The following is a 144,179-nucleotide window of genomic DNA, read 5'->3' as shown; positions in this document are numbered from 1 at the left end:
TTGTTGTGGGATCAAAGATTAATTGATTGAGTTTCTGATTATAATATTTCTTGTACATGGTGTTTATAAAGAATATTATAGTAGAAAGACTGGATTTAGCGGGGAGCTAAGTCTAAAACTGGATGTAGGCCTTGATATTGTTGAACCAATATAGATCACTTTGCAATTTCTCTCTTTACCTTCATATCTTGTTATATTTCTTATTGAATTGATAAAAAGAATTTTAAGAAAGTAAAAGAAAACTTTTCTTGAATATTAAAGATTGTTGTGTTGTGAAATATAATATGTTATATACAATCTGGTAATAAAGTGAAGGAAAGGTAATTACTAAAAATCATTTTGGATTACAACATCTATTCCGCTAGTAATAAATCTAATATACTTTGTATCTTGTTTGGTTTATAATCTGAATGTGATTAGTAAAGTTGATTCAAGAAAGATAGTTACATATGTAAGAAAGCAAGATAGATAAATAGGAGCCTTTTAAGCGAGAATTTATTCAACTCCTCTTCTAGATTCATGTTTTACCTGGGACCAAAAATGATCAATTGCATAATAAACAAGGAAAATAATACAAAGTAAAAAGAGTGAGAAATATCTCACTCTAGCTTATAGTGCAAAAATGAAAACCGATTAGTCAAACACAAATAAGACATACAACTAAATATAACATACACAAATAAATATTATTATCACACTTGTTTCATTCATAGCATAATAAATAATAACAGATAAATTATAATGCATTATGCAATGTACATGAATAATATATTATCATACATGTGGCTTTAGTAAAAACATCACACGTGTGCATTGCTACTAGCAATATACATAAAGTAGCCTAAGAGTACATGTTGAGTCACACTCTCTATGCACTCTCACTAGGAGGACATACTACCAGGATCTAGTCAAGATAGCTAAGTTGCATAAGATACATCCTATGCGCACGAGGGCATAATTTAGACTTTCCAAATCGAGTTATCCCCAAGGTTGATTCCCAAGCTTTTATACAAGGGACCTTCCTTGGTGGTGTATTCCATATTATGCCCCCCAAAACATATTTTATGCAAATGATGCATGTCAAACATGACTTAATGCATTACATCTCCATGATCTCACTTCATATATCACATCATATATCACAGGTACATTCTCATATACATCACTTAGTCATTAGTAAAAGGTAATGATGGAAGAGGTAGGGAGAAGTGATGAATGTTCTTCTCCTTAGCTCCTCCTTGCCACGGATCTTCTTTAAGGAGATAACACCGAATGAAATGGGACTTGAAAGATGAAAGAACACGGATGGATGAAGGCTCAAGCCTTGGATGGAAGCATCCAAGCTCTAGGATCAATGGAGAACTCACTTCAAAGAGAAGGAAGAAGGTGAAATTTCCTAAGGTTTTGAAACAAATTCTTTGTGACTTTGAAGAGAAACTCGACACTAATGGCTCTCAAATTTCATTCAATATTCAAAGTGAGTACAATAAGGTGAAGGAGGGAACATATAGCTTCTGAAAATTAGGTGGACACTTGGCGCCACATGAGTGGCCACCATGTTGGCGCCAAGTTTTGAATTCAAATTTGAATTTGAATTCAAAACTTGTCACACATGTGTATGACCGGTCCCATGGGTGCTTGGTGCATTTGGCTTTGATTTAGTGTGCATTTAGGGTTGAATTTAAGTCACACATGTTCAGCCAAGGTGGCATGATCCATGTGACTCAAAATGCAACTTAAATGCATGCTAAATTAAACCTAATTTTGCCTAATCCTCTTAAACTAATAATCCTCCTTAAATCCTACTCTAATGACCCAATTACAATGGTCCAACAAATACAATGGAAAGGAAAAATTATAAGAATGAAAATGAGCCCAATATTGGGTACCAAAAGCCCAAAGGCCAATGAAGCCCAAAACTAGGCCCAACAAGCCTAAAACCTAAAATACTACTCTATGTGGTCCAAAATACAAGACCAAAATATATTCAAACTATATTAGCAAAACAAGACAAGAATGTTCATAACAAGATAGGCCCATGTTGAAAACTTGGTTTGGGCCTTCCAAGCCCATAGGGCCCATTGGGCCTTGATAGGCCCAATCTTCCATATCTAGCCCACTCCTCTTGGATCTTTGAGTATGTCACCTCTTGCTCTCCAAAGCATGATTCCATCATCCCCTCCCTCTTGAAAAGGATTTGTCCTCAAATCTCGAGGATGAATGGAAGAAAATTCATTACCTATATGTAAATCATACAAGGGATAAGAAATGACATTTTCATTAAACCTAAGAGGAGCCCTTCTATCTAGCCTAAGAAAGAAAAATAAACTATCAAAATTAGACTCCCTCAAAATAGAAATAGGCTCCTCTTCTAAGCACAACCTAGAAGTAAAACCTAAAAATGTAAAAACACTATGACTAAGACAAAAAAAATGCTTCTTAAAAATTATAACATCTTGCCTAAAGTACCCTAAATGGTAGACTAGGATTTTCCTAAAATATAAAGAAACAAATACTAGAAAACGTCCTAAACAATATTGAATCATATTGTTTGGTAGATAAAATATCTTGGCAAATCTTGAAAACTTATATAAACTATTTTTATCTTGTAGGGAAGGGTGCAAATTAAGTTCAAATAAAGATGAACTTCCCATAAGATCAAAAATAGAATATGAAATATGACAAGATGTATCTATCAAACAATATATTCCAAAATTTGGGTGCTTTATTAGAACAACTATGGTAAAAGGAGTACTAAAGAAGGGAAAGCTTTCTTCCTTGGGCACATCCAAGGAAGTAGCACAAGAAGTGGAACTAAATGTAGTCCACTCCTTCTTCACTACATCTTGAAGTTGAGATTCATTTTTCTTTAGAATAATTTGTTCTTGAATCTCTACTTCATGATTAGTGGTAAGATTAGGGTAAGAGTTAAGGTCTTTATTTATGAAGAGAGTATTTTGAAAATGATTTGTAGTGGTAGAACAACTCTCTTCACTCACAAGTCCTTTAGAGGAATTATTTTCCTCCTTACTCTTCCCTAAGAGCAATGCCTTTTTTCTATCTTTTTCTCTTGTTTTTCTCAATTTTTCTTTTGCTACAAGTTTTTCTTGCTTTTGTTTAATAATGTGAATTTCTTCCTCTAAAATTGCAAGTCGTGCTTTTCTTTCAAATTTTTCTTTTTCTCTTTTTAACACTTCTTGCTTTGTCCAAGGTGTTAGTGATTTAAGCCTTTGAGTAGGATGTGAAAAACTTTTTGGAGAGCTTGAATCACTACCACTTGAGGAATATTTTCTCATGATTAAACAAAAGAATTTTGTTTTTATATGCTATGCAAAAAGAAAATATTTTTGAACTTTTCTAGGAACAAAAATAGCACTTGGAAGTCTAAGTGTACAAATTGCACTATCAAGGGAGGTGAGCTACTAAGAGCCACTTAATAACCAAGCCTTTTCAAGTGGAAATCACTAAACTCTTTTGTGGTATCTTTGATTCCCCAAAACTTTTCACAAAAATTTTGTATGCTTTTCACAATTTGTTTGTTTTTGAATTTAACTAAACGTGAGCAATTAAAAACTACACAATTCTAGACGTTTCAAGGCAGCAAAGTAAAACAATTAAAAGACAAGGAACTTGAAAGAAGCAAGATAAGCAACTAGTCGGATACCCTAAGTGGAAGCTTGAAACATATGAAATTTCCAAGCCACTTCCACTAGTACTACACGTGAGTAGGCTACCAAGGATTAGATATACCTTACCAGCTTCTTAATACTCCCTCCAAGCTTTACAAATTGGTTTAAAATACAAAAGATTTTGCAAAAATGTAAACTATCCTAGAAAGCAAATAAAAGGTGGCTTTAGTGACCAATTAGTGACGGATTTTGATGTTCAAATTTCCAACACTTATTCAAGTGTTTAATCCGCCACTAATCCTTCAAATTAGATGCTACTGGACCTGCAAAAGAAACACAACAAAGAGGTTAATGGTGGCTGCTCACAAGGTGAAAGGAATGGTCACTCAAGTGAAGGAAGTTTAGGAGAAATTTTGGTCACTAAATTAGGTCAAATTTTTAGGTCTTAGTATCCATACTTTTCCTACTCTTTGTTGAGCAATGATTGATCCTTGAGCAAGGATTTGAGGCCACTTCCAGCACAGGAAAATTATTGAAAGAAAACTAGACAAGCAACAAAGCACAATTTGGAAAGCTTATACCAAAATTAAGAGTAATAGGTGTATATGACAAGACACAAAGAGGTTCAACAAGTAAAACTGAAAATTAAGACTCCAAATAAAGCTAGCACTCAGTTAGGAATGTTCCTAGATAGGTACTAGAGTAGATGAACACAACAAAAAAAATTTGAAAGCAATTGGATAAGTATAGCAAAAGTAGTAGTCAAAACAATAACAAGGAATCAAATGAATTTTCTCCAAGAACACCTCACGGCTTTTTCAATTTAAATTGTCTTATATATATTTTTTTTAATTCTTTCTTTTTCTAGTCTCAAATTAAGACTCCAGAGAAGGTGTTTGCCTTTTGTTTCAAATTTTTCTATGATTCCAAGCTATAGAAACCGAGACTACAAGTTAACCAAAAATTAGGTCAAAATTCAAGTGAACATGAGAAACTAGTGCACTAGTCTTAAGGTTTTGATTTGGATTCCTTATGAACTCTTTTCTTTTGAACTTTTGAACACTTTAGGCTCTGTTTTCCTATGTTTTTCCAGCCTTAATGTATATATATTTTTTTTTTAAATTTGAATCCACAAAAGAAAGTGCACTAGAAGTAGGATTACACTTGAAATTTTAGGTCACAATTTTTTTTATAAGATTTTCAATGGAATGTGATTTGAAAACTTAAGAACACTATGGAAACCTAACTCTAAGGAAACTTGCTAGGACTAATAGCAAATCATGAACACAATAAGGTAAAAGAAAAAGCACATATAGGTAAGCACAAATGAGCAATGACCGAGACCAATATGTAGACACAAAATTCAAAATAAAACAAGGTTAAACATGCTATTCAAGGAATTTGCAATATGTAAGGATTAAACACAAACTTCTAAGACAAAACATAGATTCAAAACCAAAATCTAAATGCAATGCATGAAGTCCAATCACGGACACATATAAGAATGGAGAGACTCAAAATAAAATCAAAAATCAAGCACAAGCTAATAGGTCCTAAACATGTTGATTGTGGAAGAAAATTCAAAAACAATCAACCAATGGATCTATGGAATAAAATGTGAATTAAAGCATATAGATCCGAAGAGCAACTCAAACAAGACAAGGAGATACACAAGAACACAAGCACGTACACACAAAAAGATGAAGAACTTATCTCCTTGAAGACCTTGCTCTTGATACCAAAAATGATGGAAGAGGTAGGGAGAAGTGATGAATGTTCTTCTCCTTAGCTCCTCCTTGCCACGGATCTTCTTTAAGGAGATAACACCGAATGAAATGGGACTTGAAAGATGAAAGAACACAGATGGATGAAGGCTCAAGCCTTGGATGGAAGCATCCAAGCTCTAGGATCAATGGAGAACTCACTTCAAAGAGAAGGAAGAAGGTGAAATTTCCTAAGGTTTTGAAACGAATTCTTTGTGACTTTAAAGAGAAACTCAGCACTAATGGCTCTCAAATTTCATTCAATATTCAAAGTGAGTACAATAAGGTGAAGGAGGGAACATATAGCTTCCGAAAATTAGGTGGACACTTGGCGCCACATGAGTGGCCACCATGTTGGCGCCAAGTTTTGAATTCAAATTTGAATTTGAATTCAAAACTTGTCACACATGTGTATGACCGGTCCCATGGGTGCTTGGTGCATTTGGCTTTGATTTAGTGTGCATTTAGGGTTGAATTTAAGTCACACATGTTCAGCCAATGTGGCATGATCCATGTGACTCAAAATGCAACTTAAATGCATGCTAAATTAAACCTAATTTTGCCTAATCCTCTTAAACTAATAATCCTCCTTAAATCCTACTCTAATGACCCAATTACAATGGTCCAACAAATACAATGGAAAGGAAAAATTATAAGAATGAAAATGAGCCCAATATTGGGTACCAAAAGCCCAAAGGCCAATGAAGCCCAAAACTAGGCCCAACAAGCCTAAAACCTAAAATACTACTCTATGTGGTCCAAAATACAAGACCAAAATATATTCAAACTATATTAGCAAAACAAGACAAAAATGTTCATAACAAGATAGGCCCATGTTGAAAACTTGGTTTGGGCCTTCCAAGCCCATAGGGCCCATTGGGCCTTGATAGGCTGAATCTTCCATATCTAGCCCACTCCTCTTGGATCTTTGAGTATGTCACATCTTGCTCTCCAAAGCATGATTCCATCAGGTAATATCAAGATCACAAGGTATTACATCATCCCATTCATACATGATTTATACACAAATATATACATTACATCTCAAACTGATAAATATGACTTATCTCAAGTAATATAGGTGATAAAAGGAAGAAAAGAATGAGAAATAGGGGCATCAACATGAATCACGACCATGACTCACAAATCATAACCGTGACTCACGGATCATAGTCGTGATGTCAATCACGCCCTTGACTGACTCGGTGAAATCCAAAGGGTTGAAATCCAAATGAGTCACGATCATGAAGAAATTTGATCATGTGATTTTCAACTCTTTGGACCCCAAAACTCATCTCATCACCAAAATTCATCAAAAGAGACCATGTAATCAGTAGAAACATTCCAAACCACATGCTAAACATTTCAAACAACACAATTTACATGTACAATTACATACCAGTTAACCTTTTCATATAATCACCTTAGGGTTTCCAACAGGAACACCAAAACATACAATTTCAAGTCAATTTTAAAAATTACAAACATATACGTACAATTTACATCAAATAGAACATACAAGGAGAAATAAAGAAAATAAAGACACATTTGGAAAAAATGCTTCATGCATAGGCATACAATAGAGGATTAGAGGCCAATCCCACTATCTAACATATAATCTCACACTCAAAGTGAGATTTCTCACACCCCCTTATTCAGATAAGCACTAGATGACAGTCTTGCAACTTTGGGATGGTTTCCTTCTTCTTCCGATTCTCCGAGCTCTCAAGTGTGTAACCGTAGAAAAGTGTAGGAGCATAAAATGAAAAACTAATCAAAACTTATCTTTTAAAAACATAACTCCCCCTTAACCCCTCAGTTAAAAGAATTAACTATAGTTACTAATTCTCTTCCTCTAAATTAATTTACAAAAAATATTTAATTAAAACCTTTAATTAAAACAACTTATATTATATTCTAAAACATATCAAATAATTAAAATAAATATTAATCAACTCTTATTAATTAAAAAAATACCAAAGTTATTAATTAAATACTTATATCATATTTTATGAAAAATAGAGTGTTATATGTTAGATCAAAAAGTACATTGAATCTTGATCGGTGAAGTTTGCTCCCAATCCAAACGTCTAGCTTAATTGAATTAAGTATGATTTTTTTACTTGTTACATTTTATCTTTAGTTTAAATTCCATACTACAAAAAAAAATTTGTTTTATATTAATAGAATTGTTGATAATAATTTTTTGTTTAATTGACTTAAGTGTGAAATTTTATCAACATATGTCAAGCCCCTGTAACTACTTGTACTTACTATCAATTACAAATTGATATTAATACAGTTACCAAAAGATCAACAATAACCCAAATATATCACATCAACTTTTATTCCTTTTTATATATATGAAGTTACAAATTTTCTCATTTCAACCACTTTTATTTTTGCTTAGTCATATAACCTGTTTTTATGTTTTGATTTCAACCATTACAAATTAATATAATCATAATTATATACTATGTGAGATTCAATATTTTTACTGTAACTTACTTTAAATCATCATACTTTCTATTAGCTAGAATTATTTTAATATTCTAAAAATTATATTAATAGAATATGTTTTATTGCACTTATTAAATTCTTCGATCTAAATTGCGAGAAATAATGAATTTTATATAAGAAGTAAATGGGAGCAATAGGTGCCTTCATGCATCAGCGTCCCTTGTCGAAAACGGACTCGACACGGACATGGTGCAGATACGATGTCAGACATGGCCCACCAAAATCCGAGATGGCCCAATCATGGGACATTCTGACACAGACAAAGCCTAACCTCCAACTAGAATATGACCCAACAGTAGTTGAGTAGTAAATGGGAACTGTGTAAGGCTAAAGTAAACAGATAAATTAAGGAACATACATAATAACTTGTGTTTTTATTAAGTATAAATTGACAGTCTTAGTGTCAATTTTTAGCTTCATGTTATCAAAGTTGTTGAAAAGGTGTATGATTAAGTACTAATATAACATACTAAAATTAAAAAATTTGCAACTTTACAAATACAAAAGAGGAGAAAAGTTGATATGATATATGAACTCAATTTTGTATGTATTGAAAGTGTTATAACATGCATATTAACACTATAACTAATTAACTCTTTAATTGGGTAAAACAAACAACATTAAACAAACAAATATTATTTATCTTCACAACTTACTTTTTCTAATATAAATAATATTTAACTAAATTTACAAACAAAACATAAAATTAAGAAGACTTTAAAATATTTAATTATGATAATAAAAAAATCTTAACTACCAACAAAAGTTGATTTTGATATGTTTTACCTTCCAAGTTTGTGAACAGGGTTAAACACTTTTAGTGCCAAGCCATGGAAGAGTAGTTTGGCGATGATTGTGCATTGAAGAATGAAAAATTAGTAAAACAAACACATTTCAAAATTTTAATATTGATTAATGATTCTTGTAATGACGTATGGATCAATCTCTGCTTGATTCATTGTCATACAATGAATATATAATGAGCAGATGTTTTTGTATGATGCGTGATTTTCCTTACTGGTTTCATTGGCTTACCAATGATTTTTGCTGTACACTTGAGGCATAATATGTTTCGTGCGCTGGGATAAAATTGTGTGACTATTTCAACTTCTAAGGTTGTCATGGTAATGTATGCTTAACAATTGCAGATTCTACACTTGAGGCCTGCAGAATATAAGATATTAGAGGTCAAGGCTACCTAGAAACCGTAGCACTGTGAACTGTGCATATGGTGGAGTTTATGAATTTAGTTGTTTGGTGTGAGTTGCATAATAACTTGCAATTATCAGAGCTTTCTTAGTTGAAAAGCAAAAGATGGTGAAGAAGATCTTTAGATCCGGAAGTCTAAGGAAAAGCAGGCCTTGAAGGGTTGAATTTGGACAACAAAATGACACACATCTTTTTGGAGGACTGTTAGGTTTGAGTGGTTGTAGTAAATCACACATTTTATTAGAGTTCTCATGTTAATCTTGCGTTGTTTGAACTCATTCTAGAACAATTGTTAACCTGGTCGACAATGCCATTTTGGTATAGTTTTGTTTGTCTCCATTTTTATTTTTCTTATATATTATAATATTATAATAGAACCTACTGATAAAAAAAATTATTATAATAGCACCTTATAATTTCCCTCGAATTTGGACATCGGCTTTACTGGTGGTATTCTGCAATTAAAAGGTTATTTTTAGCTATCTCCAATATCTACTGTGTTTCCTAGAGAATATTGCAAAATTTGAAATCGGTGAAGAAGAAAAACTATATTTTGCATCTGATGTTGCAGTTGCATATTCAGTACATAACTTTTGGACATGTTCGGTGGCACATTTTTTTTCAAAAAATAAATTGTTGGTTAAAGTTGTTTTGGAAAGCTAGAAAAAAGACTTTCATTTAAATTAGTTTAATTAAGCTCATACGACAGATAATTGGATTGCCTAATTTAAACATGTACCAAGAATGATGTCTATAGCTGTATGGGAATTGGGATGCCAGAGTTTCCAAAATAAGAGAAAGGCAAAAGATGCATTTTGAGAGAAAAAAGTTTGCTTCTGTGAAATAGGCATTCCCAGTTTCTAACTAATCGTTCAAAATGAAAGTGAAAAACAGAATTCAAAAAAAGTGGAGGAAGGATTTTTTCATTTAACAAGAATAGCTAGCACCCAGCATCCCACAAAAGTTGTGACCACGACCAAAATATAAAAACAGAGATACCTAAGACTAGGAAATCCATGAGGTTCAGTTTAATACAGAAATATTTTGGCAGAAAGAACCATTATTGGCTTCAGGAATTCATCGTTGACCATGGAAAACTCGGGCTCTGTAAATTGAATATCTGCAATGCTTGTTTTCTCTTTCTGTACATGTACTCCTATCCATTTCATACCTTCTATTGGTCGTCCATAATTCTCAAACAAAATCTCAGCACTGTTCCATCCATTCTTCAGATGTAATCTTTCAAATTTATTATTCCCTATTTCGAGTGGATTGGACAGAATTGTATAATTTGTCAAATTTGAATAAGCTCCAGCAACACTATCACATTCACTTAGAGAAATTACAGGGAACTGTTGCATACCATTAACCTTCAGCTGCCACTCACAGAAAGCGTAACCTCGGGAAAGTCCAGCAGCCTATAAAGTAATTGCCGGGAACTTGTTACGAAACCAGAAACGCATGGATAGACCCTTACTACTGCAATTCAACCAACTTGGGATAGTTGATCCTGGAAGTAGAAAACGTTTGCCCCCAGTCTCGTGTAGTGTCTGTCAGTTAAGCATCATGACAATAGATGTTATTTTATCTTTATTTTTGCTGAAAGAATATGAGAAAATATTCAAAACATAGATAAGATACCTGATTCAGTAGCATCTCCTTAGACTTGGAAGTTAACGATGTGCAATTAAAGGCATAAAGAAATTTTATGTTAGGTGGCAGGCCTTTGATTTCTAGAAGCTCCTTGCATTCATTCAAACGAAGTGTTGTTAAGGAAAGAGATGCACTGATGGATGATGGAAGGATTGTGATATTGCTGTTACAGAGGGATAGATCTGTAACATTGCGCAAGCAAGGAAGAAGTGCACCAAGAAATTTATCTGTCAGATAGCAAAAGTCAAAACTAACATAGAAAAAGTCAAAACTAGCATCCTTGAAACATGAAGACATTGTTTCTTGATCTTGACCTTCGCTATTCTTTACTTGTGCAAGCCGCAAACAAAAGTGAGCTTCCAAGTGCCCGAGTTTTGGCAGCATAAAAACACTACTCGCAGTACAAGTAGTGTAGTGCATCCAGTTAGAATCAGAACTACAAGCCCAACAAGATTTCCAATTGAAGAAGGTAAGTCATATATACCACTATCACATTCCGAATGTTTTTCATCTTCCCTAAAATTTCTGGAAAACTCGTGAGACTTGTGCAATTCCTAAGGTACATGATTTTAAGAGAAGTTAAGTTCATGCCACAAGGAAGAACCCTAAGACTGGTTCAATAATCAAGATTCAAATATTCAAGTTTATCAAGGAATCCAACCGAATCATGAACTTCAACTAAATTTGAGCAATTATCAAGAAGCAGTTTCTTCAGATTTGGTACTCCAGACATGTCAGGTATTTTTTTAGTAATTTGCATCTACTCAAGTTCATTTCCATCAAAGACTTGAATTTCTGCAAAATGCAAAAAACAACATAGTAACTAATTTATGAATTTTCAAATGGAATTACAACTCATTAATATCCAAGACCAAATAAACATCAAGAATCCAAGATGGTTAGTTACTAATAATACCATGTTCAGTTGATTCTTGAATGTAAAGGAACTCATAGGCAAGTCCAAGTTTCTTTGGATCAAAATCAGCAGGCAATGATGATTCAGGATATGCACACCATTTTAGCACTCTTAAACTTTTGGGGAGAGCATTAGATCCTCTAGAAAAGTGAGCATTTTCTACCATCAATATTTTAAGGTTTTCCATCTTCCCCAATGCAGTTCCATCCCATTGCACTTCTTAACTTTAGGCAAGTGTGTCATTATGCTCTGGATTTTATCGAATCCCTTTAAGCCATAATAATCAAATTAGGATAAAGTTTTTAAATTATAAATCTTATGATCTAAAACTAACAATTTACCAATATACTTTAATTTCAAATAACTATTCAGTTATATAATTTGATATTATAAAAATTAATCATTACAAGTATTAAAAATTATCTCTTTATTTTATTTATTTTATCTTATAACCTCTCATCATTTTAAACTCACATGAATCATGATACATCGGTGCCTATATTACCATTTCATTTTTTTGATAATCATATATACTAAAAAATGTCAAGTATTTGAATTAATGGTCCAATGTGTTTTTCTTTTATTAGATTTAGTATATTATTTTATATATATTTTTTTAAAATTTATCTGATAATAGATAAAAGTATATCTTGAAAAAATGTGATTGGTAATTAGATAATTTACTTTATACAAAATATTTAATATACTACTCTCTTAATGTTCTTACATTAAAGTTCAAATGTAAATACAAATTCTACTCTACCTTATATTTTTTACAACAGAATTTAACAAATTAAAATGACACTAATTTCTTAAATACTTATATATATGTTATGATATCTAATTTTTCAAAATTTAAATAATTTGATTATAAAATATTTTTACAACATAGAATGAGCAAAATGTAATCTTAAAATAATAAATTTATTTTATACTTTTATGTTTAAGTAATATATTTTTAAAAATATTTAAAATACATCTAATTATGTTACATTATATAAAATTACTTATAATCCCACGCATTACGGGGGTCAAAAATTGGTAAATAATAATAAAACTAACCTTAATACTTAAGTAAAAGTAGTGGTGGCAAGCTAGGTGTTCCATCTTAACATATATGAAATCATCTAATGCTTAATTGCAAAGTGAAATTTCAGGCTTGATTGAAATTCTTTTTTTTTTTTTTTTTTTACATATAATACCTTGCTGTATCCTTCTTTTTGTAGATTCATTCCCGAGTTCTTTCTCTATTATTGAAAAGTGGGAATTTATAAATTCAATATATGCCATGTTTGTTTTTTTGTTGTTCCGGTACATGTACTCCCATCCATTTTATTTGGGCAGCGAGAAATTCATTCCCGAATTATTTATCTGCTACTGAAAAGTGGGGATTTGTAAATTGAATATCTGCCATGTTTGTTTTTTGTTCCAGTACACGTACTCCCGTCCATGTTATACAATTCCAAAACAAAATCTCAGCACAGTTCCATCCATTCCCATCTTTTTTAACATGTCTTTTTTCGAGCCCATCATACACAGAAGTATGATCTGTAAACTCATTGAAACCTCTTCCACCAATGTAAGGTGGTACCAAATGTGACACGCCATTAACCAACAGGCGCCACGAACGGTGATAGCTACCAATTCCTCCAACACATAGAGTAATTGGCGGGAACTTGTTACGAAACCAGAAACGCAGGGATGGACCCTTGCTACTGCAATTCAACCAACTTGGCATACTTGATCCTGTAAATATGAAATCTCTGCCCCCATTCTCGTGTAGTCTCTGTCAATCACATTTAATTAAAATATGTCAGTTAAGCATCCACGTTTATGAGAAAATATTCAAAACATAGATAAGATACCTCATTCAGTAACATTTCATTAGACTCAGAAGATAAAGATGTGCAATTGATAGCTGAAAGATTTTTTATGTTTGGTGGAAGGCCTTTGATTTCTCGAAGCTCCTTGCATCCATTCAAATAAAGTGTTTTTAAGGAGACACAGACACTGATGGATGATGGAAGGATTGTGATATTACTATAACTAAGGGATAGATATGTTACATTGTGCAACCAAGGAAGAACTGTGCAAAGAAATTGATCTGTCAAATGATAACAATGATTAAAATTAACATAGTCCACACTTGAAGACATTGTTACTTGACCTTGACCTTCCCCATTCTGAACTCGAGCAAGCCGCTCACAAAAGTCAGCACCCAACATCTTAAGTAGTGGCAGCTTAAAAATACTACTTGGTAGTTCAAGTAGCCATCTGCATCCATTGAGACCCAGGAATTTGAGTCCAACTAGATTTTCAATTGAAAAAGGCAAGCCACTTATGTCACTACCACTCAAATAAAGTGAATCTATGTTTTCCATCTTCCCTAAAATTTTTGGAAAACTCCTCAGACTTGTGCAATTCATAAGGTACATGTTCTTAAGAGAAGTTAAGTTCATGCCATAGGGAAGAATCCTAAGACTGCTGCAATCATCAAGATTCAAATATTCCAGTTTATCAAGGAATCCAACAGAATCATGAACTTCAACTAAATTTTTGCAATTAACAAGATGCAATTTCTTCAAATTTGGTGCTCCAGACATGTCGGGTATTTCTTTTAGTAATTGGCAACCACTGAAATTCATTTCTATCAAAGACTTGAATTTCTGCAAAATACAAAAAACAACGTAGTAAATAATTTATGAATTTTCAAATGGAGTTATAACTTATTAATATCCAAGACCAAATAAACATCAAGAACCCAAGATTGTTAGCTACTAATAATACCATGTTCAGTTGATTCTTGAATGTAAAGGAACTCATAGGCATGTCCAATATGACAAGTTTCTTTGGATCAAAATTAGTAGGCAAGGATGGTTCAGGATATAGGCTCCATTTTAGCACTCTTAAACTTTTTGGGAGAGCACTAGGTCCTCTAGAAAAGTGAATATTTTCTACCACCAATATTTTGAGGTTTTCCATATTCTCCAATGCGATTCCATCCCATTGCACTTCTTTAACTTTAGGCAAGTGTAGCATGATGATCTCAGTTTTATCAGATCCCTTTAAGCCATAATAGTCAAATTAGGATAAAATTTTCAAATTATAAAGCTTATTATCTAATAACTAACAAATTTCGTAAATATAAAATTTAATTGTAGAGGGTTAATAACCAGGTCTTCCAATATGTCTTTGTCAAAAATGAAAAATGGAAGGATCCAAGAGACAAATAAGCGTAATGCACATACCTTGTTCTGTTTGAAAACACGAAGAATATCTTTAGAGAACCATAATCTACTGCGTTCACCTGGTTTTGAGGGTGATTCAAGCCTTACAATTTCTCTACCCATATCTTCAATCAAATCATGCATTCTCACACAATGTCGATTAATTATTATTAGACATTTATCAACCAACACCTGGATAGCATAGTCTGGGGCAGAGCCACGACCACTATGTAGTATGCTTATGACATCATGCAGACAGTATCCTTTAAAGAAACAAGCAATGTCTAAAAATATTTCCTTTTCAAATTCCTTTAAGCCATCATAGCTAACTCTTAGGATTTGTTGAATATCTTCATGAGGAATTCTTTCATAAGTATCTAATGCTGACTTCCATTCCAACTCTGTCTTACCATATAAATCAGAGCCTATTATTTCCAGAGATAATGGTAGGCCATTAGAATGTTGCAATACTCTCTTTGAAATGTCCAGATAACCAGGATCAACCTGCTTTCTATGGAAAGCATTCCAGCTGAACAATTCAAAGGCTTCTTCATGATTTAATCCTTTAACTTTATAAGTTCTTTCAACACCATGAACATGTAGCAAATGGATATCTCTGGTTGTGATAATAATTCTGCTGCCTGGACCAAACCAATCAAGTCCACCTGCAAGTGCTTCTAATTGCTTCAATTTGTCAACATCATCCAAAATTAAAAGAACTTTCTTTTTACATAGCCTACTTTTAATTATTGGAATCCCTTTCTTTACGTTCCCTAACTTGATGTCTTTCTCTGCAGCTATATCAGAAAGAAGTGTCTCCTGAAGCTGTACCAGGTCTTTTTTCACTGAATTTTCTCTAATGTCAGCAATAAAAGAGAGAGCTTCAAATTGATGAGCAATGAAATTGTATACTGCACAAGCAAGTGTTGTTTTTCCAATTCCACCTATTCCATAAATCCCTACCATGTGGACTCCATCATTTGACTCAAGATCAAGAAGTGACTTCACCTTTTGGACGCGAGACTCTAAGCCAACTGGATAATTAGCAACATATAAAGGGTTCCGATTGATCCTTCTATAGACTTCTTGAATGATATCTCGGATAAAATCATATTCGTACCTGCCCAAGTGCAAAAAATTAAAATTCTAATACCCTACGAAAAATAATAAAATATATAGGAAAAGAATGGTTACTTATTTGCATACCCTTGTTTGAAATGCCAACCGGATAGATTAGCTGCTGCTTGCAAAACTGACCTCCATTTTTTCACCTTATTCTTGTCACTAATTCTGCTTTCATGTTTGGCTAGTGCTTCTGCATAACTTCCTTTCTGATAGCGAACGTCACATGGTTCCACTTGATAAAAAACAGGCCAAACCAGCATGCCATTGTGTTTGAAGCACTCCATAATATTCACAAGTTCTTGCAAACAAAAAGTTGATGATGCATAGTTTTGTGAAAAAATGACAATGGCAATCCTAGATTCTTGAATTGCCTTTAACAAAGCTGGTGTCACTTCTTCACCCTTCCTCAGCTCTTGATCATCCATGAAGGTGTTGACTCCCTTTTGACACAGAGCATGAAAAAGGTTTCCAGTAAAACCAATGCGGGTGTCCTCACCCCGAAAACTCAGAAAAACATCATAAGTCCATTGATAGGCAAAGGAAGAGGATGTTGACTTTGCCATGATTGTTGGGATTGTGGAATTAAAAGTTTCAAACAATCTATTCGTAAGAGATACTTTATTATCTCTTTATAATTTTTTCCCTTTCAATTTGTACTCCTCGGTTTTTGGGTTTTTGGAGTTTATCAATGCGACACTATTTTATTCTCTTGTTTTAATCGGCATATCGTTATTCTAAAAAAAATATATATATATATTATGAACATCATTTTTTTAATCTCATTATATAACATTATCGTTTATAAGAGGAACATTGCCTGAGATCACAAGAACTTTATAGAAGTTACAAAGTTAAAATTTAAGGTTATTTCTAATTTTTGTATGTCATTTCTATTACCATGTGATGCATTATACTACAAATATGTTATATATATTATGTCTTAATAACTACACATTCAAATTAATTATAATATAATTCAAATATTATTATAAGACTTATTATTTTTCCTCACTGATATGAGCCACATTTTCTAAAAAAATTATTAAATTGAAAATTTCTTATTACCACACTTATATAAAATTATCTTATTTTCAAACTTATATGTAACACCTTATTTACCAATTTAAATTTCATATGGATGGATGGATTTTTAGATTTTATTGCAAAACTTTTCTTTTTATATTTTATTTTAATAATATATTTATAACATTATTATAATCATGACTCTTAATTAAAAATTATTTTTCACTTATAAATTCTGAATAAATATAATTTAATATTGTACTAATTACAAATGCAATACCTAATAACATTATTTTTATAAAATTTTAAGTTATCATTTATTTAATAAAAACTTAATATAAATTTAATTTCTTTATCACTTTTCAAATGTATTCAGACATATAAAAATGATCGTCAGCTTGAAAACAAGGATTGTTTTTCATTTAACAAGAATAGCTAGCACCAAGCATCCCACATAAGTTGTGACCACGACCAAACATAAAAACAGAGATACCTGAGACTAGGAAATCCATGAGGTTCAGTTTAATACAGAAAATTTTGGCAGGAATCCTTTCATTTCTCCAGGCTCATTGCATTCATCCAAAGCAAGCTGTGTCATGTATTGATGCTTGATGGAGGATTGTAACATTGCATTGATCAAGGAATAGAACTGTCACATTGAGCATGTATGGAAGAATTTTAGGAAGAGGTTCATCTGTCAGATAGTGATTGCCAAAATTAGAATCTCTCACATTTGAAGAATTCTTTCTTGTACTTGATCTTTGTCCTTTTTAATCATGAAAACCCCTCACTATTTAACCCATTGTCTGCGATTGCAATGGTTGCCATGATATTTCAATTTAAAAGGTTTCTATGTTAGCACACTCCACCTTTTAATAAACTGTTTAGGCACATTAGTATCAACTTTCAAACTGCAAAACAATATTATACAGTGAATCAAAACGCATTTAATTTTTTTCTTACTGGATTCCAATTTAAACGCCTTCACTTCCACACTTTCAAGTAGTGATAAAGTTGTTATTCTAGGATTTTATGTTGTGCTAAATGGGTTCATACCACACGACACGTCCAAATATATTTAACTAACAAAAGTGGAAAATTTTAAATAAAACAGAGGATCTGATATAACTATAAAGGTGAGACCTGATTAGTGTAAATAAAGTAAACTCACCAACCAATTAGCCACAGGTAACAAAATAATGCACAGAAATACCGAGTAAGCTCTTGTGCATTTTCTATTACAATGAATGGATGGAAGCATAAAAGAAACTTAAAATGTGATCTAAGACACGGAAGAGCCTCAGATAGAGAGTCAGAAAGAACCATTATTGGCAGTGCTAAATTAATTCAGGAATTCATCGTTGACCATTGAAAACTCGGGCTCTGTAAATTGAATATCTGCAGTGCTTGTTTTCTCTTTCTGTACATGTACTCCTATCCATTTCATACCTTCTATTGGTCGTCCATAATTCTCAAACAAAATCTCAGCACTGTTCCATCCATTCCTCATATGTAATCTTTCAAATTTATTATTCCCTATTTCAAGTGGATCGGACAGAATTGTATGATTTGTCCGATTTGAATAAGCTCCAGCAACACTATCACATTCACTTAGAGAAATTACAGGGAACTGTTGCATACCATTAACTTTCAGCTGCCACTCACAGTACGCGTAACCACGGAAAAGTCCAGCAGCACATAAAGTAATTGCCCGGAACTTGTTACGAAACCAGAAACGCATTGATGGACCCTTGCTACTGCAATTCAACCAACTTGGGATAGTTGATCCTGGAAGTAGAAATTGTTTGCCCCCAGTCTCGTGTAGTGTCTGTCAGTTAAGCATCATGACAATAGATGTTATTTTATCTTTATTTTTGCTGAAAGAATATGAGAAAATATTCAAAACATAGATAAGATACCTGATTCGGTAGCATCTCCTTAGACTTGGAAGTCAACGATGTGCAATTAAAGGCATAAAGAAATTTTATGTTTGGTGGCAAGCCTTTGATTTCTAGAAGCTCCTTGCATTCATTCAAACGAAGTGTTGTTAAGGAAAGACATGCACCAATGGATGATGGAAGGATTGTGATATTTCTGTTACTGAGGGATAGATCTGTAACATTGCGCAAGCAAGGAAGAAGTGCACAAAGAAATTTATCTGTCAGATAGCAAAAGTCAAAACTAGCATCCTTGACACGTGAAGACATTGTTTCTAGATCTTGACCTTCCCTAATCTGTACTTGTGCAAGCCGCAAACAAAAGTTAGCTTCCAAGTGCCCTAATTTTGGCAGCATAAAAACACTACTAGGTAGTTCAAGTAGTGCAGTGCACAGTTAGAATAAGAACTACAAGCCCAACAAGATTTCCAATTGAAGAAGGTAAGTCATATATACCACTATCACTCATATCAAGTTCCCGAATGTTTTTCATGTTCCCTAAAACTTCTGGAAAACTCGTGAGACTTGTGCAATTCCTAAGGTACATGGTTTTAAGAGATGTTAAGTTCATGCTACAAGGAAGAACCCTAAGACTGGTGCAACAATCAAGATTCAGTCAGATATTCAAGTTTATCAAGGAATCCAACCAAATCATGAACTTCAACTAAATTTGAGCAATTAACAAGAAGCAGTTTCTTCAGATTTGGTACTCCAGACATGTCAGGTATTTTTTTTAGTAATTTGCATCTACTCAAGTTCATTTCCATCAAAGACTTGAATTTCTGCAAAATGCAAAAAAAACAACATAGTAACTAATTTATGAATTTTCAAATGGAATTGTGACTCATTAATATCCAAGACCAAATAAACATCAAGAATCCAAGATGGTTAGCTACTAATAATACCATGTTCAGTTGATTCTTGAATGTAAAAGAACTCATAGGCAAGTCCAATATGACAAGTTTCTTTGGATCAAAATCAGCAGCCAATGATGATTCAGGATATGCACACCATTTTACCACTCTTAAACTTTTTGGAAGAGAATTAGGTCCTCTAGAAAAGTGAGCATTTTCTACCACCAATATTTTAAGGTTTTCCATCTTCCCCAAAGCGGTTCCATCCCATTGCACTTCTTTAACTTTAGGCAAGTGTAGCATAATGATCTTGGTTTTATCAGATCCCTTTTAGCCATAATAGTCAAATTAGGATAAAGTTTTCAAATTATAAATCTTATGATCTAAAACTAACAAATTTTGTAAACATAAAATTTAATTGCAGAGGATTAACAACCAGGTCATCTGCTAAGCATTTGTCAAAAAGGAAAAATGAAGGATCAGAGACAAATAAGTGCTGCACAATGCACATACCTTGTTCTTTTTGAAAGCATGAAGAATATCTTTAGAGAACCATAATCTAGTGCGTTCACATGGTTTTGAAGGTGATTCAAGCCGTACAATTTCTCTACCCATATCCACAATCAAATCATGCATTTTCACACGATGTAGATCAATTTTTATTAGACATTTATCAATCAACACCTGGATAGCATAGTCTGGGGCAGAGCCACGACCACTATGAAGAATATTTATGACATCAGTTACTATGTATCCTCTAAAAACACAAGCAATGTCTAAAAATATCTGCTTTTCAAATTCCTTTAACCCATCATAGCTTATCCTTAGGATTTGCTGAATATCTTCGTGAGGAATTCTTTCGTAAGCATCTAATGCTGACTTACATTGTGACTCTGTCTTACCAAATAAATCAGAGCCTATTATTTCTAGAGATAACGGTAGGCCATAAGATTGCTTTATGACTCTCTTTGAAATGTCCAGATAACCAGGTTTGACCTGTTTGCTTCTGAAAGCATTCCAGCTAAATAATTCAAGGGCTTCTTTATGATTTAATCCTTCTACTTCATACGTTCTTTTAACACCATAAACATGTAGCAAATGGATATCTCTAGTTGTTATAATAATTCTACTGCTAGAACCAAACCAATCAAGTCTACCTGCAAGTACTTCTAATTGCTTCAATTTGTCAACATCATCCAAAATTAAAAGAACTTTCTTTTTACAGAGCCTACTTTTAATAGTTGGAATCCCTTTCTTTACATTCTCCAACTTAATGTCTTTCTCTCCAACTAAATCACGCAGAAGTGTCTCTTGAAGTTGTACCAACTCTTTTTTCACCGAACTTTCTCTAATGTCAGCGAGAAAAGAGAGACCTTGAAATTGATGAGCAATGAAATTGTATAGTGCACATGCAAGTGTTGTCTTTCCAATTCCACCTATCCCATAAATCCCTACCATGTGGACTCCATCATTTGACTCAAGATCAAGAAGTGACTTCACCTTTTGGACGCGAGACTCTAAGCCAACTGGATAATTAGCAACATATAAAGGGCTCCGATTGATGCTTCTAGAGACTTCTTGAATGATATTTCGGATGAAATCATATTCGTACCTGCCCAAGTGCATAATTGAAATTCTAGTATCATACAAAAAATAATAAAATATATAGGAAAAGAATGGTTACTTATTTGCATACCCTTGTTTGAAATGAAAACCGGATAGATTAGCAGCTGCTTGCAAAACTGATCTCCATTTTTTCACCTTATTCTTGTCACTAATTTTGCTTTCATGTTTGGCTAGTGCTTCTGCATAGCTTCCTTTCTGATACCGCACGTCACATGGTTCCACTTGATAAAAAACAGGCCAAACCAGCATGCCATTGTGTTTGAAGCACTCCATAATATTCACAAGTTCTTGCAAACAAAAAGTTGATGATGCATAGTTTTGTGAAAAAATGACAATGGCAATCCTAGATTCTTGAATTGCCTTTAACAGAGCCGGTGTGATTTCTTCACCCTTCCTCAGTTCTTGATCATCCATGAAGGTGGTGACTCCCTGTTGACACAGAGCATGAAAAAGGTTTCCAGTAAAACCAGTGCGGGTGTCCACACCTCGAAAACTGAGAAAAATATCATAAGTCCATTGATAGGCAAAGGAAGAGAATGTGGACTTTACCATGGTAGCCACAACAATGATTCTTGAGATGTTTGTGGAAGGAACAGGTGAGTCGGAGAAAAAAATAAAGTCTTGTTATGTCTTTGTTGTTCATATCAATGAGACATGAATACCACATATTATATTATAATTTACAAAAGATGAAGAATTTCGTCCCATCCCCCACGCTAGCATCGGTCCTCCTAAAGCTGTCAAACAATGAAAACAAGGAAATAAGAGAAAGAATGATAGAGAGAAAATGCAAGGAATTAACTTGGCAAACGCCAAAACACGAAAGGGACATAGAAAATATCAAACATTTGTCATAAACTAGTCGAGATAAACGGAATTCTTGAAATTTTAGTTTGGTTTGCAAAAAACATTATTCATTAAATTTGAGTTATTTATTTAATCGAATCTAATTAAAAAATTTGAGTTTGACTTGCTTTAAAATAAAAAGCTGGAGCTATGTTTATTTAAGATTTTTTTTACTTAATTTTATCTATATAACATTTTATAATTATCTTAATATTATATAATCATCTACTAATAGAAAAAACTTATGATCATAATGACCCTTAAAGTTGACTGAAAAACGTTGGTAAGTGAAAGTCTATTATACATTTACTTACAAATTTTGGTTTTTCAGTGACTTTTCATTTGTGGTATAAGTCATTTTTCTTTCGAAGTGGCTATCACGGACGCGTCTTCTTGCAGCAGCGTCCTGAATCTGGAGAGAGACCGCAGAGGCAGAAGATGGTGAGGTCAGCGTCGACATGGAAGGGGGAGGCTGAAATAAGGAGGCAGACGGATTCAGCCAGCTAAAAAAAGGGGGCCAGTTGTTTTTTTTTTAAATTATTTATTAATACATAATTATATACTAATAATTTTTTATAAAATATTTACTAATTTTACATATAAAATTAAAAATAATATTATATTCAATAATTAAAAGAAATATATTTTAATTTGTTAAAAGATATATTGTTGAAATTTTACATATAATAATTTATACTAACTCATTTTTCCTTCAAACTTTAAAATTTTCTTTAATTTCATATAATAACTAAATAATATATATTACAAAATATGAGTTTGATATTTATATTGTAACACGTAAGTTTCTTAAGTGTTACTATTTTATTAAGGATAAAATCTTAATTTGATCTTTTATAATATTTTTAAGTTTCAATTTAATCTAACTTTAATTTTTGGGTTTAATTTAGCCTCACATATCAAAAATATTAACAATGTTTGTCTCTCATCTAAATTTCTCAAACGTCGTTAAAGATTCGTGAGAATCACACCTGTGATTCTTAATTACGCCCGTGATTTCCACGGTGTGAATCATATAAAAAAATCTGCTAAGTAAGAGCCGTGAGAATCACACCCGTGATTCTCAATCACATGAACACTCCTAAATGGCGTTTGAAAAATTTAGATGGAAGACAAACATTGATAGCATTTTTAATAGATGGACTAAATTGAACCCAAAAATTAAAGTAAGACTAAATTGAAACTTTAAAATATTATAAGGGATCAAATTAGGATTTTAGCCTTTTATTAATTATATATTGCTATGTTGAATTGTTGTTTTATCTTGAGGAACTTTGAAATCTTAAGATTCTTTATGAGTTTAGGAAATTTTAGGGTTTCTCTAGGTAGAGATCCATTTTGATCCTAATGAGATAAATATGTAAAGTTTATATTTAAAATAAAACTCTATAAGTTATGTTCTTCAACAACCTAGAGAGAGAAAATCTAGAGAAAAGTGCTCTGATATGTGAGTCTCCTACTTTAAATCTTCTCTTGTTCTTTCCCTAAATCTCATTTATGTTGTATTGTTGATGATTTAGGTTTGTAGGAATCTTGAATTAAGCTTCGTGATCTGTACAAGGCTCATTTCCTCTTCTTTTACCTCAATTTAGCTCTACCAAGAGGTAAAATAAGCTGCATTTTGATTTTCGACTAAGTTGTTGTTTGGACATTGATTTGTGGAGTTGAATATTGTTGAATCTAAAAATTGATTGTTGTGTTGATTTGTTTTGGGATGAATGCATGTTGAAGTTAGAGGTTTTGGTTTTAGTTTTAGAGAAGTATGTTGTAAAAGATGGATGATTTGGTTTAATTATGAGTTGCATGTTGAAAATGAGGTTATATCTGGTATATAATGTATATGCATGTATTTTGGTGTTACATGTTGAATTTTGTGGATTTTAGGTGAATGAGAGGCGAATTTGTGATTTTTCACAAGTGTAGAATGCTCATCGCACCACCTTCAAGGCATTAGGCACACTTCAAACCAAAGGCTCATATCTTACTCACACCGAGCGCATGATTGGTGTCGTCAGACATGAAGAGAGAGAATTATCTCAGGTTGAAATGACGTTGGGGCATGATGTGAATAACAATGGACGTGAGGAGAGAGAAACATCTTAGGTTGGTTTAAGGCCAGGTGTAGAACCTTACCACGCTGGACATGAGGTGCAAAGGGCTTCTACCTAATCCATACAAGACACGAGTTGTGTAGTGTTGGGTGTGGGCAAGGTAGAGGATTCCCTACCTCATTGATGCAAGATGCCAAGTGTGTAGCATCAAGCACAATATACTTGGATTGGAATTGTTGCTTATGATGCAAAGGTGAATGTATTGTGAGATGTTATAGGTTGTATTAGATGTTGTATTTTGATGTATTATATTGAATCTATACCTTGATCTAAGATAAAGTATAATTAACTATGTTGAGTTAAGTTGTGTGTTGCTTAGTTGAATGATTTAGAGTTAAGCTAAGTTGAGTTGTATACTATATGTTGTTGTATAGTTGTGTTGAATATGCCTAAGGTTGTTGTGTTGTTGAGATGATGAATGTTGATGATGTTTTAGGCATTTAGGCATGATGTTAAAAGTTGTACTATGTTGACCAACCTAGGATTAGAGGAGAGGTTATTTTAAAGTTACATATTCTATTGTGTAGATATTATGTTATGGTGCTTTGAGAACCCAATTTGTTGAAAACCCTTCTTGGAAAGTTGACCCTTGAAGCGGAAGTTGTTGCTCCTCTAAAACCTTAGTTGATGTAATATGTGGGCCGAGTCAAGCCATATTGACTAAAAGCGACCAATGTTGATTTATATGTAGGCAAGTTCGAGATACACATGTATAAAACAACCAAAAATTTAATAAAAAACATGGTTGAGGATTAGAATCCTTAACTGAGTATCAAAAGGATATAATATTTGGAGAGTAGTAAGTGGACTAATCCCATGTGAGGTTTGGTTAAGCTAACTAATGTCGTGGTAGGTCCATATCCAATTATTCTACCTTGATAGGAATACTAGACTTCATAGTTTAAGTGATGACATCTAAGAAACCATGTTGTTGAGGATTAATTGATATCCCATTTGGATATTGAGCTAACTAGATTGGAAAGGTCAGATTGTTGGTTTGGTAGGATCAAATCACTTATTACTCATTTGTGTTGTAGGAGATCTCCTAGTGAAAATATGTGACGACACATATAGTTGTTGTGTAGTTGAGTTGAAATTCTTAGTTGTTGATGTGGTGTTGTCCTCATGATATAGTGGTGTTGATGATGTGATGGACTAATTGAAAATATGAAGTCCCGTGTTGAAAGTTGTATAAGTTGTAAGTTGGTGCGGTGCTGTAATAGGTTAAATTGCTTATGTTGGTTGTAAAGTTGTTTATGCCTGTATTAATTATGTTGATTCTTAGAACTCTAGTTTACCCTTGTGTGTTCCATGTGGATGAACTATAGTGATCATACTTTATATGGAGCAAAACATTGATAAGTTTCTCTTGGAGCTATTTTGGGAGGTCGTGTTAATGTTGGTAGTGTTGATATTTTGAACTACCCTAAAGTAGCTAGATAGTAGTAGATGTGCTTGATTGATACCTAGGGCTAAATTTATAGTTATATGGATTACTATACAATTATGTAAATATGTATATGAAAGTTTTAGTTGTAAATATATGTATACATTAACCATGAGTATCCAATAACTATTGAATGTTATCCTTAAGTAGTTATTTATTTTATTTTTCTATTACTTGTTGTTAATTAAGTCGTTAAGTGTAGAGATCATAATGAGTCATTACATTTATACATATTAAATCACTTTATCACATTATGCTTATTATATTTATTAGTGAGGTTGAAACATTTTATACCTCTATATTTCATTTAAAAATTTAAAAATAAAATAAAATAATTGATATTTAATTAAATAAATATGTGATTAACAATTTGAGGATTTGAGTAGTTACAAGTGGTTAACTTTGGTGTGAAACTGTTAATAAAAGTAACTTTTAATGTTATTTCTCTTATTATTTAAAGATTTAGGAGTAAAATTGTCTAAAAAAATGTAGAGGGAAAAACAATTTCAAACTAATATATATATATATATATATATATATATATATATATATATATATATAACACCGGCGTAACTTTTATTAAGTGTTAAACCGTTCAATAACTCTATATTAAATGCGAATTTTGTAAATTTAACCATTAGATTCAAAGTTCATATATCTTAGATCATATATACAAAATTTTATATTAATCCAATGATTTGATACTTCATTTTTATAAAACAAAATTGACGTAATATATTCATTTCAAAATACACTAAATATATATATAGGGAGCATATCAAGTGAGAGGAAATTTATTATGAAAGATGAGAAGGTTAAAATATAACTCTTATATTAATTTTCTCTCACTTGATACACTGAAATTTGAGAATTCGTAAAATCAATCTAAGGGTTATATTTTAACCCTCTCATCTCTCATAATAAATTTTCTCTCACTTGATATGCTCCCTATATATATATATATATATATATATATGAGGGGAGTTATAATAACACCGGTGTAACTTTTACTAAGTGTTATACCGTTCAATAACTCTATATTAAATGCAAATTTTGTTAATTCAACCGTTAGATTGAAAGTTCATATCTCTTAAATCATATATACAAAATTTTATATTTATCCCAGATGACTTTTTGATACTTCATTTTTATAAAATAAAATTGACGTAATATATTTATTTTAAAATACACTAAAATATGAACACTTTGATTACTTTCAAGTTGTTGTTCAATTTTAACAAAATTTGATATACACGTATAAAGTGATATGAACTTTCAATCTAATGGTTGGATTTACAAAATTTACAATTAATATAAAGTTATTGAGCAGTGTAATACTTAGTAAAAGTTACATTGGTGTAATTATAACCCCTATATATATATATATATATATATATATATATATATATATATAGAGAGAGAGAGAGAGAGAGAGAGAGAGAGAGAGAATATGACCACTTAATTCAAGAGTAAGTCTTGTTAGACTACCTACTCCACTTAATGATTCATGTTCTATATCAAATATTAACGATCAAACCCTTAAATTAAAAATTGTGGAGAAAAGAAAAACATTGGAGAAAAGCTTGAATAATGTTAATAAAAAAAAACTCACACCTTTTCAAAAAAATGAAATAGTAGCGAAGTTGTAGGAGTGAAAATGAAAGAGTAAGTAAGAATAACACAAAATATTTTTATACTGATTTGTCTCAACTACCGAGACTATATCCTATATATTCTTGATCAAACTCGATCAAGTTCTACTATCTTTTACAAATATATAAGTATTCTTTCACAAATCACTTTTAACTCAACTTAAGTATTATTTAACTTGTCTTTTCAAACAACTACTCAAGTATTATTTAACATAAAGTATCTTCGGGCTTCAAACCCTAAATATTATTTTTCAATGAAACCTCTTTAGACTCAAAGCAATGAAACAGAGCTAAAGCTAGGTAAGATAACTATATTGTTCATCCTACTTTTAAGATGTGATACAACAATATTAAGTACAAGACTTAAACACAAAAATAATGAATGTAATTTTACAATACGTGCTTCTCTTATGTGTTTTTTATTCTTCAAACTTCCTTATACTGACACTTTAATGAGGATGACCGTTACAACTAATTGTGGAGAGAAGTGTCTATTGATATATTAATTGCTTGGATTAAATACATTTTATCAATTTTCATTTCTTATTTGATTAAGAAAGTTATTTATCGCCTTTTAAGTATCAAACAGGTAATGCTATTCGTAAACTTTTTCATATACCTTCCACTAATCTCTTTTAAGTTCTAATGTCTAACTCAATTATTTTTTAATTATTATTAACAACTTAGATATGTCCTTCACTCAAATAAAACCAATAGATAAATCATTGTTAAAAGTAAAAATAATTTTTTGTTTATTAAAAAATCAATTAAATTAAATATTGAACAAAGAAGAAATAATCAATAAAAAGTGTATCACTAATTATTCTTATTGAATTATAGCGAAAATATGAAAATTAAATAATTAATATTATTTAAAAAATATTATTTATGCTATTTTAATGATTAATATTTTCTAAATTTTTATTTTAATTTTGTATTAACTAATATATTTTATTATTATATTAATATTATTTTTTAGCTACAAAAAAATCAAAGTTGAATACTACCTCGAGAACTAACTATGAAATACAAGAAAAATCAAATTTAATTTTAAGTGATGGAAAAAATTAATGTTTTACTAGAAATTAGTCTTTATTAAAAATTTGATTGCATTAAAATTATTTCTTTCAAAATCATTTTTTTATTAACGATTGTTGCTTGTGGAGAGAATTTGTAAATTTTTTTTTTAATATTTTATTTAATTCAATTTTTATTTATCATAATTATTTATAAATTAAATATTATTATTTTAAAATAAATTATCGATAAATAATTTTTTTATTATAATATAAATTATTTATCATAAATATAAAATATGATTTATATATTTAAATAATTTATAAAATTTAATTATATTATATATAATATACATATATATTAAAATAATAATAATAATAATATTATTATTATTATTTTATTTTTTATTTTTAAATATAGAGGAACATTATCTAACGGTGTTGGATGAGCGTGTCTGTAGAACCGTTAGATGTAGGTCATCGAAACAAAAGCCTGCAATCCCCTTTTATAGCTCCCTGCGGCGCATCTTCTGCTTCCTCCGAAAACCCTAACAACACAGACGCAGAGCTTCGAAGATGGTGCAGCGTCTCACCTATCGCAAGCGGCATAGCTATGCCACGAAGTCCAACCAGCACAGAGTCGTCAAGACCCCTGGTAATCAATTCCTCTCCCTAATCATTACCTTCTCATCCAACCAAGATTTTCGCGCTCTCAATTCATTCTAACGTGTTCTTGTTTTCGTGTTTTCGTTGTTGAAATAATGCAGGTGGTAAGCTCGTTTATCAGACCACCAAGAAGAGGGCTAGCGGACCCAAGTGCCCCGTCACTGGAAAGAGGATTCAGGGGGTGCGCTTTTCATTACTCTCTCATTCTTTATTTTCTTAGCCTTGTGTATTTTTCACTGTTCTGTCATTGATTGCCTTTTTTCTTGTGTTGTTTTGCTTTGGACTAGCTATGAACATTATTAAGGATGGTATTAGATTTAACCCAGCTAGTGTGTATGATGGGTACTGCGTGAGACTAAAGTAAACAGATAGATTAAGGAGTAGTAGTGCGTATAGAAGGTGGGAACTTCTACAAGTTCATAGCTTGGGTTTTGATTATTATTTTATAAATTGACATTTGTTAAGAGCCATTTTTAGCTTCTTTTTAGATGGGATTATGTTCGTCCCTGCCTTAATTTTTTTTTAGTTCTAGAGGTTTGGTTATCAAAGTTAAGTTTGATAAGTTTTACCTTCCAAGCTTGTGAACAGGGCTGTTAAGAAAGTTTTAGGGTGTGTTTGAAACACTGTTTGGTCTCATTCAACGCCAATCCACTGTGATGGAAAGATTGGTGATGAATGTGCATTGGAAAATGGGAATGAGCTAAGATGAACAATCTCTTAGTTTCTGGCCTGTGCTTTTATTTTTATTTTTTTCCTTTCCTAATCTGGATTTCATAATTTTAATATTGATTGATGATATGTGGAATGACGTGATAAGTCTCACCTTAACTCATAAGCTTAGAATGAGTTTATGATGTAGATGCGTTTTTGTGATGTATGATTTTTCTTATGATTGTTCTATTTGGGTATATTGAAGCTTTGTTGGATTACCTGATTTCTGTTTTTTAGCTTCACATTAGGCTATTATGTTTCCTGTGTTTAGTTATAAATGTTTCCATTTCTAAGGTTGTTAGTGTAATTAATGTTTGATAATATCAGATTCCACACTTGAGGCCTGCAGAATATAAGAGGTCAAGGTTACCTAGAAACCGGAGGACTGTGAATCGTGCATACGGTGGAGTTTTGTCTGGAAGTGCTGTCAGAGAAAGGTTTGTCTTACTCAACTTTAACAGCTACATATATTTAATAACTCCTGAATTTAATTTTTTGGTACGAGTTAGTGGATAACTTGCTTATATTTAATAATTCCTGAATTTAATTGTTTTGGTGCGAGTTAGTGGATAACTTGCTTATATTTGTCTTTTGTTCGATAGGATTATTAGAGCTTTCTTAGTTGAAGAGCAAAAGATTGTGAAGAAGGTCTTGAAGATCCAGAAAGCTAAGGAAAAGCAGACATTGAAGGCTTGAATATGGACAACGAAATGAGACACGTCTTTTTGGAAGACTGTTAGGTTTGAGTGGTTACGGTAAATCACAATTTTTATTAGAGTTCTCATGGTAATTGTGCTTTTATTATTTGGCTTGTTTGAACTCATTCTAGAGCAGTTAACTTTGTCGACAATGCCATTGTGTTACAGTTTTGTTTGTCTCATTTTTTCTTTTGACGATTTATTGATATCATCTTGTTTTTATATATCCCAATAGGACTTTGTAATTTTCCTCGAATTGGAATATCTCAATTCTGGCAGCTTTAGTGGTGGTATTCTGCTATTAAAATTATTATTTTTGGTTATCTGCATTATTTTCTTAGTTTCCCAGGAATAGAAATGTGAGTTCACCTATCAGCTGCGTTATCAAGACCTACAGCAAATCAGTATATATATTTTGGAAATGATGGGTGGTGCATTTGTTTAGAAATTAATTGGTTTTTAAAGTTTTTTTGATTAGTTAGAACTAAAGTATTTCGTTAAAGTTAGTTGAATCAAGCACATAATACAGATAATTGGATTGTGCCAAGTTTGAACATGCGCCAAGAATAATGTCTATAGCAGAATGTGTGATGGGGAAGGGTCAATTTATAAGAAGTCTATGTTTCATCAACTTCTATGTGTAACCGAATGAAAGAAAGTATTGTCGCACGGTGTTGCACAAATATTAATATTATTTGGCACTTTATTTACATTTACTTAGTGATAACGGTTACAATTTTAACATTCAATGAGGGAAAAATTCGATGAAGCGGTTAGAATTGTAGATTTAATAAAGTTAGAGGACTAAAATAATTAAATTAAAAATGGAGCAATTAAAATTGTGAATTGCATAAAATACGATGATCAAGACAGTAATATAGTGTAATTAAAGTAACATACATATCAACAGCTGGTCAGTATTTTCATCTATGTGAAGGAGTATACCAATAATTACAACGGTGTAGTTTTTAATCAAAATAGTTGACCTAATAACCTAAAATCTTGGTTTTATACGTTGAGACTGGTTCTATACGTTGTCGATGAACTTGAGAAAGGCTTTTGACTGAGTAGCGGACAAAACATTGGGCGAATTTGTCTTTCTGTTCACTAACAGTCTCCCCCTTTGTAACCATGAAACATGGATTAGATGGCTACTTCATTTTTTATTGTTTTTAATTCAATAAGAAAAATGTTTAGACAGAGGAAGGCCGCCCCATCATTAAGGTTATGATATTTTTTTTATAAAAGACTTAAGGTTATGATACAGTGATCTCAATTGAATTTTCTCCTAAGATAGTGGTTTTTTTTTTTTTTTTTTGAGTTTCAACACGTGCAACGCCCCCACTTTTGCTGCTTGTAGCTATAGACAAGTTGAGCAGATAAAATGTGCAGAGCTATGCTGAGAGAAATGGCAAATCAGCTCAATAAATATATGAGCCAGTTTCAAAGCTGAATTTGCAAGGGCGATAATACACACAAAGCCACAAATTTAAATAAACTTGCCCTCTTTAAAACCCACACATATGCTCGATACAAGAAACCACAAATTTAAATACACTTGGCAAATCATGTTTGATGCTTGATGAAGCATTGTAACATTGCATTGATCAAGGAGTAAAATTGTGACATAGTGCAAGTATGGAAAAAGTGTATCAAGAAATTCATCTGTCAGATAGTGATTACCAAAATTAGCATCTCTCACATTTGAAGACATTCTTTCTTGCACTTAACGTTTGTTCTTTTCAATCATGCAAAACCCTCACCATTTAAACCATGGTGTGCAATTGCGATGGTTGCCATGATATTACAGTTCAAAAGGTTTCCGTGCTTGCAGACTCCATCTTATTATAAATTGTTAAGACACTTGTTAGCAGTATTAATTGTCAAACGGCAAACAGCATTATACAATGGATCACTACGTGTTTAATTTGCTTTATAGGCTTACACTTCCACACTTCCAGATTGTGATGAAGTTGTTATTGCAGGATACCACACGAAACAATTGAAAAATAAAATAACGGAGGATTTGATAGAATTGTAATCAGTCAGCAAAGTCCGGGTAACTAAATAATGCAAATAAATACAGAGTAAACTCTTTTTTTTTTTTTTTTTTTTTTTTTTTTTTTAATTTTAATTTTAATTTTAATTTTTTTAATTACAATTTTACAAATGATGGATTTAACACAAGGAATGAATGGAAGAACAGAAGCAGCTTAAAATGTGATCTGAGAGAGGGAAGAGTCTCAGAGAGAGAATCAGAATGGAGAACACATTGATACTTCCTTCACCTCATCTAGCTCCCTATATTCCAAGCGTAAGCTTTGAATGCTTAGTTAGCCTTTACCTTGCACCAGTGACGGAGTTCTAGGAAATTTGTTAAAGTGAGGATAATAAAATATTTTATAATATTTTTTTTATTAAAATATAATAATTTTTTTAAAAAGGTATATTTTTATGATAAAAAATTTAATATATATATATATATATATATATATATTCTTAATAAATTAATTTTTTTTTATAAAAGAGTGACAATGTCTCTTTTTTTTGTCTAATATTATATTGAAATGTAACTTTGTAATTTTTAGTGACATACTTAATATCAGAGGAACAAAACGGTATAAATTTTTTAAGATAAATTAATATAATTATTATTTGTTTTCTTTTGTATCCCATCTAAATTTTTATGTTTTTTTAAAACAAAAAAAATTTATGAGAATAATGCTTATTTTTTAAAATAGTAAATTTATTTTTATTAAATATGTTTAAATAGAAAAATAAAAATTTTATGTGGCAATTATTCTCATTCCTCTTAGTTTGGATCTTCTCCTACCAACATACAATGTACATATATAAGATCAAAAGGATTAAAAACTAAAATAAAATTGAAAAATAACTTGTATTTGTAAACTAAATTATGACATCTTTAATGAATAAAGAAGTAATAAATCTTTATGTCAAAAAATAAAATATATTATAATAATAAAAAAATAAGATAATTTTGTTATAAAGTGAAAGAAATTACACAATAAAATAAAATGTAAAAGAAATATTAATATATTTTTAACATATTAGATATAAAAAATAATCATTATAAGAAATGTTACATATAGTCACACACAAAAAGTGTCACTGTAATTTATATTTACATTTTTTAATATTATATTAATATATTGTGTCTATATAATATATGTAAAAGTAATTTTTAGTGACAAATATCATATTTCTATAAGATGTATGTCATTACTTAACAATTTTTTTTATAATAAATTAAAATATAATTAATATATATATATATATATATATATATTATATAAAAATAATAAAATATATAAAAATAAAAAAGAGTAAAATTTTATTGGGGCAACTGCCCCCACTCCCAACAATATGATCCGTCCCTGCCTTGCACCTATGCACAAATCCCAGTTTCTTGAATCACAAGTGCCACCTGAGTTAACCAAGTATACCCTAGTAGTTAATTAGTTTGACTTTGACCTAGCAATCCTCTTCATTTCTCTGATCACTTGGCCTCTCTTAATAGTTTAGGTTGTGCTATTGCTCGAGGCAACAGAGAGTTGAGTCTTGATGTCAACAATGCAACCTGTTTTACATATTTCCAATCACAAATCTCAACCATCCAAATTGTTTATCATTTTAACGGTCTCTTTTGTTTGACCGTTGATGTCTCTCAAAATTTTGGGACCATTGAAAATTATTTTAATCAACACTTTACATTTTTTTAATACGTTTAAAAATCAGGTTAAAAAGTTTCCATTAAAACTTGAGAAATATCTTTGTTTGATAGCTTAAAAATATGTTAAAATAAAAAATGTTTAACTACGTGAATTATTTGATGAAAGTTTACATAAAGAGGAAAATTTGTTTATTGTACATTCTAGAAAAATGATTAAAATTAAGTTTAATTCTTAATAACATTTTTTATTATGTTTTTTTTTCTCTAACTTTTCTTTGTTACTTTTATTTTTAAGACTAATTTGAAAAAGATTATCAAACTTCACACAAATATATATAATTGAGTTTGAATTAAATAATTTTAATGAAAGAGTGAATGAATTTTATATTATAGGAATTATGTAATTCTTATCTTTTAAATTGAATTATTCGCAAATTAGTCTAAAAGAAAGATTTACATAATTGCAAATTGAGAATATTGTTGTTAGAATACTAAATTTTAAGACATTTTTTCACATTATATGTTCATCATGTATTTTTTATTTGTAGTTTCGTTTATTATTTTTATAATTTTATTTACCATTCAATGCAACTTATAATTGAGGATTTGAAATAACTCTAAAGATAAGACTTGGCTTGACGTAAGTAAAGGAAACTAACCAATAAATTAAGGGGGGTGTATTGGATTAGGATTTTAAAGGACTTTTTTAGTTAAAAAAAATCCTGCGGATTTTAAAAGACTTTGCAGGATTTTCATGACTTTTAAGATTTTGCAGGATTCTATAAGACTTAAAATCAGGATTTTAATGGATTCTGCAAGACTTTTAAATCAGGATTTTAATGGATTCTGTGGGATTTTGTGGATTTTGTAGAATTTTTGTGGAGTTTTGACATTTGATAAGATTTTAAAAAAAAATTCATACATTCAAATTTAAAAAGAGTCAAAGACAAAAATAATAAAAAAAACAATAATGTCTAGATAAATAATAATAATAATAATATTAATTGTCCATAATATCCTATCCTCTTTTTATAGCATCTACTATCAATTGTAACAATTCATCGGAATCCTCCTTATTCCAAGCTTCATATTTTTTTCTCTTTTCCTTTTCCTTTATTATTTCCTTGTAAATCTCCCATTTGAATTACTAAAACAATATATGTTGAAAACTAGTTATATAAATAATTATGGATAAGAGACAAAATCAATAAAATTATATTATTATTTTTAGAAGCACACCAATCATACAAGATCAAATATATCTTGGCTATCCCAATGGATCAAATACCTCAGCCATTATAAAAAAAAAACATGCAAAAACAGAAATATAGAAACATAAGATAATTTTTTATATAAAAAAAATCAGTATATTTGATACTGGGAAAATATTTAGATATATAATTTTTTTTATATAAACAAAAGTATTTAGATATAGAGAATATATATATATATATATATATATATATATATAATTTTAGTTATATATTATATGATAATTTTTAACGATATTTATAAATGTAAATTATTCTAACAAATATTTTAACAATATTTCCTTTTTTTTAAAAAAATAAGCTAATGAAAGCATAAATCCTAAACCCTAAAAAATTATATACTACAATGTCTTATGTTAATTTTCTTTTTTTAAAATATAAAAAAAAATCCTAATTTTACAATATAAAAATAAAAAGAAAAATTCATAGTAAAAAAATAAAATAATTGTTGAGTCATAAAATGAGGAAGGATAAGAGTAACAAATTAAAGGAAGGAGAGAGATCGCAATTTTTATGCTGAGAGGGTTCTTCTCCCAATTAAGATCCATTTTCATCTCATTCTACTCATAGAAACCCTAACAAATTCATCTTATATATATATATATATATATATTGTATATTGTAGAGATTATGATATCAATTTCATCTTTCACCTTTTCTTTTCTTGACGTGTGTTATAAAAAAAATTATCACTTGAAAGTTAAAATTTCAATCGTTTTTTTGTGTTATATAAAGGAACCAATTCAACTACATAGAATAAAATAAAGCAAGTCAATTAAAGAGAACTAACAGAAAAATATAACAAGTCAATGACACTATCATTTACATATCAGAGTTTCACAAAATAGGGGAATGAGATGAGAACAGTACTACAATATTATATATGAGCAATGAATAATAGTGTAGTATTATTAGTAGAGAAAAAAATGGAGAAGACAGGAGCATAGAAAAAAAATATGAAAAATTCACTTGAAAATTCTTGAAACACTTGAAAAGTCACTTCAAACAATCCTTCAAAATCCGATGGGTTTGGATGAGATTGTTTTCTGAATCTGGTATTTATAGATAACACTAGAAAGTCCTTCAAAATCCCTCTCATACAACAATCCTTTAAAATCTTTATATTTTTGAATACCAATGGATTGTTTTTAAGTTGTAAAAAATCTCAAATGAATACCAGTGGATTTTAATGGACTCTTTAAAAAATCTTAAAAATCCAGATTGAATACCACTGGATTGTTTTTAAGTGACATAAAATCCTGATTGAATACCAATGGACTTTTTTACTCAAAAAAAGTCTTTTAAAATCCTACGAAATCCTAAACCAATACACCCCCTAAGCATGGGTAGAAATACACTGAAATACAGAGTAGAGTCTTGTGTAATTTTTATTACAAATATGGATTTAACAAAAGGAATGTGGGTAACATATATAGAAGTATCTTAAAATGTGATCTAAGACAGGGAAGAGTCCCAAGTAGAGAATCAGAATGAACTACATTGATACTTCCCAAGTTTAAGCCTTGCACTGTTGCACAATCTACAGTTACTTGAATCACAATTGCCACCTCAGTTAACTAACTCAGCAACCGTAGTCGGTTTGACCTAGCAATCCTCTTCTTTTCTCTGCTTCATAAGGCAAATCACTTGCCCTCTTAATGCCTTAATAAGTTGTGGTATTGCTTGAGGCCATGGTTTTAAATTGCGGTTGCCGTCGCGGATGCGGTCGCAGTTGCAGTTACTGCGATTGCGGGTATTGCGATGCGGATTGCTGCTGTTGCGGTGTGAAATTATTAATTATTTTCACTAAATATAAAAAAATTATAATTATCAATATATATTTTATTTTTAAGGATTTATACATTTTAATTCCTTTTTTTAAATATTCTATTATTTTAATGAATAATTTAATTTATTTTAAAATTATAATATTAATTTGTCGTATTACGGATGTATTGCGGTGCATTTCAGATGTGTTGCGAACGCAACACCGTTACGTTGCGAAAAAATGTGTGATTTCCAGTCTCACCGTAATTGCAGTCTGATGCCGTTGCGGACAAGGCCGCAACAGCAATATTGCGGCCGCAATACGTGTTGCGGTCCGCAATTTGAAACCATGCTTGAGGCAATAGGGAGGTGAGTCTTCACCTCATCAATTGGTAAGAAGCCATGCAACCAATTTTAATTACAAAAATGGTTAGAACTTGGGAGTTTGGAAAGAACATACAAATATAAAATAGTACTTGACAAAACTTTTACATATAGTTACCTCCTCGTAATGTCACCCATCGAAGATCATGGGTGTATTTTCGTTTTCTTATTACGACTGAAAAGTGAGGATTTGTAAATTGAATATCTGCCATGATTGTTTTTTGTTCCAGTACATGTACACCCATCCATTCTATACCTTTTGCTCCTTCATAATCCACAAACAAAATCTCAGCACTGTTCCATTCATTTTTAACATGTAATCCTTCATATTCAATATTTCCTATTTCGAGCCGATCATACACGAAAGTATGATTTGTCTCAAACTCAATTGGATAATCTTTAAAAATATAATTTACTGGGATTTGTAGTACGCCATTAATCATCAGGTGCCACACACGGTGATGGTACAAAGGAAAAAATCTGGCAGCACATAGAGTAATTGTCAGGAACTTGTTACGAAACCAGAAACGCAGGGATGGACCCTTGCTAGTGCAATTAAACCAACTCGGTATACTTGATCCTGGAAATATGAAATGTTTGCCCCCGTTCTCGTGTAGTATCTGTCGGTCACATTTAATTATAAAATGTCAGTTAAGCATCCACGTAAAGTATTAGAAAATATTCAAAACATATATATAACATACCCGATTCAGTAACACTTCCTTAGACTCACAAGTTAAAGATGTGCAATTGATAGCTTCAAGATTTTTTATGTTTGGTGGAAGGCCTCTGATTTCTCGTAGCTCCTTGCATTGATTCAAATGAAGTGTTCTCAGGGAGAGACATGCACTAATGGATGATGGAAGGATTGTGATATTGCTGTAACTAAAGGATAAATATCTCACTTTGCACATAAAAATACTACTAGATTTCCAATTGAAAAAGGCAAGCAACTTATGCCACTACCACTCCAATTGAGTTCCCACATGTTTTTCATCTTCCCTAAAATTTCTGGAAGACTCGCAAGACTTGTGCAATTACTAAGGTACATTAATTTAAGAGAAGTTAAGTTCATGTCACGGGGAAGAATCTTAAGACTGGTGCAATTATCCATTGTCAAAAATTCAAGTTTATCAAGAAATCCAACAGAATCATGTACTTGAACTAAATTTCTGCAATGATCAAGATACAATTTCTTCAAATTTGGTGTTCCAGACATGTCAGGTATTTCTTTTAGTAATTTGCAACCGCTTAAATTCAGTTCCATCAAAGACTTAAATTTCTGCGAAAAAAAAAAAAATAACATAGTAATTAATTTATGAATTTTCAAATGGACTTATAACTCATTAATATTCAAGATCAAATAAACATCAAGAACCAAAATGGTTAGCTACTAAAAGTACCATGTTTAGTTGATTGTTGAATGTAAAGGAACTCGTAGGCAAGTCCAATATGACAAGTTTCTTTGGATCAAAATCAGCAGGCAGTGATGATTCAGGATATGCACACCATTTTAGCACTCTTAAACTTTTTGGGAGAGCACTTGGTCCCCTAGAAAAGCGAGCATTTTCTACCACCAATATTTTAAGATTTTCCATCTTCTCTAATGCAGATACATTCCATTGCACTTCTTTATCTTTGACCAAGTGTAACATGATGATTTCAGTTTTATCGGACCCCTTTAAGCCAAAATAGTCAAATCATGATAAAGTTCTCAAATTATAAAGACCTATATCTAAGAACTAACTGTAAACATAAAATCTATTTGTAGAGGTTTAACAACCAGGTCTTCCATTATGAATTTGTCAAAAATGAAAAAAGGAAGGACCAAAGACACAAATAAGCAGTTGACAATGCACATACCTTGTTCTCTTTGAAAACACGAAGAATTTCTTTAGAGAGCCATAATCTACTGCGTTCACCTGGTTTTGAGGGTGATTCAAGCCGTACAATTTCTCTACCCATATCTTCAATCAAATCATGCATTTTCACATAACATTGATCAATCTTTATTAGACATTTATCAATCAACACTTGGATAGCATAATCTGGGACATAGCCACGACCACTATATAGCATGTTTATGACATAACTTACTGTGTATCCTTTAAAGAAGCAAGCAATGTCTAAAAATATTTCTTTTTCAAATTCCTTTAAGCCATCATAGCTTACTTTTAGAATTTTCTGAATATCTTCATGAGGAATTCTTTCATAAGTATCTAATGCTGACTTCCATTCCAACTCTGTTTTACCATATAAATCTGAGCCTATTATTTCCAGAGATAACGGTAGGCCATTAGAATGTTGTATTACTCTCTTTGAAATGTACAAATAACCAGGATTGACCTGTTTGCTTCTGAAAGCATTCCAGCTAAACAATTCAAGGGCTTCTTCATGATTTAATCCTTCTACTTCATAGGTTCTTTTAACACCGTGAGAATGTAGTAGATGTCTATTTCTGGTTGTGATAATAATTCTGCTACCAGAACCAAACCAATCAAGTCCACCTGCAAGTACTTCTAATTGCATCAATTTGTCAACATCATCCAAAATCAAAAGAATTTTCTTTTTACAGAGCCTACTTTTAATTATTGGAATTCCTTTTCGAACGTTCCCCAAATTAATGTGTTTCTCTCCAACTAAATCACACAGAAGTGTCTCCTGAAGATGTACCAGATCATGCTCCACTGATTTTTTACTAATGTTGGCGAGAAAACAAAGGTCTTCAAATTGATCAGCAATGAAATTGTAAACTGCACATGCAAGTGTCGTTTTTCCAATTCCACCTATGCCATAAATCCCTACCATGTGGACTGCATTATTTGATTTAACATCTAGAAGTGACTTTACCTTCTGCACGCGAGACTCTATTCCCACTGGGTAATTAGCAATATATAAAGGGCTACGATTGATCCTTTTAGAGACCTCTTGAATGATCTTTTCAATGAATTCATATTCGTACCTGCTTGAGTGCAAAATTTTGAATGATGTCAGTCTAATATCCTACAAAAAAAAAAAAAAAATAGGAAAAGAATGGTTATTTGCGTACCCCTCTTTGAAATGCCAACCGGATAGATTAGCTGCTGCTTCGAAAACTGACCTCCAAGCTTTCAGTTTGTCCTTGTCACTGATTCTTGTTTCATGCTTGGCTAGAGCTTCTGCATAACTTCCTTTCTGATGACGCACATCAGATGGATCCACTTTATAAAAAACAGGCCAAACCAGCTTGCCCTTGTGATTCAAGCACTCCATGATCTGGACAAGTTCTTGTAAACAAAAAGTTGATGATGCATAGTTTTGTGAAAAAATCACGATGGCTATCCTAGATTCTTGAATTGCATTCGACAGAGATGGTGTTATTTCTTCTCCCTTCCTCAGCTCTTGATCATCCATGAAGGTGTGGATTCCCTTTTGACGCAAGGCATTAAAAAGGTTTCCAATAAAACCGGTGCGGGTGTCCTCACCCCGAAAACTGAGGAAAACATCATAAGTCCATTGATAGGCAAAGGAAGAGGATGTTGGATTAGCCATGGTAGCCACAACAGTGATTCTTGAGATGTTTGAGCAAGCAACAATTGAGTTAGAGGAAAAATAAAGTCAGATAATTGCAATGCCTAAAGGCCATTTCCCTCTCATACTATTGAGTTGATCATATATTTTCTCTTTATTATAATACATATTGTCATTTTTTAAGACGAGAGAACTAGGCTCCAGGGAATTCAGTGGGGAATCAGTCAGGAATAAAACTCAATTAGAAAAGTTACCCTTTGCCAAGTTTTCTAAACTATTATATTGTGTTCAATAGGCCGGCTATTTCATGAAAGAAGTCAACACGCAGGGCAAGAGTTTATTTAATAAAAAACAAATTTGAAGTACTGTAATAGACCTGTTGCTTGAGAACAAATAAATGCTAACAAAAATATCATACAAGAACAAATTTGCAGACTTGTCAAACATTTTTTTTTTTTTTTTTTTATCGAAATGGGGACCCAAGGAAGAGAAGGTGGAGGGAAGTAACTTGGATGACAGACGGAAACACAAAGGGATAGACCAATGCTGAATTAGTTTATTCCACACGCAAGAGTTGTTTTTTCTATTTGGCTATCCCACTAATTCCACAATTCACTGACATGCGAACTCCATCATTTTATTTAATACCTACAAGCCAGTATGCTTTGTGCAACAAGACTCTGACTCAGCTGCTAAATTAGCAACTTATAAAGTGCTATGATTAATCCTTTTACAGACCTCTTCATTGATCTTCTCAATGCATTCATATTTGTACTTGTTCATTAAAAAACTAGATGTTGACGGGGCTCTGCAGAGTATTTATATGATATATTTTGTAATTAGTTATTAGTAAAGATCTCTATATTGATTGTGCATCAAAATTAAATTCATTTTTAATCCTTGCATTATGATATTGAGATAAGTTATTTTATTTAGACAAAATTTAAATTTAGAATGTTTCAAATGCTTACCCAAGTTGATTTCTATGTTTATTTTTCATTTAGCCGCATGTATTTGTCATAGATATAATCTCAAATCATCAAGAAATGAGAAATCCTGTCAATGAGAAATTTTCCTGGTGGATTTCTGTTGACCTTTAATTCAGCAAATAAAGTTCTAAATTAAATTAAACATTACTAAACTTTGACTAACCACTAAATGAACATTGATATTATATTTAAAGATCCCTAATATATCATTATCTATGTGTTCAATAGTCATAGAGTTGTCATCCCCTTTCTACTATTTTTTGAAGCAAAAAAAAAATCAATAGAAATTATATCAAGTTTTACAATATTATATAAATTAACAAAAATTCCACGAATTCATAAACAACTTAACAACTATGCATGGTCAATTTAACCTGATGAAAATATTGTTTTGTGAGTATAGTTTTATTTTAATCAACACCTTACACCGCTATATCATTTTCTTTTTGCAGACACACTCCAACTTATTATAAACTGTTTAGACACCACTTGTTAGCAGCTTCAATAGTCAAACAGCACAGCAAAACTGTTGCGTACAGCTGCACCGAAAGAAAAAAAACTTTCGGTGGTTTTTTAATTAAAAAGCGGGTCTCACATAATAAAATAATATTAAAAGTTTAGGAGAAATTACGAAAATGCCATTGGGACTTTCCTATAAATAGGGAAGCTGAAAATCATAATTTTCATCCCAAATCTTCTTCTCTTCTCTCTTCCTCTCTTATACACCTTGAGATCTGTTCTCGGTAGTAGTAGTCTCCTAATAGAAAGGAGTAAGTTATAGAGAGAGAAGTGTTGTAATTTCCTCCCTTTTAGTAAATAATATTTTTACTGTGGTTATTTTCTCCCTTGTCTTTTTTTTACTCATCTCTTGTTTTAGCTGTGAGTAACTATTAAGCCTACTATGGACCTAATTAGGCCTGCCTTCAATTGCTTTAAGACAGTTGTCTTTTCTCAAAATTGCTCTTATCTTCAATTTCCACAGGGAAAAATTGTTCCCGTTGAACTTCTCTATCTCAAACTTTGCTGCCATAATTTCTTCTATTAAACCGACTTAAGTAACTTCCACTAGAATAGTACCGCCTACTGGAACAATGATAAAATCCAGTAACAAGAATAATTCTTTTCTGATGTGACTGATCAGACAATACTGCAGCCACAGAGCATACTAAGAAATTTTCTCCGACACTATACCAATGTACACCACAGCGGAATAATAAACAACCTAGTGGCTTTGATACCACTGTTAGGTCCAGAGTAGGCTTAATAGTTACTCACAGCTAAAATAAGAGATGAGTAAAAAAGAGACAAGGGAGAAAATAACCACAGTAAAAATATTATTTACTGAAAGGGAGGAAATTACAACACTTCTCTCTCTATAACTTACTCCTTTCTATTAGGAGACTACTACTACCGAGAACAGATCTCAAGGTGTATAAGAGAGGAAGAGAGAAGAGAAGAAGATTTGGGATGAAAATTATGATTTTCAGCTTCCCTATTTATAGGAAAGTCCCAATGGCATTTTCGTAATTTCTCCTAAACTTTTAATATTATTTTATTATGTGGGACCCGCTTTTTAATTAAAAAACCACCGAAAGTTTTTTTTTTTTCTTTCGGTGCAGCTGTACCCAGCATTTCTCCCACTTGAAGATTATGATTAAGTTAATCATATCTTCACACCATTGATACTTCATGTTGCTTATGTCTTCAATAGGCCAAATAAGGATCGACACCATGTAAACTTGTCAGTGTTGACAGGCTTTGTCATTACGTTTGCTATGTTGTCTTTTGTATGGATCTTCTGCATATCCACTTTTCCTTCTTCTACTACTTCACGAACAAAGTGATATTGAATTCCTATGTGCTTTGTCCTGGAATGAAAGGCTGGATTCCTTGCAATGTGCAAGGCACTCTGACTGTCACAATACACAGTAATTTTCTCCTGCTTGTGCCCGAGTTCTTCCAATAACCTTTGAATCCAAATTGCTTCCTTGCATGCTTGCGTAGCTGCCATGTATTCAGCTTCTATAGTAGATAGAGCTACAACAGTCTGTAACTTAGACAACCAGCTCACTGCTCCTCCAGCAAGTGTAAACACATAACCAGTAGTAGATTTTCTTTTATCCAGATCTCCTGCAAAATCTGAATCAACATAGCCTTTGACAAAAAACTCCGATCCTTCAAAACATAATGCAACATCTGAGGTTCCTTTGATATATCTAAGGATCCTCTTTACAATACTCCAATGCTCTCTACCAGGATCTGCCATAAACCTACTGACCGCTCCCACTGCTTGTGCAATGTCTGGTCTCGTACAAATCATGGCATACATAAGGCTTCCCACCGCTGATGCATACGGCACTCGAGACATTTCCATCCTCTCTGCTTCGTTGCTAGGACTCATACTTGAGGATAATTTGTAATTGACAGGAAGTGGGGTCGAAATTGGCTTACAGTCTTGCATGTTGAAGCGCCGCAAGACTTTCAATAAATAATTCTTCTGAGAAAGCCAAATCCTCCTGTTTTTTCTGTCTCGGTGAATTTGCATCCCTAAAATCTTGTTTGCTGGTCCCAAGTCCTTCATATCAAACTCCCTAGCCAATTGTGCCTTTAATTCTTGGATCTGATCTTTGTTGGGGCCTACCACCAACATGTCATCCACATACAACAGCAAGATGATGAAATCATTGTCATCAAACCTATTGTAGTACGTACAATGGTCTGAACTCAGTCTGTTGTAACCAAGGCTAATAATGAAGGAATCAAATCTCTTATACCAACACCTTGGCGCCTGCTTTAAACCGTACAGAGATTTGGTCAACCTACAAACCAAGTTTTCTTTTCCTTGTTCTTTAAAGCCTTCTGGTTGGAGCATATATATTTCTTCTTGGAGTTCCCCATGAAGAAAAGCAGTCTTTACATCAAGTTGCTCAAGATGTAAATTAAATGCAGCACACATAGCCAGAACAACTCTGATTGTGGTTAATCGGACAACTGGCGAGAATATCTCGTTAAAATCAATGCCCGCTTTCTGAGCATATCCCTTAACCACCAATCTTGCACGATATCTCTCCACTTGATCATTGCCATCACGTTTGATCTTATAGACCCATTTGCAACCAATGGCTTTTCGACCTTTTGGAAGATCAACAAGTTCCCATGTTTTATTTCTATGTAAGGCCTCTATTTCTTCATGCATTGCTGCCATCCACTGAGAAACATCAGAACTCCTCAACGCCTCTTGAAAGGTTGATGGTTCTCCTTCTTCAGTTAAGAGACAGTACGCATCATGACTTGCCATAACATAGTCTGAATGCCAAGATGGTCTCCTTCTCTCACGTCTTATTTGTTGAACTTCTTCATCATTGGCTTCATCTGGTTCTTGTTCCTCATGCTCTTGTTCTGTTTCAGAGGTGTCATCCTTTTTAGACTTTCCTCCTATCTCCACTATACTAGTGTCTTTGATAGTGCTGTCATTCTCCTGCTCCTTTTGCAGTTCAGTTTCTGCAAAGACTACATCCCTGCTAACAACAACCTTGCGGGCAGTGGGATCCCACAAGCGATACCCCTTAACATTGTCAGCATAACCCAAGAATATACATTTCCTGGATTTTGGGTCCAGCTTTGTTCTTTCTTGGGAGTTGTACATCACGTACACCGGACATCCAAACACATGTAATGAAGAATAATTTGATGGTTTTCCATTCCACATCTCCATTGGTGTCTTCAAACCAATTGCTGTTGATGGTGAGCGATTGATCAAATAACAAGCAGTTTTGACTGCTTCTGCCCAGAAAGACTTGGCTAATCCTGCAGTTCTCAACATAGCTCTTGTCCTTTCTAGAAGAGTTCGATTCATCCGCTCTGCTACCCCATTCTGCTGAGGTGTATGAGCAACTGTAAATTGCCTCTTGATACCCTCTTGCTTGCAGAATGCCAGAAAATCACCATCTATATATTCTCCTCCATTATCTGTCCTCAAGCACTTAATCCTTTTTCCAGTATCAAGTTCCACCTGTGCTTTAAATTCCTTGAATACTGGGAACACATCTGACTTCTTCTTGATTGGGTACACCCACAATCTTCGGGAATAATCATCAATAAATGATACAAAATATTTTGCTCCTCCCATGGAAATTTCTGGTGATTCCCAGACATCAGAATGGATCAAGTCAAGTATGTGTTTGCTCCTTGTAGTTACTTTGGCAAATTGTAATCTATGTTGCTTGCTTGTCACACAGTGCTCACAAAATGGTAAGGTTACCATTTTAAGCCCTGACAAGAGATTACGTTCCGCAAGAATTTTCAGGCCTCGCTCTGACATATGTCCTAGTCTACGATGCCACATCATCGTTGCCTCTTCTTGACTTATTGCTGCAACTGATGCATCTGCTTCTTGCAACGTTTCTCCCAAAAGCAAGTATATATTTGATGTGATCTTCTCAGCTTTCATCACCACCAAATTGCCTTTAACTACCTTCAAGATTCCACCTTCAACGTGGATCTTGCACTTGAGATCATCTAGTTGCCCAATGGACAATAGATTCTTTTTCAAGCCCTTCACATGTCGTACCCCTTGAATTGTACGAACAGTACCATCATACATTTTTAATTTGATAGTACCAACTCCAGCAATTTCCAAAGCATGATCATTTCCCATAAATACGGATCCTCCTGAGATTGATTCATAAGTGCAAAACCAATCTCTATTTGGAGTCATGTGCCAGGTTGCACCTGAATCCAATATCCAACATTCATGGAGTTGTTTTTCGCCTCTGGAACTTATTGCTTCACTGTACAAGATTTCTCCATCTTCTTGGGTACTAGCAACACAACCTTGAGAGGTTGACGCTTCAGAATTCTTCCCTCCTCCACTCTTCTTGTGCCAACAATCTTTCTTCATGTGCCCTCTCATGCCACAATTATAGCATTTGAGGTTCTTCCTTCCTCGAGATTTTGATCTACCATGATTTTGACTCCCACTGGAGCCACGTTCCATTGATCTTCCTCTCATCATCGTCAAAGCTTCTGCTTGCTTTGAACTTTCCAGTCTGTCTTCCTTATTCTTTCGCCTGGACTCTTCTTCAAGAATAGCTCCGGCAACATCCTTAAAGGATAGACGACCAACAACATTATTGTTTGTTATGTTGATGATGAGTTGATCATATGAATCTGGTAAACTCTGAAGTAGAAGCTCCGCACGTTCATTTTCCACTATGTTGAAATTAGCTGTTGAAAGCTGAGCAAATAGCGTATTCAGATTGTTGATGTGGTCCGTCACTGCTGTGGACTCACTCATTCGAAGAGTGTAGAGTTTCCTCTTTAAGAATATTCTGGTGTGAAGTGACTTGACCTCGTATAATTTTACGAGCGTGTCCCAAATCTCCTTTGTAGTTGTCTTCTCTGCTATGCTCGACAAAACTGAATCAGCCATTGCTAAGTGCAAATTGGCAACAGCATTGTCATCCATTTCTCTCCACTTTTCATCAGTAATATCTGATGGCCTGCCTTCAATTGCTTTAAGACAGTTGTCTTTTCTCAAAATTGCTCTTATCTTCAATTTCCACAGGGAAAAATTGTTCCCGTTGAACTTCTCTATCTCAAACTTTGCTGCCATAATTTCTTCTATTAAACCGACTTAAGTAACTTCCACTAGAATAGTACCGCCTACTGGAACAATGATAAAATCCAGTAACAAGAATAATTCTTTTCTGATGTGACTGATCAGACAATACTGCAGCCACAGAGCATACTAAGAAATTTTCTCCGACACTATACCAATGTACACCACAGCGGAATAATAAACAACCTAGTGGCTTTGATACCACTGTTAGGTCCAGAGTAGGCTTAATAGTTACTCACAGCTAAAATAAGAGATGAGTAAAAAAGAGACAAGGGAGAAAATAACCACAGTAAAAATATTATTTACTGAAAGGGAGGAAATTACAACACTTCTCTCTCTATAACTTACTCCTTTCTATTAGGAGACTACTACTACCGAGAACAGATCTCAAGGTGTATAAGAGAGGAAGAGAGAAGAGAAGAAGATTTGGGATGAAAATTATGATTTTCAGCTTCCCTATTTATAGGAAAGTCCCAATGGCATTTTCGTAATTTCTAAACAACATTCTACATCACTGGTCATTTAATTTGTTTCTTACTGGATTCCAATTTCAACACTTTCAAATGTTGATAAATTTGTTATTGCATGATTTTCAGCTAAATGGATTCATACCCGTTGAAACATCCAAATGCATTTAACTAACAACAATGGAAAAAATTAAACAGAGACGGATCTGACAGAATTCTCAAGGTGAAACTTGGCTTGGCGTAACTAACAAGAAGCAGTCCTCTTCTTTTGTCTGATTGAGCAAACACATCACCAGGCCTCATAACAATATGAGGTTGAAGTTGTGGTCTGACACATAATTAACAAAATTTAATTACCTCTTCACAAGGAATTCTATTGATGATCATTGCCTATTTTTCTTTATTGTAAATAAATCAATGACAATTTTACAATGGTTCACTGATGAATAACTTTTAGACTAGTACTGGTCAACTGTAGTAGTCTCCTGTGTACCTTAACCGAAAAACATGATGGAAGGATTGGGATATTGCTGTATTTAAGGGATAAACTTGTCACGTTGCACAAGCATGGAAGAAGTGTTGCACGAGATTTGTCTGTTAGATAGCAATAGTTAAAACTAGCATCCCTAACACTTGAAGACTCTGTTTCTTGATCTTGACATTTTCCTTTCTGAATTTGTGTAAGGCCCTCACAATATTTTGATTCGAAGCTCTCAAGGTTTGGCAACATAAAAATAGTACTAGGCAGTTCAAGTAGCCTATTGCATCTATCTAGAGTCAGGATTGTGAGCACAATAAGATTTCCAATTGAAAGAGGCAGGTCACTTATGGCACTGTCACTTAGATCAAGGTACCTTATTACTATTAAATTTTTTTTTATTACATGTGATTTTTTTTATATAAATTTTGTATAAAAATTCATAAAAAATGTTATTCTTATAAATTTTTCTACGAAATTTTATCTCAAGGTAATATCTTCCTGGATAATATATTTTTGTAAATTTTAAAATTCTCAAGAAATTTTCTTATAGAATTTCTTGCAAAAAAAAATTTCATAGGAAAGTTTCCTGCGAATTTTCTCACAAGAAATTCTCTTTCTTACAATTTGTTTTGCAAGAAATTCTACAAATAAATTTTTTACGAAAAAATTAAAGAAATTACTACAAAATGTTTCTTGGGAATTTAATAATCGGGGTAATTTTTGTACAAATTCCATTAATAATTCTTTAACTTTTAAATACTCACAATAAATTCATTCAAAGCATTCAGAAATTTGTTTCCACGCCTCCAACATGTGATTCATAACCTTTTAAATTCTTAAATTGTAAATTATAGATATAACACTTAATCTTACAAAATCAACTTGTAAGGTAAGTGTTGCTCCAAGTTATATACTCTTTAATTATTTTATTTCTAATCGATGCGAGACTCGGGGTTTTTCTTAAATGTTAATTAGATCATGTCTTTAGAAAGAGAATTAATTCATTATGTTGAACTACAAAATTATATTATTATAAATTATTTTAACTCTTAAAATATTTAATATTCTAAATTTTTTTTATTAAATAATATTATTTTAAAAACTACCATTAAATTAAAATTCATTATCATTAATTTATACATTTAATTAAAAAAAATATTCAATTTATTAATATTTTAAATAAAATTTAATTTTTATGAAATATTTATAAATAACTTAGTAAAATAATATTTTTTAAGTCAATAATTTTAATTTTAAAATTTTATAAATTATCATTAAATTAAAACTCATTATCATTAATTTATCATATTTATAAAATTTTATACATTTAATTTAATTAACTGTAAAATTAAAATTAATTATAATGATATATTTATAGATGATTTAGTATAATATCATTTTTTAATGAAAAATATTTTAATCATTAAATTTAAAAATTTAAACATTTTTTATTTTTCTTACGGATTAAAATTGGTAGGAAAACCCGTAGAAAAAGTTACTTGTAAAATTTTTCTACCATTTAGTATAATATTAATAAACATTACTTGCAAATTTATTTTCATAAGAAAATCTATAAGAAACAAAGTAAAATTCTTACAACATTTTTTGCGAATTTTTATCATGAATTTTTTTTATGATCATTAAAATCATAACAAAATTTGTAAAAATTTCTTGTAGATTATTTTTTATAAAAAAATTTATAAGAAATTTTTGAAAATTATTTTTCGTAAATAAATTCTGTGAAATTATTATTGTAAGAAAATTTACAAAAAAAATTTGTGAATAATTTTTGTGAGAAAATTCATAAAAAAATAATATTTTTCTAGTAGTGTATTTTTTCCATCTTTCCTAAAATTTCTGGAAATTTCACGAGACTTGTGCATTTCCTAAGGGACATGGTTTTAAGAGAAGCTAAGTTCATGTCATGGTGAAGAACCTTAAGACTGGTGCAATAATTAAGGTTCAAATATTCAAGTTTATCAAGGAATCCAATGGAATCATGAATTTCAACTAAATTTTTGCAAGGCTTAATATCTTCAAATTTAGTGCTCCAGACATGTCAGGTACTTCTTTTAGTATTTCGCAACCACTTAACTTCATTTCCATCAAAGACTTAAATTTCTGCAAAATGAAAAATAACTGAGTGACTAATTTATGAGTTTTCAAATGAATGTATTAATGTTCAAGACCAAATAAACATCAAGAGAGATGGCTACTATAATACCAGTTGATTCTTGAAAGTAAAGAAACTCGTAGACAAGTCCATTAATAGCAAGTTTCTTTGGATCAAAGTTAGCTAGCAACAATAATTCCGGATATCTCTGCCATTTTAGCACTCTTAAACTTTTTGGGAGAGCATCAGGTCCTTTAGGATAGCGGCATTATTTATTATTAATATTTTAAGATTTTCCATCTTTCTTAATGTGTTTCCATCCCATTGCACTTTCTATATCTTTGGGAAAATGTAATGTGATATCAGTTTTATTAGATCCCTTCCAACATAAAAAACAAAATAAATAAAGCTTAGATAAAGTATGTAAATTATAAAACATATTATCCTATTACTAACAATTTTTTTCAAAACAAAAAATAAAAAAAATAAGCACATACCTTGTTCTCTTTGAATACACGAAGGATATCTTTAAAAAATCATAATCTACTACGTTTACCAGGCTTTAAGGGTGATTCCTGTCTCATAATTTCTCTACTCATATTCTCAATCAAATCATGCATTTTCACTCACTAGTGCAAAAAAGGGTATTTACGTCACCCAATTTACGTCGTAAACCACAAACACCGACGTTGTAAAACGCGGTGGCAGTTTCGTAAATAAGTGGAGACTAATTTACGTCGGACCCCTCGTGGACCGACGTAAATTAGGTAATTTACGTCGGGCCCCTATATTCCGACGTAAATTTACGTCGGACTAGTGGGCCCGACGTAAATTTACGTCGGACCGGACCCCCCAAGGCCGACGTAAATTTACGTCGGAGCAGCATAATCCGACGTAATAGTTCCACTATATTCACCCAACTCACCATTTTCCATTCCTGCGCTCATCGTTTATACGAAATCCTCTAAGTGTCTGCACGTTGGTCGTTTGAGGTTAGTTTGTTGTCCACGTAATTTTTTTGTTTTTTGTTTTTGCTATTTGTTCCTCTGGAACGGCCCGTTCTGCTTAAATTACTGGCTATTCGAAGTGATCATGATGAAGGAATATGGGAAAACATTCCAACCTAATAGGTTTCTGTTTGTGTATTATTTGTTTTTTTATTAGTTATTATGTTGTTATATTGTTATTATGTTTTTTACTTTATTTGTCTATTCAGTTAATTCATTGTTTTAATAATGAGAGTTTAATTTTTTCAGGATTATGGAGGATTCTGGGTCTGGCAGTGGAAGGAGGGAAGGTAGATCTGTCACCCGATTGTCTGGGTTGACAGCTGGGCGCATTGCCAAGGAGAGGACACCGGTTGAGGTGGATCCTCGTTCTGGCAAGGCATCAGGCCCAAATGCTGCCAAGTTTAAGAGCTATTTGGGAGTCCTAGCTCGACGACATGTTTCTATTATCATTCCATCATGGGATGACGTTCAGGAGGTTGACAAGAACCTCATGTGGCAGGATATTCAGGTATATACTTTCACATCCCTTGAATATTATATAACTTAAATACATTATTTATTAATTGTTGTTATTTTCATAGCAAAATTTTGACATTCCCAATACTGAGGTCATGAGGAGGAAGATGTTATCTGCCCTGGCCACCAAGTGGAGAGACTTCAAGACTTTCTTGACACGGGAGTATGTATTTGGAGAGCGACAAAATGAGACTCCCTGTCTAAAGTACCAGATCACTGATGAGGAGTGGATGCAATTTCGTGCCACTCGATTGGACCCTTCGTGGCAGGTTAGTTATTGATAACTCTTACATTGACACAAATACTTAAGGTATATTTTAATTAATCTTATTTTCTTTTTTGTATTATTGTAGGCTAAAAGAATAGCTGCCCAAGAACGACAGGCCAAGAATGATGCACCCCATCTATTGTCAAGAGGGGGATATGAAAGAAAAAAAAAGGAAATGAAGAAGGCTAGGGCAGAGGCAGCAGGGGTTGAGTCTGCTGATTGTGTGGAGTCACCTCCCCGCCATGAGATGTGGATAACAGCCCGGACAAAATCAGATGGGCAAATGACTTCTGAGTCTGCAAGGGTCGTTGCGGATAAAATAGTAAGTAAAAATATACAAACTAACACTCTTCATTTCAACTCATTTAATTCATAAGTGTAGTTTAGGGTATACTTATTGTTAATATGTTGTAGGAGGGTTTAGTTGAGCAGAGCACCCAGGGCTCATTTATTTCCGATGGTCGGAATGATATCCTCACAACGGCCATAGGAAGGCCAGAGCACGGAGGCCGTGTGCGTGGTGTTGGTGGTTCTTGGAGCCATTGAGATTTCTTTGGTGCCCGATCATCGAGGAGCACTGTTGACTCTTGCAGTCAAGAGGTTATGCAGAGATTGGAACAGAGATTGGAGAGTCAGTTTGAAGAGAGATTGAAGAATATTTCAAAAACAGTTTGAACAAAAGTTTGAACTTTTTGCTCGTTCTCAGCAACAGACTGCAGTTGCTCATGATGGTGTTCGAGTCAGCACTAAAGGGAGTTGTGCTGTGTTGAGATTTTCGTTGAAGTACTTTTGTTATAATTGTAAATCAGTTTAATTCTATCAACGGTCTCAAACACGGCAAGTATACCGGCCGTTCAAGTAGTAAAAATATCGTATCCACAGGGATTAGAAGGTAAAATAAGCATTTATTGACTATTCGTGACTAAAGAATAATTCCAATTTATAGTTTGTCATGTAAATGTGAGATGAAGAGCATGACTATTGGAATGTTAAAACTATAAAAAGATTAGTTTTAGAATGGGAAAGAGTAGAAATGGGATAATGGTATTGTGAGGCTGTGGGGGTCAGATTTCACCGAACGTAACACTAATGTATCCTTAATCTCTTGTTAAATTCATTGCTTAGTCAACCCAATAGTTTACTCAAACCTAATCCCTTAGAGAAAGAGCCTAGGTGCGGATATTGAATATCAATCCCTTGAGTACCCAATACCTACACCCGCATTACGGGCTAGGGTTTAAGACTACTAATGGGTCAAGCTCTATCCCTAGATACAATCTCCACTAGGCATATGTTCCAGAACTAATTTCAAAGGTATTTCCCAATACTCAATGGAACCTTAAATCATGCAAAGGGTGATCAATCCAAAGCAAGCATTAAGCAAAGAAACAAACACAATAATGAATGAAACAGCAAATATATATATCATTGAAAACGTAAGGATTACAATAGAGTATGTTGGCTACATCTAACCCCACAAAATGGGTGAAACCACTCAACAAAGAGGGCAAATACAAAATAGAGATGAAAAGAGGATGAAGAACCGAAGGAAAGATCCGCACACGGACGATCCCAAGCCCTGGGAATCCCTTCCGCAGCTCCTGGAGGTGCCCAATGCGAGAATGGAGAGAAAGATCCCCGAAAATGGCTTCAAATACGAGCCTGGGAGATCAGATTAGGGTTCCGCGCCCGACGCACAATTCTTCGCACCCGGCGCAAGTTCTTTCAGAGAAGTCAAGCACTCTCTGTCTCAACACAAGCCCGGCGCAATTCCTTTTGCGCCCGGCTTAATTCCTTTTGCGCCCGGCGCAATATAACTGGCAGAGATGAAATACTCTGTTTTTGTCACGCCCAGCGCGGGTTATATTGAGCCCGGCGCAGAACCTCTTCTCTGCTCCTTAGCTTCTTAGGTTTCCAATCCTAAGAGTCTTCAATCCTCAAGTCACTAGCTCAATACCTGCACAAAAAATGAGGTGTATTAAGGTATTGTTAGCTGAATTTGGGTTAGTTATATCTGCACACAAAATGAACCAAAAAGAGAACAATTATATTGCAATGGTTCAGAGGATGAGTGTAATTTGTTCAATAAGTCTCATCTAAAAAGAAGTAAAATTGAGACTTAACATGCTGCTCCAAATCCCTCACCGGATCAGACTCACACTGATGTACCAAACCAGTGTGAGTTATATGTTGAGGATGACCCCCCACGGTTAGTGGCAATTGGCCGAGTATTTGAGGGTGGCTCAACCATCCATGGTGTCCCTCTACAGCCAGACTGGACACGGGTTGTGGTTGACCAAGTTCAAGATGTTGCTGCTCCAGTGCCTTTGCCCAATACAGAGGTTCAACTAGTGGGGCAGGCAACCAGCACATTCTTAGCTTTGCCAAAACGTTTGGTCATGCCGCTTTCAGCACGGGCAAAGGTAATTATATTATTGCTCTTTTATATTCTTATAATTCTATTATTGTTTAACTAATTTTCATTATTTCTTTTGGATTTTACCAATCGTGGTAAGGAGGTCATCAGAGAACCTCATGTTGATGATTTTGATATCGCAGAAGCTGAGGGCGTGATCCCATATCTAAGCTTCTAATCATATTACCACGATTAAAGAAGAAGCCAATTCAATTGCAATGGGACATTAGAGTTTTTGGAGTTGATAGCTCTGATGTTCCACTATACATATCTTTGCCTGATGCATTAGAGATTGTTAGGGGAAACTCCATGTTAAATATATCTATCATACAGCTGTGGGCCATGTAAGTCATATTTTCTTTTATGAGTCTAAATTTACAATAATTACATTTAACTTATAATAATTATTTGTGTTAGGTACATGGACAAATTGAGTGTGGAGCAAGGACAAGCAGAAGTATATGGATTTATTGAGCCTCAATCAATCCAAAAATCAGGAAACACTCAGGTCCAGATCCAGCAATATATGCAAACATGGATGAGTGACTCAAGAAGAGATATATACATGGCTCCATACATTGACGGGTTAGTTTTTTAATTGGTTTTTTAATCATGGTAATTTTATAACTAATTTGTTTGTCATACAATGTAGGTCCCATTGGCAGTTAATGGTAATCATTCCTAAGGAATACACCGTGGTGTGGTTTTGTTCATTACATCGAAAACTAAGCCACGAAATTAAATGCCAATTACAAGGGTAACTAAATTTTTTCATTATGTTTTAAAACTGTAATTATATATATTGGCTAACATTTGTTTTTATTTCAATTAATTAGAATCGTGTCTGGAGCTAATATTTTAAGTGGAAGAGCCAGATCATCAAAGTCATTGCATTTTATATATCCTAAGGTTAGCAAATTAATTCATACAGTCAATAATATTTAAATTTATTGACTTTGGAAATAATAGTTATTTGTTTCTCATTTTAGTGTAATAAGCAACAAGACTCGTTTGAATGTGGCTATTACATCATGTATTGGATGAGAGCCATAGTTTCTGCGGGTATTATTGATTCTTGGGCGCAGGTAATTCATATCAAAATTTATTTAACTATATTTACCTTTAGGATAATTAACATTGCATATTAATGACACTTAAATTAATGTTTCAGGTCTTTCAAGATCCATCTTCATTGCCCGAAGATGAGTTGCTCAAGATAAGAGAACAATGGACAACTTTTTTTCTAAGTTTAGTTAGTTAGATATTATGTTTATAGTTTGATAGTTAGTTAGTTTAGTTAGTTAGATAGCATTGACAAACATATGTTTTATAGCTTTTTTAGGATAATAGGATTTACATTGTCATAATTTATGTTTTTTAAGATTTATATATTATTTTCTTTTTGTCATTCAATTTTGAAATATAATTTGAATTTCTATTCTGGACTGCCTGGTTTAGATTTAGTATTTTGGACTATATTTATATGCAGGTGTTGGGTATATAAAAAATTTATAAACGTTTTAAAAAAAAACTGCCACAATTTACGTCGGACATGGCGTTGTCGGACGTAAATTTACGTCAGGCCTTGCAATGGCCGACGTAAATTTACGTCGGACCACGCCATGTCCGACGTAAAATTGTGGCATGTTTTTTGTCCCTTTTTACGTCGATTTGTGAGAATCCCCGATGTAAATTTACGTCGCCTTTCAGAGGCGACGTAAATTTACGTCTCCCGTATTAACGTCGGAACCTTTTTCGACGTAAAAGGCTCAAAATAGGCAACGTAAAAGACCCTTTGTGTACTAGTGACTCTACATTGAATAATTTTTATCAGACACTTATCAATCAACACTTGGACAACATAGTCTATGGCAAAGGCACGACCACCATGTTTTATGTCTATGACATCTCTTAGTTCGTAATCTTTGAAGAAGCAAGTCATGTCTAGGAAAATTTCCTTCTCAAATTCCTTTAAGCCATCATAGCTTACTCTTAGAATTTCCTGAATATTTTCATGAGGAATTCTTTCATAAGCATCTAATGCCAACTTCCATTACAACACTGTTTTACCAAATAAATCAGAACCTATTAGTTCTAGAGATAATGGTAGGCCATTAGAATTGCTCTCTTTGAAATTTCCAGATAACCAAGATTAACTTGTTTGCTTTTGAAAGCATTCCAGCTGAACAATTCAAGGGCTTCTTCATGATTTAGCTCCTCTACTTCATAAGTTCTTTCAACACCATAAACATGCAACAAATGGATATCTCTAGTTGTTAGAATAATTCTACTTCCAGAAGCAAACCAATCAAGCCCACCTGCAAGTGCTTTTAATTGCTCCAATTTGTCAACATCATCCAAGATCAGAAGAATTTTCTTTTTAAAAACCTACTTCTAATTATTGGAATTCCTTTCTTTACATTCCCTAACTTGATGTATTTCATCCCAACTATATCAGAAAAGAAATGTCTCCTGAAGATGTACCAACTTAAGTTCACTGAATTTATCTATCTATCTACTTATAATATAAAAGTCAAGCTATTCTATATTACCTTAATATATTAGCTTAAAATGTTTTTAAAATATTGTCATGTCAACAAAAATGCTTACGTGTCATTTTATATTGTCTCTTTTATTTACATGTCATTCTATAATATTTCTCATATTTTAATATATATATATCTCCATAACCACAAATCCTTTATCTCCATATCTATAAATCTTAAATATTTGAATTAAGGAGCTCCATAGCCATTGTTCTTCTCCTCTTACGAGGGTTCACCCCTTCTATTGTTTCATAGTTATCATTTCTTGTTTAAGCGAAAACCAATGGTTGCACCTCCATAACATACCCGCAACGGCTGCACTCAATTCAACCATCTTTTTCGTTAAATCAAAAACCGTGATGGCCACTACTTCTTCGTCACGTATGCACAGTAGTTGCGCCTCCACCGCATACGGTTTCAAATGGTTGATAATAACATTGGGTCTTTGAGGATATTAAAGTTAAGGAGCAAGGTATAATAGACATTGTCACAGAAAGAGGTAGGTGTATTCTAATACATACTTTTTTAGTTATGATAGAAAATTTATTAATATAGCAAACTGAAATTTAATCTATTTTTTTACTCAATTTGCTAAACTAAATCTCTTTGTTGGATTACTTATAATTTTAGATATTATGTCTTTCAAATTGTTCCTCACAATCACTTTAGTATATTAAATTCTTATCTCTGTTCTAATGTTAACAACACTTGATGATAGCTAACCATGGTTAGTCTAGCTAACTTGCACCATAAGTTAACCAAGTCCTATATATATATTTTTTTCCTTGTAATGGTTGAATAATTTTGAGCATTTTTATTGAATTGGATGAACTTTTCTCTAATTCTCTCTCAAAACATGTTTCTCTCTTTGAAACTTCTTCCTTTTCTCTTATCCTCTCTTAAGTGGTGAGAATTTGAAGAGACTTATCACTCGTCAAGAGTGTGGTATCACCTAAGGGAGATTTTACCTTTTCCTTGTGTGTTAGACATGACTTCAAACATCATAGGAAGCCATTGAAGGAGCTTGGAGGAATACAAGAAGTTAAAGATCCATCCAAGAAACTTGAAGGAGGAACTACATCAATCTAGTCTCTCCTAAAGTTTCTATCAATTAGTTTTCAAAAACCTTAATTATTTAACAAGAAAAGAAACCAATTCAAGATTAATACAAAATCTTAGCCAATAAAAATTTCTTTTAAAATGTAATTTTTAGTTCTTTTAACTATCTGTTTAATGCCTTAATATTGGCTATATTTAAAGCAATACTTCTAAATTCCCAATTTAAAGATTTTGAAAATAAGCATCAATTTCTGTTTGGATTTCTTCTAGATAATCAATGACTAAACTTTGCTTATTTTTAACAAACTTTCTTATACCACAAAAATATTTAGAAGAATACATTCACTACCATGGGAGATTTTTTTGAGTTTGGCTCCGATACGAAATGCCATCAGCTGCACAATAATTAAAGCAAAAGTAAGATAATTAAATAAATAGGAAAGGAAGTAATCACTCATGCTTAATTAATTTATTTTTTCTCACACTCTACAATCTTTCTTCATACGACCATATCTACCACATTTATAACAAACTATATTAGACTTTCTTTTATTATATTTTTGCATTGGATTATTATTACACTACAAAAAAAGTCAATTTAGCCACCAAAATTAGCGACCGATTTTTTTCTGTCGCTAATAGCGACATAATTAGCGACCGAATCTGATTTGGTTGCAAATTTTATTTAGCGACCGAATTTTTAGTGGCAAATAATTGGTCGCTAAATCGGTCGCTAAAATTATAATTGTTGATTAAAATAGCGACGGAACGATTTCGGTCGCTAAAAAAATAAAAATATTATTATTTATAACAATTTTAGCGACCAAATTAAAATCGGTCGCTAAAATTATTATAAATAATGATATTTGTATTTTTTTAGCGACCAAATTAAAATCGGTCGCTAAAAAAATTAAAAATATTATTATTTATAATAATTTTAGCGACCAAATTAAAATCGGTCGCTAAAAAAATTAAATGTTATTATTTATAATAATTTTAGCGACCAAATTAAAATCGGTTGCTAAAAAAATTAAAAAAATTATTATTTATACTAATTTTAGCGACCAAATTCATATCGGTCGCTAAAAAAAAAGTATTATTATTTATAATAATTTTAGCGATCAAATTAAAATCGGTCGCTAAAAAAATAAAAAATATTATTGTTTATAATAATTTTAGCGACCAAATTAAAATCGGTCGCTTAATGTAAATTTTTTAAAAAATATAGAAATATATTTCTTTTAAATGAAAGCAAATATAAAAATATATAATATTATTTTTATAATGATAAAAATATTAATGATAAGAAATAAAAATTAATACACTCCCAATAAAATTAATTTATTTTTTAAAATAATACAAATTATATAATTTAAAATAGATAATTAATATATCATGATGTATTAAAAAAATGAGAAACATAATGCTATAAATGAAAATTAAATAATAATCTTTTTAATTGAATCTTTTCTATAAAAAAATAGACTAATTTAAATAATAATTTATCTAGAAAATTTATTTATTTTTCTCTTGAGAAATTTATTTCTCTTTTACCATGCTTAATATTTTATTACATTATTAGATAATATGAAAATACATAATTTATTGTACTTTCCAATTTTGTTAAGATAAATAAACTTATTTTCATAAATATTATTTTATTTTCATTATTATTTTCAAAATTGACTTAAACATCTAGTTCAATTGATATAAACACGTTAGTTCCATTAAATTAAAAATAATTGGCTTATATAAGGATTAATAAAAATTTATCAAACAAATATAAAATTGATAAAATATAATTAATGTTCCATTAGTTTAATAAATAAAATTATAAAATAAATTATATATATAAATATATACACCAATAACACATGAGATCAATTATTGAAAATACGTTATACCATCTATCTTCGATTATGCTCATACTACTTTGGGTAGATATCGCTTATTTGAGGAGACATGATTCTATTATTATATATGAATATGATCCCACTATGGAAAACTGATTCAACAACAACCATATTTTGAAATATTTTTATTTTTTTAATGATAAATTAATTTTTAATATAAAAATATTAATTTAAAATATATCTAATTATACATATATATTTTAAAATTATATTAATTAGATATGTATATAATAGTTTATCTTAAAAATCAATTCATTTAGATATTATAAAATATTTTATTTTAAACATCAATTAAATAATACCTTGCTACTTATAATTTATTTAAATATTTATAAATGAATATTACATTAACTCCATTGATTATTTTAATCCTTGTCTTTAATTTTATTATATATAAAAATTATTTACCTAATATATTTTGAAATTATTTTCATGAATCTTGTTTTATTTCAATTGATATTTTAAAAGTTAGGCTTAATCATTCGATTCAATTGATATAATCGTGCTAGTTTCATTGTTTAAAAACAATTGACTTATACAAAAATTAGTAAGAATTTGTGAAACAATTATAAAATGAAATATTTTTTAGTAATTTAAAAAAATTATTATCCTTTGATTTTAATTTACTCATAGATGTTCATAGTATTTAACTTATGATATATACACCTCCTTTTTATTACAATTACACCTACTTTGTTTGAAAAGGCTAAAATTGCTGATAGTAGAGCTCGAATCCATATAAATACTTACGTGGAGAAAATCTTAAGTCTTCCCCCTTAACTAATTGGGAAAACCACCCGCTGGTTCTTTTTGATCAGTTTTTAATACATCACAATGCGTTTCCTTGCTTTTTTCTCTATCAAATAGAATACGTGACTGTTTTAACGGAGTTTTTTTTTATTCGCACACTTATTTTAAAGTTTCATGTTGAAATAAAATTCCAACACAAATTAACATATTTTATAACTAATATCTAGTTTTAAACTAGTATTAATGATTGATAATTAAAAAATAAAATAAGAATAAATACATTTTTTTGAATTTTATATATATCTTAGATTTAAGATGAATAAATATATTAAGTTAATTAATAATTTATTTAAAATGTTAAAATTTAATTTATAAAAATAATATTTTAAAAGAAAAGTGTTATAATAACACAGGTGTAACTTTTACTAAGTATTACATCGCTCAATAACTTTATATTAAATGTGAATTTTATAAATTCAACCGTTAGATTGAAAGTTTTCTACTCTTAGATCATATATACAAAATTTTACATGAATTCAAGATGATTTGATACTTCATTCTTGTAAAATAAAATTGACGTAACATATACATTTCAAAATATATTAAAATATGAGCACTTTGATTACCTTCAAGTTGTTGTTCAATTTTAACAAAACTTGAAATAAACATATAAAGTGATATGAACTTTCAATTTAATGGTTGGATTTACAAAATTCACATTTAATATAAAGTTATTGAACAATGTAATAGTTAGTAAAAGTTATATCAGTGTTATTATAACCCTTCTCATTTTAAAATATAAAAATTATTATTTAAAATTTTAAATTTATAATAGATAATTTAAATTGTATCATTATATTAATTTTAAATAGAAATAAGTAGATTGTTAATTATAAAAGTAAGTATATATAAATAAAGATTAATTAAATATAATATAATAATTATTATTAGTAATATAATTATTAAATATATTATTATATTTTTATAACGGTTCGGATACACCGAAATGAGAGGATCCAAAGATAGTATAAGTATGAGATTGTATATTTGAGGATGACTTAAATGAATTAATTTGTACTACCTATACTGACAATATACATATGCCTTTCTGTAGCTTATCTCATAAGAACTCCACAGTTAAGCGTGCTTGACTTGGAGTAATGTAGGGATGGGTGACATTCTGGGAAGTTTCCCAAAAATTGTGTAATTAAGGACAAAACATGCTGAAAAGTGAAGTATTGTGAAATAGAATCCTTGAGAGGCCAAATATGAGTATTTCGTAGTGACCGAATTTGCAACGTCTATAAAATTTAATAAAATAAAAAATAAATATTTAGCGACCGATTTATTCGGTCACTATTTGGTCCCCATACACTTCAGCGACCAAAATCATTGCAACCATTTTGCGACCGAAATTTTTGGTCGCTAAACAGCGACCAAAATTTTCGGTCGCTAAACCAAAATTTTCGGTCGCTAAATAGCGACCGAAAATTTTTGATCGCTATATATAGCTTTGTGACTAGGATTTTTGCGACTACTTAAATTCGGTCGCTAAGGCAAATAGCGACCTATCATTGCAACCATGCTGAAAAGTGAAGTATTGTGAAATAGAATCCTTGAGAGGCCAAATATGAGTATTTCGTAGTGACCGAATTTGCAACGTCTATAAAATTTAATAAAATAAAAAATAAATATTTAGCGACCGATTTATTCGGTCACTATTTGGTCCCCATACACTTCAGCGACCAAAATCATTGCAACCATTTTGCGACCGAAATTTTTGGTCGCTAAACAGCGACCAAAATTTTCGGTCGCTAAACCAAAATTTTCGGTCGCTAAATAGCGACCGAAAATTTTTGATCGCTATATATAGCTTTGTGACTAGGATTTTTGCGACTACTTAAATTCGGTCGCTAAGGCAAATAGCGACCTATTTTGGCAATTTAGCGACCGATTTTAGTGGTCGCTAAATCCAATTTTTTTTGTAGTATACTTGTTTTAAAAGGCTTCTTTTTTCTAAAGGTCTCACAAGGAGATTTATGGTACTTTCTTGGAAGATATCTTTGTTTTTTTAATAAATTTTATTTTAATGTGAGAAATAGGAGTTAAACTTTCATATCCATATTGATCACAAAATTACCTAGTTCTTTTATTTCACTTTCTTTATTCTTTTTTATTTGGTTTTTTAATTTAATATTATTACAGATTTCAAATGCAATATTTTTAGTAGCAGAAATGATTCTTCCGTAGGTTAATTCATGCAAAGGAGTGTTAAGATAATTTTGAGTTATTCTTTCTCTTATCTTAATAGCAAAAACAGGAGGTAGTCTTGCAATAACCATTGTTTCCAAGAAGTTGCTTTACAATCTACTCTTTTTAGAACCATACTTATAAAATTATCAGTATACCACCTAAAATCTCTTAAGGTAGGACATCTTAGGTTATATGTAAATTAGAAGTTTTTTTTCATCAAAAGTATTAGAATCTCCCATAAAATTATGGATTATTGCTATTACTAAAGTTTCTGCCATTATATGCAAAATTAACACATCAAAAGTGCAACCAGAATGGCCCGTTCCGGTTTCAGAACGGGTCGTTCTGGGCCCAGGTATTTTCAAAAAAATTATCATCCACGTGGCATCCACGTATGCATCTACGTGGTATCCACGTGGCCAAAAGTTAATTCCGTTTAAATAATTTGGACGGAAGTCTCAAATTGAAACCAATTAATATATTTGGGACCAAATTGAAACCAATTAATTTATTTGGGACCAAATTGAAACCAAAAATAAAAGTAGAACTAAATTGAAACAAACAATTATTATAAGAGACCAAAATAGGGTTTTAGCCAAAGTAAACAATATAAGCATTTGTGAATTGAATGCAAAAATTGTTATGGATTAAATTATAAAAAAATTTGAAATCCAAAATAAATATTATATATATATATATATGTATATATATATATATATATATATATATATATATATATATATATATATATATATATATATATATATATATATATAAAGTGTATAGTTGTATGATTGTGTACAGTTTTGAACATTGAGGTTTTAACATAGGGTGGATGGAGTACAACACACTGCATAGATTTTAACATATGATTTTTAAATCATTTTGCTGCTACTACCCTAGTGGCATGATTGGTGAATTATTGGGGACATGAGTGGCAAAAGTCACTTGAGGATGAGAGAGGTAGTCAAACTTTGGCTATTGTTATATACTTATATATTTATATAAGGTTACTCGTAGAAGAATTTTCAGCTACGTCTCTTCTTGAGAATATATATATTCTTGTATCTTTCGTTCCTCTTCTGGATAAATATATTGGAGAAGTAATGCCTCATGCATTACTAACTTTTACTACAAGGACATATTATTTCGGTCACTTTTATGTACAGTTCTTAATTTCTCCGTTTCTATATATTCCCTCAGTTATCTTCCCTAAGGATTCTGCTTCTTTTATTCTTTGAGGATATCCACTTCTTGTAAGTAAAATAAGAATACTTTACGAGACTGTGTGCGTACTTATTCTGGATTTTGTTCTCTTGTATATATTAATAGAGAGAGGTTATACGACTATATAAGAGAGAGAGGCATGCACACTGCTAAACATCTGCATCTGCATCACACATGATGGCAAGCGAACTATTGAGCCTTCCTTTCCGGTTGACGAACACACAAGTTCCACGTAGATTACATGTTCAAGTGCACCATAGACATGTCAATGCCAAATTTCTCAATAGATCTGGCAAACTCATTTGTACTGCGACCAAACAGGATTCCCAGTTATCCCTAAAAGAAAATAGACGTTCAGCAAATTACACGCCCGACATTTGGACCCCTGAAATTCTCCAGTCTCTGGGAAATCCTCTCTCGGTATAATAAAGTTAATGTTTAATTTTCACTTTCTCCCACTTTGTCTTCGCTCCTCTTATCTTTCGTTCATATTCGTTTTCTTTTATTGTTAAACATATGCAAGGCCTAACCTGTGCAGATAAATATGAGTTTGTAAGAATTGATTGTTTTCCTGTTGAGTATATTATTATTAATACGATTCCTGCACGTACGTAGGTTGAAACAGTGCAAGAGAGAGCAATGAAGCTTGAGGAGATGGTACGACTTTCGATTAATAGCACGGACATGGAGCCACGAAGCTTAGTTGAATTCATTGAGGACGTTCACCGGTTGGGGCTGGCCCACAGGTTCGAAGATGATATAAACAAAGCCCTTCAAATGATTGTTTCAACAGAATACTTCAAAGACTCGTCAGAGAAAAGTGTTCATGATATTGCACTCCTTTTCCGAATTCTTAGAGAACATGGCTTTGATGTCTCCAAGGGTCTAATTTCAACCTCTATTTAATTAGTTAAAGTGTTTATTATTTTTACAAAAGCTTTAAAATAATTTATTGAGAAGAATATAAAAAATATTTTCTATTATTATAAAATCTTACTCTTTTTAACAAATACTTTAAGTGAGCATAGTAGGTAACCTCTTCAATTATTACTCATACTTTAAGAACTTTCATTCTATTAAGATGCATGATTATGTGAGGTGCAGATGTGTTCAAGAGTTTCCAAGATGAAGAGGGGAATTTCAAGGCTGACATTAGCCAAGATGTGCAAGGATTATTGAGTCTCTATGAAGCATCTTACTTGGCCTTTGAAGGAGAAAGTCTCTGGGAGGAGGCAAATGAGTTTTCAAGAACACATCTCATGAACTTAATGAAAGAGGGAATAGAGGGGGAACTGGGAGAACAAGTTAGGCATGTGTTGGAGGGGCTTCCATATCACCAATGCTTTGCAAGATTAGAGGCACGACGGTATTTTGACACATACACTAAAATGGAACCGCATCATCGCTCATTGTTAGAGCTAGCAAAGCTGGATTTCAACATGGTTCAATCAACATATCAAAAAGAACTAAAAGAAGCGTCAAGGTAAGAGTAAACAGAAAAGGAAAAGAATAATTTAACATTGTTTAAAGAAATGATGTGCAAAGTTTTATATATATATATATATATATATATATATATATTTATTTATATTAATGTGTTGTTATTTAGGTGGTGGACTAAGGACATTGGCATCATAAGCAAAGCGAATTTTTTTCGAGACAGACTTGTAGAAAGCTACTTTTGGGCGGTGGGAATGATCCCTGATGAGTCTCAATTTTCTAGTAGTCGCAACGAAATCACTAAAGAGGCGATGCTAATCATAATCATAGATGATGCGTACGATGTATACGGCACTCTGGATGAAATGGAGATCTTCACAGATGCTGTAGTAAGGTTTGTTCAACTGATATAAATTGAAGAGAAAGTTTATTTTAGTTTTTACTTTACAAATATTGATGTTTCTATATATATATATTTTTTAGTCCGATCCGAGTTAACATAATTTTGTATGCATGTACATGTGCATCAGATGGGACGTGGATGCCATAAATTCTCTTCCAGACAAATTGAAATTGAGCTTCCTAACCCTCTATAACACTGTTAATGTGATGGCTTATGACATCTTTAAGGAACGGGGCATAAATTGTCTTCCTTACCTCAAAAAAGCTGTAAGTAATTCATTATAACAAATTATTCTTTTTATGTATTTTCTATGGGTAAAAGTAAAATGTTGACTTGATTATTTCGCAGTGGATAGATTTGTGTAAGGTATACATTCATGAAGCAAGGTGTTTTCACAACAAAGTCATTCCACCATTCAAGGAGTTCCTTGATACTGCATGGATATCGGCCTCAGGTGGGGTTCTTCTTATTCATTCTTACTTCCTAGTTTGCAAGGACCTAGACATCACAGAGGAAGGGCTTCAGGCTTTAACTGACTACCATGACATCTTGCGCTGTGCAATGAAGCTTTTAAGGCTTATCAATGATCTGGGAACGGCAATGGTAATCTCAATTAACTAACCCAAGCATATCAAACTTAGTCATCGTGGGTAATATTGTTTGTTTCTTGTTTTCTATAGGATGAGATGGAGAGGGGTGAAACCTCAAACTCAATCCTAAGTTACATGAATGAAACTGGTAATTCGGAAGAAGAAGCTCGTCAGTACTACAAAATTTTGATTGACAAAGAATGGAAGTACTTGAACAAATTCCTAGTTATGGACTCTCCATTTCCCAAATCTTTCATGCAACTTATCATGAACTTCGTCAAGATTTCTTACTGCACTTACCAAAATGGAGATGGATTTGCACAACAAGGCGTATTAAAGAACAGAATCAAGTCGGTGCTAGTAGACCCCGTTTTAGTCGATGTGGCATGATGATGTTGAGAAAGTGGAGCTATGAGTTTGAGTTGACTTATTCAAACTTATTGGGTCTTTTTGTCATGAACTAGTATTTTCATTTCTTGATTTATCTTTCTTGTTACTAGGATTGCTGAAACGTGGGTTGCATTTTAATGCAACATTGCTTATAATAATATTATCAGGAGCGTTTTATTGTAATTGTTTCTTGCATGTAATGGCTATATAGTAGCCAAATTATGTTTTATGATAAAAAAAAAAAAAAACTTGAAATATTTCTTGCTTTTTGAGTTTGATTTGTCTTACGGATAATTCTTCTTTTTTCCTTAGACGGAGAGATCAATTCAAACTTTTTGAATTTATCAGTTGAAATATTATATCTATCACTTAAATTTAAGATGTTATGTGTATTTGATTATAAGATTAAGAAGTAAGGTATATAACATGGATGTTGCGGAGAGAAATTAACCCTAATAAAAGGAGATTGTTTATAAGAGTGGTAAATTGAGTCGGTCCAACAAAAAAAAAAAAAAAAACAGGATAGGATAAACTAATCTGCGAAGTGACAGTACTACAATGATTTGAAAATCATGACACACAATCTGATTGTCTAAAAAGTTATCATAAATTATTCATAATTATTTAAAAAGTTTAGGGTTTAGGGTTTATTCAATTTATTAATTAAAATATTTTTTAAATAATTTTTAAAAATTTAATATAATATATTTTTAATTTGCAAACTAGTAAAAAAATAATTTTAATTGTTAAATTGTTGCTCTATGTTTCACGTTAATTAAAAAATTGAGTATTAATTAAAAAGTTTAACTATTAACATATCTTGGCAAGGTAATCAATTAAAAAACATCTTAATATTAATGTGTGAGAGAGCTCAAGTTACTGTAAGATCTTACCTTAGGCTTTGAGTTGAGATTACAAATATCATTTTATGTTTATAAAGGTCAACCAAATAAGGAGTTAGACATCTTTATTAAACTTAAAAAAATAGTTACAAGAGTAATTCTAAATTAGATATGTACCCACGCGATCAGCAAATAAAAAAAGTAAATTATTTAAATTAAAAAATATCATTTTATTATTTAATTAATGTATAAATTTTATATATAATTTCTTTTAATTATGTTAGTGATAGAAAATTGAAGTAATATATGTAAAATTTTAAATTAGAAACTCAAAATGTATGTGTAAATTATATTCTCATGTATTCTAAACTAATATTAGTTGTCTAATTAGTATTAATATTTTAAAAACTTATCTTTTAACATCTTATATTCTTCATTAATGAATAAATAAATTTAAATATAAATAAAGATATTGAATACTTTTATAATTTGTAATGTCTTTGTAATAGTTAACATTGTTTTGTATAAATTACAAGTTAATAAAATTGAAGTTTTTATTTGCATACTAAATTTCTTTTGAAAAAAAATTACAATTTAACATAACTAAAAGAAATATGAAGCAAAAGAGGAGATAAAAGAAGCATGAAAATGTTTTTGCACATCTATCAATAACTCTTTTTAAGAAATAAAAATCTGCACGTGTGCGCGCGTGCATGCTTTTGTATAAAATATATAATTTTATAAAGTATATAATTTCGATCATAGGAATCAATTTCCAGTCGCATAGCCTCATAATAATTCTGTAAAGCTTTCGCATAATTTCCTTTAGATTGAGTTGACATCCGGTCGTCATTCGGTGCGTGTGCGTGCGTGCGTGTGTGTGTGTGGGTGGGGGTGTGTGTGTGCGTGCATGTGGGTGTGTGTGTGTGGGTGTGTGTGTGTGCGTGCATGCATGCGTGCATACGTGAATGCGTGCGTGCATGCTTGCGTGCGTGCGTATGTGTGTGCGTGCGCGTGCGCGTGTGCATGCGTGTGTGTGCGCATGTGTGCGTGCGTGTGTGCGTGTGCGTGTGTGTGTGCGCGCGCGTGTGTAGTCCTATCAACTAGTAAGAAATTTATTTCAACTTAATCAATTCTCTCGGGTTTGAATTTATAGATATATAGCTGTGTTAAATATTTAGAGAAAAAAATGTGACCCCTAAAAAATATCATTTTTCCCCTTTATATTTAACTAAAAATTGTAAAGACTTAATTTGTTTTAATAATTTGAACGACTAGACTTCATTTTTGTCAAAGACTTAAATTTCTGCAAAATGCATAATAACCGAGTTACTAATTTATGATATTTCAAATGGACTTATTTAGTATACACATCGACATAGTTAACTACTATAATAGCCTCATCAGTTGATTCTTGAATGTAAACAAACTCATAGACAAGTCCAATATGGCAAGTTTCTTTGGATCACATTCTGCAAGCACTAATGATTCAAGATATCCACACCGTTTTACCAGTCTTAAACTTTTGGGGGAGAGTGTCGAATCCTCTAGAAAAGTAAGCATTTTCTACCACTAATATTTCACTACTAGAATTTTTTTTATTACATGCGACTTTTCCTGTGAATTTTTCATAAAAATTTGCAAGAAACGTTGTTCCTGTAAATTTTCCTACAAAATTTTATCTGCAGGCAATACCTTCGTAGAAAATATATTTTTTGCGAATTTTAAAATTCACAGGAAATTTTCCTGCGAAATTTCTTGCGAAAAAAATTCGCAGGAAAGTTTCCTGCAAAAAAAAATTTGCAGAAAAGTTTCCTGCAAAAAAAAAAATTTGCAAGAAAATTCGCAGGAAAGTTTCCTGCGAATTTTTTCGCAAGAAATATTGCAGGAATATTTTTTACAAAAAAAATAAAGAAATTACTATAAATTCTATTAATAATTTTTTTACTTTTAAATGTTCAAAATGAATTCATCCGAAACATTTGTTTCCATGCCTCCAACATGTGATACATAATCTTTTAAATTCTAAGATGATAGATTATAAGCTTAACACTCAACCATATAAATCAACTTGTAAGGTAAGTGTTGTCCCAACTTATATATTCTTTAATTGTTTTATTTTCAATCGATGTGGACTTGAAGTGTTTTTAAAATATTAAACTTATAAATTTAAATATATATATTTTTTATTTTTCATGCGGATTAAAATTTGCAGGAAAATCCCTAGGAAAAGTTACTTGCAAAATTTTTCTACCATTTAGTAAACATTACTTGCGAATTTATTTTTGCAAGAAAATCTGCAAGAAACAAAATAAAATTCTTACAATATTTTCTGCAAATTTTTATCATGGAAAAAAATTTCTATGATTATTAAAACTGTAGCAAAATTTGTAAGAAATATCTGTAAATTATTTTTCGCAGATAAATTCGCAAAAAAATTTCTGCGAATATTTTTTTGCAGGAAAATTCGCAAAAAATTTCTGCAAATATTTTTTTGCAAGAAAATTCGCAAAAAAATTATACGAATATTTCTTTGCAGGAAAATTTGCAAGAAAATGACACTTTTCTAGTAGTGTTTTAAGGATTTCCATTTTCTTCAATGTGTTTCTATCCCAATGCACATTTTTTGCCTTTGGGCAAGTTAAGCACGATGATATCCGTTTTATTGGATCCCTTAAAGACAAAAGAATTAAATTAGGATAAAGCTCGCAAATTATAAAATATATTAACTTCAATTTTAATTACAAGCAACAATCGTTAGTTTTTGAAGTTATTTAGGGTTAAATTTCTTTTATACCCTATATTTATTGTTAATTTTATTTCTTATATATATATATATTTACTTATAATTAACAATAAATATAAAAATCATTTAATATAAAAGATATATTTGAATTAAACTTAAATTTATGGTAGAATTAATTAAAAGTAATTATATTAATTATTTCCTTTTTATCTTGATGATTTGCCATACATTACTTTAATTTAATTAGGATCGGAGGTAGTAAGCACGGATGAATTTTGTCAACGTAAAATATTAATGTACAATCTACAATGTTAACAATAAGGTCTTACACTTTGCATTTGTCTAAAAAGGAAAAAATGGAGAATCAAAGGGACAAATTAGCTATGCACAATGCACATACCTTATTGTGTCTGAAAACACAAGGAATATCTTTAGAGAACCATAATCTATTGCATTCTGTAACAAGTCCCACATCGGGGAGGTCTCCTTACCAAAGAGACCTTATAAGGCGGGAGGTTCTCCAACCTCTTGGGCCGGCTATTGAGGAATGGTTCCCCTCCTTAGCCTTATGCTCGTTACAATTGGTGCTTTCGTTGAGAGCCAGCCAAATCGATAAGGGCTACCCACGGAGGGTTCTGACCATCGGAGGGTTCTGACCAGCAAAAGGCCGAGTGAAGTACCGTGGAGTGCAGCCTTCGAAGACGCTGGCTTTCGAAGGGGGTGGTAATGTAACAAGTCCCACATTGGGGAGGTCTCCTTACCAAAGAGACCTTATAAGGCGGGAGGTTCTCCAACCTCTTGGGCCGGCTTTTGACGAATGGTTCCCCTCCTTAGCCTTATGCTCGTTACACACTCACCAAGCTTTGAAGGTGATTCTTGCCTCACAATTTCTTTATCCATATTCTCAATAAGATTATGCTTTCTTACACAACACTGAACAAGTTCTATCAAACACTTATCCATCAACACCTGGATAACATAGTCAAGGGTGAAGCCAAGACCATTATGTAGTATGCCTATGTTATCTCTTAGTCTGTGACCTTTAAAAAAGAAAGCAATGTCTAAAAAAATTCCCTTGTGAAATTCCTTTAAGCCATCGTAGCTTACTCTCCTTAACATTTTCACGACGAATTCCTACATAAGCATCTAAATGCTGACTTCCATTCCGACATCGTTTTATCAAATATATCGGAAGATTCAGAATCTATTATTGTCGGATATAATGGAATGTTAGGAAGGGTGTCAGGAAGTCCCACATCGGTTGTAGGCTGCACCTCCTTCCCTTACTCTTCTTATAAATAGAAGTGTAAGGTGAAGGTTTTATATGCACCTATTTCTTGTATCCTCCTTGTATTTAAGAGAGGGTGTTGAAATTTCTTCTACCTAGTAAAATATTTTTCTTGGTCTTGCCCTTGTGTGTGAGATATAGTTAAATAATTTTATTTTTCTCTTCTCTTATTTTAGTTGTGTGAGCACATTTTTATTACTCTGGTACCTAACAGTGGTATCAGAGCCCATTGGTTGTTGTTATTCTGCTGCATGTATATTAGTATAGTGTCAGAGAAAGTTCTAGTATGTTTTGTGGTTGCAGTAATATCTGATCTGCCACATCAGAAAGAATTATTCTTGCTACTGGGTGACATTGTGATAGTGCGTATCTAGGGAAGGTTCTGGGTAAGGAAAGACTTGGTACTTAAGTGTGTCTATCTGAGACCCACATCTCTTTCCTGGGAACTTACCTAGTGTACTGGCTCACAAATTACTCAAATTACTATTCTAGTAGGCGATACTATACATAATAGAAATTGTGTAAGTCGGTTCAAGAGTGAAACCATGACAACAAAATTTGAGATAGAGAAGTTCAACGGGAACAATTTTTCCCCGTGGAAATTGAAGATAAGGGCAATCTTGAGAAAAGACAATTGCCTAGATGCAATTGGAGTTAGACGTACAGATATGTCCGATGAAAAGTGGAAAGAGATGGATGACAATGCTGTTGCCAATTTGCATTTAGCAATGGCTGATTCAGTTTTGTCTAGCATAGCAGAGAAGAAGACTGCAAAGGAGATTTGGGATACCTTAATCAAATTGTACGAGGTCAAGTCACTACATACAAGGATATTCTTGAAGAGAAAACTCTATACTCTTCGGATGAGTGAGTCCACGCCAGTGACGGAACACATCAACAATCTGAACACTTTGTTTGCCCAGCTCACAGCGTCAGATTTCAACATAGTTGAAAATGAACGTGCAAAGCTTCTACTTCAGAGTTTACCAGATTCGTATGATCAACTCATCATCAACATTACAAATAACAACATTGTCGGTCGTCTATCCTTTGATGATGTTGCCGGAACAATTCTTGAAGAAGAGTCCAGGAGAAAGAATAAGGAAGACAGGCTGGAAAGTTCGAAGCAAGCAGAAGCTTTGACGATGATGAGAGGAAGATCAAGGGAATAGGGTTCCAGTGGGAGTCAGAATCATGGTAGGTCAAAGTCTCGAGGTAGAAAAAATTTTAAATGCTACAATTGTGGCATGAGAGGGCACTTGAAAAAGGATTGTTGGCACAAGAAGAGTGGAGGGAAGAACTTTGAAGCATCAAGCTCCCAAGGTTGTGTTGCACAAACTTCTGATGATGGAGAAATCTTGTATAGTGAAGCAGAACTTAATTCTAAAGGCAGAAAACAACTTTCTGATGCCTGGATAGTAGATTCAGGCGCGACATGGCATATGACTTCACACCGAGACTGGTTTCACACTTATGAACCTATCTTAGAAAGGTCTGTGTTCATGGGGAATGATCATGCCTTAGAAATTGCAGGAATTGGTACCATCAAAATCAAAATTCATGATGGTACAATACACTCGCTTCAAGGGGTTCGACATGTGAAGGGATTGAAAAAGAATCTCTTGTCTGTTGGGCAACTGGATGACCTTGGGTGTAAGATTCATGTTGAAGGAGGAATCTTGAAAATAGTGAAAGGCAACCTCGTAGTGATGAAAGCAGAGAAGATAGCAGTCAATCTATACATGCTTTTGGGAGATACGTTGCAAGAAGCCGACGCATCAGTTGCAACAATAAAAGAAGAAGCAACGATGATGTGGCATTACAAACTCGGACACATGTCAGAACGAGGCTTGAAAATTCTTGCTGATCAGAATCTCCTGTCTGGGCTCAAAACTGTTAACTTACCATTTTGTGAGCACTGTACGATTAGTAAGTAGCATAGATTGAAGTTTGCTAAAGTGACTGCTAGGAGCAAGCACATACTTGACTTGATCCATTCTGATGTCTGGGAATCACCAGAAATTTCCATGGGAGGAGCAAAATATTTTGTATCATTCATTGATGATTACTCCCGGAGATTGTGGGTGTACCCAATCAAGAAGAAGTCAGATGTGTTCCCAGTATTCAAGGAATTTAAAGCACAAGTGGAACTTGATACTGGAAAAAGGATTAAGTGCTTGAGGACAGATAATGGAGGAGAATATACAGATGGTGATTTTCTGGCATTCTGCAAGCAAGAGGGTATTAAGAGGCAATTTACAGTTGCTCATACACCTCAGCAGAATGGGGTAGCAGAGCGGATGAATTGAACTCTTCTAGAAAGGACAAGAGCTATGTTGAGAACTGTAGGATTAGCCAAGTCTTTCTGGGCAGAAGCAGTCAAAACTGCTTGTTATTTGATCAATTGCTCACCATCAACAGCAATTGGTTTAAAGACACTAATTGAAATGTGGGAAGGAAAACCAGCTGACTATTCTTCTCTACATGTATTTGGTTGTCCTGTGTACGTGATGTACAACTCCCAAGAAAGATCAAAGCTGGACCCAAAATCTAGGAAATGTATATTCTTGGGTTATGCTGACAATGTTAAGGGGTATCGCTTGTGGGATCCCACTGCCCACAAGATTGTTGTTAGCAGGGATGTAGTCTTTGCAGAAAATTTGCAAAGAGAGGAGAAAGATGATAGCATACCAATAGACACTACTTCAGTACAGATAGAAGGAAAGTCTAAAGATAATAATTCTTCTGAAGCAGAACCAGAGCACGATGAACAAGAACCAAATGAGGACAATGATGGAGATGTTCGACGAACAACACGTTAGACGAAGAAACCATCTTGGCACTCAGACTATGTTATGGCAAGCCATGATGCGTACTGTCTCTTAACTGAAGAAGGAGAACCATCAACCTTTCAAGAGGCGTTGAGGAGTTCTGATGTTTCTCAGTGGATGGCAGCAATGCATGAAGAAATTGAAGCCTTACATAGGAACAAGACACGGGAACTTGTTGAGCTTCCAAAAGGACGAAAAGCCATTGGAAACAAATGGGTATACAAAATCAACTTAGATGGCGATGATCAAGTGGAACGATATCGTGCAAGATTGGTGGTCAAAGGATATGCTCAGAAAGAAGGAATGGATTTTAACGAGATCTTCTCGCCAGTTGTTAGACTTACCACTATCAGAGTAGTGCTAGCAATGTGTGCTGCAGAAGATTTACATCTTGAACAACTAGATGTAAAGACTACTTTTCTTCATGGAGAACTTGAAGAAGAGATATATATGCTCCAACCAGAAGGTTTTGAAGAGCAAGGCAAAGGAAACTTGGTTTGTAGGTTGACCAAATCTCTATACGGTTTAAAGCAGGCGCCAAGGTGTTGGTATAAGAGATTTGATTCCTTCATTATTATCCTTAAATACAATAGACTACGTTCAGACCATTGTACCTACTACAAGAGGTTTGAGGAAAATGATTTCATCATTTTGCTGTTGTATGTGGATGACATGTTGGTGGTAGGCTCCAACAAAGTTCGAGTCCAAGAATTGAAGGCAAAATTGGCTAGGGAGTTTGATATGAAGGACTTGGGACCAGCAAACAAGATTTTAGGGATGCAAATTCACCGAGACAGAAAAAACAGGAAGATTTGGCTTTCACAAAAGAATTATTTTCAAAAGATCTTGCGGCGCTTCAACATGCAAGATTGCAAGCCAATTTCAACCCCACTTCCTGTTAATTGCAAATTATCCTCAAGTATGTGTCCTAGCAATGAAGCAGAGAGGATGGAAATGTCTCAGGTTCCCTATGCATCAGCAGTGGGAAGCCTAATGTATGCCATGATTTGTACAAGACCAGACATTGCACATGCAGTGGGAGCGGTTAGTAGATTTATGGCAAATCCTGGTAGAGAGCATTGGAATGTTGTTAAGAGGATCCTTAGATACATTAAAGAGACCTCAGATCTTGCACTATGTTTTGAAGGATCGGAGTTTCTTGTCAGAGGTTATGTTGACTCAGATTATGCAGGTGATCTTGATAGAAGAAAATCTACTACTGGCTATGTGTTTAAAATTGCAGGCGAAGTGGTAAGCTGGTTGTCTAAATTACAGACTGTTGTAGCTTTATCCACTACAGAAGCTGAATACATGGCAGCTACTGAAGCATGCAAGGAAGCAATTTGGATTCAAAGGTTATTGGAAGAACTCGGGCACAAGCAGGAGAAAATTACTGTGTATTGTGATAGTCAGAGTGCCTTGCACATTGCAAGGAATCCAGCCTTTCATTCCAGGACAAAGCACATAGGAGTTCAATATCACTTTGTTCGAGAAGTAGTAGAAAAAGGAAATGTAGATATGAAAAAGATTTCTACCAAAGATAACCTAGCAGATGTTATGACAAAGCCTGTCATTACTGATAAGTTTGTATGGAGTAGATCCTCTTATGGTCTATCAGAAACATAGAAAGCAAGGAATTAAAAGAAAGAAAATATTGTGAAGATATGATTGATTCAATCAAATCTTCAAGTGGAAGAATTGTTAGGAAGGGTGTCAGGAAGTCCCACATCGGTTGTGGACTGCACCTCCTTCCCTTACTCTTCTTATAAATAGAAGTGTAAGGTGAAGGTTTTATATGTACCCATTTCTTGTATCCTCCTTGTATTTAAGAGATGGTGTTGAAGTTTCTTCCACCTAGTAAAATATTTTTCTTGGTCTTGCCCTTGTGCGTGAGATATAGTTAAATAATTTTATTTTTCTCTTCTCTTATTTTAGTTGTGTGAGCACATTTTTATTACTCTGGTACCTAACATGGAAGGCCATTAGAATGCAGTATTACTCTCTCTGAAATGTTCAAATAACTAGAACTACCGTGTTTTCTTCTTGAAGCATTCCAGTTGAACAATTCAAGGGCTTCTTCATTATTTAATCCTTCTACTTCATAAGCTCTTTCAACACCATAAGCATGTAGCAAATGTATGTCTCTAGTTGTTATAATAATTTTTCTGCCAGAACCAAAAGCAACTCCACCTACAAGTACTTTTAATTGCTCAAATTTGTCAACATCATCCAAGATCAAAAGAGATTTCTTTTTTTTACATATCCCACTTTTAATTATTGGAATTCTTTTCTTTACATTCCCCAACTTATTGTATTTCTTCCCAACTATATCAGAAAGAAGTGTCTCATGAAGTTTTATTAGCCCATGCTTAACTGAATTTTTCTAATTTCAGCAAGAAAAAAAGAGACCTTCAAGTATCAGAAATCAAAGTGTACATTGGACATGCAAGTGTTGTTTTTCCAATTCCACCTATTTCATAGATCCCTACCATTGTGAACTCCATCATTTGACTCAACATCAAGAACCTTGTGCACACGAGACTCTAAGCCAACTGGGTAATTAGCAACATATAAAGGGATACTTTTATAGACCTTTTGAATGATCACTCGAATGAATTTATATTTGTACCTGCCCAAGTGCAATGAATGATGTGAGTCGTTAAAATTATAATATACTGCAAAAAAAATTAATAATAAAATTTATAGGAAAATAAGGGTGATCTACACACCTTTGTTTAAAACGCCGACCAGATAGACTAGCAGCATCTCTCAAAGCTAACCTCCACTTTTTCTTTTCATGCTCATCTAGTGCGTCGACATAAATTCCTTTCTGATTGCGCTCATCAAATGGATCCACTTGATAAAAGAACAAGCCAAACCAACCTGCCTTTATTTTTCAAGCACTCCATGATCTCCACAAGTACTTGTACACAAAATGTCGATGATGCATAGTTTTCTGAAAATATCATAATGGAAATCCTTGACTCTTGAATTGCCTTCATAACAGCTGGTGTGATTTCTTCTCCCTTCCTCAGTTCTTGATCTTCCATGAAGGTGTTGACTCCCTTTTCACCCTGAACATGATAAAGGTTTCCATTAAAACTGGTGTGGGTATCTTCTCCTTGAAAACTGAGGAAAACATCATAAGTCCAATCATAGGCAAAGGAAGAGGACGACGACGAAGCAGGTTTAGCCATGGTAACTGCAGCAATGATTCTTGAGATGATTGAGCAAGCAGCAACAGAATTATTTATTTTGCCTAGTTTTCTAAGCAAGGGGATGGAGCATCTGAAGTAATAGAGCTGCAGCTTTAGACCTCTTGAATGATCACTCGAATGAATTTATATTTGTACCTGCCCAAGTGCAAATTAACTAACGAAAATACCAACAAAGAACAAATAGCGGACATGTTAAACATTTTCTTATTGAAATGTTAGTGGCTGGCTTAACGAAATACATTTAGTAATTAACGAAACAAAGCATGCTCTAAATTTAAAAAAATTCTTACAAATTCATATACAATTTAGCAATTACCTGCGGATAATTAACCTTTTGCATATGATATTTTTATTATAGTTTTCTTATACCCAACACCACTGACTGTAACGATAATACCTTATGTATCCTTTTTATTTCGTAGACACATTCCGTCCTATTATAAATTGTTTAGATACCACTTGTTTGCACTTGGCAGTATCAAATGTCAAACAGCAAAACACCATTCTACAGTGGATTACTTCACATTTAACCAACAATGAAAGACCAATTTTTGTATTTCTTTTTATGTATTATTTTTTTATTTATTTGGCTTTTATTAGTATCATATTGTATATTAGCTTTGATTTGTTCTAATGAATTATTTTGTTGATCTTAGTTGTAAATTTTAGTTAATTTTTTTAATTTCTTTTTTCTATTTTGACATTGTTTCTTGTGCAGACTATATCTAGAGCTCTCGACATCGAATTTAGACATTCTTAGTATTCCTAGAAAGACAAGAGAGAGTTCTACAACTTCTTTGTCGGGAACAAAGGCCAATTTGAATGTTAAGTGACCTAAAAATGCGTTATAAAGTTACATTCCTGCATAATATTTTCTTTTTATTTTTTTGAATATAATGTCCAGATTTGTTTAGTGATGTGATTAGTTGATTTGTTGGCTTGAGCCTTGTAAATATTCTGATTAAGTCCACTATATTTCTCTATTAATAGGTATTATGAGACTTGTTATATACATGTTATATACATTTTTCATATTTTAGAGTTGTATCTTCTATAAGTTTATCTAAATTCTCTCTCTCTCTCTCTCTCAGCATTTACTCTTTACACTTTTCTATACAAAGAAATTGTAGTGTCTTGATGAAGATGTGTGGCTAATCCGTTCATCTGATTTGAGGTTTCATAAATTATGGTAAATTTCAACTTCCTTATGTATTTTTACCATATGAATTCTTTTTATCTTCTTCTTTAGTTTAGATCCATTTTTCATTCTTCGTGGTTATGAATTTTCTTTTAATAGAGCAAAATCAAATTTTAAGATTAATTTTTGATCTAGATTCAGATTTAGATTTAGATCTAAAATAACCTAAGTCGCTTAAATTAACCGTTCACGTTGTGAATTTTACAAAAATTGTGAGATCACTATAGCATTTCACATTTTTATGAAATTCAAAAGATCTAGATTTAGATCTACATTTGAATTATGTTTATGTTGATTTAGGTTGATTGAATTTGGATTATAATTTAAGTCATGAAAATTTTATCATAACAGTTGGAATCTTGAATCGATGTAAATTTTGATTGAATTTTTAGTTTGTATTTGTAATATTCTAAATTCTCTTTGCTGATCTTAAAAGTCCCCTTTCTAATTGCGTAATAATTTTAGATCTTATTGGTTTATGTTTTCGAGTAAAATGACCTAGGTTGTTCTCTATATTATAATTCTTTAGGAGAAAAATTTAGTAATTTTTGATAATGAATCAACAACGCTATCAAAATGGAGCTATTATTGGGGACACAAGTCATTGTATCTTGATTTTATCACACCTACTAACATTTTGTGAAATGGCTTTGGTATATACTAACCTTGATTCTAACTATTTTTGTTGAGTTTTGTGATTTTTTGTAATATTTGCTCATAGGTACTTTTCAGAGTTTTCACTTTAGGTTGAAATTTTTTATCCAAAAGTAAAATGTGATTATGAGCAAATTCACTCCTTTTGGTAGTAAATTGTATGTAAAATTGTCAAATTTCATTGTTTAGACTACTTTTTCATTTTTTTTAAATATTTTTGACATTTTTAAAGATCACCGAATAATTATATAAAATAGAAAATTTGATATTAAATGAGTTCTTGGTAGTCTTGCATTTTTTAAAATTCATTTGGTTTTGTTTTTGAATGTTATAGATTCTTTTTGTTAGATATTGACTTTATGATTGACTTTTCACTTTTCTAATGACTTTTATCACTTTATTTTGTTTAGCATTGTGAGTCTTGCTTTTGTTTTAAATTATGATTTTAGACTTGTTACTATTGTTAGATACTTATGGATTATGTTTTGACTAATAGTTGACCTCCTTAATCCAACAACAGTGGATGTTTAATCAATAAAAGAGCCTCCATTAGTATCCATTGTGCAACCTTTATTCTTAGAGCTTAAAATTGAATCTTCATTTGATATATGTTTAGAGAGTTTTCCTAGGATGTTATTACATAGTTGCATTGAAACTAACCTTGTGCTAAATTTTGAAAATTTACATTTTATGAAAATAAAAGGTATAGGTTTAGAACACTTAGTATCTACTAGAGTCATGGAGGTTGTTAAGAGAGATATTCATGTTTTTGTTTCTATACCTTACCTCGTACCTATGTGAGAAAAGAATTCTTTAGTTGGAGATGCATGTTTTTAAAAGAAGAAGGTCATGTTGGATTTCCACAAAGTAGCATTGTCATTGTCCAAACATCTAAAGTGGAGGAGTAAATGAACACTACAAGAAAAATGCTAATTTTCGACGGAAAAGAGCAAATTTCCGACAGCTTTTGCCTTTTCTGACGGATTTAAATTCGTCAGAAAAAGTGGCATCGGAAAAAAAAATCCGTCGAAAATAATTTAATCTGTTAGAAATTTCTGATGAAAAATTCTGTCAGAAAATTTAGTCTGAAAATTTTGTCAGAAAATTCTGTCAAAAAATTTCGTTAGAAATTTCTGACAAAATTTTCTATCAAAAATTTTTGACAGAATTTTCTGTCAAAAATTATATATTTTTTTTAATTTTATAAAATTATTAATGTAACCGTCTTCATATTTGGCCTCTCAAGGGTTCTACTTCACGATATTTCACTTTTTAGCGTGTTTTATCCTTACTTGCGCAATTTCTAGGAAACTTTCTAGAAGGTCACCCATCCCAATACTACTCCAGGTCAAGCACGCTTAACTGTGAAGTTCTAATGAGTAAGCTACCGAAATGTATATGTATGTTATCAGTATAACGTACAAATTAATTCATTTAAGTCATCCTCAAATATACAATCTCATACTTGTACTATAATAATAATATATAATAATTTTATATTATGAATAACAATAATAATAATAATATATTCAATTATTCTTTATTTATATGTACTTAATTTTATAATTAACATCTACTTATTTTTTTTAAAATTATAATTTAAATTATTTAATTTTATAATTTATAATGATAATATAATTTATAAAATTATAAATATTTATTTATTACATACTTATAAATTAAATTTTAACATTTTAAATAAATTATTAACTAATTTAATATATTTATTTACCTTAAATCAAACATATAAAATTCAAAAAAATGTATTTATCCTTGTTTTATTTTCTAATTATCAACCATTAATAAAATACTAACTTAAAATCTTATCTAATTATATCATAATATTCTCATATCAAATTTAAAACCAGATATTAGTTATACAAAAATATGAAGATCATATAGTAAATTATCAATAAGGTTTTAGTTAAATAATTTAAAATAATTAATATTTCAATTATATTGTTAATTAGCAAATAATTTATTCCAAAGCTAATTATTTTTTTTATATTAATTATTAGTAAAATTTAATAATTTTTAATTTAACAATTAATTGTATCGATGAAACTCAACACACACCATGAGTTATTGAGCGGAATAACTTTATCAAGAGTTATTTTGTAAGTTATCTTAAATCAAACATATAAAATTCAAAAAATGTATTTATCCTTGTTTTATTTTCTAATTATCAACCATTAATAAAATACTAACTTAAAATCTTATTTAATTATATCATAATATTTTCATATCAAATTTTAAACCAGTTCTTAATTTTTCGACAAATATAAATTTGTCAGAAATATTCTATCAATAATATAGCCTTTCCTACAAAAAAAAATTTCATCGAAAATATAAATTTTGATGTAATTTTGTTTAATAAGAAATCATCTTCAATTAATATAACATTTTGTATATATGATTTAAGAGTAAAGAATTTTCAATTTAACGGTTAAATTTACAAAATTCACATTTAATATAAAGTTATTGAGCGGTGTAATACTTAGGGCATCTCCCATGCAAACAATTCATTTGAGTTGCTTCATGCATTAAAAAATGAAAAAAGTGATCTCTAGTGTGCCATGTCAGTATTAAGCAACTCAAACACAAATTTACTCCAATGGTAAGAAACTTTAAGAAATTCAACTTTTAGAATTTTTTTCTCTAATCATTTATGAACCAAATTTAAATTTTTATTAAAAAGGATAATAGCACTATAATGAAAGAAAATAAATTACGAGAAAAAAATACACAATAAGTAGATATTAAAAATAAAATAAAGCAATAGTAAATACATAAACATTATACGAAATTAATTTTTATCATTATTATTTTTGAAACGTTCCCAAATATGTTCAATAAGATATGCTTGAAATCTGGCAAGGAACGGTGCTTGAGGAAGCAACTCTCTCTTCTTCAAGCAACTCATGTTGCCACGTCAGAATCCTCCAATGGCAAGAAACCGGGACTTGAGTTGTTGGGACAAGCAACTCCCATTAGAATATATATATATATATATATATATATATATATATATATATATATATATATATATAGGGAGCATATCAAGTGAGAAGAATTTATTATGAGAAGGTGAGAAGGTTAAAATATAACCCTTAGATTAATCAAGTGAGAGAAAATTTGGGATTTAATCAAGTGAGAGAAAATTAATCTAAGGGTTATATTTTAACCTTCTCACCTTCTCATAATAAATTCTTCTCACTTGATATGCTCCCATATATATATATATATGTGACTTTTACTAAGTATTATACTACTCAATAACTTTATATTAAATGTGAATTTTGTAAATCAAACCGTTAGATTGAAAGTTCATATATCTTAGATTGTACGTACAAAATTTTATATTAATTAATCCAAGATGATTTGATACTTTATTTCTATAAAAATAAAATTGATGTAAAATATGAACCAAATATTCATTTCAAAATACACTAAGATATGAATACTTTGATTACCTTCCAGTTGTTGTTCAATTTTAACAAAATTTGATATACATGTATAAAGTGATATGAACTTTCAATTTAACGATTAGATTTACAAAATTCACTGATAAGTGCTCAAATTGCATATTTTTATGCTTAATTTGACACTCTTTTTGGGAGAGATGTAAGTAATTTTGGTTGTATTTGACCCTTCAAATAGATGAACTAAGATTAATCTAAGGAGTTACAAGAGTGTAGTTCTTTGGCTGAAAATATTTCCTTTTTGTGTAGGTTTTGATGAAGTTGGAAATCCAAGGCTATAGCCCCAAAGCCAAAGCTCCAGCCATGAATCCTGAACCAAAAAGAAGTGTTCTAGAGAGTTAAGGCTATAGCTCTAGAGCCAAAGCTGCAGCCTCGAAACAAAGAGGTATTGCAGAGAGTTGAAGCTTTAGCCATGAAACCAGAGCTCCAGCCTTGGAACATTTTGGGCAGTCCAAAAATTCAGAGCTACAGCCCCCAATCTAGAGCTGCAGCCTTGGGTTAAAAATCCCAACTTTTACTTGGACAAGAGGTATTTTTAGGGAACGAAAGGAAGGAAAAAAAGGAGGGACCGAAACAAAACAAAAAGAAAAATAGAGAGAAAGATCACCCAGGAGAAGAGGAGAGCTTGAAGATTAGACTTGAAGATTGGCTTGCTTGGGAATGAGGATCCATCTTCATTTCTTCTCTTCTATTGTGTAATCTCATCTTGTTATTTGCTATGGCCGTCACCATGAGTGGCTAGTTTCTCTTGGGTTGGATTCAATGTAACTACTAACTCTATTTCTTCTTAGATCTATATGATATTCAGTTCTATTACTTGTGTTTGATTCTTCTCTTAATGCTTAATCCGGTTTGATCACCCGTTTTATGATTTTAGGTTTTTGAACTTTGTTGGGAAACATTTTCAGAACCCGAACTGAATCATTCACCTAATAATAATCTCTTGTTTTAGGAATAGACTTGATTTTATTAGCCATTTTGGTTCAAGTTATTGTCTTAATGCAAGGTGTTAATCTTAAATCATAGAGGAATCATGTTTAGGGTTAACCACCTTAGGGCTCAATTTTGAGGAATCTGGTTGAGCTAATTATTGAACATGGAAGTGATAGAAATGGAGTCATATTTATTTGATGAAGATTAAAAGAGTTAGAAAGTACATTTGAATCCAATCTCTTTCTCATATAAGGTTTTTTGTTACATTCATACTTTTGCTTTTAATTGCTCTAATTTAAACTTAAATCAATATTTTATTCATGTTCTCTGTAAACAAGAAAGGAAATTACTAGTATCCCCAAATCCCTGAGGACGATATCAAATTACTACAACAAAGCTTGGTCCGCTTGCCAAGAGTGAAAAATCCTTCACCATTCACATTTAATATAAAGTTATTGAGCGGCATAATACTTAGTAAAAGTTACACCAGTATAATGATAACCTCCTATATTATATATATATATATATATATATATATATACATATATGTAATTTTAAGCTTATTACTTCTAGAAAATAATTTTTTTTTCTTCTAAAATATAAAACTACTCTTTATGTTAAATAAATTAATATATGCACTAATTATTTAATAGAAAACTCATGAAACACACAAATATGAAAATATTCACACTTGAACTTGTTTACTATAATTTTAAAGAGAATATACTAACATCTCTAAGTAGTTTATATATATTTAAAAATAAATATTATTTATTTAAAATAATTGTTAAGATCAAAAATATTATTTTTAAAAGGTTTAAATATATTTTAGTCCCTATAAGATGGGTGATTTTGATTTTGGTCTTTGTAAATTTTTTTCTTTATTTTTCATCCTTGTAAGATTTATAAAGATCGTTTCGTACTTGTAAAATGAGTAAAATATTTTTCTTTGATTTTCATCCCTCTAAAATATAAATTCACTAGTTTAATTATTTTAAGATAGATAAATAATATTTATTTTAAAAAATTAAAAAAAAAATAGAGGTGTTAAATATCAATACGATAATAGTGCATAATTGTTGTAGGTGACACCTAAGATAATTATTTATCTTTTTTTTAAAAAAATAAAAAGTAGTTAAAAATGATTACATAAAAAATAAGAATTAAAAATAAAAATTACAATTTTAGAAAATGAAAATAAGAATTAAAAATAAAAATTACAATTTAAGATAGAGGTGTTAAATATTTATTTTAAAAAATTAAAAAAAAATAGAGGTGTTAAATATCAATACGATAATAGTGCATAATTGTTGTAGGTGACACCTAAGATAATTATTTATCTTTTTTTTTAAAAAAATAAAAAGTAGTTAAAAATGATTACATAAAAAATAAGAATTAAAAATAAAAATTACAATTTTAGAAAATGAAAATAAGAATTAAAAATAAGAAATTAAAAATAAGAATTAAAAACAAGAAATTTCTGACAGATTTATATTTTCGTCAGAAATTTTTGATGGAAATATAAATCCGTCAGAAATTTCTGATGGAATATTCTGTCAGAAATTTTCTGTCAAAAATTTCTGAAGGATTTATTTTTTTGTTGGAAATTTTTTATGGAATTTTTCATCAGAAAATTTCCGTCAAAAATTTCTGACAAAAATATCCGTCAGAAAATATAAATTTTCCTACGGATCCATATCCGTTGGAAATTTGCGTTTTTCTTATAGTGGAAGGAGAAAATGGAGGATCTTCCTTTGGTCAAATCATGAGAAATATCATGCAAATTAATTATCATCCTTTAATTTATTTTACGCTTATCTCTTTTATAGCATTTTATGCTTACATTGGAGACAATGCAAATTTCAAGTGTGGAGGAGGATGTGGAAGGTCTCTCCTAGCTCAAGCTACTATGAGGAAGTTTTATCCCATTTTTTATTTTAATGTGCATTATCTTTATTGTTGAATTTATTTTTTTACGTATGGACAATGTAAATTTTAAATGTGTGGGGAGTTGAGTTGATATTTAAAAAAAATTAAAAAAAATTGATAATTCTATTTTTTGTACTAATTTCTGCTTTTGTTTCTATTTTCTATTTCTATTTTTGTATTTTTCTTCTGTATTCTATTTCTATATTCTACTTTTGTTTTCTATTTCTTGTTTTGTATTTTATTTCTATACTCTGTTTCTATTTCTATTTTTGTATTAATTTTTGTTTATTGTTTGTTTTCTATTTTTGTTATAATTTCTCTTTTCTATATTTTTACTATTTCAGTTTTGTTGTTTTTGTATTTTTACTATTTCTATATATTTGTTGTTTTTGTTATAAAAAAATTTAATAAATACATAAATTTTTATACTTTCTTTTGAATTTCTAGATGTATGAATTATGAAAGTTGTTGCATAATTTTTTAGTTAATAGGTTAATACTTGATATAAGTCATTTTTAAATTTTTAGTATAGTAAGTTGTTTGAAAAATTAAAGTTTGATTCGTTAGTGATAAAATATTAATCTTGTGAGATTTTGTTCTTATTCTGCTGAATGGAATACATTACTCAATGTCATTTTTTTTCTTGTGTGATTGCACTCATGTTACTAGTTACTTTAGGTTTTGTCTTGACTATTTTTTATACCTCTTATTCACATGCATTAATAATATGATTTAGACCTTCTTTCTTATAAGCTACTAGCCAACATGACCTACCTTACATTTTTTCCTTTACCCCTTTTGAGCCTATATAACATTTTCTTTGATTTTGAAGCTCATTACAAGCCATAAAGTGAAAAACCATGATACACCATAACCTAAGTAATTAAAGGAGCTTTGTAATTATTTTGAGAATAAGTTCTAAATAAGTGTGAGAGTGTAACCCTAAAGGAATGGTTTTTGTATTGATGCTGTTGAGTTGTTTGGCATTAGCTTGAAAAAAAATAAAGAAAAAAAGGTTAAAACCAATATAGAAAAAGAAAACAAAGAAATAATGCATTTTAAAAAAGAAAAAAATAAATTAAAAAATTGTGGTTGAAATAACTGGAAAACCAAAGAAAACAAAAAGGATCCTATTTGGGGTATCTTTCATGCTTATTGAATTTATTTCCCATTGCTCTTCTTTTCTCTTTGGTTTATAGCTTAAAAAAATTCTCTTATCTCACCTTTACCATGGCCACATTACAACCTAAATAAAAGTCTTTTTAATCTTTAATTGTATGTGTTTGAAGTTGTGAAAATTAGGGACTTGTTAAAACATGGATGTGCTAGTTTTCATGATGTGTGAGTGTAATACAATCCTAAACACTTGAGAGTTGATTGTTATACACCATCTTATGAGGTTCTATCATTTTTAATCATTCTTTAAGTTGACTTATTTCTTGCTTGCTTTTAACGTCATTTATGTCTCATAAATTATCTATAGCCTTGATTCTAGGAATTATTATACTCTTTCTCTTTTTTTCTCTGTACATTGAAAATTTATTAAAAAATGTTGAAATTTTGTATTTACTTTCTTTTGAATTTTAAGTTTATTAGTGAGTTTTGTCTTGAAGTGCAAAAGAATAAGTGTAAAGATATTTGATAGACCAATTTTTATATATCTTTTTATGGATTGTTTTTGGTTTATTTGGCTTTTATTAGTATCATATTATGATATATTAGTTTTGATTTTTTCTAATGAGTCATTTTGGTTTTAGTTGTAAATTTTAGTTAATTTTTATAATTTTCCTATTTTGACATTGTTTCTCGTGCAGGCCATATCTAGAGCTCTTGACATCGGATTTGAATGTTCTTAGTGTCATTGGAAATATAAGAGAGAGTTCTATAACTTTTCTGTTGGGAGCAAAGGCTAGTTTGGACATTAAGTGACCCAAAATTGTGTTGTAAAATTACAACTTTGCACAATATTTTCTTTTTATTTTTAGAATGTAATGCTATAATTTGTTTAGTGATATAATTAATTGATTTAGTGAGTTGGACGTTGTAAATATTCTAATTAGGCTCACTATATTTCTCTATTAATAGGTATTGTGATACTTGTTATATAGATTTTATACTTATTTTCCATATTTTAGAATATTTCTTCTACAAGTTTATCTAAATTTTTTCTCTTAGAAAATTCTCTTTGCATTTTTCTACACAAAGGAATTGTAGCATCTTCATGAAGATGTGTGGCTAATCCTTTCATCCAATTTGAGGTTTTATGGATTATGTTAAAATTTGAGTTTCAAATCTATTTTTATCATATGAATTCTCTTCCTCTTCTTTTCTATTCTAAATCTATTTTTCATTTTTCATGATTATGAATTTTGTTTCAATAGATCTATATCAGATTTGAAGATTAATTTTGGTTGTAGATTTAAATTTAGATTTAAACATAAAATAACCTAAATCGCCTAAATCAATCATTCACTGTTCTTGAATTTCATGAAAATTGTGAGATCACGATTGCATTTCACGTTTTTATGAAATTTAATAGATCTAATTCACCGTTCTTGAATTTCATGAAAATTGTGAGATCACGATTACATTTCACGTTTTTATAAAATTTAATAGATCTAATTCACCGTTCTTGAATTTCATGAAAATTGTGAGATCACGATTGCATTTCATATTTTTATGAAATTTAATAGATCTAATTCACCGTTCTTAAATTTCATGACAATTGTGAGATCATGATTGCATTTCACGTTTTTATGAAATTTAATAGATCTAGATTTAGATTTTCGTTTAAATTATATTCATGTTGATTTAGGTTAATTGAATTTAGATTATAATTTGAATCGTAAAAATTTTATCGTGACGATTGAAATCTTAAATAGATGTAATTTTTAATTGAATTTTTTGTTTGTGTTTATAATAAAATTTTCTTTGCTATTTATAAAAAAATCTACTTTCTAATTATATGATAATTTTAGAGATTATTGGTTTGTATTTTTTAGAAAAATGACTTAAATTATTCTCTATATTACAATTCTTTAATAAAAATATAGTAATTCTTTTAATAGTGAATTGAAAACACTATCAAACAACAAAGGGAAAAATTAAATAAAAATAAAGGATTTGATAGACAAAAACTACCCTCACATCCAAACGCCCTTAGCTTGGTGCAAATCTAGGAAACTAATCAATCAACTAAACATAGGTAACAAACAACATAATACACAAAAATACTGAGTAAACTCTTGTACAATTTTTATCACAAATATGGATTTAACAGAAGGAATGGATGGAAGCATAGAAGTAACTTAAAATGTGATCTAAGAAAGGAAAGAGTCTCAGATAGAGAATCAGAAGGGACCACATTGATACTTCCCAAGCCTTTCAATGCTTAGTTAACCTGTATCTTGTTGGATAATCTTAAATTTCTAGAGATATCCGAGATATCCGAGATATTCGAGATATCCAAGATATCCGGGATATCCGATTTAGTTATCTGGAATTATTTGATTTTGAGTTATTTGGTTTCAGATTAGATAAGATAGTTTTTTTTGGTAAGTTTTGATTTGATAAGATATTTTATTATCTTCTTGTTAATTCAGTATGTTGTACAATGGCTATTTAAAGGCCATCTCTTATTCAATAAAAATTACAGTGAGTTGCTACGATCACCCACAATTTTAGTGTTACTCGTCTCTCTTAGTTTTTCTACAAATTGGTATCAGAGCTATATGCTCTGAGTGCCGAGTGTGAGAGGAAAACAGTGTGCGCCTGTGAAGGGGGAAGAAAGAAGAAAGAGAGAGTAATGGCAAAGGTTGTGAATGGAATGACCGTACCACAACTGTCAAAGAAAACCAATTATGATAATTGGTGTTTACAAATGAAGACCCTGTTGGGTTCCCAAAGTCTATGGGACATAGTGGAGAAGGGGTTCCAAGAACCCGAGGAGGACGAAGACCAATCTGTGGCTCAGATTGCCACATTGGAAAAGACACGAGTGAAGGACAAATCGGCTTTGTATTTTTTGTACAATGCCGTGGATGAGTCAGGTTTCGAGAAGATTGCAAACGCTGCATCTTCAAAGGAAGCATGGAAGATCTTAGAGGTTGCGCACAGAGGTAACCACCGTGTCAGACAGATCCGACTTCAAACTCTCCGAGGAGAGTTTGAGAGTTTGAAGATGGAGGATAAGGAACAAGTATCCGAGTACATAACTCGGGTGGAGAAGGTGGCTAACCAACTAGGAAGGAATGGGGAGCCAATGCCAGCAAGTAGAATTGTGGAGAAAATCTTGAGATCATTAACAGATGATTTCGAGAGTATTGCATGCGTAATTGAGGAGTCAAAGGACTTGTCAGTTCTCTCAGTGGAAGAGCTCGCTGGGTCACTCGAAGCCCACGAAAAAAGGAGGAGGAAGATGAAGAATACTCTTGATCAAGCATTACAGGCGCAACTTGATTTGAATGAAACTCGGAACACTCAGGGCCGAAGATCAGGAGGACAAGGACGAGGTGATCATGGAGGACGAGGCAAAGGACGAGGTGATCATGGAGGTGATCAAGGACGAGGTCGAGGACGAGGTGACCATGGAGGTGGACAAGGACGAGGTGATCGTAGCCAAGGAAGTCAGCCAAGGTTCGAGGTGGAATGTTATAAGTGTGGCAAACTCGGCCACTACGCAAAGGAATGCAGATCGGCAAATTGCTACAACTGTGGCAAATACGGTCACATAGCAAAGTATTGCCGAGCTAAAAGCCGAAGTGAAGAAAAAGGGAAGAATCTTCTCACAGAAGAAGAGGACGAGGAAGCAGGAATTTTGATGATGACGCAGAGCTCGGAGACCAAGCTACGTCCGAGTTGTGCCTCCGAGGTCCAGCTAAACTTGAGTTGCGTCGAGAGATCAACAATTGAGCCTCCAAGCTCATATGAGAAGTCAGAAGCCGAGCTTGATTCGAGTTGCCTAAACAACTCGATCTGGTATTTGGACACTGGAGCGAGCAATCATATGTGTGGAGAAGAAAGTTTCTTCAATGAACTCATCAAGGTAAAGGCTGGATTCGTGTCATTTGGGGATGATTCCAAGGTGGCGGTAAAAGGGCGTGGAACCATCAAGTTTATACAGAAGGATGGACGAGTTGGAGAAATAAGGAATGCCTACTACGTTCCCGAACTTAAGAGCAACATCTTAAGCATGGGGCAGATGATGGAGAAAGGCAACTCGGTTCTGATGAAGGATCGAGTGCTTTATTTGAAGGACAAGCATGATCGTTTGATAGCCCGAGTGGAGATGAAAAAGAATAGGATGTATAAACTGGAGCTGAACATCCTTCAAAATAAGTGCTTGAAGCTGGACGTGAAGGATGAAGCCATGATGTGGCATTTTCGTTTTGGGCATTTAAACTTTGGAGGCTTGGCCGAGCTATCAAGGAAGGAGTTGGTACTCGGACTACGTGGTGTTGAGTTTGACAAGAAGTTTTGTGAAGCGTGTGTACTTGGAAAGCATACAAGGACAAGTTTTCCGAGCTCGTCCGAGCACAAAGCGAAGGAGCAACTTGGGCTGATACACACTGACTTGTGTGGACCAATCTCTCCAGCATCTTTCAGTGGTAAGAAATATTTCATCTCTTTCATAGATGATTTCTCTCGAAAGACCTGGGTATATTTTTTGCAAGAAAAATCAAAGGCATTTGAAGCTTTTAAGAAGTTTAAAGTCATGGTGGAGAAAGAGACTAACAAGCAAATTAAAGCTTTGAGGTCGGACAGAGGTGGAGAATTCACATCGGCAGAGTTTATGGAATACTGTGAAGAGCAAGGTATAAAGCGTCTTCTCACAGCTCCATATTCACCACAACAAAATGGAGTAGCTGAAAGAAAGAATCGTACTATTCTTGAAATGGTCCGAACCATGCTTAAAGGGAAGAATATGTCTGAGAAGTTTTGGGCAGAGGCAGTACAGTGTGCTATATATATACAGAACAGGTGCCCACATTCAAAATTGGATGATGTGACACCTCAAGAAGCATGGAGTGGACAAAAACCGAGTATACGTCACTTCAAGATCTTTGGAAGCCTTGCTTACGGTCATGTTCCAGCTCAGCTCAGAACGAAGCTTGATGATAGGAGCAAGAAGTACATTTTGATCGGGTATGATGAAAAGGCAAAAGCCTACAAATTGTATAACCCTGTTACAGGTAAAATTCTAGTAAGCCGAGATGTCCAAGTAGATGAGGAAAGTGAGTGGAGTTGGAGTAACTCGGAAACGACCTCGGGGAGCTCGAACTCTGAAAGGGAGAACTCGGAGATAATAGGGAGAAGCTCGGATAGGACCAATGAGCATTCCGAGGAAGATGATGAACCTGAGCAACTTAGAACTCGGAGCTTGCAAGACATCTACAACTCCACTGACGAGTTACATGTAGTATGTCTATTGACAAGAACAGAAGACATAAAATCTGAAGAGGTGGTACTTGATGAAAGATGGAAGAAAGCAACGGATGAGGAGATCGGATCAATTGAGAAGAGTGAGATGGGAAGTAAAGCTGAGCTAGTTGAGGAGTTTAAAGAAGTGAAGAGGGAGTTTGTGATGACCGATTTGGACATCATGAAGTACTTTCTGGGTTTAAAGGTGGACCAAAGAGCAACGAGTATTTTTGTGTCCCAAAAGAGGCATCGGCCACCTCGACGCAGGGGGTGCTGGACGTTGCATGGCTCGCGGGGCCATGGTACACAGAGGAGTATCGCGCTCTGGTGGAAGAAGCATCGAAATGAAAGAAGAAGGAGAAATTTAAGATTATGGGGGAGTTTTGTTGGATAATCTTAAATTTCTAGAGATATCCGAGATATCCGAGATATTCGAGATATCCAAGATATCCGGGATATCCGATTTAGTTATCTGGAATTATTTGATTTTGAGTTATTTGGTTTCAGATTAGATAAGATAGTTTTTTTGGTAAGTTTTGATTTGATAAGATATTTTATTATCTTCTTGTTAATTCAGTACGTTGTACAATGGCTATTTAAAGGCCATCTCTTATTCAATAAAAATCACAGTGAGTTGCTACGATCACCCACAATTTTAGTGTTACTCGTCTCTCTTAGTTTTTCTACATATCTTGCATTGGTGTACACTCCCCTGTTTCTTGAAACACAAGTGTCACCTGACTTAACTACAATGCAGCTATAGTTGGTTTGGCTTTGACCTTGAAATCATCTTCATTTCTTTGATTCAGCAGACAAATCACTTGGCCTCTTAAAGCTTTAAGTTGTGGTATTGCTTGAGGCAGCATAGGTCAGTCATGACCATGCAAGTGTAACCTGAAACATGTTTTACAAAAAATGGTCAGGAGTTTGGAAAGAACGTACAATACAAAAGACTTGACAAAACTTTTATAGTCACTTCTTCGCTAGGTCACCTATCAAAGATTGTCGGGATTTGAAAATCGAATATCTGCCATGTTTGCTTTTTGTTCCGGTACATGTACTCCCATCCATTCATGACAGTCAAACAAAATCTTAGCACTGTTCCACCCATTCTTAATATGTAATTCTTCATTTGTAATAACCCTTATTTCAAGAGGATCATACACAAAAGTATGATTTGTCTCAACCTGAAATGAATGATCTATAACACAACAATATACCGAGAAATGTAGTATGTCATTGACCATCAGGTGCCACACACGGTGATCGAACGAACGAAAAAGTCCAGCAGCACATAGAGTAATTTCGGGAAACTTGTTACGAAACCAGAAGCGCAGGGATGGACCCCTGCTACTGCAATTCAACCAACTTGGGATTGCTGATCCTGTAAATATGAAATGTTTGCCCCCATTCTCGTGTAGTGTCTGTGAATCACATATAATTAAAAAATGCCAGTTAAGCACCCACATATTTTTTTTTCTTCGAAAAGTATGAGAAAAGATTCAAAACACAGATAAGATACCTGATTCAGTAACATTTCCTTAGATTCAGAAGTCAAGGATGTACAGTTCATAGCTGAAAGATACGTTATGTTTGGTGGGAGGCCTCTGATTTCTCGAAGCTTCTTGCATTCATTCAATGAAAGTTTTGTCAAGGAGAGACAGACACTGATGCATGATGGAAGGATTGTGATATTGCTGTAATTAAGGGATAAATCCGTCACTATGCGCAAGCAAGGAAGAAGTGTTGAAAGAAATTTATCTGTGAGATGATAACAACGATGAAAACTAGCTTTCTTGACATGTGAAGACATTGTTTCTTGATCTTGACCTTCCTCATTTTGTACTTGTGCAAGCCGCTCACAATTGTCAGCTTCAAATGTCCAGAGTTTTGGCAGCATAAAAATACTCCTCGGTAGTTCGAGTAGGCATTGGCATCCATTGAGAGCCACGAATGTGAGCCCAACTAGATTTCCAATTGAAAAAGGCAATCTTCTTATGGCACTACCACTCAAATCAAGTTCACTTATGTTTTCCATCTTCCCTAAAATTTCAGGAAAACGCACGAGACTTGGGCAATTCCAAAGCCCCATGTTTTTAAGAGAAGTTAAGTTCATTTCACGAGGAAGAAGCCCAAGATTGGTGCAATGATCCGTTATCAAATATTCGAGTTTACCAAGGAATCCAACAGAATCATGAACTTCAACTAAATTTTTGCAATTATCGAGAAGCAATTTCTTTAAATTTGGTGCTTCAGACATGTTAGGTATTTCTTTAAGTAATTCACAACCGCTTAAATTCATCTCTGTCAAGGACTTAAATTTCTGCAAAAAAAAAAAAAAAAAACAAAAATAACATAGTGACTAATTCATGAATTTTTATATGGACTTGTAACTCATTAATATTCAAGATCAAATAAACATCAAGAACCAAAATTGGTTAACTACTAACAGTACCATGTTCAGTTGATTGTTGAATGTAAAGGAGGAACTCATAGGCAAGTCCAATATGACAAGTTTCTTTGGATCAAAATCAGCAGGCAGTGATGATTCAGGATATCCACACCATTTTAGCACTCTTAAACTTTTTGGGGAAGCACTAGGTCCCCCAAAAAAGCGAGCATTTTCTACCACCAGTACTTTAAGGCTTTCCATCTTCTCCAATGCAGATGGATTCCATTGCACTTCTTCATCTTTAGACAAGCGTAGCATGATAATCTCAGTTTTATTGGATCCCTTAAGGCAAAATAGTTAAATCAAGATTGAGTTTTCAAATTATAAATCTCATTATATTAGACTAAGCACTAATAGTAAACATAACTAAAATTTAATTGTATTTTAACAACAGCTCTTCCACTATGCATTTTGTCAGAAATGGAAAAATGAAGGACCAAAGAGAAAAATATGTGTTGCACAATGCACATACCTTGTTCTGTTCGAAAACATGAAGAATATCTTCAGAGAACCATAATCTACTGCGTTCACCTGGTTCTGAGGGTGATTCAAGCCGTACAATTTCTCTACCCATATCCTCAATCAAATCATGCATTCTCACACAAAGTTTGTCAATTTCTATTAGACATTTATCAGTTAACACCCGGATAGCATGGTCAGGGTCAGAATCACGACCACTATGTAGCATGTCCTTGACATAACTTCGTGTGTATCCTTTAAAGAAGCAAGCAATGTCTAAAAATATTTCCTTTTCAAATTCCTTTAAGCCATCATAGCTTACTCTTAGGATTTGTTGAATATCATCATGAGGAATTCTTTCATAAGTATCTAATGCTGACTTCCATTCCAACTCTGTCTTACCATATAAATCAGAGCCTATTATTTTCAGAGCTAACGGTAGGCCATTAGAATGTTGCAATACTCTCTTTGAAATGTCTAGATAACGAGGATCAACCTGCTGTGTTTTGAAAGCATTCCAGCTGAACAATTCAAGGGCTTCTTCATGATTTAATCCTTGAACTTTATAAGTTCTTTCAACACCATGAACATGTAGCAAATGGATATCTCTAGTTGTGATAATAATTCTGCTGCCTGGACCAAACCAATCAAGTCCACCTGCAAGTGCTTCTAATTGGTTCAATTTGTCAACATCATCCAAAATTAAAAGAACTTTCTTTTTACAGAGCCTACTTTTAATTATTGGAATCCCTTTCTTTACATTCCCCAACTTAATGTCTTTCTCCCCAACTACATCACAAAGAAGGGTCTCCTGAAGTTGTACCAGGTCTTTTTTCATTGAATTTTCTCTAATGTCAGCAATAATAGAGAGACCTTCAAATTGATGAGCAATGAAATTGTATACGGCACATGCAAGTGTTGTCTTTCCAATTCCACCTATTCCAGAAATCCCTACCATGTGAACTCCATCATTTGACTCAACATCAAGAAGTGACACTAGCTTCTGCATGCGAGACTCTGAACCAACTGGGTAATTAGCAACATATAAAGGGCGGTTGATCCATTTAGAGACCTCTTGAACGATCTCTTCAATGAATTTATATTCGTACCTGCTGAAGTGCAAATATTTGACTGATGACGGTCATTGAAATTCTAATATCCTGCAAAAACATAATATTTATAGGAAAATAATGGTTAGTTGCGTACCGTTCACTGAAATGCCAACCGTATAGATTAGCTGCTGCTTGCAAAACTGACCTCCATTTGTTTACCTTGTCTTTGTCACTGATTCTGGTTTCATGCTTGGCTAGTGCTTCTGCATAACTTTCTTTCTGATACCGCACGTCACATGGATCCACTTTATAAAAAACGGGCCAAACCAGCCTGCCCTTATGATTTAAGCATTCCATGATGTTGACAAGTTCTTCTAAACAAGAAATTGATGATGCATAGTTCTTTGAAAATATTACAATGGCAGTTCTAGATTGTTGAATTGCCTCCATTAGAGCTGGTGGGATTTCTTCTCCCTTCCTCAACTCTTGATCATCCATGAAAGTCTTGACTCCCTTTTGACTCAGAGCATGAAAAAGGTGTCCAGTAAAACCATAGCGGGTATCCTCACCCCGAAAATTGAGGAAAACATCATAAGACCATTCATAGGCAAAGGACGAGGATGTTGAATTAGCCATGATAGAAACAATAAAATATTATTCTTGAGATGTTTGAGGAAGCAACGGTTGAGTCAGACTAACAATAAAATATTGGCCTTAAAGGTTATTTCCTTTGTTCATACTGATATGATATTGCCACACATTATATTAACTTTTTTATATAAAAAAATATAGAAATGAAGAATTTTTGCCCCTAAGCAGTCGAACAAATGAAAAAGAAATGGGAAAAGAATAAAGAAACTAGAAAGCACTAACTTGGAAGACGCGTAAAGACAAAGCTAGGGACAATTGAAAGTTAAAGTGAGAATATAAACAGGAAAGAAATGAAAAAGAAAGAAAAAGAGAAGAAAATGTTATAAAAGAAGTCTAAAGAGGTGTAAAGAATTCGATAAGAAAAAGAGTAAAAAAATATAAATGGTTTAATTTTTATAGATGATTTTATTTAAAATGATAAATAATATGCGCACTTCTAGCCTATTATTTTAAAATGAAATTTTTTATAAATCCAATTATATTCTTTTTTACAAAGTCTCATATGTATAGAAAATACCTTTATGATAACATATATGTTTTATTCATGGAATTCTTAAGTAATAATAACCATATATGTTTTATTATTCACTTTCTTTAATTGAAAAAAAGAGTGTAACAAGACGTGACTCAATGAGGGTGATAACAAGTCTTAATAATGTTTTTGTTTAAAAAACATTTTTTAGAAATATAATTTTTAAAAATGTTCTTATTCAAATAACGATTTTAACTTATATAGAGATAAAATTATATGTTGGAAATATTTAAAAAATTACAGGTGAAGAGAAAATAATGGACATCCCCTTTCATATATTTTTGAATCTATGTTCAAATAAAAATATAAGGAGAAAATTATACATTCATTGACTTTTTTAAATGTACATAAAAATATGATGAAAAGCATTATAGCAACTTTCACAGGTTTCTAGCTACTCGCCTATCTTTATCCATTATTTAATTTAAAGCAAGGTTTGTCATTCCTTCGATGAAAGCATGGTGGCTAGAGAGACAAAGGTAACAAAAACTTGTGAATTCCAAAAATAAAATACCTCGAGACTATATTTTAATTTCAGCCAAAATATCATTGTTTTGAAAGTTTTCTTAACCAAATGGCAACTACAATTTTGTCCACGATTTTTCGCAACTTAAAACATTGGTCCCTAAGTGAAAATCGAATATTTGCCACGCTTGTTTGTTCTTGTACATAAACTCCCATCCATTTCATATTTGTTCTATTTCCACGATTCACCAACGAAATCTCAGCATGGTTCCATCCATTCTCAATGCATAACTTTTCATATTTACCTTTGCCAAATTCAAGTCGTAGATTGAACAGAATTATGTGATTTGCATGAAATAAGCTCGCGGACCTAACATGGAGAAAATTCGGGAACCGTTGACTACTATTAATGATCAAGTCAAACTCATAGCGAAGGAAACCACCCGAAATTCCAACAACACAGAGAGTAATTGCAGGGAATTTGTTACGGAACCAAAAAGACAAGGATGGTCCCCTGCTACAGTGATTAAACAAACTCTGGATTGTAGATCCTGGAAAACAAAAATACGTGCCCCTCTTCTTGTGCAGTGCCTGTTAGTCACATATAATTAAGAACTGTGAATCATTTTGTATTTTATTTTGTTTAAGAAATACTTATAAATAATAAAGCAACAGAATGTCATATATATATATATATATAACACTCTTAAGCATGTCGTTAGAGGTTTGATTCCAACTCTGTGTATGAAAAAATATTTGGGAGAAGCCAATCTCTTAAATAAATTTTAGTGTTTCAAAGAATTAGTCTCCGACTTTCAACTACAAAATACTTGGTTTACAAAAAAAAAAAAAAAAAAAAAAAAAAAAAAAAGACTTATAATAGATCTTATTGTAGGAAAAAAATAAGAGGGCAAAAGAGGGAATGAGGAACAAGTGCTCTTAAAATTTAATATTCGGCCTAATTCAATTCATAAAACTAATTCTCTTTTATATATATTATTTTGACTAATCATTGGTCGATGTGACACTTCTTTTGTATTGAGATCTGGATATCTATTGATATAGTTGGAGATTGACTTGAAAACAATCACTTTGCTCGACTCTAATATCACCTTGGGATTTAAGTTGGCGATTAAGTCGATTTCAAAAATTAATAATGGTGGAGAATTATTCTTCATTTATACATTTTATTATTAAGAAAAATTCAAGTCTTATGTTAGTTAGAGATTAGATAATTATATAATATATAAGTGGAGAACAATCATCAACTTATAAATCAATTTTGTAGGTTGAGTTAGATTCAAATCTATTATTTTAGAATAATATCAAAGTTATCTTAGATTCTTAAAAAGGATTACGTATGTGTAACTTATTAAAAATGACCACCCACATGAGGTATCGGAAAAAATCAGCATTTCATTATTATTTTAATTTTTTTCATGTCGCATAGCTCAAGTAATTGAATTGATTGAAGAAGGTAGAGTTTTGTTATTCTATTATTACCTAAAACACTGAAAATTTCCAAAATGGAAATATGATACCTGAGTCAGTAGCATTTCCTTAGACTGGGAAGTTAACGATGTGCAATTCACTGCTGAAAGATATTTTATATTTGGCGGCATCCCCATAATTTCTCGAAGTTCCCTGCATTCATCCAGATAAAGTTTGGCCAAACTGGCACAATCACTGATACAAGGTGGTAGTGTTGTCATATTGCTATGATTAAGGAATAAACATGTTACAAGATGCAAGCGAGGAAGAAGTGTAGCAAGAAATTCATCTACCAAACAACAATTGCGATCTCTTCCAACTGAACTAAGAGTGACATTCCTCACATTTGAAGACAGTTTTCCTTGCCCTTGATCTTGGCTCTCTATTTTTGCAAGCTTTTTACAAGAGGTGGCTAGAAAAGTGTTGAGTTTTGGCAACATAAAAATACTACTCGGTAGTTCTTGTAGCCTTTTGCAATCATCTACAGACAACATTGTGAGGCCAACAAGATTTGCAATTGAAAATGGTAATTCTCTTATGGAGGTACCACTCAAACATAGGTAGTTTATGTTTTCCATCCTCCCAAAAATTCCTGGAAAATTCTTGAGACTTGCACAATACCCGAGGGACATGGTTTTAAGAGAAGTTAAGTTGATGCCACGTGGAAGATCCCTTAGACCGTGACAATGGGTAAGATTCAAATCTACAAGTTTGTAAAGGAATCCAACCGAATCATGAACTGCAACTAAATTCTTGCAAAAATCAAGATGTAGTTTCTTCAAATTTGGTGCACCAAACATGTCAGGTACTTGTTTGAGTGATAGGCAACCACTTAACTTCATTTCAGTCAAAGACTTGAATTTCTGCAAAATTCAAATAATAAATGAGTAGTTACATTATGAATATTTTCTAGTGAAGCTTATTAATATTTAAGACCAAAAATATTATCGAGAATGTTACATACTATAGCACTAATACATACCATGATCACATGATTGTCCAGCCTAATGGAGCTCATGGGTAAGTCAAGTATGACAAGTTTCTTTGGATCAAAATTAGATGGCAACAATGGTTCAGGGTATTCATGCCATTTTAACACTCTTAAACTTTTTGGGAGATGATTAGGCCCTCTCGTAAAGCGAGCATTTTCAATCATCAATATTTTCAGGTTTTCCATCTTCATCAATGCATTTCCATCCCATTTCACTTTTTTATCTGAGTAGATGTAGCATGATAATCTCAGTTTTATCGGATCCCTTTAAACAAAAAGCATTAAATTATTTAGAATAAATTTCCAAATTATAAATCAATTTAATTGAGAAATAATAAAATATGTCATCAAAAATTGAAATATAGAGTTAAGAATTATCATGTCTTTCACTATGTATTTGTTTAAAATTAAAAGTCAATGGTCTAACAAACAAACCTTGCACGTACCTTGTTCTTTTTGAAAACATGAACAATATCTTTAGCAAACCATAATCTACTACGTTCACCTGGTTTTGAAGGTGATTCTAACCTTACAATTTCTCTACCCATATCCTCAATCAAATCATGCATTCTCACACGATGTTGATCAATTTTTATGAGACATTTATCAATCAAAACTCGAATTCCATACTCTGGGGTAGAGCCACGACCACTACATATAGTATGTACCCTTTGAAAAAGCATGCCATGTCTAAAAAAATTTCCTTCTCAAATTCCTTTAAGCCATCATAACTAACTCTTAGGATGTCGAGGATATCTTCATGAGGAATTTTCTCATAAGAATCTAATGCAGAATTCCATTCCAACTTTGTTTTTCCATATAAGTCAGAACCTATTATTTCCAAAGATAATGGAAGGCCATTAGAATAAAGTATTGCTCTCGTTGAAATGTCCAAATAAGTAGGCTTAACTTGTTTTCTTTTGAAAGCATTCCAACTAAACAATTCAAAGGCTTCTTTATGATTCAATCCTTCTACTTCATAGGTTCTTTCAACACCACAAACATACAACAAATGTTTATCCCTTGTTGTTATGATAATTTTGCTACCATAACCAAACCAATCAAGTCCACCTGCTAGTGCTTTTATTTGCTCCAGTTTATCAACATCATCCAAAATCAAAAGAATTTTCTTTTGAAAGAGCCTTCTTTTAACTATTGGAATTCCTTTATTTACATTCCCCAACTTGATGTCCTTATCTCCAATTAAATCAGAAAGAAGTGTCTCCTGAAGTTGTACTAAGCCATGTTTCATTGAATTTTTTCTAATATCAGCAAGAAAACAACGATTCTCAAATTGATCTGCAATTAAATTGTATGGCACATGCAAGTGTTGTTTTGCCAATCCCACCGATTCCATAAATCCCTATCACATGAACACCATCATTTGATTCAACATCTAGGAGTGAGTTTACTTTTTGCACTCGAGGCTCTAACCCAACTGCGTAATTAGCAACGTGTAAAGGGATGCGATTGAATTTTTTAGATACCCCTTCGATGATCTTTCCAATAAACTCATATTCATACCTGCACAAAAGCAAATTTAAGCGTAAAATTGAATCAATTCAATCAAAATCATGTCTAGTTAACAATATTAGTTGGCAAAAGTAGTAGTGACTTATATTTTTTAACAAAGTTATGTAGGATTTGAATTTTGGCCTTGGTCGTGAAATAGTGTTAATTGAAATGATACATCAAGCTATCAAATATCATTTTTTATTTTCCTGTTTTGTAGGCAATAAAGAGTCAAATAATTGGGAGAATCAGAATATTTGATTCTCCTTGTTTCTATCATACATTATGCTTGTTAGTGGCAGATTTTACGAGATTATGTTTTCCTATTGTCGTATAAATTCATGCCATGCCATTGATCACATAGATGAAGAGCCTAACGGAGGAACAAGATCACTTTCTAACCTCTATCAAAGGTGCAATGTTTCCATCATGGAACCTACTGGATATAACGAAGCTGCAACTGATAAAAAATAGATAAATGCAATAGAGGAGGAGCTCAGGATGATTGAAAAAAATTAGACATGGAAATTGGTGGATAGACCTAGTTGTTAAGTCTCAATTTTACCTCTTTTTGATGAGACTTATTGAACAAATTCCACTCATCCTTTGAACCATTGCAATATAATTGTTCTCTTTTTGGTTCATTTTGTATGCAGATATAACTAACCCAAATTCATCTAACAATACCTTAATCCACCTCATTTTTTGTACAGGTATTGAGCTAGAGATTTGAGGATTGAAGATCTTTTGGATTGGAAACATAAGGAGCCAAGGAGCAGAGCAGAGTGTCTGCGCCGGGCGTAAGATGACGCTGCGCCGGGCGTAAAAAGTAATTGCGCCGGGCTTATAACGAGGCAGAAAGTGCTCAGAAGACTATGCGCCGAGCGCGACAACTTATGCGCCGGGCGCAGAACCCTAATCTGACCTCCCAGGCTCGTATTTGAAGCCATTTTCGAGGGTTTCTCCCTCATTCACACATTGGGCGCGTTTTGGGAGTTGTGGAAGGGATTCTCGGAGCTTGAAGCCGTTCGTGTGTGGGTCTTTCCTTCGGTTCTTCATTTCTCCCTTCATCTCTATTTTGTATTTACCCTCTTTGTTGAGTGGTTTCACCCATTTTTTGTGGGGTTAGATGTAACCAACGAATACTATTGTAATCCTTATGGTTTTTATGATATATATACATGTTGTTTCATTCATTGTTGTTTATGTTTCTATTCTTAATGCTTGCTTTGGATTGATCACCATTTGCACGATTTAAGGTTCCATGGGTATTGGAAAATAACCTTTGAAACTAGTTCTGAAACATATGCCTAGTGGTGATTGTATCTAGGGATAGAGCTTGACCCATTAGTAGTCTTAAACCCTAGCCCGTAATGCGGGTGTAGATATTGGGTACTCAAGGGATTGATATTCAATATCCGCATCTAGGCTCTTTTTCTAAGGGATTAGGTTTGAGTAACTCTTGGGTTGACTAAGCAATGAATTTAACAAGAGATTAAGGACTCATTAGTGTAACGTTTGGTGAAATCTGACCCCACAACCTCACAAAACCATTACCATTTCTACCCTTTTCCACTCACAAACCATTATTTATTTATAGCTTTCATTCCAGTAGTCATGCTCTTCGATTCATATACATGACGAACTACAATTTGGAATCATTCTTTAGTCACGAATAGTCATTAAATGCTTATTTTACCTTCTAATCCCTGTGGATACGATATTTTTACTACTTGAACGGCCGGTATACTTGCCGTGTTTGAGACCGTTGATGGAATTAAACTAAATTTCAATTATAACAAAAGTACTTCAACGGAAATCTCAACAAGTTTTTGGCACCGTTGCCGGGGATTAGAATGGCGATTTAGTATTTGTAGCTATTTGTGACTTATTCTTTTTTTTATTGTTATTTTTATTTGTGTGTTGGTAATGAATTGTTGAAGCTAACCTGTGTACTCTAGTCTTCAGCTTTCTCTTGTATGCAAGGTACTGCTCAAATTGGATTCACCAATCCTTCTGAGTCATTGTTGAGCAATCATGAGATTGCACACGGGGCAAAAAGGAACAAGAGCAACAAGAGGAGAAGGAGAATCAGAGCACTTCAAGTTGGTCACCGTCAGGCTCGGGACAGTAAACAAGCGCTTCCTGGGAGGCAACCCAGAGATCTGACTTTGTTTATGTGTTTGTCCTTTCATTCTGTTGTAGATTTTAGTGTTAATGTTTGTTATGCATGATTGTTTTGTGTACACGTTGTTTGTGTTATATGTTGGTTTGTGGTATGTATTATTTTGTGTTAGATGTTGATTGTTAGAATCATGCTTGAGTGGGTAAATATAGGGTACATCTTGTTGGGAGTGTGAGGAAGAGGTAACTCTGTATGTAGGTGGAAATCAGGCCTTATCTCAAAGTAAATTTAGGCAAAACTGACCATATCAGGGTTATGCGCCCGGCGCGCTTCACCTCGCGCCCAGCGCAAGACTCGAATTGTGGTCTCTGGAACCCACCACGCCGGGCACGTTTAACGCAAGCCCGGCGCGATATCAGATTTTGAAGCCTTGTTGAATTTTACTGATATGAAGCCCGGCGCATCTGTGTTGCGCCCGGCGTAGGACATTCCTGACAGCCCATATTTATCTGTTTTCAATCATGTTTCTTTATGTTCTGTTGTATGTTGTATGTTTGTGTGCTTTATGTTGCATTGTTATAGTTCATTTCCGTGTGCATGCATGTTGTGCTTAATTTTGGTCTAAGGATATTCCCCATTTTTGCTACATTTGCTTGGTCATCACTGTGTATAAATTTTGTGCTCACCATGTTCTTTCATGATTACACTCTGCAATCACTTTTGGTTACTAGGACTTTCAGGCATATACTGATTGGCCTGGGGACCAGGCTCCTAAGTTTGGGGGAGTAGTGGAGCTGTTGATGCTGATGGAGTTGATTATGGTGGAGCAGCTCTTGGAGATGATGATGACTAGACCCCACAGATGGAAGCAGATGGAGTTTACCTTAGTTTATCTTTGTTATTGCAATTTACTTTTCTGTCTTTTAATTTCAGTATTTTAACTGTTTTTATTTTTAGTTCTTTTTTGGTGATTACTTTGTTGGTTCTTTTGTGAATAGTCTTCTTTAGCACAGGTTTTAATCTTGTTGATACTTGCGTTGCTTGTGGTCAATTCTGGATTATAGTTTGCTTGATGTTTATGGTGTGTGTACCTTAGACATTTTCAAGTCACATTAGATCTTTAGTTCATAACTAGTTGCATACGGGTTTCAATGTTGATCATAGAACTGAGTTGAGTTTGATAGTTGTGCATGCATAGCCGGGTGAGGTGTGAGCCTAAATACCTATGAGTGAACTACACTTAGGTTGCATGATAGACTTTGCTTGAGTTTCCCTGGTGGTTTGCTTATGTTGTGCACTTATATGATCAAGGCATTCATACTCCTCTATTTTGTAACCATCTAAGCCAAAAAGCCATCTCCACTCTTCACTTGACCCATACCTTTCTAAGCCTAAACAACACACCTTCCACTTGTCCCAAACCATGAAAAATTAACCATAACCCTTGCTTTGGTTAAGAGAGCAAACTGATGACATCAAATAAGTTTGGGGGAGTTGAAGAATGGGGAATTTTGGGAAGAAGAAAGTATGTGGTCAGCCATTACAAAACAAAATAAAAAAAATAAAAAAAAAAAGAAAAACAAAGCAAAACAAAAACAAAAATATTAAGATGCAAAAATGTAAATATGCATCTCATAAAGGCTAATGGCTTGGATCAGGTAAAGGGCATGTGCCAAATTGTTGTAATGGGGTATGGAGAGGGACATCATTGTAAAATCTTATTTGCTCTCTTAAGCTATAGCACCTTCAATCCTTGAAAACCCATAAAACTGCTACCGCTTGACCCTACTTGACCCAGATTGCCCTAATAAAGACCTTGTGATAAGTGTCTGCATTTGTTTTACCACTGGTTTCATTTGGAAACGAAGAGCAAAGTTGAATTATGTGGCGTGAGTAGTAGACTAGAGAGAAACACTCACCCTGATACACTAGTGTGCATAGAGAGAAACATTTTCCTAGTGAGGATGCATACACAGATAGTCATTACTCCTCTTAGCTCTTTGATCTCTTTTGAAACCTTTGTTTGCACCTTGTCATGTTCTATTGCAATAATTGTGATTGGAAATTCATCTGAGGTTCATGCTTGCGAAAAGAAGATACAAGTGAACTAGGATGTAGAAATTGACTCACTTGCATTACTTGTTATCTGCTAGATTAATTACCTTTTGCTTGAGGACAAGCAAGGTTCTAAGTTTGGGGGAGTTGTTAAGTCTCAATTTTACCTCTTTTTGATGAGACTTATTGAACAAATTCCACTCATCCTTTGAACCATTGCAATATAATTGTTCTCTTTTTGGTTCATTTTGTATGCAGATATAACTAACCCAAATTCATCTAACAATACCTTAATCCACCTCATTTTTTGTACAGGTATTGAGCTAGAGATTTGAGGATTGAAGATCTTTTGGATTGGAAACATAAGGAGCCAAGGAGCAGAGCAGAGTGTCTGCGCCGGGCGTAAGATGACGCTGCGCCGGGCTTGAGAAGAACAGAGCAGTGGACTTTTGGAAGTTGTACATGCGCCGGGCGCGAGACTCCACCACGCCGGGCGTGATCGAGGCAGAGAGTACCTCAATACTCTCTGGAACGAATTGCGCCGGGCTTAATACAGAATTGCGCCGGGCTCGCTCTAAGGCAGAGAATGCTTGAAAGTCTCTGGAAGACACTGCGCCGGGCGTAAAAAGTAATTGCGCCGGGCTTATAACGAGGCAGAAAGTGCTCAGAAGACTATGCGCCGGGCGCGACAACTTATGCGCCGGGCACAGAACCCTAATCTGACCTCCCAGGCTCGTATTTGAAGCCATTTTCGAGGGTTTCTCCCTCATTCACACATTGGGCGCGTTTTGGGAGCTGTGGAAGGGATTCTCGGAGCTTGAAGCCGTTCGTGTGTGGGTCTTTCCTTCGGTTCTTCATTTCTCCCTTCATCTCTATTTTGTATTTGCCCTCTTTGTTGAGTGGTTTCACCCATTTTTTGTGGGGTTAGATGTAACCAACGAATACTATTGTAATCCTTATGGTTTTTATGATATATATACATGTTGTTTCATTCATTGTTGTTTATGTTTCTATTCTTAATGCTTGCTTTGGATTGATCACCATTTGCACGATTTAAGGTTCCATGGGTATTGGAAAATAACCTTTGAAACTAGTTCTGAAACATATGCCTAGTGGTGATTGTATCTAGGGATAGAGCTTGACCCATTAGTAGTCTTAAACCCTAGCCCGTAATGCGGGTGTAGATATTGGGTACTCAAGGGATTGATATTCAATATCCGCATCTAGGCTCTTTTTCTAAGGGATTAGATTTGAGTAACTCTTGGGTTGACTAAGCAATGAATTTAACAAGAGATTAAGGACTCATTAGTGTAACGTTTGGTGAAATCTGACCCCACAACCTCACAAAACCATTACCATTTCTACCCTTTTCCACTCACAAACCATTATTTATTTATAGCTTTCATTCCAGTAGTCATGCTCTTCGATTCATATACATGACGAACTACAATTTGGAATCATTCTTTAGTCACGAATAGTCATTAAATGCTTATTTTACCTTCTAATCCCTGTGGATACGATATTTTTACTACTTGAACGGCCGGTATACTTGCCGTGTTTGAGACCGTTGATGGAATTAAACTAAATTTCAATTATAACAAAAGTACTTCAACGGAAATCTCAACACTAGTCATAAAAAAGTTGTTGGAGTCAAGTAGGTTTATAGGACCAAGCTCAATCCTGATGGTTCTGTTAACAAGTACAAAGCAAGATTGGTTGTTGAGGGATATTCCCAAATCTTTGGGGTGGATTTTTTTGAAACATTTGCTCTAGTGGCTAGGTTGGATACCATAAGGTTGTTGTTCTCACTTGCTGCACAAAATGGTTGGGCTATACATCAAATGGATGTCAAGTCTGCCTTTTTGAATGCATACTTAGAGGAAGAATTTTTTTATCAGACAACCGGAGGGTTATGTTGTTCATGGTACAATAAAATTGATGCACACTTGGTGAACTTAGGCTTTGTAAAAATTCCAATTGAATTTACCCTATGCGTCCAAAAGGTTGATAATGGTGTACTTGTTGTGTCCCTTTATGTTGATGATCTATTTATTACAGGAAGTCTTAAGGAGTTTATTGACAAGTTCAAAGAAAGAATGAAAGTTACCTTTGAGATGAAAGACCCAAGAAAGATGACATTCTTTCTTGGTATGCAAGAGAAAAATGAGATATTTGTGTGTTAGCAAAAATATGCAAAAGTACTCAAGAAGTTCAACATGGAAGAGTGCAAACCAGCTCCAACTCCAATGAATTAAAAGGAGAAGTTACGCAAAGAAGATGAAGTTGAAAAGGTTGATGAAAGGTTGTATAAAAGCTTAATAGAGTGCTTGATGTATTTAACATCAACTAGGCTAAATATTATGTATGTTGTGAGTTTACTATCCAGTTACATGTATTGTGCTAGTGAAATTCACTTTCAAGCAGCAAAAGAATTCTTAGATATGTTAGTTGATTATGGAATAAGGTTTAATCAAGTTAAAAGTTTCAGTCTTCTTGGTTATTCTAATAGTGATTGGGCAGGTTGTGTTGATGATATGAGAAGCACTTCAGATTATTGCTTTACCTTGGGTTCTGGTGTGTTTTCATGGTGTTCTAAAAGACAAGAAGTTATCGGCTCAATCAAAATTAGAGGTAGAATATATATAGTTGTTATTAGAAGTTATCAAGCTCTTTGGATTAGAAAGCTCATGATAAACTTGCGCGTGGAACAAACAAAAGGCACACAAATACTTGTGGACAACCAAGCTACAATTTCAATTGCTAGTGAACCAGTGTTCCATGGTAAGACAAAACATTTCAAGATCAAGTATTTCTTTCTAGAAGAAGTTCAAAAGATAGAGAAGTGCAACTTGTTCATTGTAGAACAGAACTTAAAAATGCTGACATCCTAACAAAGGCGCTTCCTAAAGACAGATTTGCATTCTTGAGGAAAAGACTTGATGCAGCTTCAATGTCAAGGAGTGTTAATTGAAATGATCCATCAAGCTGCCAAATATCAGTTCTTATTTTCCTTTTTTATAGGCAATAAAAAGTCAAATAATTGTGAGAATCAGAATATTTGATTCTCCTTATTTCTGTCATATGTTATGCTTATTATCAGCAGCAGATTTTATGAGATTCAAATTTTCCTATTGCTGTACAAATTCATGTAATGTCATGGAATAAAATATAATTCCTTTCTTCCATTTATGCTACCGCACTGTGTATTCTTTTGAAATAACCGATTAATAAACTATGTGGAAAGAAAAATATCTATTGTGGACACTCATGATTTCTGACGGAAATTGACCACTACTTTCAATGATAAATATTTTATATCAATGATATATCGTTACTGAAAAAAATCATGTCTAATTTCCCTCACTAGAAATTGTAAAATCATGTATTACAATTTAAAATTAAATCTAGTTCGATATCATTGTATTATTTTTCTACTATATTAATATTAATTATTAATTAGAACAAAATCTTTCATAACATAATTAGATTTTCAATTATTAATTTCTATTTTTTTCTTTCTTTTCTTTTTCTTAGATTCGAATTCGAAAGTGGAAGAGTTAAGTGAATTAAAAATTCAAAGAAGGTTCATGGCCAAGGGTAAGTGAATTAATTTCTATTTTTCTTCTTATTTTATCAATGTAGGACTTGTTTGTATCCCAACAAATTAAGAGACACAAGTTCCTATAACTTATGTCAATTGATGTTTATTTTTTAATAAAAAGTATAATTTTTCTCACCGAGTCGACTAGTATAAGAATAAGGTTATATCTTTTTATCATAATTAATTCAATAATTATATCATAAAAGGAAAAAAAAACTTATTAGATGATATAAAGTTGTATCAATTTGGATCAAGGAAAAAAAAGGAGAACCAAAGTGAAAAGAATGAAAGAATATTTTTATAACTAAATAAAAAATTTGTAGATAATTAAGATAATTTCTTAGACTTTTAATATTAGAGACAAATACAATTTTAAATGTAGATCTAACACGTAAATAAAAATAAAAAAAATGATAAGATTAATAAAATGTAAATAATGATAATTATCAGAATTATCAAAATTTAATTATGAAATGAGTTAATTATTTAAGAGAATAATATATAATATATATTTATAATAGGAGGAAATAGCATCCATAAAGAGAAAAGAAAAAGGAAGCAAGAAAACATGGGACTTGGCTTTCCAAGAGTAACCCAAAAGCATTATCAGGCCCGATTTCCACATGTTCAAACTAAAAAGGATCCTCAAAGAAAAGCAACCCAAGACAAATTAAAATAAGGCAGATGATAAACACACCTCCACTCTCGTATAAACACACCCCCTTTTTAAAAAAAATATATATATAATGTCTGAATTACCCTTAAAAAAATAAAATTCCTAAACTTACACCTCCCTTCCTCGTACCCCCGTTCCCCGCACCCCCACACCCCACACCCCCTTCCACTTGTGATTTGTGGCGGTTATTTTGGCAATTTCTGACGGTTAAAAACCGCCACAAATTGCATTACCCGCGTTTAACCACCGGATCTACGATCGCCAAAAACCATTTGGGGTGGACATTTTGTAAATGAAAACCATAGAGTAAATTTCCATTTGGGTGGATCCCCATTTGGGATTGCTTCTTAAGAATTGTTGATGAAAACCATAGAGTAAATTTCCGTGTTTATTTAATGAGCGCTACCTGTCATAAGTAAGTCATATTATAGAGTTCTCATGTTCAGGAATTAAAAGTTATCCATGAACCAAATAGGTCATTAAAGGTTGGGATGAAAGCATTTTAGGAGGTGATGGAGTTCCCCCCATGCTTGCAGGTACTTTTTTTATCAGTGGAATTCATTTTTTATGACATGCCCAGGTAAAATTGTTTACTTTTTCCTAACATAGGAGGGAAACGTACACTGAAGATTCCTCCAGAACTTGGATATGGCTTAAGAGGTGCTGGTTGTAGAGGAGGCAAGTACACTTTTCCTTTTGATCTGTGTTGCTAAACAGTACTTTTTGTTTAACATTATATTTGTGTGGATCGTAGATCCGGCGGTTAAACGCGGGTAATGCAATTTGTGGCGGTTTTTAACCGCCAGAAACTGCCAAAATAACAGCCACAAATCACAAGTAGAAGGGGGGTGTGGGGTGTGGGGGTGCGGGGAAGGGGGGTGTGGGGTGCGGGGAAGAGGGGTGCGGGGAACGGGGTACGGGGAAGGGAGGTGTAAGTTTAGGAATTTTATTTTTTTTAAGGGTAATTTAGACATTTTATATATATTTTTTTAAAAAGGATGTGTGTTTATACGAGAGTGGAGGTGTGTTTATCATCTGCCTTAAAATAATAATAAAACACGAGGGAAAAAAATGATTCCTTGGGCTAAACCGTACTGAAACAAATTCAAGATCTATTGGGCTAAACCCAAAATTAACAAAAGTTTATGCCTAAAGTCATAACTCATAAGGGATAAAAAGAGTAAATAATAAAATATGGACAAATCATGTTTACACTTCCTTTCTTTAATAATAATAATAATAATAAAATCTCTCTTCTTTATTTTTTTCAACAAATTTATTAACTACCTTTTTAATTTATTCACTTTTTTATTTCTTGTTTTTCATTTTCTCTTTTCACTTTTGAATTACAAAAGTTTTATTTTATTTTTAATTTATTCATGTTTTCAAATATCTATATAGAAAACATTGAAAATAACTTTTTTTATATAAATCTTTAAAAATAGAAAATAAGGTTATAATTTTTTTTTTCTGCCACGAGTATCTCACTCGCAATATTTCAGAAAGGCATTCACAAAGCAAAAATCGAACACAAAATTTTCTTTAAAAAAATACAAATTAAAAATAGGGTGACAATTTTATAACTAAAAATTAAAAATAAAAACGCAAAAGTGAAGGGTCATACTCATACAACATATTTTTTTCTTTAAAGAATGACTAGAAAATGGTAGTGGTGAGTTACTCACCCATGTTGGAAATGCCAACCAGAGAGATTTGCTGATTTGTGCAAAGCAAACCTCCATTTTTTCACCTTCTCCTTCTCATTATTCATCCTTCTTTCATGCTTCTCTAATGCTTCTCCATAACTCCCTCTTTGGTGCCTCACATCACACGGATCCACATCATAGAAAACTGGCCAAACCAACCTCCCCTTGTGTTCTAAGCACTCCATGATCTTCACAAGTTCTTCCAAACAAAACGTTGACCATGCATAGTTTCTTGAAAATATCACAATTGCAATCCTAGATCCTTCAATTGCCCTCATCAAAGCCGGTGTGATCTCCTCTCCTTTCTTAAGCTCGTGATCGTCCATGAAGGTGTTGATTCCTTTTGCACACAAAGCATTGTAGAGGTTTCCTGTGAACCCCATGCGGGTGTCCTCGCCTCGGAAACTAAGAAAAACATCATAAGCCCATTCGTGAACGAAGGACGAGGATGTTGCTTTTATCATGGTGGAAGTAGAAGAGATTAAAAGATTAATTCTTAAGTGGTGGATGGATGTAGCAATACTTGTGTGAGAGAGAAGGCATGCATGTGAAGATACCTAAAATCATAAGGGGAAATATAGTGTCATATACTAAGAGAAGGATGAGAGGTATGTAAGATATTTTCATTTTTTCATGGAGTCAAATCAATAAAGACAGGTTAGGAAGAGAAAAAGATAGTAAACAAGATGAGTAACGAGAAAACAAGACAAATTTTTGGATCATAAAAAACGGTAGAGAAATTGATACGTTATCTTTGTTGAAAAAATTAATGTTACATGTCGATCTTTATTTATATATAATGGACTGGTCAAATATCGATTATGTGGGAGCAAAGTGTTCATTTTGTTCTCTTCTTCAACTCATAAAGTATGTTTGTGTTAATTTTAACATTTTTTTTACAAAGCTTGGTTTCTTGTACTATTTATTACATATATAACAAAATCATTAATGATAAAAATATGTTTATTTAATAGGTTTAATGGACTTACAATATATAATTATTATAAATATCAACAAATTTTTTTATATTATACATTGTGGTTGGACTACGATATAAACTATTCTATAGTGATAGTGCATAACGCTCTTATTTAATAAGTATTATTTTTCTTTGGATATTTTTATATTACAATATTTATTTTAACTATTATATTATGTACGAATATTTATTTTATTGTTTCTGCATTATATTTCAAGATATTAACATTGATACATGATAGGTTTATTTTATTATTTTAAAATTTTAGTATTATATTACACTATTTATTTTGTCCATTACTCTATTTATTCTATTAATTTAAAATTAGATTTCAAGATACTTTATAGCCATTACACTTATTATTTACTTTAGTGTATGTTATTTTTACTTTACTTTATACTTGATTAAAAATATTTTAAGATTATGTATAATATTAATAATAAATTACACCATAGAACAATTGAAAGTATAATTAAAAGAATTTATCTATAAATGAAAGATTTTAAGGTTTAAATAAATAAATAAAAATTACAAATACCCCAAATATATATTGTTTTTCAATAAAATTAAATTAAATTTTATAAAAAAAATATCATAAGCATATACATTTATATTATTTTACATTAATTTATCGGCTACTTCAACAAATAAATTTACAAAACATTTATAATTCAATTAGCTAGCTTAAAATCTTTTAGCTACTTGTTGTCAATTAGTTTATCAACTTTTTTTTTAATTTTCAGCTAGTTTTATTTTAATTAATTTTACCAAATAGTCTCATATATGTATTATATATATACTTATTATAAAGGGAATATAGGGGTATGTAACTATTTTTTGTCTCTATTTTTTAGTGGACCATTATATTCCTCAAATGTAAAAAAAAAATTAAATAATTATACATAATTTTCTAACATTGTATTTGTGTATACCTATTAGAGGTACGAAGTGCTTCAATCCATATAGTGTATATAAACATCTTTTGTGTTGCATGGAAAACTGAAATGGGCAGGTAGAAAGTTATATAGCTTGGTTTAACTTAATTAATTGATATGATACAGACGATTGTAAATGTTTTGACACTAAGATCAATTTCTATTAATAAAAAAAATTATTAAAAAAAATAGGAAGGTTAGCTCGATACAAGATACACATATTAACCCCCAGAAATACACAACCCAGTTGGCTTGTCAATGGTGTTACTATCATGTACTACTCACAGAACAAAGTTATGTAGTCACGTTGAGGGATTCTCATTTCATTGGTTCCCAAAATGACCAACTCCTGCAATTATTGGAAGGAATCGACAAACCTTGATAATTAACTTCGACTTTTCCTCCCAAACTTCTTGGCAATTAATAAGTTAGTTTGAAAAAAATGATGCATCCATATCGTTTCTTTTGTTAATTATAAAAAGGAACTAAATCACAAGTAATAACTCCATTTGTGAATGCTGAAGAGTTTATTTCTGTCCTATAAAAAATAGAGTTTATTTATATTTAAGCAACGTTTGAAATCCAGTGTTTTAACTTTTAATGCGAATAGAGTGTTCTAATCACGTAATTTTAATTTAAAAAATAAAACGTCTTCAGGAAAATATCACATATCTTTTTAATAAGATTTTAAATATGTTTTAAATCCATTAAATTTAGATAAGTTTAGTTTTGGTCCCTAAATTTAAAATTACTTTTTTGTTTAAGTAATTAATAATAATAAAAAAATTCATGATCACATGTAACTGACAATATAAGTTAAGAGTTGAATAATATCATTGTAATATTTACACTAATATAGACATTAATAAATAGGTTTTGTGTGATAGATTAGGTAATAAGTGGATTTTGTATTTTCAAGAGTTCTGTCTCGATCGTTACGGTTCTTTCAGGGATATTGTTCATCTATTAGCATGTTCGCCGACTTCTATCCCAACCACGCGGTAATATAATTTAGTCCCCCACACGTACGTCCACGTAATAATATTCATTATCTTAAGATGTATCATAAGTTTTTTTTTTATTTTTTAAAATCCCTACATCAGATTTTACCAGTGAAACTTGAAAACTCTTTATCAAAATTTTACATATGAAACTTGAAAATTCTCTCCTCACAAGTTTTGTAGATATTGCGGATGAAACTTGGAATTCCTCTTCATTTGAATTCATTTCTCATTTAGGGTAATGACTCCTTGTACAGATCAAGTGATTCTTCTCATTTTAAAAGTCTTTATTATTTTAATTATAAACAATATCCAAAAATAAATATTATCACTCTATATTTAAATAATATATATCTTATAGAATTGAAATTGAAATTTTAAATTATTGTCTTGAGATCCTTTAACTCTTAGCTTAGGTCAGTATATACACACACACATATATATGTGTGTGTTTGTGTGTGTATGAGGTGAAATTCATTTATTTCAAGAATAAGTTTATTTATACTTGTTCCACTCAATAACTCATATTTTATATCAAATTTCAACGATTCAATCCTTGAATTAAAAGTTTTTATTATATAGATCAATCCATTAGTGCAAAAAATACCTTTTAAATTGGGATTTTCAAATTGATTAAGAGGAGCCAATTTTAAAAATGAAGCAATGATATTTTTGTAAATAATGCTATCACTTTTAAGATCGATTAAATTTTAACTAATTTTAAAAGTACTTTCAAAATTATTAGCTAACCTATAATCAATCTTAAAAGTTGGGAGTAGTGCCAATTTTAAAATCGATTCTCTTAAAAAATTGATTTTGTATGTAATTTATAAAATTGGTTCTAAAGAGAATCAATAGACACAAAATCAGTTTTTTAAGGACCAATTTATAAAGGTTCAATACTAATTTGGAGGAGACCCCCACTTTCTCATTTTTGTTTTTTTGCTAATTACTTGATCATTTTCTCTCTTCTCTCTCCCATACACCCACCTTGCTTCATCCACTATTAGAACTTTTTTTATTACATGCGACTTTTCCTGCGAATTTTTATGAAAAATTCGTAGGAAACGTTATTCCTGTAAATTTTTCTACGAAATTTTACTGCAAGTAATACCTTCGTGGATAATATATTTTTGCGAATTTTAAAATTCGCAAGAAATTTTCCTACGAAATTTCTTGCGAAAAAAATTTGCAGAAAGTTTCTTGCAAAAAAAATTTGCAGGAAAGTTTCTTGCAAAAAAAATTTCGCAGGAAAGTTTCCTACGAATTTTTTCGCAAGAAATTTTGCAGGAATATTTTTACGAAAAAAATAAAGAAATTACTATAAATTCTATCAATAATTTTTTAGGTTTCAAATGCTCACAATGAATTCATCCGAAGTATTTGTTTCCATGCCTCCAACATGTGATACATAATCTTTTAAATTCTAAGATTGTAGATTATAAGCTTAATACTCAACCATACAAATCAACTTGTAAGGTAAGTGTTGTCCCAACTTATATACTCTTTAATTGTTTTATTTTCAATTGATGTAGGACTTGAAGTTTTTTGTAAAATATTAAACTTATAAATATAAATATTGTTTTTTATTTTTCTTCCGGATAAAAATTTGTAGGAAAATGCAAGAAAAGTTACCTGCAAAATTTTTCTACCAATTTAGTAAACATTACTTACGAATTTATTTTTGCAAGAAAATCTACAAGAAATAAAATAAAATTCTTACAATATTTTCTGCAAATTTTTACCATGAAAAAAAATTTCTATGATTATTAAAATTGTAGTAAAATTTATAAGAAATATCTGTAAATTATTTTTCACAAATAAATTCACAAAAAAAATTTGCAATTATTTTTTTTCAGGAAAATTTGTAAAAAATTTCTGCGAATATTTTTTTGCAAGAAAATTCGCAAGAAAATGAGACTTTTCTAGTAGTGATCATGCTTCCTCTTCTTTGTCACCATTGTTCACCCAACTTTTTCACGTCGTCGTTGCTGACCACCTTGTTTCGGCGCTTCCATCTCCTTCGCGCCTTCCCCCAAAGTGCCCAACCATCATCGTGTAGTTGGTTGTTATCTTTCGTTGTTGTTAGTCATTTAGCTTTTGCCTATTTATTGTTGTCATTTTCATTAGTATGTATTGGGTTCCTTTGTATGATTATCATTTTTGTCTGCTTATTTGATTGTTGGATTCCTTTATATGTTGAAAATCGCTTAACTGTAGGTGATGTGATTGTTGTTATCCCTAATAACACACATTAATAATTATTTACATCATTTTCATTACGTATATCTTAGAGTGTATAGTAAGCAATTAGATATTCGCACGTTGATGGTTCAAACTGCACATATAATATATTTAATTAAAATGGCATGTTAGGCCGTTAGGGTCATCATGCATGTGTACATGTCTCCCCTAGTAGTTGCTTGGTATTTGGCCTTATTTCCTTAACTCTTTTCATTCTTGTTTTGAAACCCCCGCATTGCCGTCAAATTTCTATTCCATAGACATTTGAGTTTGCATATAGCCTAAGTTACAAAAAAGTTTCAAAATAATAATAATAATAACAATAAGTCCTGCGTGCTAATGTAAATTGAACAGAAATCTAAGCTAAAAAGTCAGACTCAGTAGTTACTGCCTACTAGAAGCTACAAAAACAACTGCTTCTATTTGTCTAATAATAAAATAATGCACTAAGTATAGCACTTGGTTGTGGAATAACTAGATGGCACATCACAAGGAAAAGAGGAAGTATCCCAAAGCAGATTTGACTTCCATGCATCGCCAATATTGAAAGGCATACTACTGAATGGGAACCCAATGGATCGTACACTCTCCAACTCCAACTCTTGGTCATCAACACGAGGCACATTCACATTAGGAACTTTTACCAATGCATTAACATTATCATAATATTGTTGGTTACCAAATGTGGTTTGCATCTCACGTAAGAATGGTATTGGGTAGCCACTACAGTGCTCTTGCAACTCACCAAAGTTTGTGCTTGTGTTTGTATCCTCCGAAGTCTTGTTTAGATCTCCTAGCACGGAGGATGACATGTTCAACAACATGGAAGAAACGTCCATTGTAGATTTGGCGTTAGGATCTGATGTTTCAAAAGGAGATGAGAATAGCAAGTTGGTGCTAAGGTCTCCATTTGAAATGGGAAAATGGTCAAAGGCTTTGTAGAGCAATGGGTTGATAATGGATTTATATGAGGCAACATCTAAAGGACAAAGAGTACTACTACTACAACTATTAGTGGTTAAAGGTTGTGCATCATTGTAATTGTTAGTACAGAACTGGCTTGTTAAGCTAGTTTTCTTTGGCAATGGCATGTTGGGTGAACAAAACTGGGTGCTGTCTTGATCTTTAGTTAGGATATCAGAGGTTCTTGTTTCAGGTAGGGAAGAGACCCAAGAGTGAGACAAAGCTCTTTGAGCTGTGGAATTGGTTTTCTTGAATATCCTGCAGATAGCCCAAGATTCCTGCAAGTTCAAAAACAAGTTAAAAAATGATGGTATTCACAACCTCCAAAAAAACACTTGAAAGTTGAAACTGCTAACTTCCTTAAGAAAATAGATTAAAAGTCTGTTAATGAGATACAATCGAGTTTTTTTAAGAGTTTTTCTAATCGAAAATAAAGATTTATTTTTAATATAGAAACTCTTCAAAACTCTTTTAAATTTATATCTAGAATCAGAGTTTCGATAGTTTTGCTACTTACATTAGCAGGAATGGTTTTGTCTATGTACTTTGGGGACAGTGAGTCAGTGAGAGAGGGTAGCCTGAACTCATGCATCATCCAATCAGTTTTGACCCCTTTGGCCGCTCTACCTTTGTAAAAGACTAGGGATTTCTTAAGGCCAATACACTTGGAACCTTCTGAGGAGTATATAGGCCTATCAGTGCCAGTAGCTTTCCAGAACCCAGCTCCAGTTACCCTATTAGGCCTTGCACTGTTTCTGTATTTTCTGTCCCTGGGACAGTAGAAATACCACTCTTTCTCTCCTGTGGTGGCCAACTCTACACACATTAGATTCACAAAAGTGTTTAGATAATGTACACCATTAGAAACCTTTAATCAATAGCAAAATAAACAACAAAAAAGTGCGTAAATATGTATATACATGGAGGCAAGCTATAAGTTTAATATATGTGTGTCTTACTTGGAAGATCCCAAGGGTCATATTTATAGATATCAAGCTGCTTGATGAGCTCAATAGTCAAAGGGCGTTGCTGAATCTTTCTCTTGAGGTAAAACCCAACAAGCTCCTCATCAGTTGGATGAAACCTGAACCCCGGTAGTATGACTTCATCAAGTTTCTCAGCATCATTTCTCTCCTCCATATCTCAGCCTATTTTGTTCTAATAACCCTAATGAAAAAGGAAAGAGAGATAGCCTTTGTTGTGTCTCTACTGAAGATTTTTCAAACAACAATAACTAGAAAAGTGGAAGGTGCTTTCAAAGAGATGGCCTAAAAGTAGTTTTGAAGAACAACACAAATAACAACCCTAGAAGAAGTGCATGAGAGGTGGTAATAATGATGAGAAGCATATATTGAAAAGGTTTAAAAAGAGAAAGAAAAGGAAGCTAAGATAGTGAGGGTGAGAGTGATGAAGTGTAGTTAATTTGAAGTGATTATATGCTTCCTGAGAAGGGGTCTGCCTCCGAAGGATCAGCCGTCTTTTCTGGTGACTTTCAAAGGAGTGTGTTTTGCGAGGATCGCTTAGGTTTGGTTCATGAAAACAAGCAAAGGGCAAAGCTCTTAATACAGAACGACTATCGAGAAAGAAAGAAAGAAATTAAGCATTTAAGTCAATAATACGCTATAGAGTTTTTCTACTACAGTACCATATAACAAGGTACCCTCTCTATTGAATATGGAGTAGAAAATAAACACGTTTAGTAAAATGACACTAGTAGTTATACAAGTATTTAATATAAAAAAATTGTTTCTCTTTTTAGTATAAGTATACAAGTTTATTTTTCATATATACGCTATTAGTGTGGTGATTTTTATAAATTAATTAACCTAAATATAATTTTTTTAAGTAATTATATATAAGAAAAGTAAATAATCTTACTATATAATGATAATCTGAGATTAGATAATAATATAAAATATACTTACATCAAATTATAATTATAATTAAATTTAACTATTAATATTAAAAGATAATTTAAATCAACAAAAAAAATTATATATGTACGAATTTGTCTATGAAACTTATGACCTTTTGATAGAATCTCAATAAACCGCCTAATTTGCAGCTTCTGGGGGATTACAATATCTTTTTGTATATTTAATTACCCTTTAAACACATTAATGTCATGAAAGTTTTGGTCTATCCGCTAGAAGCCAAGACATCATATCAAAGTTCCAAGTAATCAATGATATTTATTTAATATTGTGTTTGAAACTTTGAAATATCATTTGGAAACGTGGACCTGAACCAGATTCCAAAACAGAGCTCAATTTTATAATACAACAGCAAATTCCAGTCAGACCCACTAAGGATTATATTATTTGAGTTTTCTGGGAATCTGAAAATCCCGTTTCTATTCCATTCCCAGAGCTTCTATTCCACTGATTTTGCCAGGTTGAATCAGTTAAATAATAATAATAATTTTAACTTTTAAGGTTAATGTCAAATTTCTAATAAAAACAAGCGGACGTGTGATCAAAGTTTAATGTGGTTGAGGGGACCGCTTTACCATTTTAGAAACCTTATATTTTTCTCAATACGCTATAGAAATCTTATAGTAGTATTAAATTATTGATCTTAACTAAACCCATTTGTTTATTTATTACTACCAACGTATCTAACATCAGAGTTAGATAAATTTACATGTGCTTTACCGATATTTGACCTTGTGTTTCTTTCGGATTAAAATTGAAAACAACATTTTAGAAGATAAAGTATGATAATTATTGATTAAGAAATTAATGATAAAAATTATGATAAAATTAAATGTATAATAAAATTTAAAATTAATTATAATATTTATTATTAATTTTTTATTCAACCATCATTTTTATATTTTATTCTCTAAAGTGAAATATCTTTATTTTAGAGAAGTGAAATCCTTTTCTTTTAGTTCACTAAATAAAATAAACAAGTACATTAATTTCATTGATGATGAAAAAATTTCTTTTGGTAGTTTTTTCTTTTGGAAAATTTTTGGTTTCTTTAAGGGACTTTTACAAATATTATTTAAAAAGAACATGAGTGAAATAAATATGTACTTGTTTCCCACCTTTAATCATATACAGTACTATCAATTAAGAGCGTTCGTGATTGAATGCGACCTAATAATTCATTATCGGGATTAATTTAATTTAATTTAATTAAGGTTATGTTTTAGACTCAACTTAGTACTCAATTCTTTTATTTGGTCACCTCAGCTCAATTTTGAGTCAATTCAAAATGTTAAGTAAAAGTCAACACTATAACAGTAACAATATTCTATAATGGGTTTAGGTTAAAAGGAGTATGCCTCAATCAAGAGTAATTAATTGTGTTTTACTCCAAAATATCTAGCATAGCCATCCAGAGGGTTGATTGACCTATGCTAGGAATCCAAAGCATTATGTGTCTCTTTAAATGCAATCAACATCAATAATGTTAGGCATGTATTTTTTGTATTTATCTAAATAATGTTAGGCATTTTTTTATAACTTTTAATCTCTATAAATTTTTTGTTGTTTAATTCCTAACTTTTTATAAGATTTCAAAAATAATTCTTACTATCAATTCTTGTTATAAAAATTTTATGTGATAAATAAAATATATATTATATTTGTTATATTTTAGTTCATCATTAACATGTAGGTAAATTGATTTTAATTTTTTTTAATAAAATTTTAAAATTTAATTATAAATTATAAATCTTAAATTTATAAATGGAAAGTAACTTGTCCTTCTATTCAAGTATAATTCTTTATATTTTTTACTTTAAATAATAAGAATTTAATTAGAAGTATTGTCAATGTAAGAAAAATGTATATAAACATCATTTTTATTCGGTGAAATTTGATCATTTTACTATGTCATCCTTTTTGTGTATATAATGTGACAACAAAGTAAATTCTTAATTGAATGTTTATGTAAAAGAAAACATTTACACCAATTTGGCATATAAATTAAACTCCAATAATTAAAAGGATGATAATTAATTTGTACACAATTTTTTTTTATTATTGTATACTTGTTTGTAAGGAAAAGAAATAGCGGCTAGATTTTTTTTTTTTTTTTACATACTCAAGTAATAAATGGTGTAAAGTCACTGCTTTGCAAAATTAACTTTTAGTGATGATTTTAAGATGGTTAGAGTAAATTGTCGATAAATCAATTATAAATTACTTGATTTTGTGGTTGATAAATATTAGCCAAAAAACTTTACGATTTATTAACCATTAATTTTAATAGCCAACAAAGATAATTAATTTTGAATGAGATTAGGTGATCTTTCACAATGAATTAGTACTTTTAATTTAACCGCTAATGTTATAATTTAATAATTTATTTTTTAAGATGAAAAAGTAAAAAAATAATTTTAATCTTCTCGTTCCAAAATGTCACATTCACTTAACTAAAGTATAAAATATTTTTATAATTATCTATCAATTTAAATTAATAAAATAAAATATTAAATAATTTTTAAATTTAAAAATAAAATCCAGACTTAATATATTTATTAAAAAATTTAAATTTAATGATTAAATCGTTAAAATTTTATATAAAACATAAATTATTAAATAAAATAAATTTAAGTAAATATACTTCTAAAAATAAACAGATCATTTTTCATATATATATATATATATATATATATATATATATATATATATATATATATTTGTTCCTATTTAGGTTTGTAATGATTGATTATTGATTTTCTCCCTTTTTTGTAATGGTTTTTTTCTTATGCACCCATTTTTGTCGGAAACATAGGGTGGACCGTAGCCATTTATGCATTGAATGATTATTACGCAATGCAATATTTTTCTTTTTCTAGTTTTTTTTTCTTGTTGCATTTTCTGATTTAGAAGTTTTACTGCTATTTGATGGACACATTGGACTTGTTGCTATTTATGATAAGGAGAATCTTCTAAATAATGTTTTAAGTGCAATTCCTATCGAAGCATTCCCTAGGGCTTTGGTCGTTGCCTTTGTAAAAATTAGTAAAGATATTCAAGAGAAAGATTTTGATAGTTTATTCCTTTTAGTGTGTTATTTGTTCTCTGTTAATTATTTCTTTAAAAGGGAATTCATGAACATGAACTTGAATCTTCGTGTTAATATCATAAAAGAATAGTTGTACTTTTTTATATATAAAAAAAAATGTAGTTATCTATCACTTAGAAGACTTCTCAAAATTTTGGTATAATTTTCAGATTTCTAACTGTTATATATATTTGAAGGTTGGTTAGCTAAGTTTGACAACAAGGTTGTAATATAATAATCTTCAATCTTGACTTTTGTCACAATTATAATTGCTCTATTCTTCCTCGAACTAAACTAAAGATGACTTAGGCACTCAAAAAATAAATCCTATTTTTAGTTTTTATAAATTTATATGTTTTTATTATATATTTTTTCATATGTTGATATTTTTGCTTTCTTTAACAAGTCTTTTTTATTTAACTTTTTACTAGTTCACATTTTTTTAACAATTCCAACTTTCCTCTCTATTTGATACTAGTATGAAAAGGTGGATGAAATGTAATAGAGTTAGTAAAGAATATTTAAATGAAGTAGATAAGTTTTTAGACTAGGACTTTTTTTCAAAAAGGTGGAGAAACAATTCAATGTCCTTGTAAAGAATGTGTACTACATTATTTGGTAAATCATGATGTAGCTTATGAACATCTTATGGTTAATGGTATTATGCCATCATATGAAAATTGGTTTTGCCATGGGGAGTCGATAAATGTGCCAAATTGTAGTAAAAAAAAAAAAAAAGTAGTAACAAAGTGGAAAATTTAAGGATGACATGGTAAGAATGATAAATAATAATTTTGGAGGCTTTACCTACTTCACTAATACTAGTGAAATGGATGATAATGAGTCAAATTTGGAAGAAAACATTGTAATTTTAAGTAGGTTTGACCATTTAATGAAGGATGTCGATGAAAAATTATTTTCTGAATGTAAGAAATTTGTAAACTCTCTTTTCTACTACATTTATACCATATAAAGTTGATGTTCAAATAGAAAAATGAGTCTATTAATGCTTTGTTTGGACTATTAAAGGATGCATTATCTTAAAATTACCTCATTCTTATTATGTGACTAAAAAGATAGTTGGACGATTACACTTAAAGTATGAAAAAATTCATGTTTGTCCCGATGATTGCATATTTTTATGAGTTAATCAACTAATTAAAATGTTAATGAATGCTCAATTAATTTGTAAGACTTCTTGATGGAAAAAACAATGAAAAGAAATTGATGTGAAGGTCTTAAGGTATTTCTCTTTGAAATCAAAGTTGTAAAGATTGTTTATATCTTCAAATACTTCTAAATTGATGAGATGACATGATGAAGAGCGTAGTAAAGATGGAGTTTTACAACATCCAGTAGATTCTGAGGCATGAAAAAGTTTTAACAATAATCATCTAGATTTTTCCAATATCTCCATAATATTTGCTTAGGATTAGTTAGTGATAGTCATATAATCTTTCACTATGGTTGTGCATAAAGCAAGAACTTTTCATTCTATCCTTACTCATTCCTGGATCGAAAGAACCAAAAAATAATATTGATATTTTTTTTGAAACCTTTAATAGAAGAGTTAAAGGAATTATGGTACTATGTAGGGGTGGAAACGTATGATGTCTTTACTAAAAAAAATATTTAAAATGCAAGCAGTTATCATGTGGACTACAAATAATTTTTTAGTGTATGGAAATTTATTTAGATGGTGTATTAAAGGTAAATTTGTCTATCCTTATTGCAACATTCATACTTAATTTAGATGACTTAACAATTGTTAAAAGTATTGCTATATGGATCATCAATGTTTTTTGAAGTTAAAACATAAGTATTGAAATGATACAAAATCATTTGATGGGACTAATAAATTTTGACTTGTACCTTGTCCAACAATCAAATCTATGATATTAAATCAAGTAAAGGACATAAATTTTCTATTGGTAGGTTGAGTAAAAAGGTATCTAAAAAACACATGGAATTAGATAAGTATTTTCTTTAATTTGCCTTATTAGAAGAATAATTTAGTGCATCATAATCTTGATGTGATGCACATAGAAAAAAAATATATGTGATAATGTGATCTATACGTTGTTGGGTATTGGTAAAAAGTTGAAAGATAGTTTTGAAGCTTGATTGAATTTAAAAGAGATGAACATAAGACCAAGTTTAAGGCCTAAAAAATGAGCTAATGGGAGGATATACCTACCTCCTACTTATTTCACAATGCCACATGAGGAAAAGAAGTTGTTTTATAAGGTAATTGAAAATGTAAAGTTTTTCCATATGGTTGTGCATCTAATATCTCACGTTGCATTTGTAAGTGAAAAATATCAAGGTTGAAACTCATTTTTTTTTGAACAGCTAAGAAAAATTTCATTCAAAGGTACCAGTGGTACCAAAAGAGAAAAGACAAGTTTACAAATAGAACCAAACATCTGTAACCCATGAAGAGAAAATAAAAAAATAAAAAAATAATAAAAAAGAAGATTACCCACTTCAGTAGTTGTTACAGTGAACCCTTGCATCTTAGTTATCTTCCACCTACCTAGACACCTCAGACCTTCATCTAGTTAAACATAGACCAGGATTGCAGCACCATTGTGAAAAACTATACCGGAAAGACTTTGTGAAGGATGACAACCAACTCCAACTGTGAACCTGAATCTCTTTCACCATACTATCAAAACAGAAGGTGCTATCCTTGAACCTACATAGATTCCTTGTCCTCCACACTATCCAAGTAGTTACCAGCCACACCGTACGCCAATAAACAGCTTGTGTACTTTGGTGAAAAGGTCCAGGAATGAAGTTGAAATGGTCCAAAATGCACCTAGGAATATGGAGAAACTTTTCCTACCATTTTTTCCCAATTATAGTTCATTTGATCTTTCATTTAGTAGCCAAAGCTAAAATTGCAAGGCAAGTATATTATAGATGGATGTATCCAATTGAAAGGTATGGAGAATCACATCAAAATCAAATATTGTATTTCATAAAAAGTTTTGAGTTCTAAAATTGTTTCTTCAATAGGCACTTGTGTACTAAGAAATCATACATTCATAATCGTGCATGCTCAATAGGTTCAATAGCATAAACTTATCTTACAAATGAGTGTTTGACATTTTGTTCTCGGTATGTAGAGGATGGATATTCAAGATATTGGGTCATTTGATATCCCACTTGTCAATTTGGAGATTAGTTTGGAAAATTATGTTCTCAATATCTTTTTAATTTATCGATATGCTTATCTCATGTATTTGATATGAATGTAGGACAATCTAGATGAAGCTTTTTAAATGAAAGTTGTACTCAAAGAACTTAAGTGTCAGCCACTTATTGAAGAAGAAAAAATGCCTTGTTAAAAAAATAATTGATTTGGGTGCTCCTCTAAGTAGTTCTCCATCAACTACAGATGCATATGAGAGGATGCTTTCAACCATTTCAGAGTATGCAAACTTTGGAAAGCTTTTTAAGGTTCTTTCACTTTATTCTTCTTCCACAATTCTATTTTTAAGGTTATGTTATTAATAGTGTATGTTTGTATAAATGTTTAAGAATGTGGACCTTAAGAAGAGAAAAATATAGATTGTACTGATGATGATATTTGTCCAAACTCAAATATGGCAGATTTAAAAAATTTAAAGTTTTCATTTCATAAAGATGGATTCACGACAATAAGTACTAATTAAAAGATAATGTTTTAAGTTATTTTTGTAAATGAAAAGTCAATAAATGTATATAATTATTATTGTTATATTTAACAATGATCGATTTGTGTTTTTTGTAATATGTATAGGCAAATCAAAAGAGTATGGTTAAAGATGGTGACTATACTTCCTTGTTAAAGCTTCATTCTTAGGAAAAAATAATGTTAAAGATGTTCAAAAACTAGCAGTAGAAATTTTACTTGATAGGCAAATGTTGGATGACTATTTTACTAGATAAACCTTTTTTGTGTTATTGCAATAATTTATAACCATAATTATATAGCAATATCTTACATTATGTTTCTTATATAGCATCACTTGACTATTAATAGGAAAGAAAAAGAGACTAATGAATTTTTCCAGTTGTGGTTTTTTGGATATTGTGTACATTGTGCATAGACGGTAAAGAGTTAATATACAATTTAATATTTGAAAATGACAACTTGTGTTGCTTTGATCCTTGAATATGTGTCATTATACAAATCATTCTCCAAATAATGAAGGCTTCATAAAAAAAAAGTAAATATTTCTATTAGTTAGTGGTGTGATATATACATAGAATCCCTAAGTAATTATTGTTTGAGAAATTTAAGAATTTACACATATTATTGACATTCATATGGGAGAGAGAGAGAGAAAGAGAGAGAGAGAGAGAGAGAGAAAGAGAGAGAAAGAGATAGAGAATATGTAGGAAAATTTCAACTTTGTCTAGTATTTTAAAGATGATTTCATTTAGGAATACGTGCAATCTAGAAAAAGAAATGATAGGAACAAATTATTTAAGGTTTTACTAATAATAGATAAAAGTCACTAAATAGGTGGAGAGAAAATAATTGTTATAACCTTTAAAATGATTACTAGAATTGTTACTAAAAAATTAAGTTTTTTCAACAATTTAGTGAGTCTTTACCAACATTTCATATTAATATTGGTAATAGTATTAACAACTTTAAATACACCAATTATTATTTAATTGATGATAAAAATAATAATTTTTATATGGTCTCTAAAGGATAAATCAATAACCACAAAAAGCTAAATTTGGCGTAATGAGTTTAGTATATGCACATATTATTTCTAAATCATAATTGTTAAAGAGAATTATTATCGAAATAAATAATGACACATATTTTTTTTCAAAATAATTAACGATACTTGTGTAGGCATAGGTAGGCAATGCTGAAAGTTTAGTTTAATGCTTGAAACAATTATTTCTATAATTTCACATATATATATATATATAAAAGAGGAATTAATTTATTCTAAGAGTAATTCTTAGTGGATTTACTTCTTTCAATAACTTATAATCCATAATAAATTTCAATGATTTAATTGTTAAATTTAAAATTCTTATTATATAGATCAAATGTATTCTCTCTCTCACTCACACACACATATGGATCAAGATTTATTGGCACCATGATGTCAAATTGGTAAAGTGACACCATCAATAACTTTTTATAAAATTCAATTTTGACAAATCTAATGTTTGTATTTGGTAATATTATACTCATAATCATGCATATCAAATTTCAAATGATTTAGACTCCTCTAAATATGTTATCTAAAGGTAAATATTTACATGTATTTTGAATATCATTTTATACGTTAAAATAGAATAATTTGATGAACTACCAAATAATTTTATAATTGTATGTTATTTTGTATTGATGATCTAATTAATAATATCGTCAATTACAATGGTTGGCTTGGTTGAATATACATTTTATAAAATGTTATTAAAGGTGTTATTTAACTAAGACACTATGATATTAACGAATCTCTTTATATATATATAAAGGAAATATACTTACTTTATTTAATAACTCATATTTTACATCAAATTTTAACAATAGTTAATTATTAGATTAAAAGTTAATACATAGATCAAGTTTACAAATTTTTTTAAGAAAATTGAAAACTATTTGATACTCCATTTCATTAATTCAAATTAATGAATAATTATAAAATCATTTTATACAAGAATTTGAATATATATAACGTAATATCATATGATTTTTAAATTTTTGAAAAAATTATAAATTTAATCATACATTAAAAAATTTTAATTGAACAATTTAATTGTTTAATTTACTAATAAAAAAGAAATTGCAAGAAAGTGCTATGTCACCCTTATAAGTTATAACTCTTACAATGCAACATTTGATATCCAAAATACATGCGCATTGCTATAACCACTACTAGAAAAATGTTATTTTTCTACAAAAAAATATTTGCAGAAGTTTTTTGCAAATTTTTTTGCAATAATAATTTCACAAATTTTTTTTACAAATTTATTTGCAAAAAATAGTTTACATATATTTCTTACAAATTTTTTTATGAAAAATAATCTACAAGAAAATTTTGCAAGTTTTGCTATAATTTTAATGATCATAGAAATTTTTTTCCATGGTAAAAATTTGCAGAAAATATTGTAGAATTTTATTTTGTTTCTTGCAGAAATAAATTCGCAAGTAATGTTTACTAAATGGTAGAAAAAATTTGCAAGAAACTTTTCCTACGAATTTTCTTGTCAATTTTAATTTGCAGAAAAAATCAAAAAAAATGTTTAAATTTATAAGTTTAATATTTTAAAAAAATTTCAAGTCATACACCGATTGAAAATAAAATAATTAAAGAGTATATAAGTTAGGGCAACACTTACCTTACAAGTTGATTTATATGGTTGAGTGTTAGGCTTATAATCTACAATCTTAGAGTTTAAAAGATTATGTATCACATGTTAGAGGTTTGGAAACAAATGTTTCGGATGAATTCATTGTAAGCATTTGAAATTTGAAGAATTATTGATAGAATTTATAGTAATTTCTTTAATTTTTTCGTAAAAAAATATTCCTACAGAATTTCTTGGGAAAAAATTCGCAAGAAACTTTCTTGCAAATTTTTTTTGCAAAAAACTTTCCTGCAAATTTTTTTTCGTAGGAAAATTTCTTGCTAATTTTAAAATTCACAAAAACATATTATCTACAAAGGTATTACCTGCAGATAAAATTTCACAAAAAAATTCGTAGGAATAATGTTTGCTGGGGATTTTAATACAAAATTCACAGGAAAAGTCACATGTAATAAAAGAAATTCTAGTAATGATAAAAAATATTATGAAAATGCATAAATAAAGTATTAAAATCAAATATTACTTTGAGTTAATCACCTATACACTGCTAGTGTAAAGTTTTTTTTTACACTAACAACCAATTATATCTTTTAATTGTGTCATGTCACTGTAAACACATTTATTTTTAACAGTGACATGACACAATTAAAAGATATAATTAGTTGCTAATATAAAAAAAACTTTATACTGGCAGTGTATAGACGATTAATTCTATTACTTTTATCAAAACAGATTGAAAATTTAAAAATGTTTTCAACTTTTTGTTTGGAACAAAAGCAAACAACCATCTTAAGAGAAAATGAGTGCATGTATTGCTAAGACTCTTCTGTAGATATTTGCCACTCTTGTATATTTTTGTACTCCTTAACCTTAAGCAGAACAAAATGTTCTACGTGGGGTTGTTGACGCTAAAACTAGTGGAAAGGCAAATTAATCCTCTATCTTGGTAGACTTTGGGAATACGAAGCATGGGATTTCTCAATTTCTTACTTTTAGTAAAACCAAATAGCTAGGTTTCAGCAATGGAACTAATAAAAATGGTCTTAAATTTTCTTTAAGACCCCACACGTGCACTTGGCTTTGCCAAACATGTCTTTGGGGTGGACGGCAAGTACCGTACCACTAATTAATGAAATATTTAACCGAGTCAAACGCCAAACTTGGGACTCCAAATTCAGTGAAGCTCCCTAAGCCTAGCCCTCGGTTGGAACCATTTTTGTCTGTTCTTTGACCTAGGGTTTGCTTCCCAAACGTGTAACCAAAGTTTAAAACTGAGTCAAACTCTCAAAACCCTAACATCTATGTGTGTTGCACCGCCAACACTCTCAATAAGGGCCAAAAGTTTAATTAGAAATGTTTCATGAAAAACAACTGCAAATTAATGCCGAGTTGCCTCATGGGCATCATGACTCGTGGCCTCACTTAAAACTTATGCAAAAATAGATGCACGTTAGAATAATAAATTCATTTGCTTTGTGTTTCATCACTTTCTCCAGAAAACTGAACTCACTCGATTTTTATTTGTGGGTAAAAATTGAAAATAGTAAGCCATAAAGTGTGCGTGTGTGTATGATGATTATCACCCGGGTAGTTATTTATTTACATAAATATTCTGTTTGACAACAGATAAAAAATTAATTAATAAATTAAAAAAAATAAGCGGAAAGTAAAAGAGAGTAAAAAGAAAAATTATTAAAAGTAGAGAGAATAGAGAGGAGAAGGGGTTGTGATATTGATCAAGAGAAAAGTGAAATTAAAAACAACGATTCTTCTCTTCATTTATTTGTTGTTTGGTGAGAAAGTGAAGAGGAAAAAAATTATAATGATATAAGATGTTATATTATTATTATTATTATTATTATTATTATTATATGTCATTTATCAAATGTTATTAGGTCATGATCTGATATTTAGACTCTTTCAAAAAATATAAAATAAAAAAAAATTGCTTTTCATCTTGGATATAAAATTGCCATTGAAAGTATATAAAAGTTGACTTATAATAAAAAGTTATACCTTTTTATAAAAAATAAAAATAAAAATTTATACACGTCCTTTACATGATCAACAATTCATTTTCTAAAAAAAAAATGAACGTAAGTTGCAATTTAAAACAAAGTAACTGTTTGCTTTTTCTTCCTTCGTTTTCCTTTTTTTTTTTTTTTTTTTTTTACTCTTTTCTTATCTTAATTTTAAATTTTTAAGCATAGAGGTCACTTCCTCTGTGACACCCTTACTACCCCAACATATATAAAAACTTATAAATAAATTTTTCAATTTCGGTAAAAGAGTTCACATGAGAATCTTAAAAATTATCCTTCAATAACCACAATAACAAAAAAAGAAACGCAAGAGTTTTCAAATTATTTTCAAAATAACATTTACAATAAAAACCTATGTTCTAAAAATCCTTTTTGCCCCGATGTCACAATATCAGAGCATCCCGACAATTCAACCGTTGGCATTCTAGATACCACTCGTAGCCAGATCTTCCTCACCTAAAATATCCACAAATCGCACGGTGAGAAAAGAAAACATCTATATATATAGCACATAAGAAAACACAATATATTATTTAATATTCGTAAATATTTCAACATATCGTATTTCAATCAATCATGCATTGTCATCACGTCATAATTCTCAATCAAACCAATCATCACAAATCTTGCACTTCACACTATGTCAAGGTCACGCTACCCATTTAACAATCCCAGGCCGTGCTCACCCCTGATATAACACTGTGCCAAGGTCACGTTATCCCTATCCTAGGGCCGTGCTCACCCCTGACATGTTAACCAAGGTCACGATACCCACGTAACAATCCAGAGCCGTGCTCACCCCTGATATAACACTGTGTCAAGGTCACGTTACCCCTAACCTAGGGCCGTGCTCACCCTTGACATGTTAACCAAGGTCACGATACTCATGTAACAATCTCGGGCCGTGCTCACCCCTGGTCATAGGTGTGAAGAACCACAACCACATCTCATTCACATTCCACACAACATCTCATAATTCAATTTCATACATATATCAGATATGTCCAAAATAATGGGTTTCACACGTATCAAGTAATACACATTTAAATCATCAATTTTTATCAAATAATATAATAATGATATTCATAAATTAATATAATAAACAACGAAATTACCAATTTAATATAATTTCAACATAAACAGTAAAACCCCTAATTGTTCCAAAACCTAGCTCACAGGCACTTTTCTACAATTTCGTTTTCCCTCCCAGATCATCATTCTTACGATTTAAATATATATTTCTAATCCTCAACACATACGGAATCTAATGGTATAATTAATTCCTCAAACAGAAATAATCCAATTTTTTCAAAACCTAACCTACAGGCACTTTTCTATAATTTCGTTCTCTCTCCTAGAGCATCATTTTTACAAACAAAATATATATTTATTGTCCTAAATATATACAGAATCAAATAATGCCAATAATTCTTCAAACAGAAATATTTCTAAAATTGCTCATAATTCTAAGGGGTTCTTCCTCTACCCAATTCCCTCATGTAACTCTATATATAAATAATTCCCTTTTTCCCCATACCTGGATATGAAGAAGCTGAATCTAGACTAGATCTGGTTGATCTTCCTCGCTGGGTTCCCCTCGGTCTGAAGCAGAAAGTAGAGGAAAGAAGAGAGAGCAGAAGAAAAGAAATCAGAAATGAGAGGTGTGCTTTTTGGGAGTGGCAAACAGCTTTATTTATAGGCTTTTTACGCCGGAACAGCCTGTTCCAAATCCGGAACGGCCCGTTCCGGACCCTTAAAACGTGGCCAAAAATCACATCCAGAACGGCCCGTTCCAAAACCAGAACGGCCCGTTCTGGTGTGCATTAATTACCCCCAACGGTCATAATTTTGGGAACGCCCCATTCCAGGCCCGTTCTCATTTAGGGTTAAAGGCATATTTAATAGTCTGGAACGGCCCGTTCTACCTTGAGAACGGCCCGTTCTGAGCTATTAACTCACACACAACCTGGTAGTTTGGAACGACCCGTTCCAATTCCGGAACGGCCCGTTCCGAGATACTAAATCATATACCTTTTGGTAGTTTGGAATGGCCCGTTCCAATTCCGGAACAGCCCATTCCAAGCTACTAAATCACCCCTATCACCTTTATAAAATTACCAAAATACCCTCAATTAAAATAAATAAATAAAAGTGAAATAAAAACTGGGGTGTTACATCCTCTAGTACCCCAATAATGAAAAATACTTGAAATAAAATTAAAAAAAAATGTTTTAGGCTTAGAATATTATATAGAAATGTTCTACAAATTTATCCATTCTTTTTTTGGGTAAAATGATAATACTGACCCTAACCGAAACTTGAAGCTTGATTAGAAAATTAAGTGGATTCCAACTTTATGAAGGTGTGCATATTTTTTAGTTTTTACTACTCTTTTAAATGAATTCATTTTTCTTTACTTGCATAATTTTGTTGTTTCTTTTTTTTTTTCGTGATTTTTAGTCTGGACTTTTAGTTTTCCTATTATATATATATATAAAAAAACACGATTAAAATGAGCTTCATCCAAAAAAAAAATTGTGATAAAAATTGTGAGTGCGATAATTTTGACTAGAGAATTTATTTAAAATTCAAAATTATTTCATATTTTAATTTAAATAATATGTAAGTAATAATTAATAATAAAAAATTAAAAATATATAACATATAGACATGAATTACAAGATCCATATTCATCGATATTAACTTGGTAATATATTTTTGCACAGATTCAATCTTATAAGCATTAAGTTCATACATAACTTTGGTGTGAGGAAAACTATCACCACGCCCAATCAAGTTTGTTAAATTTATCAAAAATTATAAAATTATGAGATAAACATGAAAATGCTGGTCAAAGATTTTGTAGTAATTTTTATTGCCACTAAAAGTCATATTAAATGCCACTAAAAGTCTATTTTATATTAACTTAGTAATATATTTTTGCATAGAATCAATCTTATAAGCATTAAGTTCATATATAACTTTGGTGTGAGGAAAGCTATCACCACGCCCAATCAAATTTGTTAAATTTATCACCACGCCCAATCAATCTTGTAAGGGTTATTGGTTTTCACCGAATCCAACCTGCGACACTGATATCAGTGTTGGGGTTATTTTATGGTATTTGTTTGAGGGGATATTTTCCTAAAAATATTTAGGCATATTCCTAACACTCCTCCTTGACTGAATATCTTTATCATCTAATTTAAATTTGAATTTCAAAATCTGTCTTTTCTCTTTTTGATCAGTTTCTTCTTTTTGTGATTTTTGTTTTGTATCCCAACAATCACAAAAAGAAGAAACTGATCAAAAAGAGAAAAGGCAGATTTTGAAATTCAAATTTAAATTAGATGATAAAGATATTCAGTCAAGGAGAAGTGTTAGGAATATGCCTAAATATTTTTAGGAAAATATCCCCTCAAACAAATACCATAAAATAACCCCAACAGTAGTATCAGAGCCACAAGTTGGATTCGGTGACAACCAATAACCCTTATAAAAAAAATATGATAATAATAATGTGATATATAAAGACAAATTCTGCTGCATGAAAGGTTAGGTCCTTTGTTTGAGGGGAGGATTGTTGGGACACAAACAAGTCCCACATCGATAAAATAAGACAATAAATAACAACTTATATAGCACAAACATACTTCAATGATTGAGAGACCTCTTGGGTAATGACCAAAAGAAAATTGTGGAGTATGCTTGTGTAATAACCTTATAAAATTACCCTCATAAAATATCCCCTCAAACAAATATCATAAAATAACCTCATCATAAATAAGTAGTGGATTCACAATTTTTTTATATGATTTTTAATAAATTTAAACCAATAACTTAAAAAGAATGTTTTCAAAATAGTGCATTTGAAAAAGTGTTTTCAGAATCTCTTTTAATTTGTTAGGGTAGTTGAGATGTAGTTTTAACATATTTGATTTTATTTGAATATACACACGTACGTCTGTCGAATGTTGGCTTAAAGAAACTCTTAAAAGTAAGTGAGTGAAATGTGCGCGAAAATTTAAAAATTTTATGTTTTTTAAGAAAAATTATAATTTTAAAATTTTAGTTTATTTTGAAATCTTAAAATATGAAGATCGTGATGGTATATGAAATGGATGTGACTGTTTGAAGAAAAAAAAATGAACATTGGTGGCAAGAGAGGAGGGAGGGTTGGCTGTGAAAATGAGATGAGTGTTTGGGGGAAAAAAATTGATCATTGAAAGGAAGAGAGATTCGTAAAATTGAGAAAAATAAAAAAATGAAGTTATTTTAAGAAAAAAATTATAATAGAGATATATTATTAATATAGGGAAGTGTATATAACTATTATAAAATTAATAATAATATTTTTAATAAAAAAATATTTTATTAGAAATAGATCTTAAAAAATAATTATATTTTTATATCTTTTAGTGATAGACCTTTTAAAGTGAACTTTTAAGAATATAAAAAGTGACTTTTAAATTATAAATCTTAAAAATATTATGTAAAAAAATTCAAGGAGGTTTAAAATAATAATTTTATTGGCCTCATGCTTCGATTAATTTGTTTGCACACAAAAGGTAAGCTTTTATATTGTAGATATAACTATTGATAAAATAATTATAAGCTTTAACTTTTAAGATGCATAAAAATAATTTTTTAAAAAAAACTTTTTTTTATAAATTTAATTTACTTGTTGTTCCGAACATACAACTTACTTTCTAAAAATAATAGTTAAAATAAAGAAAATTAAGTGTTTTTAAGCATGCTCAAATTAGAAAAACATGATAAAAGGTACTCTCGTCTCATAATAAGTATTATTTTACAATTTTTTACACATATCAATAAAAATTAATATATAAATGGGTGAGAAAAGTAATTTTATAAAATAACCTTGTTATTAATCTTATTTACTATAAATGAAGGGTGTTTGTGATGGAAATTAAGTGTAATTCGGTCTGATTTAAGTTAAATATATTACAAATAAATTATAATTTTAGTGTCACGTTATGGTTGCTGATACATAATCTAGATATATTATCAAGTTTGATGGTAGGAGACGCGTAATAGAAAGTTTTAATTTTCCATATATTACCACATTCTTTAAAAAAAATTTGAATAAATTAGGCATCTTCCTAGAACATGATTTATTAATCGCTAATATCTTTAGCTAATAAAAAGAAAATCCATCCAAGCAATCACACAAATAAAAAAGTTAATGTTCTCTATGATATTGAAGAAGATAAACATTAATCTGTAATGTCGAAATTTTTTTTCGCAAAACTCTAATTCTTCATACATGAATCGATGTTCAAAAGTTATGTCAAAATTTCCAAATGCAAACACACTGGATCTATAGTCCCCAGGGCAATGTTTGGCGATGACATCCCATTCTATTGTAATGTCACTCGTTAGATCTCTTTATGTAAAGTCTATATTTCTGTCAAACACAATAATAACAATAATATTAATTACAATGCTTAAAAAACAACATGAAATATTGCTTACAGTCAATAAAAAAAAATGCAAGTGCCTTGGTCTCGATGTTTCATTTAAGCTTAAATCTTCTTCAAAATTTAAATTATTTGACTTTTTTACAATTTTTATTATATTATTCTAAGTTTCAAATGCATATAGAAAACAAACCTGCAAATGACTAGCAATATGATCTCTTGTCATATCAGGAATTTGCATCACTTCAAGAATCTCCTTTGGTTTTGCTTCTGAAAAATAACCAAGGGAAAGAAAATTATGAGTCATACAACTAATTATATATGCCTTATACATTTATTGAAATACCAATGAAAGAAATTAATCTGGTCATTGTGTGAAAAGAGAAAAACAATTGTTGAAGAAATAATCATACTATCAACTCCAATTTGCATCACCGCCTTGACAAATTGATTATGTAGTTCTGATGACCACATTATACGAGGCTTTTTTGTTAGGAGTGTATAACAATCCTCTGATTCATCAGCATCAGATTCCTTGGAATTGGAACTGCTATTCTTTCGGTACCTCACCAGTGCATCAATATTAGAAGAAGTAAATTCAGAATCATTCTTTTTGGGTAGCTTATTTTCGCTCCATAATTTCTTGACAACATGCTTCCACATAATTTTGAATTGATTCTCATGCAAAGGCTTAATCCAATAATCACAAGCCCCATGTTCAATAGCCTTCATTACAGCACTCGGAGCATCATCTAGAGACATCACTGCAAATTGCACTTGATATGTAATAAAAACTCACATAATAATTAATTTGTGTGACAAGTCTAGTACTTACTAATAATGGGAACATTGATTTCCTTGCTCACATGTTGAATGAATTCATATCCATCCATGATTGGCATGTGAACTTCAATTAGTATCATATCAAAGCAATCTTTTTTCTCTCGTACATGATTCAAAGCAAGTAGGGTATCAGAGCATGTGATAACTGCAACATAAATAAAAAAATCATCAACAAAGAAGATCAAATCTTTTAAGGGATGGTCCGAATAACCCATAAATAAGAACTAATTCAATCTAACTCAATAACTTCTAGATCAAACTCAATCCAACCCATTCAAATTTGTTTATGTACAAATTGGATAAGGAGTTTTAATTTTGAAACTCATCCCAACCTATTCATATGGTATATTATTAAATTTATTATATATTATATATAAATGTATATTTTAAATTAAAAATACGAAATGCTTAATGCTTTAACCTAACGTCGCACCATTTCTCTATCTTACACAACATATAGATATGGGGGAAAAAATCTTTAATTTATTTCTCTCAAATTAGGATTCATAACAATTTCCTTCTTTGGTCCATTACTCCCCACTATCATTGACCAAGGCGTTCATCCAGTGACTCGCGTCAACCAAGTCGACGGTTCTATCATCCTCCACTATTTACATAGTTGTTTCTTTTTCTAGGTAACATGAAAATAAAAAATATACTATATTGATACCAATAGAGTTTGTTTATAATCAGTTAACTTTTAGCAAGAAAAAAGTTTTAATTTTTTAAAAAATTAAAACAATCTTAGATGATCAAGTCCAATTAACTCAATTCAGTCCAACCTATTTATAATCTGGTTGGTTCAATTTGAGTTTAACAAAACAAGAAAAAAAAACGCAAATCTATTCGACCCACATAATTTTGATCTAATTAATAAATATAGGTTCAGCAAACTCAACCCAACCCATCTGTAAACACCATAAATCATTTGATAAGATATAGTAACAATTAAATATGGTGTAAGAAACTAACCATGATAAATGCATTGAAAACACAATTGCTTGATGATTGTAGAAATAGCGGGGTCACTATCAACCGCAAGGACTCTAAGACCTGCTGGGAATTTAAAGGGAACATCTTCCTCAATAAGTAATTTGGCCATTGGTTACAATAGAACTGAGAAAAGATTGAGTTATAGATTATTATGTGTTATTGAGTTTAAATAAAGATTTAGATGGGGAGAGAGAAAATAACTAAATTAAGAAAATAATTAGGTAATATGAATTGATAAGAAAGAGAAGGGATATATGTAATAGGAAATAAATAAATATTTAGACGAGGAGAGAGAGAGAAAGAAAGAGAATAAAAAATATTTATTAAATGTAGTAATAATATTTTTTTGGCTTAATTACATTTTTGATCCCTCAAGTATTGCAATTGGGAAATTTTTATCCCAAAATTTTAATTGGGTAATTTTAGTCCCTAAAAGATTGAAATTGTGCGATTTTGATCCTTGATCAATCTTTAATTGAACAATTTTAGTCCCTCAAATATCATAATTGTGTGATTTTAGTCTCTTCCATTAAAAATTTAATAATTTTAATATATATATATATATATACACAATATTTTAAAATTATACAATTATTTGTCTATTCAAATTAACGCATATTATAATTTTCTTCAATGCATCAAATGATATATATTTATTATTAATAAATAAATAAAATTTATATATTAATATTTTTATAATATTACTGATAAATTAATATCAATAATATTATTAATATATTTATAAATAAACTAATAATTCGATAAATATAATTTATTATATATTAATATACTTTTACAAAAATATAAGTATATTAATTAGAAATATACATATATTTTGTTATATATTTATATTTTTGTAAAATTATATTAATATATACTAAGTCATATTTATCAAATTATTAGTTTATCTATAAATATACTAAAAATATTATTGATATTAATTTATCAGTAATATTAAAATGCTAATAATATATAAGTTTTATTTATTTAGTAATAATAAATATATATCATTTGATATATTAATAAAAATTATAATATATATTAACTTAAATAAGAAAACAATTGTATAAGTTTAAAACAACATATATATATATATATATATATATATATATATATATATATATATATATATATATATATATATATATAACTTCTAAAATTACTAAATTTTTAATGGAAAGACTAAAATCGCATAATTATAATAGTTGAGGGACTAAAACTGTTCAATGAAAAATTAAGGGACTAAAATCACACAATTACAATCTTTTAAGGATTAAAATTACTCAATTAAAATATTAAGGATCAAAATTGTACAATTACAATACTTGAGGGATCAAAATTGTACAATTACAATACTTGAGGGATAAAAACACAATTAAACCTATTTTTTTTTATATTATTCATACTGTATCTTAAAGTTAACAATCAAGAATTAATCTATATTTATAAATGTGACTCCTGCTAATTTTAATACTAACAAGAATTGATCTTAAGAACATCATGTCAATCTGTATATCAAGGAAAACTTTATAACTATTAGATAAAAGACAGATTAATAATTATAAGTAATATGATATTATAAGAAGAGAAAAAAAAAATCATTATAATAAATGTAGAAATAATAATTTCCTATTATATCAATGATAAAAAATTTATTCTAAATTTTATTACACTGATCAAATCAATAAATGAATTTATTCAAACTAATTATAAATAAGAGGATTTATATATAAAGTGTATCCAATAAGAATATGTTTTATTATAAGAAATAAGAAAATCAAATAATAGTCTGTAGATTATAGATACAAATAATCAATGATTAAGATTAAAATTTAATGTAGACACTTATCCATGTTATCATTATTATTGTTATCATCATGACTATCATTATTATTATACATATTGTTGTTGTTACCATTACTGTCACTATTATTATCGTTACCTCAACTGTTAAATTTGAAATTTTCAATGTAGTGATCATGTTTATAAATTTATGCAAAGTTTGAAAATTATATGACAATGTTATATAAATTCAAATTAATATATAAAATAATTTTATGAATATCTGTTAATTTGAATTAATAAAATGAAGTATAAAATATTTTTCAAATTTTATAAAAATTTGTAGACTTGATCTATTTATGAAGAATTTTTAATTTGATGACTATATCATTAAAATTTAATATACAATATGAATTATTAAGTGAATTAAGTATCAATTTGAGTTAACAAAATGAAGTATCTAATATTTTTCAAATTTCTTAAAAATCTGTAAACTTAACCTATATATGAAGAACTTTTAATTTAACGATTGAAATTTGATATAAAAATGAGTTATTAAATATAAAAGTCTATCAATAACAAGTTAGTAAATAGATTCCTCATCATTAATCACTAGGAGTGATAAAGTAGGTCAATCCGACCCATTTTAGCCTACCACAAACAAGGCAAAACAAACTCACCCCGCTAGATGTTAACATGCATGTTAGAAATATTGGCTCATCCCAATTAGAATTGACCCATCAAATCTAATATATATATATATATATATATATATATATATATATATATATATATATATATATATATATATATATATATTATTAATTTTTTAATAGCAATGGAGAAATTTGCATCCATGACATAAATTTGTCTTTCAACTTTAAAGCTACAAAATAAAAGTAATAAATTACAAATTACTAAAAGTCTTTATTTTTCAATTTAAATAAATATTAATTATGTTTTTTCTCTTATGTTAAAAATTGACTTTTAATGGTGTTTAGTAAGTAATAAGTTTCTTAAGTGATGTGTAATATACAATAAATTTTAAAAATAAAATTTTACGATATTTTTAATAAAAAATCTAAAGTTAAGCATCCATACATCATCACAGTAACATACGATAATTAATTAAATTTGTAATATATAAAAACTAAAATAATAATAATAATAATAATAATAACACTAATAATAATAATAATAATAATAATACTAATACTAATAATAATAATAAATAATAATAATAATAGTAATAATAATAGTAATAATAATAATAATAGTAATAATAATAATAATAATAATACTAATAATAATAATACTAATAATAATACTAATAATAATAATAATAATAATAATACTAATAATAATAATAATAATAATAATACTAATAATAATAATAATAATAATAATAATAATAATAATAATAATAATAATAATAATAAATTATCTTATAGGGACACATATCTTATAGGGGTACAATATTTGTTACTAAAAAATACTTTTACCTTCATTTATATTTTTATAATTATCTTTTTTACTTTATATTTTTATAATTATTAAAAATATAGATATGAGCTATAGTGACACATAATATATATATATATATATATATATATATATATATTTTTTTTTTTTTGAATCTTATTTAAAATCAATACTAAAATTGTATATAAGTATATATTAATAAATTTATACTTACATATATTGTATCTAGTTTTTCAATAAAATAGAGGAAAAATAGATAATTCAAACACAAAATATACAAATATTTTTAGTGTGGGAAACTCCTCAATGTAAAGGTAAAAATCATGAGTCATTTAGACTAAAGAAAAAATTTCACTATGTTCAACAAAGAATACAAGAGAGTCCAAATAATGCACTAAATAGTTATTACAATTAGTCAAAGCAAAACTGAGTACAATTATTTATAATTGAGAAATAAGAAGATGAAAAATCTCAAAATAGAGTTGTTATACGAGATATTTTTCTCTCACTCGAGACTTCCTTTTGAGGATCCAACCATTGAATATGATATGTAACATCATATGAAGCTGTTATCTAAAAATCAACCTAATTCAAAGGTGAGTTACAATTCAACAAGCGTTATCTGGTGGATATGCAATCTGAACAACCAAACTTTCTTTTCTCGTCTTTGTATTTTTGTATTGTTTTTTTCCCTCAAAATATTGAGAAAAACCTAAGTTTCACATCGACTAGAGATTAGACAATTAAAGAGTATATAAGTGGAGAGCAATCCTCACCTTACAAGCTAGTTTTGTAGGGTTGAGTTAGACTCAAATCCACTATTCTAAGATAGTATCAAAGCTATCTAGATTCACTCTAAATGGGTCATCTACCATTGATACACACGCATCACGGGCATGAGGGGGTGTATTGAGAAAAAACTCAAGTCCTGCCAATCCTATATCATTAAAAAGGGTTACCCATTAATTATCCACGTACCAAGCCCAATAGTGTTGGATGTGAAGGGGTATATTGGGAAAAACCCAAGTCCCACATCAACTAGATATTAGACAATTAAAGAGTATATAAGTAGAGAACAATTCTTAC

General features: G+C 31.3%; 7 protein-coding genes and 3 pseudogenes across 14 annotated transcripts; 3 read left to right on the top strand and 7 right to left on the bottom strand.

Moving 5' to 3' along the window:
- Positions 1 to 10,028: 10,028 nt before the first annotated feature.
- Positions 10,029 to 22,854, bottom strand: LOC109800329 (uncharacterized; annotated as a pseudogene). The gene is made up of 15 exons (XR_014430849.1): positions 22,643 to 22,854; positions 22,032 to 22,219; positions 21,553 to 21,911; positions 20,370 to 21,468; positions 19,908 to 20,183; positions 18,985 to 19,784; positions 18,409 to 18,893; positions 17,935 to 17,976; positions 16,124 to 16,669; positions 14,822 to 16,037; positions 14,478 to 14,774; positions 13,556 to 14,356; positions 11,691 to 13,476; positions 10,763 to 11,569; positions 10,029 to 10,671 (listed from the first exon to the last, which is right to left on the bottom strand). The product of XR_014430849.1 is annotated as an uncharacterized LOC109800329 (transcript).
- A 6,214-nt stretch (positions 22,855 to 29,068) lies between these two features.
- On the top strand, positions 29,069 to 30,970 carry LOC109800314 (large ribosomal subunit protein eL34). Its single transcript, XM_020361104.3, has 4 exons — positions 29,069 to 29,227; positions 29,340 to 29,419; positions 30,277 to 30,386; positions 30,552 to 30,970. Exons 1-4 carry the CDS (start codon positions 29,149 to 29,151, stop codon positions 30,643 to 30,645), a joined length of 363 nt encoding a protein of 120 aa, XP_020216693.1. The 5' UTR covers positions 29,069 to 29,148; the 3' UTR covers positions 30,646 to 30,970.
- Positions 30,971 to 37,732: 6,762 nt separating this feature from the next.
- Positions 37,733 to 41,880, bottom strand: LOC109801288 (disease resistance protein Roq1). Of its 2 annotated transcripts, none has more exons than XM_083066136.1 (5): positions 40,813 to 41,880; positions 39,627 to 40,728; positions 39,167 to 39,442; positions 38,468 to 39,045; positions 37,733 to 38,383 (listed from the first exon to the last, which is right to left on the bottom strand). In XM_083066136.1, the coding sequence occupies exons 1-4, from the start codon at positions 41,292 to 41,294 to the stop codon at positions 38,665 to 38,667; spliced, it is 2,241 nt and encodes a 746-aa protein (XP_082922262.1). In that variant the 5' UTR covers positions 41,295 to 41,880; the 3' UTR covers positions 37,733 to 38,383; positions 38,468 to 38,664. The 2 variants fall into 2 exon arrangements, with proteins under 2 accessions (XP_082922262.1, XP_020217910.2); XM_020362321.3 differs by having other exon boundaries at positions 39,627 to 40,725; positions 40,813 to 41,878.
- A 6,283-nt stretch (positions 41,881 to 48,163) lies between these two features.
- LOC145953491 (disease resistance protein Roq1-like) lies at positions 48,164 to 78,628 on the bottom strand (annotated as a pseudogene).
- Positions 50,940 to 54,291, top strand: LOC145952981 (uncharacterized). Its single transcript, XM_083066138.1, has 4 exons — positions 50,940 to 52,461; positions 52,535 to 52,738; positions 52,823 to 53,059; positions 53,152 to 54,291. The coding sequence occupies exons 1-4, from the start codon at positions 52,204 to 52,206 to the stop codon at positions 53,281 to 53,283; spliced, it is 831 nt and encodes a 276-aa protein (XP_082922264.1). The 5' UTR covers positions 50,940 to 52,203; the 3' UTR covers positions 53,284 to 54,291.
- LOC109800348 (isoprene synthase, chloroplastic) lies at positions 57,739 to 67,996 on the top strand. 2 transcript variants are annotated; one of them, XM_020361137.3, is made up of 8 exons: positions 57,739 to 58,198; positions 65,007 to 65,321; positions 65,517 to 65,784; positions 66,006 to 66,384; positions 66,511 to 66,735; positions 66,872 to 67,010; positions 67,093 to 67,347; positions 67,425 to 67,996. In XM_020361137.3, the coding sequence occupies exons 2-8, from the start codon at positions 65,076 to 65,078 to the stop codon at positions 67,722 to 67,724; spliced, it is 1,812 nt and encodes a 603-aa protein (XP_020216726.3). In that variant the 5' UTR covers positions 57,739 to 58,198; positions 65,007 to 65,075; the 3' UTR covers positions 67,725 to 67,996. The 2 variants fall into 2 exon arrangements, with proteins under 2 accessions (XP_020216726.3, XP_082922263.1); XM_083066137.1 differs by lacking the exon at positions 65,007 to 65,321 and having other exon boundaries at positions 57,743 to 58,198.
- A 14,877-nt stretch (positions 78,629 to 93,505) lies between the features above and the next one.
- LOC109800347 (disease resistance protein Roq1) lies at positions 93,506 to 98,214 on the bottom strand. Of its 4 annotated transcripts, none has more exons than XM_083066133.1 (6): positions 97,383 to 98,214; positions 96,190 to 97,285; positions 95,721 to 95,999; positions 94,788 to 95,588; positions 94,258 to 94,689; positions 93,506 to 94,159 (listed from the first exon to the last, which is right to left on the bottom strand). In XM_083066133.1, the coding sequence occupies exons 1-5, from the start codon at positions 97,862 to 97,864 to the stop codon at positions 94,261 to 94,263; spliced, it is 3,087 nt and encodes a 1,028-aa protein (XP_082922259.1). In that variant the 5' UTR covers positions 97,865 to 98,214; the 3' UTR covers positions 93,506 to 94,159; positions 94,258 to 94,260. The 4 variants fall into 4 exon arrangements, with proteins under 4 accessions (XP_082922259.1, XP_082922258.1, XP_082922260.1 ...); XM_083066132.1 differs by having other exon boundaries at positions 96,190 to 97,288; positions 97,383 to 98,213; XM_083066134.1 differs by having other exon boundaries at positions 96,190 to 97,336; positions 97,448 to 97,583.
- A 588-nt stretch (positions 98,215 to 98,802) lies between these two features.
- On the bottom strand, positions 98,803 to 113,741 carry LOC114915977 (disease resistance protein Roq1-like; annotated as a pseudogene). The gene is made up of 5 exons (XR_014430489.1): positions 113,013 to 113,741; positions 101,805 to 102,882; positions 101,350 to 101,623; positions 100,418 to 101,230; positions 98,803 to 99,467 (listed from the first exon to the last, which is right to left on the bottom strand). The product of XR_014430489.1 is annotated as a disease resistance protein Roq1-like (transcript).
- Positions 113,742 to 118,292: 4,551 nt separating this feature from the next.
- Positions 118,293 to 120,855, bottom strand: LOC109799874 (protein FEZ). The gene is made up of 3 exons (XM_083066620.1): positions 120,115 to 120,855; positions 119,673 to 119,971; positions 118,293 to 119,433 (listed from the first exon to the last, which is right to left on the bottom strand). Exons 1-3 carry the CDS (start codon positions 120,293 to 120,295, stop codon positions 118,639 to 118,641), a joined length of 1,275 nt encoding a protein of 424 aa, XP_082922746.1. The 5' UTR covers positions 120,296 to 120,855; the 3' UTR covers positions 118,293 to 118,638.
- A 17,089-nt stretch (positions 120,856 to 137,944) lies between these two features.
- Positions 137,945 to 139,938, bottom strand: LOC145953490 (two-component response regulator ORR21-like). The gene is made up of 5 exons (XM_083067457.1): positions 139,809 to 139,938; positions 138,829 to 138,981; positions 138,407 to 138,757; positions 138,187 to 138,263; positions 137,945 to 137,980 (listed from the first exon to the last, which is right to left on the bottom strand). Exons 1-5 carry the CDS (start codon positions 139,936 to 139,938, stop codon positions 137,945 to 137,947), a joined length of 747 nt encoding a protein of 248 aa, XP_082923583.1.
- Between the last annotated feature and the right edge of the window lie 4,241 nt (positions 139,939 to 144,179).

The sequence above is a fragment of the Cajanus cajan genome, chromosome 11 (assembly GCF_000230855.2).
Source record: "Cajanus cajan strain Asha chromosome 11, NIPB_CcT2T_4, whole genome shotgun sequence".
Classification (NCBI taxonomy): Eukaryota; Viridiplantae; Streptophyta; class Magnoliopsida; order Fabales; family Fabaceae; genus Cajanus; species Cajanus cajan.
The sequence above is the reverse complement of the archived record's forward strand: the minus strand, read 5'-3'. Positions and strand labels throughout refer to the sequence as shown.

What these genes read in the sequence shown, in the direction of transcription:
- LOC109799874 (XM_083066620.1), bottom strand. Translation starts at nt 120,295, where the DNA reads ATGGAGGAGAGAAATGATGCTGAGAAACTTGATGAAGTCATACTACCG. An exon ending in TGACCCTTGGGATCTTCCAA is followed by an intron (nt 119,972 to 120,114) that starts GTAAGACACACA and finishes TAATGTGTGTAG; the next exon opens with AGTTGGCCACCACAGGAGAG. An exon ending in ACAAAACCATTCCTGCTAAT is followed by an intron (nt 119,434 to 119,672) that starts GTAAGTAGCAAA and finishes TTGAACTTGCAG; the next exon opens with GAATCTTGGGCTATCTGCAG.
- LOC145953490 (XM_083067457.1), bottom strand. Translation starts at nt 139,938, where the DNA reads ATGGCCAAATTACTTATTGAGGAAGATGTTCCCTTTAAATTCCCAGCA. An exon ending in TTTTCAATGCATTTATCATG is followed by an intron (nt 138,982 to 139,808) that starts GTTAGTTTCTTA and finishes TTTATGTTGCAG; the next exon opens with TTATCACATGCTCTGATACC. An exon ending in ATATTGCTAGTCATTTGCAG is followed by an intron (nt 137,981 to 138,186) that starts GTTTGTTTTCTA and finishes TGTGTTTGACAG; the next exon opens with AAATATAGACTTTACATAAA.
- LOC109800314 (XM_020361104.3), top strand. Translation starts at nt 29,149, where the DNA reads ATGGTGCAGCGTCTCACCTATCGCAAGCGGCATAGCTATGCCACGAAG. An exon ending in CAGAGTCGTCAAGACCCCTG is followed by an intron (nt 29,228 to 29,339) that starts GTAATCAATTCC and finishes GAAATAATGCAG; the next exon opens with GTGGTAAGCTCGTTTATCAG. An exon ending in CTGGAAAGAGGATTCAGGGG is followed by an intron (nt 29,420 to 30,276) that starts GTGCGCTTTTCA and finishes TGATAATATCAG; the next exon opens with ATTCCACACTTGAGGCCTGC.
- LOC109801288 (XM_083066136.1), bottom strand. Translation starts at nt 41,294, where the DNA reads ATGGCTAATCCAACATCCTCTTCCTTTGCCTATCAATGGACTTATGAT. An exon ending in GGTTGGCATTTCAAAGAGGG is followed by an intron (nt 40,729 to 40,812) that starts GTACGCAAATAA and finishes TTTGCACTCAAG; the next exon opens with CAGGTACGAATATGAATTCA. An exon ending in GTGTTTTCAAAGAGAACAAG is followed by an intron (nt 39,443 to 39,626) that starts GTATGTGCATTG and finishes TTTGGCTTAAAG; the next exon opens with GGGTCCGATAAAACTGAAAT.
- LOC109800347 (XM_083066132.1), bottom strand. Translation starts at nt 97,864, where the DNA reads ATGGCTAATTCAACATCCTCGTCCTTTGCCTATGAATGGTCTTATGAT. An exon ending in ATGTTTTCGAACAGAACAAG is followed by an intron (nt 96,000 to 96,189) that starts GTATGTGCATTG and finishes TTTTGCCTTAAG; the next exon opens with GGATCCAATAAAACTGAGAT. An exon ending in TCAACAATCAACTGAACATG is followed by an intron (nt 95,589 to 95,720) that starts GTACTGTTAGTA and finishes TTTTTTTTGCAG; the next exon opens with AAATTTAAGTCCTTGACAGA.
- LOC145952981 (XM_083066138.1), top strand. Translation starts at nt 52,204, where the DNA reads ATGGAGGATTCTGGGTCTGGCAGTGGAAGGAGGGAAGGTAGATCTGTC. An exon ending in TCATGTGGCAGGATATTCAG is followed by an intron (nt 52,462 to 52,534) that starts GTATATACTTTC and finishes TTATTTTCATAG; the next exon opens with CAAAATTTTGACATTCCCAA. An exon ending in GGGTCGTTGCGGATAAAATA is followed by an intron (nt 53,060 to 53,151) that starts GTAAGTAAAAAT and finishes AATATGTTGTAG; the next exon opens with GAGGGTTTAGTTGAGCAGAG.
- LOC109800348 (XM_020361137.3), top strand. Translation starts at nt 65,076, where the DNA reads ATGATGGCAAGCGAACTATTGAGCCTTCCTTTCCGGTTGACGAACACA. An exon ending in GAACTAAAAGAAGCGTCAAG is followed by an intron (nt 66,385 to 66,510) that starts GTAAGAGTAAAC and finishes GTTGTTATTTAG; the next exon opens with GTGGTGGACTAAGGACATTG. An exon ending in ATGATCTGGGAACGGCAATG is followed by an intron (nt 67,348 to 67,424) that starts GTAATCTCAATT and finishes TGTTTTCTATAG; the next exon opens with GATGAGATGGAGAGGGGTGA.